Source organism: Tribolium castaneum, chromosome 4 (assembly GCF_031307605.1).
Source record: "Tribolium castaneum strain GA2 chromosome 4, icTriCast1.1, whole genome shotgun sequence".
NCBI classification, from domain to species: domain Eukaryota; kingdom Metazoa; phylum Arthropoda; class Insecta; order Coleoptera; family Tenebrionidae; genus Tribolium; species Tribolium castaneum.
The window spans coordinates 10,782,212-10,926,390 of record NC_087397.1 but is presented as its reverse complement, the minus strand read 5'-3'; the positions used below and the strand labels follow the sequence as shown (position 1 = coordinate 10,926,390).

At 35.5% G+C, this 144,179-nt stretch overlaps 2 protein-coding genes, 1 long non-coding RNA gene and 3 other non-coding genes across 9 annotated transcripts; 3 read left to right on the top strand and 3 right to left on the bottom strand.

Moving 5' to 3' along the window:
• The first annotated feature begins 14,154 nt into the window (after positions 1-14,154).
• On the top strand, positions 14,155-14,226 carry TRNAD-GUC (transfer RNA aspartic acid (anticodon GUC)). Its single transcript has one exon. It is a non-coding gene; the product is annotated as a tRNA-Asp (tRNA).
• A 915-nt stretch (positions 14,227-15,141) lies between these two features.
• Positions 15,142-15,213, bottom strand: TRNAQ-CUG (transfer RNA glutamine (anticodon CUG)). Its single transcript has one exon. It is a non-coding gene; the product is annotated as a tRNA-Gln (tRNA).
• A 15,827-nt stretch (positions 15,214-31,040) lies between these two features.
• On the bottom strand, positions 31,041-92,755 carry LOC135265850 (uncharacterized). Of its 2 annotated transcripts, XR_010333687.1 has the most exons (3): positions 92,596-92,755; positions 68,685-68,726; positions 31,041-32,249 (listed from the first exon to the last, which is right to left on the bottom strand). It is a non-coding gene; the product is annotated as an uncharacterized LOC135265850 (long non-coding RNA). The 2 variants fall into 2 exon arrangements; XR_010333688.1 differs by lacking the exons at positions 68,685-68,726; positions 92,596-92,755 and adding an exon at positions 46,194-46,690.
• A 78-nt stretch (positions 92,756-92,833) lies between these two features.
• Toll-7 lies at positions 92,834-97,205 on the bottom strand. The gene has a single exon (XM_967316.4). It carries the CDS (start codon positions 96,980-96,982, stop codon positions 93,050-93,052), a length of 3,933 nt encoding a protein of 1,310 aa, XP_972409.1. The 5' UTR covers positions 96,983-97,205; the 3' UTR covers positions 92,834-93,049.
• A 4,630-nt stretch (positions 97,206-101,835) lies between these two features.
• On the top strand, positions 101,836-105,183 carry LOC135265978 (uncharacterized). 3 transcript variants are annotated; one of them, XR_010333889.1, is made up of 3 exons: positions 101,836-103,802; positions 103,860-104,986; positions 105,098-105,183. XR_010333889.1 is itself a non-coding variant. In XM_064356403.1 (2 exons), the coding sequence occupies exons 1-2, from the start codon at positions 103,387-103,389 to the stop codon at positions 104,575-104,577; spliced, it is 1,134 nt and encodes a 377-aa protein (XP_064212473.1). In that variant the 5' UTR covers positions 101,836-103,386; the 3' UTR covers positions 104,578-105,183. The 3 variants fall into 3 exon arrangements, 1 of the variants encoding a protein (XP_064212473.1); XR_010333890.1 differs by having other exon boundaries at positions 103,860-105,020; XM_064356403.1 differs by having other exon boundaries at positions 103,860-105,183.
• Positions 105,184-111,427: 6,244 nt separating this feature from the next.
• Mir3898 (microRNA mir-3898) lies at positions 111,428-111,526 on the top strand. Its single transcript, NR_038758.1, has one exon. It is a non-coding gene; the product is annotated as a microRNA mir-3898 (primary transcript).
• The last annotated feature ends 32,653 nt before the right edge of the window (positions 111,527-144,179 follow it).

Below are 144,179 nucleotides of genomic sequence, written 5' to 3'. Positions count from 1 at the left end.
TTGAGGAACGCACGTCCGGAGACATAAAACGCCATTTTGCTTCTTTATCAGAAAGTGTTTTAGTGTCTTTAAAGGAGTTCACACTACATAACTTCTGTCATTTCGCGTTATCTTAACACATGTAAGCTGTCGTTGCCCCCATCACAGTCGGGTTGTCGTTCAGGACTCAAAATAACGTCGCATTTTCGAGGCAATTAATTTTTCCTGACACTTTAACAACACCACAACTAATTCACTTATCTGCTTCTACTAATTTAGAGATTCCAGATTATGAATCCAGACGGTCACAAAAAACTATCAATTAATGAAAAAAGGCCAACAACTCTTTTAAATAATTTAATGAGATTTCTTGCTGGCCCGAAAGGATTTTTCTCCCCGCTTTGTGTGTGTATCCAAACACAAAAAACCGTAGGTAACAAAACATAATGGTCCTTTTTATTTTGAAGGGTCGCGGCAGGCCAGAAAGGGGCCCTGAAAAATGGGTCTTATAAAATTATACACTCGCCATCAAGATAGGGTAAGGAACATCAATGAAATTTTTCAAGCCCAGTGAGATCTAAAGTACGGTGATTTTGGTCACCATGTGGTTTATGGTACCAGATCTGCTCCAGCTGAACAAAAGGGAATCTGATCTTTTAAGATAACAAACAGTAATCCCTAAGAAAAGAACCCTTTGAGGTACAGTCGTCGCAGTTTTAGCAATTAAAAACAACTTCTCGAGTTTATGTGTGTGCGGGCTTTATGCAATTATTTCAGTTTTGTCGTCGGTTCAAAACAGTAAATCCTGTTAAGTTTTAACCACATAAATTTATTTTACGTGCAATAAAATGAACGAGACATTTAAATTTCCACTGCACTCTAAAAATAGTTCAGGTTTTGAGATAATAAAGAGAAATGATGCATTTATACACAGGAAGGGTTGTAATCTATTAGAAGCTGATTAGAAACTGGACCGGTAAAAAATGGGGCCCCATCGATTCAATCTGTGTTATTAATTATGGAAGAAAACGGGGTAATAAATTCATGTACAGGTGATAGAAATCAATTAAACACATGACTTTGTAAAAAACTGATTGATTTTTACCTGACTTTGACGAAACGCCGTTTTGTTATTTCCAGATTGCAGGTTTCTGAAATAATGCTCCGTCATTTCCTCGCTTATAAAATCTCATTAAGTACGAGATTTTAGCCGGAACCAGCCTCATGTTTTAAGAAAATTAATAAGCGTCTGCCAGATTTTCATAAAAAAAATCGGGTGAAATTCAGAGTGATACCGCAGCACTCAATTTTCGATTTCGTTCCATTTGAAACGAAGCAATGAAGTTGAGTTTTGGCTTGTTTCACCGCAAGCCGATAAGGTTATTCAAACAAGTCACAGAACTGCATATAATAAACCTGCAATCTGCAATGCACGAGATCCCTCATGCCAAATAAATAAATCAATAATAGCTTTGTGCAGTGTCAACAGCAGTCCACAGAACTAGGAAAGTTTTAATGATCTGCAAATTGAGACTACAATAATATCATCAAGTTTCCTTGTTGGAACTTTAATTGAACTGATCCGACCGGAAACCTGGAATTTTAGTCACACAAAAACGAAAAATTATGTTAAGTGTCTTTGCGTGGATATTCAAATTGGTCTAAAAAAACGAAACTTCTCCCCGAAATAGATTCTCCGAAACGATGTTTTTTTTTAATTATCCACTTAGATATTGTTTGCATAGATTCGGACAATTAGGAGCGGCCATGTTTGCACCGTTACACAAGTTACAGTAATTTCAAACGCCTTAGGTTGTCACACCGCTACATTATAATATTATTGCCATTCCCCCAATAATCATAATAATAGCAAGTTAATTATAGATTTTGTTATAACTGTATAATAAGGCGGTTTGGCCGTATCGTGTTGGCGATAATTCCACGATTATTCCTTGTTATTGATACCGGGGTCAAGTGGGATAGTGTATCTGAGCAAAATCTCACTCTAAAACTATCCATACTCGGACGCAACTATAAATAAACACAAAGACATGAATTATTTACACCCGCAAGGACTCACAATAGCCACTTTTCACTCATTATTTGAGATTAAATTTAGAAAGTCGCGTTTGGTTTGACAGACTCTGAACCGTCTTGTTCATCATTTCGAGAAGTAAATTATAAAAAATCGTTTGTTGCATTATGGTATGACATCATCACATGTTGCTGAGGCCGATACCACCAAACAATGACGAGGCTCGCTATCAGATTCCTTACATCTCGGTAATAAAATACGGCCATTTATCGGCTGCACGTCAAATACCAATCAAATAATGTGTATATGATGGAGAAGAGTATGTTTGAAGATCGGAGATAAGCAGCTTCTTCTGTGTGTAAGAAGTGACGGCGATGGTTGGCCGTGCATGAGAACTGACCATCATCCTTGTGTGCATGCATTGTCCGAAACCAATTTATCTAGCTTTTCTTGCAGAGCAGCATGTTAAATATCGAGCTCTATCAGCGTGAGGCCTGTTTTAAGTTAACAAAAATGTTAATTGCTTGTATAGATTTAACTACTCATCCATCGATTACCGCTGACTGAACTTGTACTTATATCCTTGCCGATAACATCTAGAGATGACTAACTGCTTCACAGGACCGTAACCGCGCCAAAAGCCCTCAATTTTAACACACTGCTACTGGGCTTGAACACGTTGCATTTTTTTGGTGCGTTAGCCACATTTTCTAAGTTTCTTTTGTGTTTAGTGTGAATTTTTAAATTTTTGCCTTCACGAGCCAGGTGCTGGAATACGGTCCTGCCCCTAGTCAGCACATTACGTGATTGGCAAGTCATGGCACTTCTCTTTTTGTCAATCAATCATTTGACATCTCGTATTAACTCTACTTACAGCCATATCACATAAATCATACTGTGTATTAGAGTGGATCTATTACCAGCACATGTATTGTTATAATTATTATAATTAAATCTTTTGAGGATGAGGTTTTTGTACGTGCGCCTTGCCGTCAATAAATATGCATGTCACTCTTGGCGTTTAATATTAATTCTTGCCTGTATCTAACTGTAGTCGATTTATAACTGTAATACATTTTTTTACAAAATTTCTATTTTCCCTTTTTTCGAAAGTGTATCAAGGTACAATTAACGGATCAGTTTCTTTATCTGCCTTTGACCGACTTTATACCATAGGTACACAGTACAAGCTGTTTTGTCTAAAACGCACATTGGAAGAAGTACTTATACCTATTGTGGAAAGACAGATTAAAATTGCTCCAAAAAGATAAAAATAAGTATAGGAATTGTAACGTATACACGGGCTGATTCAATCAATCATTTAGGCTAAATTTCCAAAACTACGAGAAATTGGCGTCAAGTGAAATTTTAAATAGTAACCATCTATTTTTATTGCAGTTTTGAATTTGTTTCTTAAAACTGAGGAAAATGTACTCTAGCTATTAGTGCTTATCTGTCATAGTTTTTGACGTATGTCAATTTTTTTATACAATTCTTCAAGGGCAGGGGTTCATTTAAAATATTACAGCCCTTGAACTCCTTACCATAAGTGAATAATTCTTTTTTATTTTGATAGCCAAAGGTTTAGAAAGTTCTCTCAAGTCTTTAGGATTGTCAACTGTCAAATTGCAAGCCTACTATGATTTTTTGAAAATGATGATTAAAAAATGATTATAAAACAGTTTTACAAACAAAATGACCCTGTTTTACTCGATGGCAATCAAAAGAACATCAATTTTTCTGCATATTTTTATTAACATCTTCTATTTCTATCTCTTACAGTTTTTGAAAAAATCGCAAAAAACTGAATTTGAGCTCATTATGTTCATTTTTAATCAAGTAAACTATTGGAAAATACGATGAAATTGTACCCTTAATTAAAAAAATGTTCGATTTGTTCACCATTTTCATTCAAAAAGTTCAAAATTCGATGGTAGACTGATTGAGTTACTTTACATAATTCACTAAGTAATACTAAGCCATAATTAAATATTATTGTTTAACTACATATTCTATAATAGACCAGCTAAAAACTAAATAAAATATTGAAGTTCGTCAATTGTTGACCACTTTGCAAGTTCTACTTGATCAACTATGAAAAATACGAAGTAAAAGCCGTTTTTTGGGATTTATTTTCACTGTAAGAGAAAAGGTATAGGACGTATTGACAAAAGTCGCCATAAATATTGAGTTAAAGCAGTTTTTTGATAACCATATTGAAAAAATCACACTAGCCATGAATTTTGACAAATGACAATTTTGAAAATTTTAGAAAACTCTTTAAACTTTTGGCTATCGAATGCAAAAAAATATTTATTTATCGCAAAGGGTTCAAGGGCTGTGGTATCTTAGATAAAACCTTGCGAATAAAATTTTTAACAAAAAAATTGACATATATCAAAAACTATGACAGATAAGTACCAACAACTTAGATGAGTAGTAAATGTGTAGTTACTATTTAAAATTGCAAACTTGGCGTCAATTTTTTGTAGTTACTAAAGCTTAGTCATTTTGAAAATAATTTAGTTGTACTTAGAATGGTCGATTTAGATCGTATACAAAATTCTAAAGCTTTAGCTATATTACAAGTTAAAAAGTTTTTATGTAAGCCCTAAATGAATCACCTTGTATAATTTTATATAATGTATTACAAAGTATCATCTGCATTTTGAGAGTATTCACTATTCGTTCATAAGAACTGTTTGCAGGTAGTACTACCATTCTCTAAACGGTAAAATACAGTGCGTTCAAAAAGTCTTTAGATCAACTCTTGCTGTGAAATTTTGAACGTATATAGATTTCTTACGATTACTACATACGACAATACTAGCGTTAGAGAAAATTGCAAGTATCGCGTTTGACATTTCAACAGACTAAATGGATAATCTATCAAAAGACAACGAAAATCTGTCAATCTAAATTCCACAGCAAGAGTTGATCTAAAGACTTTTTGAACGCACCGTACAAATCTTCTTTAAAATGCACTAATTTTCTTAGCTTTTTTCGATCGGTTTAGCTCTAAAGTGGGGTTTCTTAGACTGAACAAGGATCGCGTTCAATAAATAAATAATGCGTCAGATCGCATGATAAGATGGTCTTATTTGGGTCCTAATGGCGCAAAAAACGGCCGCCTCGTGCGCATGTCACGAGCGGTCTGATCAAAGTGGACTGCTGTCCGCAGAAGCAAGCGATTGCTTTTTGCAACCGTTTCGATAAAAAACTCAAAGAACACTTTGATCGTATCGGCAAATTAAGACATGAAATACGTTGACAAACAAGATCTTCTTTGACAAATTTTGTAAAAAATCGTATTCGTTGGTGGGCAATATTTTTTCAAAACACGAATCAATATCGCCGAACCGAAAAACAGCCTCGTTCTTTACTTTACCACCAAGGATGTCAAATAATGGCCATTGCAGGGGGTAAAAAGGAATATTATGACACTCTCACAGGGGTTGTTGTACACTTTATAAAGAAAGCAGATGCAGTGTCACTGCGGTAATATATGACGGGGCGTAACCTTTATTTCTGAAGGTGTTCGAGTCCGAAAATCGCGATAAAGTCAGCGAAGGTAATTTGTAGACTTTGGCTAGGTATAAGGGCAGATGCAAGATTCGAGATAACAGTTTTGGTTAATAACGATCAAGGAGCCACTGGAGATGCAGGGGTTGGAATCGATTCTTTCGCCGGGGGTGCAATATTAGGAATTGTATTTACTTATCGCTGATAATTGGCCAGTATCGGCTCCCTAGCGGTGTAACTATTAAGTTGCAAGTCGTGCTGCAACTACCCCCAGCAGATCTGGTTGTTGCACTGCACAAGACAACAGAAATTACCCGCATAGGGGCGGTTGCACCACCGAGCCGATTTTATTAAATCGTAATCAAGATTTTATGGACACATTTTTCTTTATAATTTATCTCGTTCCCAAGTTACCACCCGCCGAGCGCGTCCCGTGGTGGATTCTGTTGACGACTCATTATGTGCAGGTAGCGATTGAGTATAATGGGATCAATATAGGCTAACCGACGAACGCATGGTTGTGGTATCCCAAACAGTGCCATTCTTTGTGCCTAATAAATGTCGTCCGAACTATAAATCGAAAGTTTGCAATGAATAGTCGACAATGAGGGCCCAAGAAAGACCGAACATAAAGAAGAATAGAAGTAAAGTGGGCGTTCACGGATATAGGAGGCGAGCAATGATCTGAATCGTTTCGAAAAGGCCTTCTGCTTTATGCACATTTGAGACTCCACAAGCGTCTAAAAATTCAAACGGTCAAAATCTGATCAAATTTTAATGGGTAAATAGTTTAACGACCCGATTCCCGACCACCTTGGTAAGGTTATTCCCCGGTTAAATTTACCTGACGTGGATATGAGCACGCGTAAGAAAATAAACGTTTTTAAAGAGCTTATTTTCTTATATGCGATCAAGTGTAATGAATCGTTTTATTCGTCCACAAACTGCCGTAATAGCAACAACAAACAGAGTAAACCCGGCTACTCCTTTGTTGAGCCACTTACCTACAGGGAGTCAGATGAAATTATAAATTAAAGCAGCAGGGGATTCTTTATTTTGCCGCCGCAACCCATTTTTACAATTTAAATCAAATTGTTGTTCCTACTTAAGTAAACTCTGTTCGCGGTATAATACCAAAATAATTATTTGTAAAACCGAGCATAAACTAAAGCTGATAGAATACAAATATTCTGCATGTTTGTGATTAATTGACTGCGACTGGACACACTGAAAAAATAAAAATTGTTTATCTCCACCCGGACTAATAAAAACTTTGTCCTATTTTAAACTGCAGTATCGTCAAAGCCGTTTCGTTTAAATAAACAAACGGTTTAATTTATTTCATTTAAAATGAATTATAAATTGTTATAAATTTGTGACAAATTTCAGAGTCATTTATTATGAACTACTGCGTTTGGAATCTGATCAATTTTTAAATCTTGATGTGACATTTATTTTTTGTAATCTGGAGGAGCTCAGCAGGAGCCGCGCCTTAAATCCGACATCTTGCATCAATCAAGAGTCACAATGTGAGCCTTATTAACATTGACAAGTCACAGTGTTCGAAATCATCCACATTTTTTCAAAATTTAATGTGTGAGGAAATCCGTTTTTTTCTGGTAAACTTAATCTGATTGACTTGAACTGAACACATGTGACAAGAAGTGGATGAAGCCATTTTTCAGCACTGTGTAAGAAATTCAAACAATTCGGAATTGTATAATGTGGGAAAATCTCATTATGACAACGACATCTTGCTATAAAGAAACGCATGCCATTGGTCGTGTTATCGTGGCCAAAATCTCCGGCCAATGAGAGTGCATATTTTAAGTAGCTAATTAGCACTATTAGGCGAGAGCCAGCTTGTTTGTTAATGGCTTTTACCATAACATTAACTTATTACAGCCGTACTCGGATCTGTTGTACTCGTCTAATTGCTCGTAAGGAAATAAAAATCGCTTCAAATCTGGTGTAAATGGCCGAGGAAGGGATAAGTGCGTCGCGGAATGCTGGGCATAAATCATCGAGTTTATTTAATCTGTTTGATTGCAAAATATTCCAAACTGTCTTATTACGGGAGGATTATTGGATGCAAATCTGAATTTATTACCGTGAACATCTACCACATATGTTATTATTTGTACAGTAAACTCTACCTTCGTTTTTTAAATATACGACAAGACGGCTTAACGTAATCTCTCGTCAAGGACGCAGAGGTGCGCGGTCTCTCCGCCAAATATCGAGATCTCCGGAATTTCAACAATTGCTAATTTTAGGTTAGTAGCAAATGCTTGAAAATTGTTGTGGTTTATAAATAGATTTACGACCTATAATATAGCGACCACAACCTAAAAAACACCCGCTCTTGCGGTTAGTTTAAATAAACGTCATTAATAAAACAAAGTTTCGAATAACAGTTGTTGCACCAAAAAATTATAGCTAATCATTATGAATTTATAGTTTTTGCATTCCACGAATTTTTTGTCCTTTTGTAATTACAAACTACTCAAGCAACGAGACCTTTACCACGACTGACCTCTGTTTATTGACCACATTAAACCCGAGACAATTACTGTTAGATGGACATAAAAGCAAGTAATTAAAATTGCATGATTTTTCGGAAATTGGTTGCTCTCACATTAGTACAGAAGTAAAAATGATAATAAAGCTCCTCTAATGAGCTCTATTAAATGTAAATAAAGACATAGACAAGACAAAACCTTGAATAATGTGTTGATGACTCTGATACATAAATAATACAGTTGATGTTCAAAATATCAAAACGAATGCTAAGTAGCTCTCTTATCGGAAATTTTCAAACTGACTTAATTTTATTGTTTCCTGTTGCGAGCTCTTGGTCCCAAGGGATTTGAGGCGATAATCCCTCAGTGTTTCTATTAGAAGTATAACTGATAGAATCAAGGGCCACTCCTTCTTTTTGATTGTTGGTGCATGAAATGTGACTTGAAGGCTTAAAAACTAAATCGGATAAACTAATGAGTTTACATTAAAATATTGTCCAAACAAATTTGTCCGGTGACGATTTCGACATCCACCTGACACAAGTCGAGCCATGAATTAATCTTGTTTTTTCCGTAATTAATTTTGTTTGTGTGCAAATCTCTATAAGCACACACAGACAATTATAAGAATGATATTGATTACATTGACGGAATGACTGCTTGATTTATGAATGGCCCCTAGTGAGACGATAATTAACATGTATTAGAGCTCGACTACAACCGTCCCATCATGAATGTTAACGCGTCCGCCATTTACACGTTTAAATATTAAGAAAATGGTACAAGTTTTATGAAAGGGACAGACAGGAAACCATTTCTATACACTGCATGCTATGTAAATACAATCAAATTATGCTTACACGAAAGCTCATTTAGAGCCCCATTTCGAAAATTAGTCGTCTAATTTTGTCATTGTGTCGACACGAATCATTTTTCTGTGAATCTCAACGTTTTGTCATCGATCATTCACCTCACGTCCCACGTCAAAAAATCCGAATTCCTAATTTGGACTACAACTATCGTGGGCTAGCTCTTTTCAGTATTTCATTTTTAATGCCACGCATACGCGAAATTCAACACTTTCAGGGGTTAGTACATGAATATGCGCGAATTATTAGCGTGTAAGGAATTATCTTGAATAATAACGTGACAGAAAATGGGAGTCCTTAATTTTTTTCGCTGCAAATGTGCCGACAAAATATTGTTTGAGTTTGTAAAGATTGGAGCTAGATATGGCCCTCACACGCATTTTTAAAGACACGTGATTGTTTAATTGATATAATGAGTTCCAATTTTATGTAAGTGGCCTTTTTTGGCTGCTAGATGGTCAAGTCGCTGGGTAATTGAGTTATAAATTAAAGTTGCAAAGTTTAAAAGTGAACCAGTGTTGTTTTTTAAATGTTTAAGTGACGATATATTATTGAGGTAAATTAAGTTGTCATGTCTCGGCATGTGTGAAATCTCCAAGCCCGCACAATGGCATTGGTATGAATTATGGACAAGCGTATACCCACTTAATTAATGAGAAAATAAATGACACTCGAGGCGTCAAAAATTATGAATAATTTGCCTAACGGTTCGATTCTTAATAAGAAAAATTCGCATCACGCAAGCTGTTGATAAAACAAATCCGGGCCATGAAGGAGCTATCTCCCGGCCACAGACTCCTATCTGAAGATGAGGTCGGAATCAATGACGTCGCCTTCAATTACCGGCAGGCGTGTCACTTCCGCCACCCCCAGGAGAGATATCCGCAAGGCAAACGGAAGTCACGGCTGTCTTATACGGGGACACGATGTTATGGCCGTATAAAACCAATCTGCTTAAAACCTGATGTTATGGAACCGCTCCGATAAAAATTTCATTAAGTCGACCGAATTCCACTATTTTCCCAGGTGAGAGAAAACAAGTTCGTGTCCTAACTGGCGAATTTGTTATGTAAAGTAGAGATGTGCTAGTAAAAGTTCTGCATGTATCCACGCTGAAGCTCTTAACTCAAAGTGATAAATATCTGTTAGAAGAGCAGCTGTTTCATAAAAGGAAATAAATTGCGAGAAAGGTGCATTCACAACACTTTTACAGGAATAGATGGAATCGCTTCAATGGGGACTGATGGCTTCCTATTCCGAGAAAACAATGTTTTGACTAAACCTACCCTGGTGCATCTTATCGCGGTTTCTATTTTAAGACCACGAAATCGTTTGCCCGGCTTCAATTTTGCAAACGCGACGTGAGGCGTCGATATTCTACAAACTCACAAAGCTAAAGAAAATATTTATCACGTTTTTGTATCCACTTTTTCGCGCCTTTAGACAAATATTCATTAAAAATTGTGAAAGTGTTACCAGAATCTCTAATAAAAATTATACCACCCTCGTAATCAAAATTTTCGTGCCTGTTTTGAGACCAATGTTGTAATTACATGTAGACAAAAATCTAAAGTGAAGAGCAATTTTAAGAGCAATGCAATCGAATCAATAATTTTTTAACTTGTTAATGTCTTAAATGTTGAGAAAATTTTAACATAACAAAAAAAACTGCAAAAACAAACTTTTGGTTTTTGGCTTTTTTCAGTGCTAATAAAAATTTTATAAGAAACACCCCGAAAATGCAAGTTTTTCTCAAAATCCTTCTAACAGAAATAAAAATGTTATCCAAGTTTAGATTCCACACAAAAAAGTGGAAAGTACCTACGCAGAGTACACATCCATTCGTTAAAAAAAATTTTTGCTGTTAGGCAAATAAATTCCAGGTAAAGAAAATTTCAAATCAATTGACAATTCATAAATACATACAGCGTGTCTCACCTAAGACTTTCGAGCTTAATTATATCTCAGTTGTTTGTCAACTGATTGTTACAAAATTTAGAATGCACATATTTAATAAGGAGTTGGTTTTTCAATTAAGGGTAAAAAATGACCTCAAGATAAAAATGTTATTTTAAATTAAGTCAAATTACCATTGGATCATTAAACCTCGAAAAATAGATGGCCACACAAAAAAATAACCAAATCGCTCGCCTGATCCAAGGAAAAAATAGATTTTGTTGTTAAAAACTTTATCAAAATTTTGAAAGTATTTGAGCAGTCACCTTTTGAAACAATCGATGAAACAGCATTTTGTGCACCACGGAAAAAACTGTCACAAGTGTGTTCGCTATTAGAAAAGTAAAATTGTATTAACTTGGTAAAATTACATAGAAAAAAACAATAGTAGCAAAAATTTCTGTGTTGTTAAAAAAGAAAACAATATTCGTCTATGGAAAGTATTGTTGGACTTTTTGTGAAATGTTATTCAAATAAAGCCTTCATAAAAATTAAACTTCAGAGAATGGGCAATAATTCGAGGAAACAGGAAGCATACGTGAACTAAATCGAGTGAGGACAAAACACGTCACTGGAAACGAAGAAATAGTTGGGGCTGCAATTCAAGCTTTTGAAGAGAATTCAACCAGCAGTGTACGGAATATTTCCAAACTCCTGAACATTCAAGTGTCTAGAATTTTTCAGTTTGTTGTTCAGTCTTTTAGTCCTTTTTGAAAAAATTAATGCATCCAGTACAAAAAGTAAGTTAAAAATATTGTTTTTTAACTTTGTAAAGGTAAGAGATAAATATGAAATGTCACTTGCGTGACACTTAGTTTGTGCGAGTAGGAGTGACCAAAAATTTAGTGGTAGCCGCTCACTTGTTTTATAGAGATCTACTCATTTGCATCTGTACCCACGTTTAACAGTTTTTTTTTCTTGTTTCAAGCAAAACAAACATTTTTCCTACAGTTTTTTCCTACAGCAATTTTTATTGACGATAATTTTTTAATATACATATAAAATGATTTAACATTTTAAAAAGGCATACACAAATTACGTTTTTCAGATTGAAGTTGTTGCATTAATTGCATTTTATTCTTTACCTTCTAAAATATCTGCATTTTAAATTGCATAAAAATCCGTTGACAAACATCTGAGATATCTGGCTTGAAAGTCTTATGTAAGACTCACTGTATATCGAATTGTAAATCGAAATTGCAAACAAAGCATTAAATAACAACGTTTTACTTAAATTTATTGTGTTAGGAAGTTATTCAATTACAATTATTAGATCATTACTGTATATTGTTCTGTAACTATCGTTATTGATCTTGATGTCTTCAATACAGTGAAATTTAACACAGGTCATGGTCTGGCAAATACACTTCCATTATATTAATTATCACCTGTTCAATACAAACAATTTAGCAATTCTGTCTATAGCACACTTACTAACTAATAACTAAACTACTCGCAATAATTACTAACCTTCAGCAGGAGCTGAGGCTTACTTTTAAGTCGTTGTTTTGATGGATTGTTATATTAAAATGTCAAATTTATATTAAAACGTTAATTAATTACCGATTCTAAGTCGATGTTGATTGTTAATTACTGAAAAATCATTAAAAAAAGAAAAACCTAAATAAAATTGAAAAATTATGTGAAACACCTTGTGTAATGAACAATAAAGATTCATTTGTACTTGTTGCAATAATTCCAGTTTGTATTTATAATTGCATTTATACGGACTGTTAATAAAAGAGAATTATTTTATTTCTATAAAATTTCTGAAAAGTATCAACTGTTATCTACCCAGGCAAACAGTAAGACCAATTTTTTCATATATTAACATTGTTTGTTTTTTCTTAAAAGAAGCGGCAAACTTTTAATACTTACTACGATCCCACATTCATGTATAGACAGATTGTATTTATTAAAGACTTTCTAATTAATGGAATGTATAGAAACTAATGTTTTAATTGATTTTTCGATTTAAGCAATTTTTGACTTATGTCCACAAGATGTTCAAAAACTGGCGCGCCAACTCGGTGGTACGTTGTTAAGAAGCATGTGTAGATTACGGGAAAAGTCTTGAAAATTTTCGTGAAATCATATCTTAAAAAATCTGGGGCTACAAACTACAGGGTGAAATTGAATTCACTACACATGATTGTTTAATCGGGAGCACACTGTGTTTCCTAATGTTTCGCATGTTAGTTGGATTCTAGAAGTGGGGTAATGGGGCCTATGGCACGTGTGCAACTATTAGCCCAGAGGTACGAAGATATCTCAGTAACCACAAAAAACGAAAACAAACTTGAACTTATGATTGGGGTAACTACTGACTTACCTTACATTAAGAAGAGGTGTCGTGACTATTGCGTAATTCAGGAAATTCGGCATTTGACCACAATTTTGCACCTGGCACTACACTAAGTTACACGTCGGAATAAACCTTGCGGTAACAACACTCGCATTATTTTTGTCTAGTAGATATTGGATCATTTTTACCATACGAAACCCGGTACCAAGTTCAGACACAACCCCGCAAAGACACACTGGTACACTGACCTTATCTATTAAGAAGCAGCTATAAAAAAGGTAGATATATTCGAATTACAAGCCGTCTTTTTTGCAAAGATTTTTTTGTCGAGACGCACCTTGTTTATTTCCACAATCTTATCTCAGTGGCGTGCCGTAGAATTTTGACAAAATTTCAAACACGCTTATTTAATAACATTGAAATGAAAATTTTCCAATACAGCTTTGTAACCCTTTTATATGAAGGAGTTATGCCTTTTAATATGTGTAGTGATTTCACCCTGTATTTTGTCAACTTCTTCGGTTTTTATTATTTTTTAATGTTTTATGTTTCCCACTAAGTAATCGTTCCCGAACAAAACGATAAATAATAATTTTTAAATTTATTATCAGACTTTAGCAGTTTTTTGAGTTTAAAAAAATGAAAATTTATCAAAATCGTAATTTGTAGATGTGCCAACACTAGGAATTCTTTACTAGGAAACCGTTTCCAAAATATTTTTATTTGTTGATAAAATTTTTTGCGATCACGACTGTTATTTATTTAAAATTTGTTATTTATCACTAACTTTAATACAATTTTTTTTTATATGTTTACCTTTATATGTAAGCAATTTTCTACCACATACCATTGAGTTGGTGCACCGATTTTTGAGCACCCGGTATTTTACAATATTTTTTTAAATAAATTATAATCATTATAAAACTATGTTGTTGGAGTAGAGCACGCTCGAATTCTCAAAACAAGTCCTCGGTAGTATAGTGGTCAGTATCCCCGCCTGTCACGCGGGAGACCGGGGTTCGATTCCCCGCCGGGGAGGACCTTTTTTCTTTTTATTTACGAAAATGCTTTAAATAAAGTGCAATAGACATGATAAGAGAAAAAACAACCGGCGATTTTAATTTCTTCGATGAGTGAAGAAGCGTCTTGAGACGCAGTTCGAGTGCATGAAGAGAGCATCAAAATTGCTCATCTCCAGGAAGCCTTGACATAATTCGCAGCACGGTGTGCTTGAGTGAGTTGGTTTGATCTGAAAATTACCCCTGTCGGTATGATTTGGTCGGCAGTTCTTTATTTATAGCAAGATAACTTGAAGAGAGCCTAATTTCGTCGCAGTTGTCTAATGAAAATTGGCTTCTTTGAAAGCTCAATTTCGTGCCGCTAACGGCCGTGGCAGTCGGCGTCTGAATTTCGCGTCGACAGCCAAACAAAAACGGTCTAAATTGACGGGCGTCAACAGAGCCCTTCATTAGCTTTATCGTTTGTTTGTTTCGTGCCTTCCATTGGTGTTAGTTTAAGTAATTAGAAATGAACGGCATGTGTTCGGCAAGAGACTTGCTTCTCGCGGCCACGTGACATTTCCCGGATAACGCGACGATCACGCACTCACGCACACGTGTACTGAACACTGAAAGTTTTACTGAAAAACGCAAATTGTCGCACGCGAACAATCGGCCAATCCGGTCGACGACACTTCCGGCCCGTTTCCACCATTTCCACACACTCTTTGGGCCGATGCAACCGCCGACGGGGCTGATAATTATTATCTTCGCCATTGAGGAGTGTGATAGGATTATGACTAGGACCCATGGTGCGCCCATTTCACACATAATGATTTCCAAGAATGACTTTTTTAACGTCCTAAACGACGTTATCGCCACCATTAAGTAAATACCCACGCAATGGCATCGCGTCCAAACAATTCGTAAATAAAAAGAAGAAAAAAAAAGGACGAGGTCCCACCGAGATTTGAACTCGGATCGCTGGATTCAGAGTCCAGAGTGCTAACCATTACACCATGGGACCTTGGCATAGAGGGTGACTCACGCGAATAGATTATCCTGCAGGATAATGCGATAAAAATTTCGTTACAAAACGACTGGTGACACTTAAAATTTAACACAACATTAACAGCGAAATTCTGCCGAATTGAAAAACGACAGCTACAATTCATAGCCGAGTTATTTATGACATTTAAAAGTGGTTTCAATTCGCTTATAAATTTATAACTCTAAACTGGTAATTTATATGAATGTCCTTGTTCGCACTTTACAGTATCGCATGTTTACATCAATACGGGCGTTATTGTATGTACATAAAATCATTTTTAACACGGCAAATACCTGTTAATGTGTCTCATGAATTGATATATTTTTAAATATCACGTGACGCGATTACGAACTCGGATCGATAATTCCTGCAAATTGCGGAAACGAGACTTTCACGCACAAATGCCCGAAATTAAGAGTTATTTACGGAACAGGCCGTTTTTTATTTAAGAATAAATTACAATGTCAAAACATTCGCAACATCTTATCTTCACTGTCACAATTTTTGTTTGCTCCTTGTTTTCGTTAGTAAATAAATAAATAGATTTTGGATAAACTTTTGTTTTTTTATTATCAAATATTTGAGGGCAGGTACCACTACCTGCTACAGTGTTACGGGCAAAAGTGAGCTTTTTCCTTGAATTTGTGTCACATTTTCAACTCATTCCTCAAATGCGGTGCAACTAGGCACGCTTATTTAATTACTTTCTGTCTCAGTCATGATTATGTCGTATTTTTTGTAATTTTTGTAACGATGGCAACTATTTCCCGGAGTTCCGGAGAGGAGTATTCCAGCGGACAAGAAAATTGTCTCTGTCACGGAAGGACGACATTAACGTCGACTGTGACAGCCATCATAGCGGTTAAATTAATCTAAATAAATAAATATAAAGATCCTCTGTTTCAATAATTGATAAGGAAATTATTGGGTCTGCCACAAGTGAATTACATTACAGCTGTAACCACTTCGGATGCTTGTTTAGTGTAACATAAAACCACCCTCGCTGGGTAAGTACGTGGAGTCAAGCAAGTGTGTTCTCGATGCATTTTTCATGGAAAATGTGAAATTGGACGATTGGTCCACAATGTGCAATTTCTATCGGAAACTTTCACAGACAACATTCAATAGGAAAACATCGAAAGTGCTTCGTGCAGTGATGGTACATCACTCGTTTTCTTATTTGTTTGCGCGGAAAAGCATAATCTTGTAATATTGCATCGTTGCACGAGTGATGTCATTTGCAGGAAAATGGAAACGCACTGTCTAGCCTGCAAATATTAAAATAGGATAACGCCTGTTGCAGACACAACAGTCGAATAGAGTTTGACAAACTTTACAGATAAAACTGAAATTAAGAGTGCGAAGGAGAATCCAGCTGTGAGAAATGACGCGGATGGTAGTCGAGTTCCTGTTCGGTATTTGTGATTATTCCTCATTACTTAAACGTCGGCAATAGATTTTATCCTTCGATTGCCTCCGCATTGTCCACATTGTGCGCCGTAATCGCTATGCTAAATTGAAATGCGTCCGTCCAATAAAAAACCTAATAACATAGCGGTAACTAACAAGACATTAGGCCGAGCCGTAGCGTAACAATTTTAGATTGTACTTGAGGCTCTTCTCTGCTGCGACCAACCAAATATGTCACGTACAGATTGGACGCATAAATCACACAGGTGATGCAGATTACAAAAGCGCTTGAAGGTCAAAAGAACAATTTTGTGAGCGTGAGCAAGGCAAAAATTTCGATTCTGGGTTACCTCATAATCATCCTAACGATGACATTCCTCCTCGTCTCGAGTAAGTTGTGACATTGAAGTAGCATCCTGATTGAATCGGAAAATTCGAGTGGCGAAACAAGAAAACACAATTTGTAAAGTTAGTAAGATGCGAGTTCTGAAGCAACGGGATCTTGGGGGTGATCCGATCGTTAAATAAGAACGTGATCTTTCCCATTTATTCAGAACACGTGTGTTTCCGAGTTTCTTTTCGTATTAACTTCTCTGAAACGAAATAAGTATAATCACTTTTTGATACGTCACTCTCGAAAAACTTCGAACGGGCGTAATTCTAGGTACGATATTGTAATTTGGTCCTTTTTGTTAACAATAAAACTCGCAGGGACGAAAAACTGGCATCCACTTTCCCAAGTGCATCCGAGTATGACGCGATAGGAGGGACCGAAGTGAAAAGTTGACTCTTTAATGGCTACATGTCGCCCATAATTCACCGAGGAGTTTCCTTGTTAATTAGGGAAAAAAATTGTCGCTTGGTGCACTTGATGACAAATTGATGTTTCACAAACATTATATTCAAATGGGAGGAATTGAATCTTGAGAATTGCACGGGGAAATTCCAGCTTTTACACGCGAAATCGACTGATTTATTCGATTGAATAAATTTAAATACCAAAACGGAATAAACGACACGTTTAGCAGCCAAACGAAACGTTGCTTGTAACAACCGCCTCTTATTGCCAAAGCAAATATGTCCTCCCTACAAACCGGGAATATGACGCGAACGGAAATGCACAAACTTGCTTCCATCGAAACGAATTTAGGTCTTTGCAGGGCGTCTGCATAACGAAATGCAGTTTGACACCCAAGTTCATCACGAATTTTGCAAAAAGCAGCCAGTCATGACAATTTGCTTTTTATTGCTAATTTATTTTCAACACTGAAAACTAATTAGTAATTATCTACCATTATAAACTGCATCGAACAGCAAACAGTAATTGGCTTAGAATCTAATTATTGTTATTTAAAAAACTAATTACGTGTAAATTCCACCATAATTTCATTTAGTAATTGATATGAAGGTATTTCTTTTTAAACTTAAAAAAGTATACGAGTAATTACTCCTAAGTATTATTAAATTATTATGAACTCTATAATTGGTACCAAGGCCGGAAATAAATTTTTACAACTACGACAAAACATTTAGTCAAACTATGAAAATTTTAACGTGTTATTTAAAAAAAGTTTGAATTTATGTAAAAAATTGCAAAGTGGAGCTTATTACTTATTAAAAATTACATTTTCGTTGACCGTATGTAGCAATGAATGATTTTGTCTAAAAAGGATCTATTAATGGAACTCATTAGTGTTTTGATTTTTTTTCATAACGTAATTAAGAGATTTTGACATATAAAAATATAGTTCCAGTTTTATAGGGCTTTCAAATCTTAAAAAACGCCTTATAATAATTAATCTCATACTTTTTCAAGTCAGCAAGTGTACATAAACTCCACCCTAAACAATCGGCCAATTTACCCTGCCTATTGACAACCCGTTCGTATAGACATAATTTACAGACAACACTGTCGGCACTTAAAAAATTCAAAAATTACGTTCCTCACATTACACTTCAGCATTTTTAAACACCTACAACTGAATATTACACTGCGTAACAAAAAGTAAAAATTTTTGTGTTAACTTTAAAATGCTAGTGTTTATTGAAAGTAAAAGTTTTCCTGAATAAATTTTTGGTCGCAATTCATGTCTAGTGTCGGTCTACAAAAAAAATATGGGGGTTGATAATTTACAATTTACTCTAATTTAATAAGGTATTGTAACGTAATCCATGAAAAGCCTAATCAGTAGCCAGAAAAAATAATACTCCTAATTTTTTTAAATCCAGTAATTTATATCTGCTTACTAAACTGTTTTTACGGGTGAAAAATAATTTGCTATAAAATTTGAAGGACTGACACTTGAGTAATAAAAATTGCATATATGTAATTTGCAGCTCTGGGAGATAGTAAAATCACGAAAATTTAAAAAAACAATTTTGTGTTACACAGTGTTATTATTAGAGAATTTCCAACGTTTTCCTTGCATTAAATACACAGTAAATTTTAATGATAGCTGTCAAAAATAAAATTGGTTTTGGGTTGGTACCAAATTAACAAAATATAGAATCATTTTTTAAGGGCCTACATAAAAAAAATTTAACTTCTAATAAAACTAGAGCTTTCAAATTTGGTATACCTATGATTTAAATCGACCATTCCGAGTTCAACTAAATTATTTTTAAAATGGCTGAGCTTCTAGAACTACGAGAAATTGGCAGCAACTTTGAAATTTTAAATAGTAACTACCTATTTTATTGCATTTTTGAATTTGTCTCTTGAAACTGAGTAAAATTTACCCAAGTTGTTGGTACTCTGCCATAGTTTTTGACTTAAGGCAATTTTTTGTTAAAATATTTATTTGCAAAGGTTTGTTTAGAATATCACAGCTCTTGAACCGTTTGCGATAAGTGAATATTTTTTGTGCATTCGATAACCAAAGTTTCGAGAAGACTTCTAGAATTTTCAAAATTGTCATCGTCAAAATTCAAGGCTAGTATGTTTTTTTTTAAATGGTTAGCAAAAATTGGCGCAACTCAGTTTTTTTTAAAAGGATCAACCCAATTTTCTTAACAGCAATCGAAAGAACAATAATATTTATGGTAATTTTTATCAACATGTCCTATACCTATCTCTTACAGTTTTTGAAAAAAATCTCAAAAAACCGATTTTACTTCATAATTTTTATAGTTAATCAAGTAGACCTTGCAAAATGGTCAACACTTGTCAAACTTCAACATTCTATTTAGTTTTAGCTATTTCGTTATCGAATAAGCAACAAAACAATATTATTTAATTATGTTTTGTGCTAACTTAATGAATTATGTAAACTAACTCAGTCCGTTTGCCATTGAATTTTGAACTTTGTGAGTAAAAGTGGAGAACAAATCTAACATTTTCTTTAATCAATGGCACGATTTTATCGTATTTTTTGAAAGTATACTCGATTAAAAATGAAAATAGTGAGCTAGAATTTGATTTTTTACGATTATTTCAAAAACTGTAAGAGATAGATATATAAGATATTAATAAAAGCCTGCATAAAAATTGATGTTCTGTTGATTGCCATTAAAAAAACAAGATTATTTCATTTGAAAAAACTGTTTTATAATACTTTTTTAATCAATATTTTCAAAAAATTATAGTAACCTTGTAATTTGACAGATGACAATTCTAAAGATCTGAGAAGATCCTCTAAACCTTTGGCTATCAAACTGCAAATAAAGATTTTGACAAAAAAAATGACTTACTGCAAAAACTATGACAGATAAGTACTCAGAATGATCGATTTAGATCGTATACAAAATTTTAAATCTCTAGTTTTATTAGAAGTTAAAAAGTTTGTAATGTAGTTATTATTATATTATTACTCACTACACTCATTTGTGCTTTAAACAGTATTAATAATTGCTATTAATGGCCTTCATTAACAAATTCGTTTACTTGTTTAATAAGTATTCATAAGTAATTCATTTTTTCAGTAGAAATCTCGCTTGCTTCAAGGCCATTTAACTGTAAACTTGTTGAAGCAAATTCTTGCGTTCAGTCTTCTATTTATCAAAATTTTTGTTTTACTCAGATTTTTTCCCTCAAGACCAGATTGACGTCGCTGTTGTTTGCTTTCTATTCACAGGTTTTATGTTTTCGACAATTGGCCTTTGAACATTTTATGTAACTGTATCCAAGTTTTTCTTCTTCACTAATTGGAGGAAATGAGCACCAGTCGCAAGGAAGTGAAAAAGATGTTAGTTATGTAGGTAATAAGATTTTCTAGAGTAGTTTGTGAGGCAATTGTGTTGCAAATGTGAAATTCTTGGAAAGTAGGATTATTTAGTTAATGTTTTGTACAATTCGTCTAACAAGCAGCAATAATATTTTGATATTAAATTTAACAAGTTGATTTCTATCGCAAATGACGCTATTTGTTTAGTCCTCCGTGTCTAATATTGTTATAGAGATAGTATCTTCCTGAATGACTTAACAGCATCCAGATCAAGATAGGGACAGCGTGTATTTATCATGTAACCATTTATTTGAATTATTAAAACATCCTCTTTCTTATACCAACAGGTCGATCGGATTTATTGCTAATTGGCCCGTCCGGCGAGCCCGCAATAAATTCGAACTTCTGGTCCGGATCCGTCCCATTACAAAATACAAACAGTCAAATACTCATTTCTCCGGACAATTATTACACTGGCAATAAATAACAATTAAAGCGTCAATGTTGGCCACTCACCGTGGCTACACGGCCATACCCATCTGACAAACCACTTATTTGAGATAATTATTCACTGTAATGAATGAAAGCTAATGCACTCCATTCGTAATTACACTCGAGGTTTTTCTCCTCGTACACCGATTTACATACCACTGTGTTTGTTGTGTTTAGATAAGAGACGCCTCGAAGCGAAACATTTCGTCGAAATAAAAACCTCTATCTATTCACGGTCTTGCATATTCTTGTATTCTGAGGACCTCTTGACCTCACGTATGAGACGCATAGCCCTTAAGTTACGTCGCTACCGCGCGCTACTTGTTTCTTTTACCTTATCAAACGTTTCTGTCATCTTCAACGTAAATCTTTTTTTTTTTGAATAAAAATGGGTGCGCTGCTGGAACGAATATCACAAAATCTTTATGGAGGCTGGAATTAAATTTATGTGAACTTCCGAACAGAGATGTATTTTGCTTACAAAACTTGCAAAAAATTGTTTAATTTCCGGTCAAAGAATAATAATTATTGAGTTGGCAACGGTTAATTGAGGTTCTAAATGCATCATTAAAATAATAACTTCTAAACGTCTGGAGCAGATTAGTTGATTGAACGTTTATAGATCTTATCTGCCTAAATACGTTCGAGAATCCCATTACTTTATTGTTCTAATATGTTAATTTGGGAGCTGTAGCAGGCGAGTGATAAGAAAAACATGAAACTAATTACGAAGCGATTTAATAAAGTGTGCATCAGGAATTATGGCACTTTGCAGGTATGAATATTAAAATGGTGTTTTCGCAAAGAGGTGTAAGCGCGTTCATTATTCAGGTCGTGCGAGAATAGTTATTTTGGCATTTTAACGTATGATTTTTGCAATTAGCACTTTGTCTTGCCTTGGCAATTTATTTTATTTCGCTTTTTTCGAGTGAATTTCAGTGGCGGCCGTCATCAAAATTAATCGCATGCAAATTGCTCCGGCTATTGGAAACGCATCGATAAATCGCGTCTGTCAGCTGGACGTTGGACTTGCGACGCCGTAATCGTCGCAAACGATTTATTTAACGGTCGAAAATTAGCGTGCAAAAATCCAATCTAGCCGTTTAAGGGCAGATCGATTTGAATATTAATAGAGGGCGCCTACTCTTTTAATCTTTTATCACAAACGCAGATGGCACAAGACTCGAGTGCTCCATAAATTTGACGGCATCTTGTGCAAATTTGATATTGGATCACGAATGGCACCGAAAGTAATGTACTAACTGATTTATGTTTTGGGAAAGCTCGAATCCGAGAACCAGTTCAGAGACACAAAAGAGCTTATCTGGACGACATCGGACGAATCAGGCGAAAATATCGACAGAAGGCTCAATGCATAGTGAGATCGCGATAATTGCAATAGATGGGGCGTAGACGGGGATAACAATGGACTAACCCTTTATTCACTCGAATCCGTGGGAAATACGAGGGATTATCGGAACATGTTGGCAAATTAGGAAAATAATTTAAAAGCACGTGTACATGAAAATTGTTCGGCGCAAATTGCACCAGTATAGAGTTCGCATGATGCCGGCTTGTTTATTAAGGCCGGAGCCAAAGATAATAATTATAGCTCGATAATATTAAAAGCCGGATTGCTGCACTAGTCAAATATTTACAACGACACGCACAACAGCATGCAAACAGCAAAAATACAATTTAAAAAATAAGACATAAACTAGCTGAAATTAAAGATGTCCAACAATTGCATGCTTGTAAACCAACATATTAAAAATAATTGCATAAAGGCTTATCCTTTTATTACAATATCACAACAAATGCACTAAGAGGTTGAAAAGTATACGTTCCGCTCAAATATGAATCAGACGAATATTAATTTTTTATTTATAACAAGAAAAATCAGTTAATTAAAAAGCGACAATTTTCAAGTGGAAATGAGCTAAAACATAACACTAATTTACAAACATTTTTTTCTTTTACCAGGAGATAATTTATACAGATTTTGTTTTCTGTTTACTCGCTGATAACTAAAATACACCTATCACGTCTAGTTTGTTAAATATATTCACTAAAAGTTTTGAAAATTTGTTGTAACTTATTGTTAAACTTTATTTGCTTTAAAATATCGTCAATTAAAATTAAAATCAATTGTCAAATTGTTTCAACGTTGGCAACTCCATTTAAAATTCGGAAATAAAATTAACTAGACGCCCTCTGGTGATGACTTTTGAACTATGTCGAAAACAGTAACGAAATTTTCGTAATTCCACATTTAATTGACATCTAATAAATTGTTTAACAATTTTGCGTGTATAGTGTTAATTGCTTACATTAGAGAGAATCACTTTAAAAGTACGTGGTGGTAAGTACTAGCTTTGACTTTGGTTCTGCGGTTTTTCGTGGTATAAAGTGTTTATTGTTGGAATTTGAAAGTGGTTAAAAAGTGAAAAAAATTTAAATTTTCATTACAAAGTGTTATCAAACAGTTGTCTAATTAAAGACTATAGTAATGGATCACAGCGAACACAAAGTTGGGCTCAAGAAACCAGTAAATTAGTGAAGTTTGTGAATTTTAGGTTAGAATTTTTCCACTGATAAAATCATGAAATACTTCGATAAATCAACAAAACTACAATTAAGATTAACAACTGCTAATACACTTAAACGTAAATTATGCCAAAAGGTAGGCTTTTCAATGTCTTTGTAATAATTTTCCAATAAAGAAAGTGAACCAAAAGTCATTCGTTATTCGTGTTTTCCTCGTCATCTCTAATTTGTCAACATTCGTTTCTTCCACCAAAGATGCAATAATCATTCCGCATAGGCAACGTTATAATTGTGAAGCTTCAAAATTCGTACAACGCTCAAAATATCCGAATAAACATTTTCCCGCCATTTATGGTTACTGTTTTCGACCTAGCTCAGTGGCGCCATCAACGGTAATTTTACTTCCGAATTAGTCGTCCTACGTTCCTACGGAAATGTCCAGGGTACCAACATAATTTCAAAATTTTTAACATTGACAATTGATTTAAAAAACGACTGAAGTATAGATGAAGCCCAAATAACTTTTTTTTGTTTGTGGTCAAATTATCCTAATAAAATTTGGAAAACCTAAGCTATCAAATGGTTAACGTTTTCATCAAGATTTAAAGTCTTATGAAAAGAGGTATACCAAGGTTTATACAAGATTAACAAATTGTTACATATTGCATTTGCTTTAAAATATCATCAGGTGAATGTAAATTAAGCCCGAACAACTTTTTCTGTGATTGTGTTAAAATTATCCTAAGAAAGCCTGGAAAGCTGAGGCACTGAACATTGAATCTTTCCAACATGATTTAAAATCTTACGAAAAAAGGTATTACGGTTTTTGAAATAAAAATATGTTACTCGGTTATTAGTAGTCTGCATTAAGATAAAATGATCCTGATAGCACAACAGAAGAAGCAGTCTGTAACATTGTTAATGTTGCAAAAATTCTCAAATACTGATACTTTATAATGAATGTTTTAAAAACTTGACGTCCTAATTTTTTTCGACTTCAGAGTTAATTATTCTACCGATACACATTGGTTTCATCTCTTGGTAAAAAACGTTGGAAACTTGTCATTGGTCGCAACAAAAATGTATATCTGCTGCCCCACATTTTACTGTCAAGGATGAATGATAGTATATGTGTATGTACACATTACGAGTATTATACACAATTATAATTTATAGCAACGTTTTATAATTTATCGATATTTTTAATTCAAGCTTAACAAAAAGCACAGCTAGTAATATATTTTAAAAAATTAGAGAGAAAAGCAATTTGGAGGTAGACCCAAATCTAATAATTTTGAAAGTTCTTTATTGTCCCGTTTAACTAACATCCGTGTAGTTGATAAAACGTGTGATAAATCTTTTGTTTGAAATAGAGTCGGATGGGCCTGAGGTTATCCTCGAAAATTGGTCAATAAAAATAATTATTCTCTCTCTTGGAAATTTATATTTAACGATACTTTAACTGCTTCATTAGATTGATGATTAGTGCTCACAGAGCTTGATGCCCGTGATTAAAGCGGGCGTTTCCAAAGCTTGATCTGATACGAGTGTTTTATCAGGTTTTGTAAAACATGTTTGGCCCGAATTTGGACAGTTATTTGGCAAAAACATCCCAATTACTCGTGGTTTTTATTTATGCAACTTTCCCTTCAAGAAAATAATTAAAAATAACGAAGCCGAAAGACAAGAATACGCAAATAACTTTCGCTGATGATCACGTCGAGCTACATGTAGAAAATAACAAACTCACTTACCTTGTTTATAAAACAAGACCACATATTTACCTTCTGGTTTGTTTTAATGGGACCGCACATTTGATATGTATAATACTTATGTCAGAATAAAAACTTCATTACGGCAGAACATTACGTCGCGGTCCAGCAATTTGTATGCTCGAAGCCGTACGCAGATAACATTGTCTCAAGGATTCTTCCAAGATGTATAGTCCTTTCGAGCACAATATTGTCAAGATTGTAATCGGAACCTTGCCATAATTAAGAAATACGGGATAATACACGCTAGGTCAGGATGTGCGCAATTATATACCAAATTGTAACACACTAACATACCACGGCGTGGTAAATTTAATTGTTGTAACTTTCCTCGGAAACAATGTTTGGATGATTCACATGGACTCTTACAGATACCAACTTGCCGCAATTAAATGTATGCAGCTGTAGCCACACATTTGCATATTTCAAAACAACAACATTCTTCTCATCAGCCGCAAAAACACAACTCTCTCCACCATTTGTACCTAACTAAAATTTTCAAAAATATTTGGACGAGTTTATTATGACTGTATGTCACCATTGAGTCAAATATCAAATTATGGAATTTTAAGACAACTGTTTAAAAAAATTATTGATCAAGTTGAAAGTTTTTCAGGCGTTCGTCGCGTTGTTAGAGCACAGTTTGTGCGCGAATAAAATTGGATCATTAATTTCAGAAGTCGTAGATTTCCATATAAAAATGTTACCTTCGTAGCGAGAAAGAAGCATGAAAGCTCGCGTAATTTGGAAAAAATGACCCATTTATCGAAACAATAAATCATCCGCAGTCAACACTGCAATTTATCTCCGATCTAAAATCAAACTTGTTAATTTTATTTCAGCCAGGAAAGCTTTTCCGTGCAGGCGACTAAATCGATTCGCTGTGCCCACGGTATATTACATTATTCTCGTTCTCAATCCTTTCATACAACCGTGACATTGAAATATAAGGAAATGGCCATAATGATTGGGGTAACAAAACGTTTGGAATAATCGGACTAACAATATGACGATTTTTGATTCAGTTGAGAAGAGCCAACAAATTAATGCAACACTCGTGCATGAATAATCAGTTAAACCCTTTTATCGCATGCGTGGCCAAAACAATGGGGGAAAAATTAATAAAAGATTTCTTAGACTTGTCCGCCAGTTCACAATTACAGGGTCGGCCAATTTAATATTCAGTGTTAAGCCCACGTGAATTTCTACAACAGTATATTGGTTTAAACGCCGAAATCTGGCGAGTTGTCGCGGAACACTGTTCGGGAAAAATTTATGTACTGACGTCTCCTTTGAGCACCGCTCCACTTTAACTGAATATTAGGAAAATTGTTGGATTTAAATTTGAGCCCGAGACGAATAACACAATGATACAAAGGGAATTTGGGTCAAGTGGCACATCCAAAGTTTAAATTGCATCATCTTAACTTGGAATAAGTTAGGGAGAGATAAGGAGCGCTTTAGCAAAAGAATTCACTATCATTCATTCTCGTTATACCACCAAATTAATTTTACAAATTCTTAGATAAAACTTTGAACCGGGAACAAATGTTCAACATCAATTCCAAAGGGGAAACTTATGCATTGAATTATCGGCGATGCCAAATGTGAAATTAAATTGTTCCAAACTGAGCTCGATTTAAAAAGATAGGGCTTGCGGCCACTTGCCCGAAATCGTCGTTATCGGTTTATTATTTCGGAGCGGAGGAAAATCTCCAATATGGTTATACTTTCGCAGACATGCTATTTTGCGCTTATGTTTATCGTTATGTCGGTTGCCTACTGCAGCCCCTCTCGATAAAGCACATTTGCGTTTACCGGCGATTGCATATATGCATACAAATGAGTTTAATTACGAATAAAAATAGCCCACCGTATCAAGGAAATGCGTAATTTCAGATTCCAACTTTGTTGTGCACCGACTTTCAGGGCTAAAACGTTACACTGGTTGGTAAAAAATCGGAGCCCGTTAACATGAATTAAAGCCGCAACCATCGTCTACTTAAGAGCAATTGCAGTTCAATATTTCATGGATATTGATGTAGGCCAGTCGCATATTTATGACGGCGCACTGGGTATAGTTAATAAATCCGATGTAAAGAAGTCATTGTACAAATGTAAATCCATGCTAGCATTATTATACAAACAAATCTTTATCATTTATTACTCCGGCCGGCGGAGATACGTACACACAATTTTGTGATGCAAATTTTTCCTTCACCTGCACAATGTAAACACCAGGAGTGTTCCTCTCATACACACATATTTGTGAGTAATGAAAGCGCGCTCCTCATTTTCATAATAAATGCATTGAATTAATGAATTATAAATTATTCAAAGACGGTGCGGCACGAATATCGGAGTGTTCGCAGAGCGATCGTTAATTAAATATATGCTTAATTTGAAAGTCTTCTAAGCTACTTATCTGGCGTTGGTCTAGTTTTTGTTGGAGGAACCCTTCCGAAATTTCTAGCGAGCGCAACTTCATCTCTAGATTGCTAATCTTGCTTTACGAGGGTAAATCCTATTTCTGACTCGTTATCCGGAGGAAAATAGAAGTAAAATCCGAGCGGTCACACATTTGCTGCTAATTAATATTCCCGTAATGTGCGCAGGCTTTAGCTGATATTAGTACAAATTGAGTGTAATGCCGGAAAAATTACTCGCAACGTCACACCATCATCGCGAGTTAGAACTCACCCACTTTCCTCTAATTTCGTTACCAGATTTGTGCACATTACATGCATCTCTTCAATTACATAACGCGGGCTGTGTTTTGAGATAGTTCTAAAAGGGTTCATTGCGCATCGCTACTCTGGTAGTAAGCACACACACTGAAAATAAATTACTACAACAGATCACTTATACATGAACTACACATAACAACGCATTTAATGATGTTTCCAGAGCACCGCTATTACAACTCGAGGCGCATTGCCTAAGTTATTGTTTGAAAATTATAATAAAACAGAACGAGATTCATGAAACATAAATCTTAATGAAGTTATATTCGCGGTTTGTTATTGCGGACGTAACAACATGCCGAACATCAAATCTGTAATCTGAAACCGGGCTCATGATTATTATTCGCCTTATAATATCCAATCCCCAAAAAATTAAAGCAAAATATTAGACCATCCTTTCAACATTCCTGGAGCACATCTGTTAATCTGCACGTTTAAACTCAAAAAAAAAAACAGTCTAAAATAATTCAATTTAAAAAAATTGTCTTCGTCGAAAAAATGTGATTAGTCGATTTTTCAAGTAGGTAAATCTAGATGAACATCAGCCATTCATGAGACAAGTTATGTTTGCTGCATTTTGAGACTACAGGGTGAGTCAGTAGTGGGTTATTTCCGTGAAGGGAGAAACCGTGGTTCTTGCACAAACACCTTTTATGACCCTTTCTTCCCCACTTGAAATTTCAAAACAGTGGTGTAGTTGGCACATGTTAATTTTGGGGACACTTGCAGCTGATCATCGTCAAAATTTAAAAAATTACTTTATTAAAAATACTAACTGCTAATAAATACTAACAATTAACACTTATACTTACAGTTCCTAATAAACTATCAGAAAGTATTAAAAAAACTGTTCAAAGCAAAATAATAGACTGACAGCATAGAATTCATGAGACGCCTATGGTATCAGCTCCAAACCTGCGCACTGCTTGCACCCTTAAAGCGGCCCCCGAGAACTGTCAAAATCAAACTGTCAAATCAAAAAAATATGTGTTTTTACTCTTTTTTTACTTTCTTACATATCTCAAAATCGACAACAATTTTTAACCGGAAACCATTGTGACGCCTCTAACTGGCAAATAAATTTTGAAAGCGGTAAGTTTTAAAAAATCTTATTCTCAAAGAAATTTTTCTAAAGGTTATTTTTTCCTTGCTATTGCTAGTATCGAGTTCAATTTTTGCCTGCATATTTACAACGATGTAAAGCATGAATGGTGTATTTTTTTCCGATCTGTGCAGTATCTTACGTTTGGCACCCAAGTCTCAAATCAGCAGACTATGAAAATGAATTCAATACTAAATAAAAAATGTGTAGTTTTGTGGGGAATTAATTTCTAATCATTTTGCTTATTGTTTGGTACTGCTCCGAGGTCTATTTCTTGAGATATGTATAAAGTATGAACACATCATTTTGACAGTTCTTGGGGGTCGCCTTGAGCGGAAAATTTAGAATAGGCCATAAAAGAACCTAACATTGGCGATATAGACCACCTCCTCTCCAGAAGTTTCTCCCTCCACGGTTATTTCTGAATTTCTAAATAATATTAAAATAATGATCAATAACTAATTGGTGTTCAGGAATGCAGACACATTTAATTTTAGTAGATCATTTATTGTCTACGTTTTACCACCTTTTTGAGGCTTCTTCAGGACAATAAATAGGGAATCATTCGTGAAGCGTGACGGGGAACCATTTTGTCCTGAAGAAGCCCCAAAAAGGTGTCGAAACGTAGTTTACCAAAATTAAATGTGTCTGCATTCCTGAACATCCAATTAGTTATTAAAATATTACTGATTCCAGCTGACTAGATCGGTAATCGATAAAAAAATTAAATTTAATTCACGATTGCATTGGTCCGGATAGTGTCAAGTTTGTCTTTGCTAAAATATCATTATAAATTATTATCATTTAAAAAATAAAATACAGTGTTGATTCAATTAAAGTTTTTAAAAATCAAATAAAGTATCTAAGTGGTAAGTGCAGTTAGTATTTTTGGTTGCATCTTCGGACATGTCAGAAGTACACTATTGACTCACCCTGTCACAAGAGTTATCAACAACGATATGCGACCTAATAAGCTAAAGTCGAACATTAAAAGTAACCAAAAGAATTTGCTATCGAAGGCAGTTTCTATACCGCTTTCTGCAGCTTTAAAACATTCAAAAAAATTACCTCTAAGACAATGAAGCTTTGTTCAGTCATTATTATTGTAATAGAAGTATAACTTTCTTTAATTCGTGGTTTGTCGTCCAGTCATAAAAATAATTTGTATTTTCTCAGCTACATAAAAAATTAAATAATTTATGGTTTTTCAATTACTCTTTTAAATAATAATTATAACGAAAGTGAAATAAATAGGAATAGATACTGACATACTCCCGTATTCATTCGTTAATTATTAATGGCCAGATGCCACGTCGTTACAAACGAGAAATAAAAGAAAAATGCTTTTTTTGCATGGTACATGCATGTCTTTGTGGTGATCAGTTAATAATTTATGCCAATTGCACTTCAATGACTTTCCCTGCAAGTGCTCCCAGTTCAATAACTTTTATACATATTCATTACCAAAGCTAATTACAGCTAATACAATCGCATAAAAATCAAACAGACACTTACCTTAATCTTGGTAGATTTGATGCTTTTTTTAAGTAGCAGAGAAATAAAATAAAATGCGTAGGTGTAAAATTTTATTGACGGAGCCATACAATTTATTTACAAAGTCTTTACATTAACACAGCACCATGTTTTCGTATTACAAAGATAACTATTTACACATTTTTAAGCACTGTTATCGTATGAAAAATAATGGCAATAGTAGGTACATACGAAGCGAACTACGAATAATTAACATATATTTAAATGCATATTTTTTAAATCTAAACGCGTGTGACGTATGTCACAATGCTACCAACTACTGGTTTTAATTTATTGCAGCACAAGTCTTCGTCAAGGCAATTATGTGTGCAGCCAGTACTTGGCTACCTACATAGGATTTTCGAGTCACAACAACGATGCATCATTATTTATAAATTAACTTTTATACGGTCTATTCACATTTAAATTTGATTAAATGCATACTCACACTCGTTGCTGCGGAAGACGGTAAGTTTAGACGTTATTTGCATATTAATTCGGACATATATCTAACAAGAAAAAATGTGTGTTTTTAATAATTACGAAACAATTTCCTCCGTGGTGCCATTAAGTCTAATTTCTGCACCTTTAGACAATTTACAAAAAATCGTAATCATGGTCGTGGAGCGGATGTTGCTAATAGCAAAATATTTAAAAAATGTACAAGTGACGATTTCGTTCGAATGTCGCTTCCTTTATCGTCCACTTTTATGTAAATTTATTCAAGAGTCTGCACTTTATTTTTGTCGAAATTTCTTTAAATATTTAATTCTGAGGCAGCAACGATCAATACTCATTTATCCTCAGGGTTGATTATACTATTCATTAGCCTCGATCAAATGAACTGGGTCGGGCAATTTGTCCTTACAGATGTAACTGATAATAAGCCATTATAACTAATCAAAGATTAATTACAAACGTGACATTTACCCGCGTATGAGTGTGTTTGATGGAGGGTTTGGCGTGTTTTGGGGCATATGTTGTATTTTCTGGAGCTTTTAATGTGCTTTTTTGGTGCGACAATTAGCCAGGTGATGGAATAAATGATGTAATAATAAATCGCGTCCAGTCCAGTCACGAATCTGTCACCTTGCAGATGGTGAATCGGAAATCTCCACCATCAACATTTCCAGTTGCTAATATCGAATCAGACATCAGTTCCACTATATTGTTATCATTTGAGGAGCACTTTACGAAATTGCTTTACTTAGCGTTAATTCATCGTCCAAGATCCATCCTTGTTCGGCACCTGAAACAAAAACAAAGACGTTAGTTATAAAGTTATACTTAAATACGCATTAGGATTAAAATCGTCGGCACCAACTAGATGGACGCTTCTTTTAAGTGGTACAGCCGACCATTTCAATTCCTCTCGGCGGTTCGCCATCAGATAACATCAAAAAATGACGGAGCGATTTTTGTCAAAATAACAATTACTGTCATTCGGATGAAGCAGGTTTCTGCGGTCTGGCTCTTTTCATTACGACAATAACAGGGTTGGCTAAAAATTAATTGTTTTTACCTAGGCTGGATCGACCTGCGGCTTTTAAAATTTCGGTCCCCAAGGATAGATTTGAATCAATACTGATGAATTGTTAATTCTGTGAATGCCGGCCTGTTGGGTGATTTTTTTGACCTAATGACCGTTCCTGACGCTTATTATTGGCATTACGTGGCGTTCAACTATAAATATTTCAGCTTGTTTTTACATGCTTTGCATATTATTCTTCATTTTTTTACAGACAGGTATCACTTTGCCCAAATGATATATGTAAATTCGGACAGACAGACTGTTACTGCAACGGGAAAAATGCAAATTGCATTTTATAACATAACTATAATAATACGGGTTTCCAACTAAATTACTACTACGAAAAGAGTGGCAAATTAGCCAGTTTTTAAGCACCTACACAACAAGAAAGAAAAGGAAATGGCAGACACTATTCATCCTAAAGCGGTTTCTGGCCTTGCACCGCATTCATTAAAGATTTCAAACGGCTAGGCGAAAATTACCTTGTTCAAGACCATTGTGCGAGGAGCATGAGCTTCTATGGCCTATTATTACACGTCAAACGGATAGCCACCCAAAATGAAAATACCATTTTCAAGTTCGACGCGATGCTTCAACACTTTGAGAAAAGGTTAAAAAATAATTGGTTTGTTTGTAATTTAACTCATTTTTGGATCTTATATATTTACTTATATATCTTACAAGACTTGATGGTCAAAAGACGTCCACATCCGAAAAAATAAGTCGAGATTGGCGGTATTTTAATTGCTGTGGTCCATTTTTCTGAGAAATTGTATAAAAATTAAATAAAAATTTTTTATCGTTGAAAATAGTGTTTCCCCAATCTTTTCAAGCCTCTTACGGAATTAAATTACGGAATTAGATCGAAATTGATTGAATTTAGCTTATTTCGCTCGATTTAGCTCGTTTTTGAAATGAACTTAAAAAAATTTCAAAACTAATTTTGGTCAAAGGCGTTTGGTCTGTGGAAAGCACCAAGTCAAGTCTTGCACTACATAGTTATTGCTTCTTTCGAGTGTTGGTCACATCTTCCAAAGAGAAATGTAATTATTTCGCAAAATTTTGTTAAGAATAAGCGTACAAAATATGACGAAAATAAAAGTAATTAAAAAAAGTATTATCTTTGCCTTTTCCGAAAGTCTTGAAGGCAAGACATAATCTGTTTTTATAATTTTGCTAACATTGAATAGAAAATCACGAAATTTGATCTAAATTATGTTACTGTAACTTATTTGGTGTGATATGATCGTTTTGTAAGATCTTGCCAAAGCTTTTAACTCGTTTTTGACCAAACTTTCTTCAAAAATAAGCCCAAAAACCATATCGTGATCCAAAAATTAGTCACTTTAATATTTTTCAAACAAAATTTTTATCGATTGACGATAAAAAAAGTTTATTTAAGTAGTCATAATTTATTGAGTAGAAGATTTTTTAAATTTTCTAAAAGCTATTTTGTAGATATCATTTCTAAGATACATTGAGTTTTAAAAATACGTTGATGTCTTTTCAAATGACTGAATTATAGCCACAATTGTTATATTGAAAACGCCTTAAGACGAATACGTTTAACCTTGTCGTAGATTAGATTCTCAGTTTCTTGTGTGAAATAGGGTGAAAAAAGATATACCAAAATTTTGTAAAAAAATCAAAATTTTGCCAATTCATAAATCGATTTTTTTCGAATTTTTAACATTTTTTTTTAATATTACTAAAAGTTAGTGAAAATTATACTATTTTAGCCAACTTTCAACCAGAAACTTTAGTCAAAAATAACGTTATTTCTGCCTTTCTTGAGCACGTTTTGGAGCTAAAATCTAAGAATAATCTTATTGTTGCCTTTTTTCAGAACGTTTTCAGCTAGAAACGCAACTGCTTCTCAAAATTTCGTCAAAAACAAACCGAAAACCCACCCAACTATTCTAAAATAGGTGTTATTTTAACCTTATTTGAGTCTTGTTAAAAAAATTTTTTTCAAAAAAATTGTCTAAAATATGATGAAAAGCCACCGAATTAACACAAAATTGAAATTGATGTTATTTTATCTTTTTGATACGTAATATTAAAGCTGTGAGTTTTCAACGAAAAACGAGTGTGTTTGTAATCAATAATCATATTTTTAAATCACGACCGGTTATAATTAAAAAAGATTAATTAAAAGAGATTAATGTACCTGTTGTGCTTGATCCGCTTTGTTAAAGTTCACTTGAACTTTTTTAATGAACAAGGAGAGGTTTAAATAATAACCACTTTGCAGAATAATGACAAATTGTTTACGTGCATGGAAGTGTGTCTCTAATTGAACTCTCAGTGTTGGCTGCGTGTTTCTTCCATTAAAAAAAGCGTAATTGCACAAAATTGTTGGGCGGATTTAGGTAGAAAAATCATTTCCGACCAACCATATCTTATAAAATAAATTTACTCATTACGTAAGAAATAAATTAAGTAATTGAGTACATTTGCTCCAGCTGCTTGGAATAAGTCGTCGGTTTTATTGCAATTAACATAAATTATAATTATCGGAGGAATGTGTATCCTACTAATTGGGAACAGCCCCATAGCTGTAGTTGAAACTTGAGGAAATTCATAAATAATAGACGCAGTTCGTGTTTCTTGTTCCGAAATCAAAAAATAAAACAATACTATAGAGATATTTTCCAATTTCCGAGCTTTCTGGAATATCTCAACAATTCCTCTCTTGAATTTGCAATAATGCAGACTGATTATTATTTATTTGCTCCATGTTCACGTAAACTCAGTGTCAGTGTGACGGAAGAAATCGCAACGATTTCCTGCTCTTGTAGTAATTATTAGATGGTTTCAGCCTCAAATCAGGTTGAAGAAATTCGTTATAATTGTCCAACTTTTTCAAAATGATATGATATGAGCTTGTACTTGTGTGCGGATGTGGATAAACACGGTCTACATGCAGAAGAGCTTGAGGGCATGCGAGTGCCCTGCTTGTGTCTCCGTCGGTAATTGCAGCTCTCGGACGGATTGCCTCTGGCCGGTCTAACCACACCATGCGAGAATGCTCAACTTTTAGAGGCCACGCTACATAAAGAGCGGCTTTACGTAAAACCCCAGTCCAGGCACAAACGAACGCCTCTGTGCGCTTATTAACCTTATCACACCAATTAATCAGCGACAGAGTGGACAATAAAAAATCACTTAACCGCTCTAATCTTCGTGCGCTCGGACAAGGACTTAAGCCCCGGAACCCGGAACAGAATAAAGAAATCTATTTTGGAATCATAAGGTCGCCCCTATAAACAAACAACTATTATTCAGGGCATGTTTTGGCGAAACCAGCCAAAGATATTTGAAGGCGAATAAATATTTGTGTTTTTTGGATTTATGAAAACCTGCGTGGCGTTCGTGTGAACGCGTGTGCCCGAGGCAGTGACCGCCTGCGTACATGAAATGGTTCGGTTACTTTTTATTGTTCCACCTAAACGGTCTTTTTTCGTGTTGTTTCCATCACATTTCGTAACGTGCGCGTGACATCAAAATCGCATCCTAATGCTGCCGCCAAATGGAGGCAGTTTTTTCGGACGATGGTCGGATTCCTAATTGCAGCACTAGGAATTAATAACAAAAATGGGCCGACGGTGTGCGTTTTTGTTCGGCCAACAGTTGGTATTTTAAAAGTTAATATCATGTTGCGGCCGTTATTTTTTGTTTCTCCAAGTTTCATGCAACATTATATTGTAATTATGGTCTACATTGTTAATACTTCATGCATTTTGATTATTCTGGAATAATTTCACGCCACACTTGGATTTTTTATTAAGTCGACGATCCTACTGAACGAGTATCACAAAAGAAAAAAAATGCGACCCGTCCATGCACTTTTTTCAGAAGCTATTCTCGCATTTTTAAAGCTTCTAAGCCTAGAATTCATGGGAATGATCTGCAAACATGTGGCCGTCACCGGCGACCGTTAATTCCCTACTTAATTGAGCTTCTACAAATAAATTAAAGCAATTGTGAGTGCAAGTGAACACCTGAACGGACATGAAGAATTCCAATCCCTCTATAAATTACTCGGGAATCTAACGACAAAATGAGAATCTCTCGCGGAAATTTGTTTACATCTCGCGTCCCAAAGTGATTTACCATCAGCTGATGATAATAAAAATCAATTTATTGTGGGCGTGTTCTTGCTACGATTCTATTAATTCCTACAATGCACCGATAATTCCGAGATAAAAGAGAGAATTGATAAGGGTTATTTATGTTTGGCGATGTCAGCAGCCGGCTTCGTAATGAGTTATGCGCTCTGATAACCATCTACATCGAATTATGAACGCGTCCGCGATCATCGATTTTACAAAAATACGACATTATTCAAAGCGGATGCTCAACTCGCCCAACTCAAAAAATATTTATAAAGGGAATAATTAATTATGAGCGACTTGGACCGTTTAATTAAAATACTTGAAAAAGTTTGTAAATCTTTTAATAATACAGTACGACGTTTCAGCTTCTACTTGGTAGTTTTTTACGAACGAATAACTTGATTATCCACCTTGAAAGGGACGGATCTGAATGATTACAGGTGTTTAGCCAAGCTGTAAACAACTTCTTCGGAAGCCAGCCCAATACGGATTCATGTAATGTCGTAAGGGTATGAGGATCACCAGTTACCAACATATAATTTGCAATGATGAGCATATTGCGAATAGAAATTACAAGCAGTTATATATTCAAGACACATGAGTTATTCCCGGTAATTGTCATTCATTTATTTCTACAATAATGTTTGAGGTGCTTGATTCAATTTTGAGAGCTTGACAGCACACATCGTATAAATTTAAAAATTGTAACAATACTTCACAATGATTTTAACGCTTGATGGATATTTATTCGATAACGTAATAGAGTTAATAAATATTAATGCGTATTAAATTATATGGTTTCCGATTTATATTTTGGGTCAATTTCAAAACTAAAAATAGAAAATACGGTATTTGAAGCTCCTCCGCTTGAATCAAATTCCTTATGCAAATCAGCCGTCGCACAATGGGAGATCATTTCAAAGCAATATAAAAGTAGTAAAATAACACAAGTTGCAGTCATGGGATTATGCGTAAAATTTAAAATTGAGATAATGCCGGTATAGAATGTCTGTTTTCTTTTGTTCCGTCAAATACCGCCAATTCTCCGCGGGGTACAAATATTCCGAGCTGATTTAGTACTCTAATTTCGCAGTTAATTAGAGGATTATTAGTGCTCCGTCGTTAAGAAACTAGCAGTCTGTTAAAATTATCCATAGGTAGCAGGGTCGTTTGTTCACCCGAAGACGTACCTGCTTGAAACAATACGTTAATATTCGCCCGGGAAGGGACGGAATAATGCGGTCTTAGCAAATAAAGCACAATTGCTTTAATAAGTATCGATTCAGTTCCGGAGCTTCAGTGCCAGGTTCGCAAGACAATGCGGTGTGCATTGACCTACCTTCGTGTAGAAAAACAATATTTAGAGCACCAAGTCCTAGTGTCAAAACTGATAATTTTGTCAGTTTATGCGTGGGAACAGAGCTCTGCTTTTCATGGTCGAGGCCCATAAATTAAACTCCCATAATGAGCTAAAAATTTCAGGCGGTTATTGGGAGGCAGTTTCTTCCTTGTAACGAGCTACTGATTATAAATTTATAACTATATTAAGCACAGTTGCCCCGAAATAAATATTAATCGGTGATCTTGTTTGAAATTTTGAAATTTCGTCGTTAATTATTTTTGTATGTAGGAGTTGATGCCGCCACTAACTATTCCTCATACCTCCTCACACATACTATTTAATGAAGCAATTACGGATCCACCTTTATTAAGTTTTAATTAACATAATAAATGGTGGCTGCTAAAAAAAATACGAATTATTATAAGGATATTAATTAAAAAACCCGACAACGAAACGACCCGCTATCTTCTAGTTTCCGCTCCCAAACTATAATTGTGCATTTCGCGGCCTTATCTCTGCAGTTGGAAGGTTCCCTATTTTCGCAAACTGCCGTTTCGATTCAATTTTTCCCATGAACGTAGCGGAAACTTTGATGTCGATCGAACTGTTCTGTGCTATTTATGAATACCTATAATTTTTGTCTCCCCATAAACGTCCGCTATTAATCTTTATTACCGCGAATTAATTTCGATTAGCATTAAAAATAATGAAATCTACCTGACACAGCCTTCGTTCTACATGCTTAATTGTTTTTATACAGGGTGTCTCAGCTAAGACTTTCGAGCTTAATATCTCAGTTATTTATCAACGGATTGTTATGAAATTTAGAATGCACATATCTTAGGAGGTGGTCTTTCAATTAGGGACTCAATGACCTCAAGTTAAAAAATGAAGTTTTAAAACACATTTCTTTTATTTAAAATTAAGCCAAATTGCCGTTGGATCATTAAACCCCGAAAAATAAATGGCCACACAAAAAATTAACCAAATCGCTCGGCTGATCCAAGAAAAAAATTAAATTTTGTTGTTAAAAACTTAATCCAAATTTTGATAGTAATTTGGGCAGTTACCTTTTAAAACAATTGATGAAGCGTTTCTATGCGGCATTTTATGTACCTATGAAAAAAACTGTCAAAAGTGTGCGCGCTGTCAGAAAAGTAAAATTGTTTTAATTCGGTGAAATTACTTTAAAAAGCAACAACAGTGGCTGAAATTTCTGTGTTGTTGAAAAAGAAATTTGGACTTTTTGTGAAATGTTATTTATGAAATTTAAAGCTCAAAGAATCGTCAATAATTTGAAGACACAGGAAGCGTGCCTGAACTAAATCTAGTGAGGACAAAATACGTCACTGGAAACGAAGCAATAGTTGGGGCTGTAATTCAAGCTTTTGAAGAGAATCAATCAGCAGTGTACGAAACATTTCCAAAGTCCTGAATGTTCAAGTGTCTAGAATTTTTCAGTTGTTGTTCAGTCTTTTAGTCCTTTTTGAAAAAATTAAAACATCTAGTACCAAAAGTAAGTCAAAAATATTGTTTTTTAACTTTGTATGGGTGAGAGATAATTGTGAAATGTTCCTTGCGTGACAGTTACGTTTCTTCGAGTATGATAAACCAAAATTCAATGGTAGTGCTCATTTGTCTTATAGAGATCTACGCTTTTGCATCTGTACCCACGTTTAACAGTTTGTTTCTCATTTTTCTCGGAAAACAGAGGTCTTTCACGAACGAGTTTTTTCTGACAGCATTTTTCACTGACGATATTTTTTTTAATATGTCTTAAAAGGCTCAACATTTTAAAAAGGCATGTAAAAATTACGTTTTTAAGACTTGAGTTGTTGCATCAATAAGATTTTAATCTTTATCTTCTAAAATATCTGCATTTTAAATTTCATAAAAATCCCTTGACAAATATTTGAGATATCGGGCTCGAAATTCTTAGCTGAAACACCCTGTAGATTCAAACGATAATCAATGAGGTACAATATTTATTCGTCGAGTCTTAATTATTTGGCAAAGGAGTGATGTGAACCGTTGTGTAGGTGCCAAATTTCTCAAATTACAGGTGAATTTGATACAGTCCAAATTATCATTTTCGAATAATTTATGTTTTATTAATAAAATATTCAAATGTGGAGATTTTGAACCGCAAATGGGTGCGAAGAAACCTTGTCATTTCGAGCCCTTTGTTGGTTGGTACGTTGAAGTAAAGCGGCAAATCGACAGGTAATTAATTTACAAAGGTGATTTGACGCCGGTCGCACCATGCCGTCTTGCAATTAACTCCGAAGTTAAATTGCATATTCCCATTACAAAAGCAGAACGAGTGACGAAATTGGTGGGGGGCAATATTCCGATTGCTACGCCTTTGTAACACTTTCATTTCCGGCCAAAGAGAAAACAGTGACTTGGATATTCCGGGGCTTTTTGATCTCGATATAAAATGAATGAGGAAGTGCCCCTTTTGTGTGTCAAAAACTCCTTTGTAAGATCTTATTCAGTTTGTTGTTTAAAGTCATACGTTCCATCGAATATGCCCGATTTACTATTACTATTCCATTTCGCAAATTAAAACACGTGCATGTCGTGTCAAATTTATGAAAGCTTTATTTAAAAACGTCACTTTGCTGTAGCACAATTTCCATTTGTAATGCGTCTGTTCTCGGCGAAACGGTTTTTACCAGTTATTGGCTCGAATTTTCGTGGCAGTTTCAGCGGAATCCAATCAGCCGGAACAATGTTAGTTGCACGTGCAATTTTCCCCAATTGCACGAGTCGACTTATTAAGCCAACGTAATTATAGGAAAACTGACTTTCTTCGCGTTCCTTCCCTTCTTTATTTAGCATCTCTGAAAGCAACATGTGAATGGCTTACAGCTGAAACAACAGCTACACCTAAATAAATCAATGCTCCGCACTGCCTCTTCCCGAATTAACCGCAATTGGCGACATTTGCCTAAGTAAGCACTAAGTAGGTTAAGCCCTTAACTACTTGGTCATGCTAATACGAGTGCCTCAAAGTTTACGTTTATGACCGCTAATGATCCGATACGAGCGGCTGAGGGCGCAATGCGGACCGCTTGTTTGCCGAACAGAACCCCGGCCGGCTCCGCAGACATCAAGCCAAAAACAAAATTTGCAAATTTTGTTGTTTCCAAATTCAGGTGATTCCGCGATAATGAGTAGTATGATTAAAAAAAGTATTTGCTTTTACTTCAAGTAAATATTCCACGTCGTAGTTTTTACTTCAAGTAAATACTACCTAACGTAGCATTTACTTCACAGTATACTTGAAGTAAGTAGTAAAAGTAAATACTTCAGACTTTGCTTTATGTACATACTTTGGTATATAGAGGACAAAACTTCCAATTTCCAATTGGCTGTAGTACATATTTGCTTCATCGTGAATTATTTACTGAAATTTTTGCGAAGTTGCTCAAGGAGTAACTTCGATTTCGTGATTTTGTCAAAAAACTGTTTAAAATAGTTTAAAATACAAATTATAATATAAATCATAGAGGAATACGTAAAATATTATAATTAAAATAAAGCAGAATTCTTATAGTTTTAATGCAGAGAACGTTAAATGGATCAGGACCACCATAATCTATAGAAAATTAAATAAGATCAGGAAATGTAATAAAAATGAAAATATTTTAAAAAAATCTCGTTTATCCTGGGTTTCAAGAAAGTGATTTTCTTCTAAATCAGTACGTAAAACTAAATCTGCAAAAAGAATAGCGCACACCCAGAGACCCAGAGCAATAAGGCTTACAGACAGAATACCTACTAATACTAAAATAATAATAAAAAATGAATATCTTTTAATAATAATAATTATAATAATCTTTATTGTCCAACGAGGTTATCAGTTACAGGACAAAAATAAATATTGTTACAAAAAATAAGAAGTAATAAGAAATTATAAATGCAGGTATTCTTACACTAAAAATAACGAAAATTAATATAAATTTAAAATGTAATAATACAAATAATAGATTTAATCCAATTTAATCCCATTTATGATTGGCCAGACTGCATATTATGAAGAGTGGTGAACGACGCAAAATGTTAGTTCTAGGTGATGGGAGCCGGAACATAATTTCATATCTTGAACATATGCGTGGGACATTGAACGGAATCTGAGCCAATAAGTTAGAGCAGTCGATCCTATTGCTGAGTAATTTATCTAAAAAATTGAGACAAATGTGCTCTCTTCTAATGTTAAGTGCAACTATGTTATGCCTTGCAAGCAGCTCATCCTGGCTGATGCCCACTTCTGGATAAGTTCAATCCAGTTTAAACGACAACAATTTCAAAAATCTGCGGTGGATTGAGTCTAGAAGCATAGAGTGAGAGATATAAATTGGAAACCATATTAGACATGCATATTCAATTTTACTTAAGACAAAAGCATAATAGAGATTTTTTAACAGTGCAACATCAGAAAAATATTTACCCATACGCATAACAAAACCTAACGACTTGAAGGCGGAATTACAAACATTTCCGACATGGATAATGAATGTCATAGCTGAGTCAAAAGTTATACCGAGATCTTTAATGGCATCCTTTTTTTCAAGGACAAAATTGTTAATAGAATATGAAGATGGAAAAGGAAAACGACATCGAGAGAAAGAAACTGTGCAACATTTACTAATATTTAAATGTAATTTATATTTGTTACACCAGTCTGCAATTTCACTTAAGTTCAGTTGTAACAAGTCAGCATCATTTTGATTTGTGATAGAATTAAATATTTTTAAATCATCCGCATACGCAAGAACAGGACAGGATAAAGACAGTAACAAATCATTAATAAACAGAACAAATAAAAGTGGCCCCAAATTTGATCCTTGAGGGACTCTAGATTTCACACAGTAATTGAAAGAAGAAAAACCATTAAAGGAAACATAGGAAACTCTATTTGATAGGTATGATTAAAGGAGGAGAAGGGAAGAAGAAGAAAAGCCGAAGAAAGTTAACTTATGAAGCAGGATATCATGACTAACTAAATCAAAGGCTTTAGTAAAATCGGTGTATATCACATCTACCTGACGACCAGAATCCAAGTTGGTTGCAATGTACTGTGTAATAAGCGCGAAATTCGTAACCGTTGAGCGCCCCTTAACGAAGCCATGTTGATCCGGAGAGATGAATTTTTTTACACTATAATAGATATCCTGATACAAACACTTCTCAAAAACTTTAGCAAAATTAGAAAGTATAGAAATCTGTTGATAGTTACAAATAATAGCATTGTCCCTTTTTTTGAAAACTGGACATACCCTAGCTCGCTTCCATAATTCAGGAAAAGTAGATGTTTTAATTGCAAGATTGAATATCCTTGTTAACGGCTGAGCGAAAACATCGCTACAATCACGAACAATAAAAGAAGGAATCAGGTCATCACCGGCAGTAAATTTGTTTGAAAGCTTTTTCATAATTGATACAGTGATCCAAAGATATTGAAGAAATCTGGAAATTTAAACCCCAGTTACATGTTTCAGGAAAGAGTAAATTTTTCTCCATATTTATGAGTGCAGCCGAAGAAAAAAAATGAACAAAGCCATTAACAATACTTTGAGGATCAGCAAAGTCAAAAGATTTATCTTCAGTAAAAATTTTTCCTGGTACACGAGAACAACATCTCTTTTGATTTAAAAATTTAAAAATTTCCAAAAATTAACAAAGGATCATTCCTTTGCATTTGCTTCCCAACATTATTTTTACTCTCACTTATGGTCAAAATGATAACTAATAACTATTGTTACTGAACTTTATTAAAATTAGCTAAATAAAAGCAAAAAGCTCAAATCAAGATTCATTCACTTTGGTAATTAACACGTGTGAACTCTTTTACTGCCTAATTTTGTCAGCCCTGGGGTCAGTTCCTGTCTTTCGTCCTCCAGAATACCGTCCTTCTATCCCTTTGGTACTTCATGACCTGGGGAGTCTTTCCCTGCGTTTTTTGTCTAGACACTTCCATAAACTTAAGTACTATCTCACTAGGGCGAACGAATCATAACAAGGCTACAAACACCATTCCTAACACTATTTTCACTTTACGAAAAATAAAAAAATTAATGTGAATCAGTTGACATTAGGAAAGTCGTAGCATTTACTACGCAGCGAAGTTTTAACTTTATGTAAAAGTTTATACTACAGTAAATGCTTCTGCTTCAAGTAAAAGCAAATGCTTTTTTTAATCATACCACTCAATGACTTCAGCAGAGTCGATAATTAAAGCAATCTAAGAGAGTACGTGATAGCAGCAAGATATAATATTGAGTAAAGTTGCAAGATAACATTAACGCACCTTGAACTGTAACCTTAGAACTTGGTATCTGGCAGATCTGCCCTATTCGGAGCGATGCTTTATTTCAATAAATGAAAATGCTTTTAGAGCCAGTATAGGAATGCGGAGGGCATCAGTCTGCCATCGCGTTATGTTCGAGCTTATTTTTATTTCCATTCCCGGATCGAGATTGATTTGATTTGAATTTAAGAGGAAGAATGCGTTTAAAAGTGGAGTCAAAAAGACCGGATCGATCAATTGTACCGATCGGCTGTTATTAAAACATTGCTATTGTAACGTTAGCTAAATTGTTTGTTAATGAAGACTCAATGAAAACAAATTTAATATTCCGCTAGCTGCCTCGCAAGCACCTGTCGAAGCCGTTAATGGGCGCGTTGATCACAAATTCATTATGTCAACCGCGGATACGATATCTCAATTAGTATGCGTCACTCAGCCTATCTGTGGGCCACCCTGACCTTTAAAGAGCGTATTCCCTGATCGATACTCACCGGAAAACAAACCCTCCAGTCTTTATGTGCCTAGAATGGCAAAACTTCGCCTCACTCGATCGAGAAATTCATCCATTATGAATATCAATATTTATGAGAAGTTCGGCAAAATGCAACCCTCAATAAATTAAACAAAGGAGACTTTAAAAAATTTATTGGTCGTTGTGAAAATGGCTTGTTTGTCACGAAGCTGAGCGATTGGCTGCAGATAAATAAATCCATACCTCATTAGAGCAACGTAATTGAATTCAATTAATTTTGCAAATCCGATACGACACAAACATCCGGATTAGTTCGTTTCAAAAATTTGGCCATTCCTTTTAATTAGTGACATTTGATTGAAAAATTATAAAAATATGTTGTAAAAAGTCACACCACCTCTCGCTAATTATTTCCTCTCGGAAAGAAATCAGTCATGGACTTGTGCACCGTCGGATCTTGGACAATTTCCGTCAACATAGCCTGTTTATTGAACGGCAGCATTCCACATTAACAAGGAATATTTACCCAAGTAGCGCTAATTTCAATTAACAAAATTGCAATTATGAAATGATTTTAAAAGAGTTCCAATTGTTGTGCTAAAAACAGCCATTGCATAAATTGTGGCTTTTCACATTAAAAATGCATAGAGACGCAAGCGTGTTTTAATTAAGCCTGCATTAGTAACATTATGTTCTCACATTACCCAATTATCTCGTCTCGGTTTTCATGTGTATGTGCAATTTTATTGTTACACTCGGAATTAATTAAAAAATGATTCGGCGCGACGTACAAATGGCAGGATTCCAAGATTGCAGGAATTGTGTGAAGACACACCTGAGCAAATGTTAACGCAGTCACACTGTAATCAAGGAAACCTGTTGTACATTATGGCAATGTTCCTGGTAGTGTAATTGCTTGAGAGATTATTTTAGAGCCGGGAACTAGTTCAGATCAAATGATTTCGTCTTGATTAATCGAACGCTGAAATCGCCGAAATTTGTTGTCTGGAGGTGCGTCGAAAATTAGCAGTGCAGTTGCAGCAATTGTAATTATGAAACGTTCATACCCCCTGCTTAGTTGGCTCGTAATAGAATCATTTATTTGACCGCGGCTGTGAGTTTGTGAGCGCAAAACAATTTCCTCCACCGCGCTAATATTAAAACAAGTAAGTTTTTGGAATGGGTGGCGGTAATTCAATTCTGTGCAGGTGCGGAAGGAGAAACAAAAACAATGAAACTCTTTAGTAAAACAAACAAGCGGCCAGTTCACATGCATTACACAAATATTAGCTTTTAATTAGATACCAATCGGAATTAGCACGGTTTGTTTTTCGACTGATACAGACCGGACGCACTTGCGTTCGATGGTGTAGTTCAACCAACTAGAAAAATAAACTCGAGGGAATTACTCTACCTGCTAATTAGCCGGAATTATGCACACCGCTTGCGAAAATTATGCACGGTTCGTTGTGATAACCGTAATGTTCAGCGGTTGTTATTATTACGCGTGCACTTAAACTACGTGACATGATGACGTTTACCGGCAGCAAATTTCGCTTCTTCGATTTAAATGCTGGGTCTGCACACATCACGCCTCACTGACTTCTAATTACCAGATAGACTTTTTCAAAGTAATGGCAATTTCTCGTCGCTTCCTTATCCCAGCAGGAATTGGACACTTCTCTCGGTTTTTACCGCACCCGTGTCAATATTGGCAAACGTTAGACCACCAAACATTTGCTTTGACATTTCCTTTCTCAGGCACCGTCTAATTTCACATTCGAGAATACATAATAAATGTCGAGGCAATATCGACGGTACAAATCGCCACCTTAACTATTATAAAGCTCTCCACAAAGATTTAACGTTGCTCGACTACTTTGTATGCACTTCCGATAGCTTTATCGTCTGGAAAGCTCGCAAATAAACAAGTGGTTGAAGTTTTACTAAACGCTTTACGTTACTACAAACACTGTTTCATGGCATACCAGTAGGGAACCGAATTCCTTTCACGTACGCAATTTTGCATATGTCCACTACGCTTAAATACCAATTTACACGTCCCGCACTTGACGCGCGCCACGATTCAATTCAATTGACAAAAGGATGTGATTTTAGCGAACACCAATTTATCTGCTTATTCCGCTTTCCGAATTATCCAATTTGATTTTTAAAATGAAAGATCTGTCACCAACACCAAACAACACGGCTCCACATTTTGTATTTATTCATTTTTGATAAGTTTTTAATACGTAATTATTTTAAAAAACTATTGTTAATGAAGGCGATTTCTGTAAACGGTGTGTAAGAATAGGTTGCCAGTAGATACATTAACTGCTGACTTTAAAGGGGTAGGTATCGAATTGTAAAGCGTTTTTTTTAACTCCGAAGCCCCATAAAGCAGGAATTGCCGAAAAAAATTAGAAAATTAACGCTGAACAGAAATTTTAAATTTTCAAACGTTTGACACGTCAAATCACAAAAAAGTTACATTTAAAAACAAGGGTATTAATTACATAAATACCATGCGATCATCTGAATTTATAGTAGACTTTATCAGTTTTTTAACTTGGATGAAAACGCCGATTGTGGTAATTAATCATGCTGAAGGGTCAAATAATAATAGTTTGAACGGTAATATTTAATTAGAATATTTTTTTCTCTCAGTTTGTAGTCTAGTTTTTCAATCACAGAGACACAAAACCGCCTACTCTATTTATAAATTCAAACAATTTTAATGATACTCATAATTTGTAGAAATTCATGCGAGCTTTATTTGCAGATTTTTAATATATTTTCGTCCTTTCGAAAGAAAAACTGTAAGTATTTACATTATTTTTATCAGTTTTTCCTATACAGTGTGTTAGGGAAAGGCTTCAGCACAAATTTTAAGTTAGATAGAGAATGGCAAGACGAATCGATTAAGCAAAATTTATGTAAATCAAAAGTACATCGTTTTTCCAAAAAAATCATTCTGAAATTAAAGTCCCAAATTTTGAGAACCGCTGAAGTAGATTTATAAAAATTAGCATAAATTTTATATTATTATTATTATTATATTATTTAATATTATTGACAAAACAGCAGAGGTAAATTAAGTTCTTCGCCCACTACGTTATTCTTCTATTTCACTTTGTATTTTGGTATTAAATTTTACAAAAAAAGCAAAAATGTTTTTTGCTGAACCGGGATTTGAACCTCCCACATAAATGAACATGTTAGCCACAATTTTGAAAAATTCTCAAAACGCCCATGCGTCACCATCTCCGTTTTGTTTAATAAAAAGATTAACTGATAATAAACTACCACCAACCACACAGTGGCTGTCAACAGGTGGGTTAATAAAAATTTTTGAAAAAAGTACGCACTTTTTGGAAGAATGGTATAAAGGTTTTTAACTCGTCTGATCATGACAAATTCACATACAAAATATTGCTAAGTCATTCCCTTACACTCTGTATACCTAAGTTTAACTGTAGTCGAAATATTTAGATTTTTCTGAAAATTTTTGGATTTGCACCTGTCACCTAAAAAATTGGTAACTCGCTTAGTTCTAGAGATTTCGAAATCATATTTGGACTCCTAACAGAGAAAGCCTATATTTGTTCTTCGCTGTGTTCAAAAATGAGAAAAAAGTTAATAATCGCAAAAAATTTTAAGGTTAAGTTTCGACAATTTCAAGTACTCTTAAATTAATTTTTTCAAATAGGATGTTCTAATTTTTATCTTATTACGTGGAGAATACTTTTGTTTTGTGTCGATCTGTATTAGCATTTCTATACCTATCTGTGATAATTTGCAAGTTATATTGGTTTTTTTGACATTGTTAAAAAGTCCTTACTTACCAGTAATTTTTATAAACTTATTGATTTCTAATTAGACCATATTTATACATGAAAAAGGTTGTAAACAAAAAAATCTATATTGAGATATCCTTTAATGATGTTTCAAGATGTTTCCCTTTCTTCAGATTAAACAAGTCTACAAACAATAATATAAATAACAAATATAACAACAAGAAGTTATTGTAACTTGAGAACTACTAAACATAAAGATAGGAAATTAGATGCATTTCATTTGAAAAAATTGAGCTTGCAGATTTGGGGTTTGTTATTCTTTTTTAGAGATTTGAAAACATCAAAGGAAAGTCAAATAAGGTAAAAAATATTGCCAGATTTTAAAAAATGGCAGACAATTTTTGAACTGGAAGGTACAAAACCAAACAAATTTTAAAAACTAAATATTTCGTAAAAGGCTAAATTAAGGTATAGGAAAAGCATTATGAAAACTACCTTAAAATAACTCTAGTAATCCAACAACGTATTAAAAAATATAGCTTTCCATTTGAATAAAATAAGGAAAGAAAAAAGTTGATAGCGACTTCCGGTATAGCTGACAGTCTCGCTATATTGGAATATTTTCATTGAACAAGACCTAAGAGATTATGACTGTACACAAATTTACAGATGAATATTATTATTATGCGAGGTATAAGCGGAACACCTGTACATGATTCTGACTCAATGTATTTTTACACAAATAATAGCCGCAAATGTTTATTCTGGTGCGCATAAGTTTATGGTAATTCTTTGGTAAAAATAGGCACGAGAATCAATTTCTTCGTTTCTTATCGCACAAATGCAAATTCGTCTTCGGTTTAACCGGTAATCAAGTGTGAAGAAATCATCAATCATAAGACATGAACACAGGTGCGAATCAATATGGAATTGATTGCGAAAATGACATGCAAGCTTCCACCGACCTAGAACTCTAGTATAGATATGCGTGCCAATGTTTACCCCCGCTTGATAAATCTCCCTCAGACGCTCTTATCTGCATGATGGACTGGTGCATTAATACATTGCATTTCCGTTTAATACAATGGCGGGATTTCGTATGACACTGTGAAGAACCGTGGAAAAGTGCAAAACTGGCTCTAATTTATCCAACATAAAAATGGCTTATTACGTCTCTGCATGTGACAATAGTAGGTGTAAGGCTCGTCCCCTGGGCCTCGATTACGAGACACTTAATATTTACGTTTCCTAGACACAAAGATAATAAAAACCGAGCCGTTGTGGCACTAAAATAAATAATAACCGGCCACATGTGAGCGTCACTCAATCTCTTGCTCGAATTTCCTAGCACATAATTACACCGAAACTTTTTCGAACGCTCTAAGGGTGTGTTATTAAAAGATCATAAAACGGGTGCTGCTGGCGTCTGATTTATGGCGCGAAGGAACAATTGTAAAAATATTTCTTCTTGAGTTTTATTAAATTTTAAGTTTGTGTGTGTGTGTGTGGAATGACTCCCTACAGATGTGTTTGCCGACCTTTTTTGTATAAAAAAACCAACGGGGAGTTTATGTAATATAAAATGTAAACATTTCAGTCGTTTGCATAAATTTCAAAAGTTTCTAATACCATGGAGCGAGAAAATCCGAATCAAATGTATCGTCCAAACTGACAGAAAATGACTAACGGCCGCATTTTAAAGCTATTTATCCAACAATGTAATTAATACGAGAGGGTGCAAACGTAGATGTATGTATGCGTTTTAATTTATCAACTGTCACACGATTCGGTCGAGTGGACAACTCTTTTATGTTTAGGCTTTCAATGCAGGTATCAATGACAGTATTCCTAATAAATTTAAAATTTTGCAACGCCTAAATATTTATGATCCGGCAACAGGGAACAAAAACTCACTAGTACTTATTTTTCTACACAAATACAATTACAACCCCGACCTGATCAATAAGTGTAAAAAAGTGCTTATAATACGAGAAAAGCTCAGTTTGACGAATGGATTTGAAAAGTTTGTATCGTCACTATAAACCGAGGAACGTATTGTTTTCGCATATCCGAACTTTGCTATTTGTTATACTATTAGTTTCGAGAAAGTGGAATTGGCAGTTGTGCCCCCTATTATTCATCACTGTCACTGTTGAACCGAAATAGGTCAGACATCCCTACCTTCCCAAAAAAACAATATAATAAATTATTGAGTTGTTATTTCCCCGTTTTATGACATTTTATAATCGTTAAAACAATGGCAAATGATGAAACACTCTCATCCTGTTGTATATCGAATTAAAACAAACCCTTCGAAAGGGCAACCGCCAAAATAAAAAGTGACACTTGACGAAAACAAACAGAATTCCCCCCTAATTCGTGATAATGCAAAGGGTCGGGGAATACCAGCTGTCTATCAAGCGCATGAGCACTATATACCTGACCGCGATCAAGTGTTCAGCGACACAAACAGTCGAACATCTGTCGACAATTGCAACCCCTGTGTCAGGGCTGGTGCGATTGTCCGCTGATGGAGGGCGTTGCTGCGAAAATTCGGCGATTTATGAGCCAGATATGGCAAGTCCCTTCGATTATGCTGAATTTATGACGTGCATGATACTGTTAGTTGATTTGACATGCCGCAAAAATTAAATAATGCGGAATGCCAAGGACAGTTGGTGACAATAGGTCTCGTTAAACGTTAAGTACTCCCCGACCCATTTATACAACGCTCAAATTCGATTATGGAAATGTGCATGTTTTTCGATGTAGGGCAAAAACTGACTTTGCTAAGTGCCACGGGAGAATTGGCGAATGATTCATATTCAAAACTGTGAAGCCAATCAAGCACCAACATGTGATTTTTTGGATTATTAAGCCTTTACCTTGTTTCCTTTTTCGTTCTTCGAAACAAAGAACTAATAGAACAGAAATTAAAGAAATTCTTTAATGATCGTTTGCCCTAAATTTTCGAAAAAGTTTATTGTGACAGCAATTACAACTAAATGAATGAAATTATGCACCTCCTTTTTAGTGGCTGAATATAGGAGTCCGATAATATTCAAATTTTAAGCCAGTCAAGCACCAACGTGTGACTTTTTGGATTATTAAGCCTTTACCTTGTTTCCTTTTTCGTTCTTCGAAACAAAGAACTAATAGAACAGAAATTAAAGAAATTCTTTAATGATCGTTTGCCCTAAATTTTCGAAAAAGTTTATTGTGACAGCAATTACAACTAAATGAATGAAATTATGCACCTCCTTTTTAGTGGCTGAATATAGGAGTCCGATAATATTCAAATTTTAAGCCAGTCAAGCACCAACGTGTGACTTTTTGGATTATTAAGCCTTTACCTTGTTTCCTTTTTCGTTCTTCGAAACAAAGAACTAATAGAACAGAAATTAAAGAAATTCTTTAATGATCGTTTGCCCTAAATTTTCGAAAAAGTTTATTGTGACAGCAATTACAACTAAATGAATGAAATTATGCACCTCCTTTTTAGTGGCTGAATATAGGAGTCCGATAATATTCAAATTTTAAGCCAGTCAAGCACCAACGTGTGACTTTTTGGATTATTAAGCCTTTACCTTGTTTCCTTTTTCGTTCTTCGAAACAAAGAACTAATAGAACAGAAATTAAAGAAATTCTTTAATGATCGTTTGCCCTAAATTTTCGAAAAAGTTTATTGTGACAGCAATTACAACTAAATGAATGAAATTATGCACCTCCTTTTTAGTGGCTGAATATAGGAGTCCGATAATATTCAAATTTTAAGCCAGTCAAGCACCAACGTGTGACTTTTTGGATTATTAAGCCTTTACCTTGTTTCCTTTTTCGTTCTTCGAAACAAAGAACTAATAGAACAGAAATTAAAGAAATTCTTTAATGATCGTTTGCCCTAAATTTTCGAAAAAGTTTATTGTGACAGCAATTACAACTAAATGAATGAAATTATGCACCTCCTTTGTAGTGGCTGAATATAGGAGTCCGATAATATTCAAATTCGGTCGAAATACCTACTAAACAATTTTATGTTGGCACGTTTATGGTAGTATAATTATGCGTACATTTTCATAATAACAGTGCAACAGTAAAATGCACTTTAACTACGAAACCGGTCACATCGCATATTTATAAACAAGAAGAACTACCTTGAGGAACATGTTGTCATCCTTCCGATAAAGCGGTGTCCCACAAAGGGGTCGCCTTTTTAAAAGAATGACAATAACTGACCTCCCTGGCCTAAATCTTGGACCACCTGAGTTTCCCTTTCAATACCTCAACAAATGAGGATCCTTCGAATGTCGAAAAATTCGTTGCGGTGCCGAGGAGTTAGCTACGCTAGACACAAAACACGTCCTTGTTCTAATTTTTTAAAATTTTGCTTTCGGTTGTGTTGTTTATCGTAACAATTAGCGCGCGGTGGCTAAGAGCCTGATAAAAGGATAATAAAAAATGCTGGGTTGTGTTTGTTCAAGCCATTGTCGCCTACGTTTGTTTATTTGATGGTTTTATACTTTATAGGTGTTTTATAGAGTTATCTCGGACAGTTTTGGTGAGACGAAATTGCTGTTTGTTTAGGGCTTAAATTCCTGGATAATCTTTTGTGGAAGAGATTCATGATATTGTGGGGATTTAGCACATTTGAAAAGGCCAGTTCGTTTCATTCATGACGTTTTTGAAGCTTTCTCAAGTAATATTATTTATTTAAGATTAATACCGTGGTTTCTTGGAGTTCGGAGAACCACTCGATATAACAAATGGTGTCCTTGCATGGCTTACCTGCAACAAAAGATCTCAAATTACAATTTGTTACAATACAGCTCTCCTACAAAATAATAATATTAACTTGCAACAATTACCTACTTGTTCGTTACGTCAAATTACTATCAATTTCGATTTTGCTCTACAATTTCACATACATGCAACTATTGGGTAGCAATCTATCATGTGGGTGCAATGTAATTCAACACAGATAGAAAAATTCAAATCAATCCTTTGTAACAATAACGTTATTAATTTGCTATGACTAATTATTCATTTCAAAATATCACACACCTACCATCTAATTCAATTCAAATCAAAATTGAAAATCATCACATTAAAAGCCAATCCTCACAAAGATTTAATTTAACATTAATTTATGGCGCAATTTGTCAGGCCATTATATTTTTATTTTCGTAAAAATATGATTGGAGTTGAAGTTCACTTTGGGTTAAGTTAAGGGTCTGTAACCCTTTGAAGGCCTGTACATTATTCTGCCTATTTTTGCTTGCAACTTAATTGAATCCGTCTGCTATAATCATTTCTCACGTTTTCTTCTTCTAATCACAATACAATCCGAATGTAATTCTCTAAAAACCATTTGTGCCGATTGCTCGCGAGCAAAATAAGAAACTGTTTTTTGCCTTACAATAGTATGCAATGCAATTTTCTGTTCCTCTGCATTTATTTGTTCCACTCGAGTCGCTAAACAGTGTTGCAATTTATTTTAATAAAATGAATAGCTAAATACTGCAAGTCACTCGTGTGTTGCAAATCATCGAAATCTTCAGCACACTGAAAGCTTTCGTAGGAATAAAAATCATGAAAAGGTGGATTGAGAAATCTAAAAATCGCCGAATTAGTTATAGGCAGATGGAATCGCGTTGCACTAAACAGGGTCACGAAGCAAAACTAATCTGAATTTTGCGGCGAGACTGAAATGGTACTAACGAACAGATGTAGGTAACCGATTCGCAACGCCGGGATTTTCAATGGTACTCCAAGACGTGATGTGTGCAGTTGGGCCGTCGAAGGAAACAAATGTGAATGGAAAAATGTATTTTTCTAAAGTAGGTGTCAACTGCCGGTGATAAATTTCGAATGTTAATTTTTTTAATGCTTCAACGGTCGCAGGTCAAAAATAATTGGCGAAAAATACTGTAAATGGTGTTTTCTCGGTCCAAACGAATTAAAAATGCAAATATGGTTAAGTCAAACTGTATTTTGTGTGTATTGATTTGGGTTAGTGAGTTTGACCTTTGTCATGGTCGGTTTGATTATTTGTGGGCCAGCTTAAAAGAAAAACACCACTCTGGGGACTTTACATAAATAAGACTTTACCTCCCGCCGCTTTCAGCTTAGGTAGGAGATTTAAAAAAATCTCCCTGGTGCAGGTCCTTGTTCGATTAAGGCCATACTAAACCGACAGGTGAACCGTAGATTGTCACATTCCAGAGACAACAGATTAAATTACAATAATATTTCCGACACTTTACGACAATAATTACTTGCGCATTAACTGTAAATTTTTAACATTAAGAACGCTAAACCATTATATTTCATTTTTATCGTCCCACGAAAACTACATAAATGTAAAATTGTTTCCATAAAGACACGAATAAAGCTCACGATTCTTAATAGATTCAAACGACAAACAAGCTCCGCCGGAATCCAGGTGCCAACGGGAATTAATTTCTAAGGGCTTTGTCGTGTAGGCCCATTAAAAAATTAATAAAATTTCGAATTAAGTAATTACTTCAGAGATAAACACCCTGATATTCACGACTGAAAAAACCTTTTCGATTCTTACTTTACCATTTGTTAACCGGATCGCGTGCATTTGGGGAGTTTATTTAGTATTAAGTGAAATTATTAGCAATTAATCGGTCACAATTTAAATTATTTCAGCCGATAAAGTCGGCATGAATAATTCAGAAAAAAGCAACTTTTCATTCGACGCAGCGCAAACTTTTCCCTGCTCATGAAAATATATCTTAATAAGCGGGAAGTTAACAGCCGCTCAATTATAGCGCCCAAATCAACAAGTCAATATTTAGAAAGTATCAAAGCTTGACAGCACAACATCAACAACCAACAGTTGAAAAGTTTACAAAATTGTGACCGTATTCGATGTTGCATTAAAAATTTAAACTAACACCGGCAACTTGACTTCAAGTTTCCTCTCTAAGATTAATCAAATAATTGTCATTGCATAAAAATTAATGAGGCTTCGGGGTTTGTGGCTTGGTGTATCAAATCCGGTAATTACTTTTTATTGCTTGGTGTTATTTGGTCTTGCCCATGCTGGAATAGTTCTTTGAGTGAGCTCCGACCCACCATATAATTTAAAGCCGCTCCACGACATCTATTATAACCTCGAAGAAATGGCATAAAATATTTCATTACTTTTGTGTAACTGTTTATTACGATGTTTTTATAATACATTCAACATGTTTGAAAAAAGCCGTTAGGTAGGCAGTGTGGTCAAGTTTTGAAACGTCGCCGTCAAAATAGTCAAAAAATTGTCTTCTTTAATTAGTTCTTGTCGAAATGGGAGTTGCGCGGAGTCGTAAAATAATACGAATGATTTATGGTCGTAAAGCAAGAGCAAGACATCTTTTGGCACTTTACTAAACGAACACACATTGGATGAGACAAGTGTTGGTGAATCCAGCCATAAGTTAATAACAGAACCAGTTCTTTCAGGCCAACAGGTGTAATAAAATACAAAAAAATAATTAATGAATATTTACAAAACCTCCGAGGAGACATTAAAAATTATTCCTAAATGCCACTAATGTTGTTCCAACATTTATTTCAAAAAGTTGGATGCATAATTATTAATTCTTATGCATATTAAGACGTAAAAATTCACGTCCGCAGGCCCGGCTATAAAAGTCACTCCAACTAGATCCAACAAATTCAGTGATATCTTTATATACGGAATTAATGTAAATTACCCTAAATTATTGAAATGTTTACATAACATTTTGTTCAAATGATTGAACACTAGGTTTGTGGCATTAATTGGGTTTTCCCTGGAGACTCAGTCGGATTAATTCGCTCCTCTACTATGCAAACGTTGACCAGACGACCTAGTGCTACATCTACCTGTACACAGCCCTCTGATTCTACCTGATATCTCTATGGTCAAATATTTACAGTTGGAGACTGGTTGTAATCGGACTCTCCGAACACTTGTTTCAGTGTCGTTGGCATTTATTATTGTTGACAGGGTTGGATTCAGAATATTATTGATGGACGACCGGTCGAGAAATACGGCCGCGTGGTCAAATAAAATCGTCGGATATGTTTAATGGCCTTTGTGTCGGACAGACAAGTTTTTTAACTTCTTTGTTTTTGTGAATTTTAATAGCCCCCGACCAGATTAAAATATGACCAATATATTATATAAGGTAGCCAAGCGAGAATATAGGTTTCATCGTTTTACACAAAAACTAATTAAAAGTCGGAGGTTAGTTTCGTGTTTTCCCCCAGTTTCGGAAGAATATGAGTTGCAAAATCTGTTATATTCCACGAACAGTTGCCATACTTTTTGCATTTCCTTGTATCCTCCTGCTGAATCGATGTTAGTTCGTGACCAGGAGATTTATTCCGTCGAAAAGAACCGAAATCGTGTAATTGGACATGGATCTGGCCCACCAGCCAATAAACCCAAAAACTCACCTAATTATACCGCATCAGCTCCTTTGGCAAAAAGCCTCGTTACTGTTAAGAGGGCACGCCCCATTTGCAGCAACAATCAAACATCCAATTAACCATGGGCCCAATTATTGCGGACTTGTTGCGTATTTATAAATCGATGGTAAAGAATTGACCGTCGTTATCAAACTGCTTCTTAATCTGATAATGACAACGCGAGCTAAGTAAGTGATTTCATTTGCATCAAATAGTCGTTTGTTTGGACGCGTGTATTTCACGGGTTGGCCGTTCGAGTTCAGGGACGTTAATCTTATCACGGAAATTTCACGCCACCTCTGCACGACGACGACGAGCCAACGAAAATTTCCCGGAGTTGTTGACTCCGCGCTCCGGTGAACGCCAATGTCCCTTTCTGACACATCAGGAGTTTTCGCCCGATAAAGGGACAACTTTACATGAGCTTTGTCTCCACACAACTTACACAAAAGACCAATCCATGCAGGAAAATAATGCCTGCAAAGTTTCGATTAAGGAAGTTAATTTTATAAAGCCGAGCTAGTTTTTCCGGCACTAAACGGACAAGAACAAGACGAAAACAGTTAATACTTCATTAGTGAAGGTTTTGCATTGGGAAGGCTCCCAAACTTCCAAGTATGCTCTCACAAACTTGTTAGTTGTCGATTTTTGTTTGTCTATAACAGTTTGCCGGGTAGTGTAAATTGTGTGCAAAATATTCAGTTACTTCGCAGATGGCTGTTTTGCTTAATTTGCACTAATTACACCTTCATGTCGTGTTTTTGTTGCGCGTCCACGTTCAAATAACAATAAAGGCAAGTATTCGGAGAATTTGAAATCGTCAAAAGCCCAATTATTAATTTGGCGTTATGTAACAATACCGATAATTACGGCGAGGGCGAATCTGGCACCCCCTGTGAGGGCGAGTGTTGGATGAATGGTGGCAAAAAGGCTGCGGCACAGATTGCGGCGAGTTTGACTGGAAAAGAATGTGTCCATTGTTGTCTCCAGCCCATGAGAACAGGTCGTACGTCCCCGAAGTTTTCGCTTTCTACGCCAGTAACTATGCAGCGCTTCCCGCTGGGAATACTCTACCCTGCCGTCAAGGGATGGGATGAAATTTAGGGTATGTTCTGCTAAAAAACGTTTTGATTAACGATTGTGTGGTGGGCACGTCGCCGTTAATTCAGAATATTACGGTGACTTTATAAATTTGACAAAGAGCTTGTTTGTAAGCTTAGAAATAGATCGTAATCGGCCGCCATAAGGGCGGTTTCGTCTATTTGTTGGGAATAATATCCCCAATCAAGATGATGTAACGCTGACAAGTTGGCTTCATTCGACTAAAATATTCATTCATTTCCCTATTTTCAGATAATGGAATTTTCAAGTCTTGCTACAGGAGGAATTATTTCTCCTGCTACTTAAGCAAGGACCACAGCACCGCTGGTGCGTTAATAATGAATATCAAAAGTTTCCTCTCTTTGTCATTCGTTTCAAATTACACGTGGCAAGTTTTGAACGCCAGAGATAAATAAGAGGAGCCTATACACATGCTCACTGGCTCGCGATAATTTATTAAAGGGACTATTACATTATTTGTACAGCTATCTCACGAAAAAGTTCACAATTCGAGAAGTTATTTATACTGACCGTTTCTTCCAACATTCCGGCCATTTGTAGCTGACGAGCTATCATTATTGATCACTTTCAGATGAAGACAGCTGTACTTCACCGAACAATCCGGTTACCGAAATTTTTATAACTCACCCTGACCTGTACTATAAAAATATACATTACGGCTTTGAAATTTAATACGATTCTTTATAACTAGTTTCCGACTAGACTGTACGCAAGTTCAGGTTCGAAATAAATTCCAGAACTGGACAAGGTTAAATATATTATGCCCGTAATATATCAACTTGTACGAAAAGGACAATGAGTAACCATTGTCAAAATAGTAAACGTCCTCGCTTTGTTAAGGTGTACATTTCCTTTTTTTCGTTCTATTCAGACATAAAGACTAATGGTGTTACAGTATCGGCCTATTCAACTTCTAATTTGTGCGTACAAGATTCCTACATAAATAAAAAAACAAGTGTTAGGAAGCGCTAATTTCAACCACATGAAACACAAACTTCACGTTTCTAATCCTATATAATTACGAATCGTTTATCATGTAGATAAAACTATTTTTATTCCACAAAATGTTCCACACAGCCAAATTTTTTCATTGATTTTCGGCTTTCTTTGCCATTGTTTATTGTCTCGTTCAAGCTATTGTTAATAATTAATTTATTACAGCTTTCCTAAAAACGTCACCAGTTTAATTGTTTAAAATTCTACTAAATTATAGTCACCAAAAACTTAAATTTAAACTGGCAGAGTAATTTTACAAGTTCTGTTTAAGCAGGTGACTTTTACTGCATTTTGTTGGTTTTTCTAGTGGCCGGCCCGTCGTATTTTCAATTGCTATTCTCTTTAACTTTATTATCTCGATGACAGGAAGCAAATTAACCACATGTCGAGCAATCCACATGAGTCGACACTGTTTTCTTCCATATGTTATTAAACGCGTCGACGATAAATCCAAAGAACACTATCATGTTTCGTAATTCGCTTTGTTTCATAAAGTTGCTATAAAAGCGCATAAATTTACATAGAAGTAAACATAAATCATGGAATAAGTAAATTGGAATGTGTACGAAGGAATCTTGTGTCATACCAACTGAAACAGACGGTCGTCAGACACATTATGCGAATGCGCTGAGACGACGTTACTCCCAGGAAAACTCCAAGATTGATCTAGTTTTAAAGTACGAGTTGTTATATGTTTTTCTGGGGTGAGACTCACTCGAATTAAGCTGGCGAGACTAAAACGGGCATTAAGTTTTCTTATTTAATAAAAATTAGTGCCTCTCATTGTTCAAATTTAATGAGAACAATTTGCCCAATTAGCTTGATCGCGTTTTATGCTCGATGACATTCCCATCTAAATTAACGCGTCAGTTTCAGAATAAACGAGCTTGATGAAAAAGTATTTCCGATTTTAAATTAAGAGGCAAAAGGCTTGTTAGTGGAGTTTCCATATGACTGTGTCTCTACAACACTTTATTATAAAGCCATTACGGTTTTTGACTTTTTAAACTTGTTCACACCCTGCATTCTTCCGTTTGTTCTCCTAATTGGACAATTTGGCCACAATTTTTATTGTCTCCTCTTTAAAATAAATACAGCATCAAGTGGATACGTTTCAAGCATATTCACAAATTTTGTGTTTGAACTGGAAATATTTACAGAATTTCAGCTTTATTAAAAACTGTGAAATGGAGCGAATTCGAAGCGCAAATATTATGTGTGTAACACATTTAGCTGCGATAAGAAGTAAAATTGTTGATTCAGTGCAATATGTTTATGTTCCCGGATCCCACGCATAAACAAGATTTGCGATTTTTCATTTTCAGACAAATTTTAAGCACCATTTGGCTCTCGTATTTATTGTTGGGAAGCTTTGACCGGAACAATCGCAGCTTTGCTATGTATTCATTTCGTGAAAAAATTGCACCGCAGCAAATCCTTTATTTGCACATCCGACTAAACACTGCTTTGGCTGTACTACGAGTTATTCAGAGGCAAATATTGAATGAAAATATGATGGTGTGTAAATATACTTTACATATTGCGTGCCCATGTGCTCAGGTACGCCTTCTCGGGCCGTCTGATAAGGACCCAAAGTCACTATTTTCCCTTGCTCTATCTAGATAGAGAGTGTAATTAAATCTCAAACACCGCCGCTAGGGATCGGATAAAACGGAATGTTTGTAGAGTAGCTTTTAAAGGAATTAAACTCCGAACGAATGATGTCACTCTTTAAAAATTTTATATCCTTTGAGATTTTTACGTTTTGTGCGGTGTTTTTCTAAAGGCCCGACCGCAAACTCAACAAATTCGCCCCATTGTTCTCATCCCGCCAAGGATTGGTGCGATAACGTGAATAAAAGTAACCCCTTCATCCATTTTTAATCCGCTAAATGCGCCATTAATTAAAAACATTGAACAAGCTACGGTTTTTTCTAATGGCCATTGCACAAATCAAAATTCGAGGCTCGGTGAAAAAAAAAAAAACGAGTCGCGTTCTTTCACGTAGATTAATTATTTTTATGCATTGTTGTAAGGAAATCACGATTTGTCAAACACCGCATTACAATGGCCCCACAAATGAAACGTGAGAAATAACTCGACCGAACGGTAAACGTAATTGAAGTTCGTCTTACAAAGCATGAATAATTTGACACAAATAGCTGCTTTCAGAAGATGAATAATTTTCAATCGGACGGGCAAAAACTATTCGATGTTTCAATTTGGAGCAGAAACGCTTTTTATGTCGAGAAATCCCTCGACAAACTCGGAAAATATTTCTTGAATCTTCCATCAAACATAAAAAAGACCCACTTTACATGAAAAGAAAATATAAACCAAATAAGATTGATTGGTAACCACGAAGATATCCATCAGGGACCACAACACAACTCGCCCATTTAGCTCTATTATTTAATTGACGGGGCAAACAAAAAAGCAGCGATTTCGTCATTCAATCACTATAAAGAGTATTTTGTTGGCAAATGTTGCTCATTCACAAAAACTGGACCTCGGCCACTCACTCGGACAGCACATGATGAATTTTTAATGCCGCACCACTGAAATAATTCTATTGTCATTACCTCTAATAGAGACGATTTCCGGCGCTTGATGCGTAAATAAAAATAATAAAATGAGTACCAAACAACGCAATTGCATCTTTATTTGTTGCCACTCTAAACCCAAAAATTATCTACAAGACAAACATCACATCGCAACACGAGTGTTTCTTATTACACACACTTATCTGGTATATAACTTGGTAAGACAGTGTTTACTTTGCAAGTATTGAACTAAAATATTAAACTAGCGAATTCCATTAGTGAGAGATGCTAACTATCCTAAAACGTTGGAAATACGAGTTTACTTTGTCGAACATCAAGTCTGTTTCAAAATTCCAATAGCTTGCAAATGTTAGTTCGACGAGAAATTACCAAACTTGTATAAAAAATGTTGGTAGAAGATGTCACTACACGAGTACAAGTCTGCATCTGAAGACCTGTTTGAGACAAAGAAAAAAATGCGCAAAAACGAGCCACGTTCCTGCCATAACGACGAAAGTGCTTCCAAGTTTTGAATTTTTGTTAAGATTCCAGACCGATAACGAACATATTTATACTGTGTCCAAAACAGCCACCAAATTCCTGACATTGTCAACGATGAGAACTCAATTAAGAGAAACTAAAAGTAGCGTTTAGGCTACACCGAGTTATTATCGATGAAATTAGTCGACAAGCGTTTTACGTAATTTGGTGACGGTGTCTAATGGACGCTATAAGTTTAATTACACATTTTATCAGTTTTCTGCTTTAATAACTTACTTTACGACTTCTTGCTGACGTGACTTTCTCCCATCACCAAAGCAACGTAGTTCAACCATGAAAACTCTGTAAATATTTTTCACAAGACCGAATAAACTCACCGAGAAGAGTAAATTGAGTTACTTCAAACGACAACCTAAGCAGGTACCATAAATATCAGGAATTTTATTAGCGATCTAAATTATTCAAAAAAATTATCCCGAAGCGTGGGGAACGGATTTAAATATCAATAGTCCTGGCTGCAATGAGCAAACGTTTTGTGTGGATAAAGTTGGAAGGGCATCCTCGAAGAGGTGAGCACATGTGTTAACATTCTCACTGAGTTCCCACAAGCACTTAGATGACAAGATTTTCATCTTAGGAGCATGTGGAAGATGTGGCGTCTCCGTTTGCACTATGGCCCCACCGACTGCCCTCTCATTCGCTCACAAATCCTCCGAATCGTTCGGATATTTTCTTTCTTTTGTCATGCGAAATGCTCCAAGTGTGGTGTGCAGCTCTTTACGTCCCTGTAATATCAAGAGTTATGGCCGTTTTACGCGAATTAAGTTTTTGAGTGCGAAATTTTACTATTTGCCTAAAAGAAAATTTATTTTTTTCGTTGTTGTTAAGTGACTTTTACTGCTTGATGCTTTATTGTCCGGCCTCACAATGGGAGATAGAGAGGTGAGGTGTTTCACCAAGAAATGCTTTCAACAATGAATCTCTCGAGTGATGCTTGGCTTTTTTGATTACAAGCATACACATAAAAACTGTAGTAGGCGACCTTATATGTGCTTGCTTAGGATGGAGGAGATCTCGGCGATCGTTAAATTAGATGACATATATTACCGGCCACAAAAGACGGACATTAATTTACTCTTGGCCATTACATTTTTTTGCTTTGGAACTAATTCGCTGTTAAAATAAATCGATTTTTCATAAATTTTCTGCATAGATATGGTCGATTAGGGAGTGATTGATCCCTCGTGGTCGGGTTTCCAAGAAATTTAATTAAATGGTGTCCGTTAAAAGAATGTTCGACCACTTTGTCTTGCTGTTCCGCGTTTAATGAACACCAAGTCGCAGTAAATAATGTTAATTATGGGTTAAAAGATGGTTAAATACCCGCGAGTTGTCGTAGTTTATTTTCCGGTTATGGCGCGGATTGAGATCTGTTAGTGGTTGATATCAAGCAGTCCGGAGTCCGGAGTCGGGTATTGCCCACACAAAAAATGCTTTTTATCGTCGTCGCGCCTTACTTTGTTAGTGAGACCGTTTTAAAGTCGCTTTTATGGCTTAATTATCAACGCATGAAAGTGAATTTCTTGTCGTCAGAAACGGTGGAATTGTTGTTTGTCCACTTAACACTAGAGCGCTTAGCGGTGGAGCAACCTATTATCATATAAATGTAAACGTAATGCACGACATAAACAGTGCAAAAGACGTCGTCGACGATTAACTCGACCAATTTACGAGGAAGGTCCTTCATAAAATCCCGAATTAATATTGCGTAATGGTCAAGCTAATAGAATTTAATGCTTCCAACAATGACTTCTCAGTTAAAAATTGCGCAAATAAATCACTCGATCATACATCGACCCAGCCATCTGCGTTTTATTGGCGCCAAGATTTATACACAGTGTAAAAGCGGCAATTAAGTACGAAATAAAATCATGTAACAACAAATCTTCGTAAATATAAAGGAGGATTTTTATATTCCAACAGTGGAAACCCTATTACGTAGATGTTAGTCATTTTTCTTTACAGTTTTATGGCTACGACCATCTAAACGTTAAGAATTTTTGAAATAAAAACGCGCTCCACGCCCAGGACAAAAGAACCTCAAAGGATTAGTTTTTACGACGCAACGGGAATAGCATTCTTTATTAAATCTGCGGTAATAAAAAACTGTATGCAATAATCGGTCGCCCCTACACATACCAATCGCTCCAGCTCTTCAAATTCCACAATAACAAACCATTTTTAAATCAAAAATTTAATTTTTCCGAGATCTTGGCCCCTGAAACTTTTTATTACTCCCTCTGGTGAAGAGTTATATGGACAAGTCCAGGGACACAATCTCAGGATCCTGAGGGAGTACTCGTTAGCCGGCATTTTAGCAAATTTCGCCATGATTTACGATGCTAGGTGCTACTTTGGCAGAGATTTTCCGAATAAAATGTTTCGGTTGTTTGAATTTTACGAGCGTAGATATAATCCAAGCCCTTAAGAAAATTTTGCCTGGTAGTTTGCAGTTTATATAGGGAGTTAAATATTTTTACGGCGACGCTCATCAAGTTTGTAGAGGTAACAGATGGCAAATAAAAATTAGGCGCTCGCTGAAAATTAAATCCGCGGACCTATTTTTAGTCCTTGCACGTTTCGATCCAACCAATCAGTAAATTATCGGTTAAAGCGGCGACGAAGAGGCCATTAAAATTTAACTTGGTACATTACCAATAATCCAAGTAGATTAATTATTTCTGGAACAACACTGAGGTATTTTCAATTAATTATGATATTGGTGTTAATTTTGGCGAGTAAATAAATCACGTAATTTGTCATAATATTTGTTTTAGGTGTTAGTGCCGGAAACAGCATATAGAAAGACAAAGCGGTTGAATTTCCTGTATAGTTTGAGTCAGCAGAGCGTAGCAAATGTTTTTAATTTCCTTCAGCGAGAGCCACACTTAATTATTATTAGTTACAGCAAAAGGGGCATAAATAGCGACGATAGTAAAGTCACATTCGGGTGTTTTTCTTGTCGGATGAAGATTTTCTTCGCGCGAATCCGAGATATAAATTAATCCGTGTCACGAAGAAAGCCGTCGTTGACAATAAAATTAATGTTCATGTCTTTTATACTTGTTTATTATTTATACGTACCCGTGGACAGGACAAATTGAAAATGCATGTGTTTGATGCGTCATGCGAATTACTTGTAATTTACGTGGTTAGGCTCAAACATAAATTTACGGTGAGTACAAAGTCCGCGCTCCTCTTGACTTATGAATAAATAATCCTATGTGTCTCTCATTTTAAAAGGTAATAAAATTTCCAACATTAAATTTGATTAATCTTTGCTCGCCAAAAGCACAATAATACCCTTTCACTTTTACTTTGCAATTTTCATTCGAACAGAGCTTTCTGGTATTGTTTCACCTTTTTAGAAAGACCGGACAAGGCTTTAATAATTAATTGGGAAGCTTTGCAATAATCCCTGCTAATGCAACTGGAATCAAAATCACAGCACATCCAGTCGACTGAATTTAAATTATAAGCTTTGGGAAATTATTGTCATGCAACTTCTTTTCATTTTTATATAATTTTATTTACCCCACCCGAACATATAATTTATATATTTTTTCATAACTAATAGCACGTATTTCTGCATTCAGTTAGAAATCGCATGTTCGACAAAACCGACCCTACCTGACAGGATGCAATGCATCCTCCATAAAATAATTTTAAAATACACACATCATTTTAATTGCTTCCTCTGTGCTGATAGTTCCATCAGGCTTATTGTCATCGCGTTCAAACATTTTCACCTGCATAGTCGACCGTTTTTAATCGAAATAATCGACCCGAACTAATTCCCACCAAAACAAGATAAAAAGAATAAGGCGTGAAGCTTCCGTGCATTATGGACTCTTCTTAATTACAGTCTAGGAAAGCGTAGCGGGAACAAGAAATAGCCCCTAATTAGATCTTCCTATCGGCCATAAATACTGAATCACGACTTTGAATCCGATAATAAAATGCCATAACTCCTATCGCACCTGCTAGAACTTGCTGACAAAAAATTAATTGTCCTTACCAGCTCTATTAACAGCTGTTTAAAAACAATCCCTTTTTCGATTTTTAACCGAAATCGTATATTTAAGGGGTCCAGCTGGTTGGTTTCTTTTGTATATTGTTGGTAATGTATTCACTTTTAATTAACACCGTAATTTTATCATGTTTATCGTATGTGACGGCTCTCACGTTACATCTGAAATAATTCTCAAACTAATAACAGTTTTGAATATTGAATTTCTTGTGATCCTTTACCAAGACTTGTTTGATATTGTTGACAATTTAAGTTAGAAAAAAATTGTGCTCATGTTCTTAATTAAGTGCCCACAAAAATAAAAAAAAATAAAAAATGTTTTTTTAGAAAGAAAGATTTTATCTTTTATATATGTATTTATTTTATTTTATTTATTTTATTTATTTTATTTATTTTATTTATTTTATTTATTTTATTTATTTTATTTATTTTATTTATTTTATTTATTTTATTTATTTTATTTATTTTATTTATTTTATTTATTTTATTCTTCGGCACTGTCAAAATTTTGGATTTTTCTCCTTTGTAAGACTGTTTTGACAACTGTTTGGCATTTCTCAATACGAAACGTCAGATTATTTTTAACAGATTTTAAGCAATTTTAAGTCTTGTTGAATCTAATTCGAAGAAAAAAAATGTTGTATTCAACTTGTTTTCGTGTAAATCGGTTCATTTATTTCACCTCGTGGATGGTAAACCTCTCGTTATCACTCGAGGTTTAAAAAACCACTCGTGAAATACAACATCCGATTTACACTCAAACTCGTCGAATAAATAAATTTTATTTATTTTATTTTATTTATTTTATTTATTTTACTTATTTTATTTATTTTATTTATTTTATTTATTTTATTTATTTTATTTATTTTATTTATTTTATTTATTTTATTTATTTTATTTATTTTATTTATTTTATTTATTTTATTTATTTTATTTATTTTATTTATTTTATTTATTTTATTTATTTTATTTATTTTATTTATTTTATTTATTTTATTTATTTTATTTATTTTATTTATTTTATTTATTTTATTTATTTTATTTATTTTATTTATTTTATTTATTTTATTTATTTTATTTATTTTATTTATTTTATTTATTTATTTATTTTATTTATTTTATTTATTTTATTTATTTTATTTATTTTATTTATTTTATTTATTTTATTTATTTTATTTATTTTATTGATTTTATTTATAAAACGCACTAAAAAGTAAAAAATAATGTTTTTTTATCAGAGAAGAATATTTTTGCTTACAAATTAGGATTTTAAAATTTAAAAAAGCTTGGGACCAGAGCTCAATTTAATAAGAAAGTAATCAGAATTACAGATAATGCCATATTGTTGTAAATTTTAAAATCCTAATTTGTGAGCAAAAATATTCTCCTCTGATACAAAAACATTATATTTTACTTTTTTGTGCATCTTTGAAATAAAAGCTTTTCTTCTAAAAAAACATTTTTTTAATTTTTTTATTTATTGCTTTTTAGTCTTTACTTATTCTAAACGTCTTTTTCTCTGAGATTTAGTTTCGCACACCATTATTTTGCTAATTTGTGCAAACTTGTTTAGTGGTATGTGCTAGAAAGCAGCTGTTAGCATTGAAAACACATCCTAACCTCTGTTCTGTGTCTATACTCTATCGTCCAAGATAAATGAATTTGTAACGAAACATAGTGGAAATAATTAGGTATTAATATATGTCCCAGTGACCAACATATTGGTATCAGTTACGGTATGTACACATCGAAAACCCATTTGTAAACATAACATAAAACTTTAAAACCCCATTTACCCCTTTTAGGGGGTATTTAACTACATAAGATTGCATTGTCACGCAGATTAAGTAAGTATGCAAAATTTCAATTCATTAGGACAACGGGAGCCCTTTAAAATTTGGCTCCAAAATTTGAAACAGACAGACAGACAACAGAGCAAGTTAAATAAAAGCTTTTAATTATTAAGGCTTATAGTGGTACCACTAGTCCCAGATCCGATGTCAATCAAAATCGCGATTGAGTGGACGCACGGCTGCTTCTTGGCATAACGCATTAGACTAGTTTTATTGGTGATGGTGTCAAGCTCCCATGACAAATATTCCACCGAAAAACTAACAAACATCCATTCTGTTCATTTCATGTAAATTACACTCGAATTGTGAGCGAAGAAGGAACAATTTGTGTCATCATTAAAGAACAAACAGCAACGACACAGCAATAATCGACGTTATTTCCCGTTTGTTTTATTTACTCTTGCCATAAATACGTGTTTCTGGAGACGTGGAATGGATTATTGTAAGGGCAGGACGGAAAAACTGTATCCCATCACATTTGTGCACTGGCATGTATCGGTTACGGAAATTTCTATTTATTTCACGTGCGGTAAAACTTACCTATGAATAAATTAAACGGTCGCTAATCACTGATTGGCTTACCTGCAACAAAAATAAAATCGTTACGACGTGATTCAATTGGAACGCAAGCCATGATTAGCCTTTTAAAACATATAGAATGTCTTGTGTCATCATTCTCAAAATTGATTATAGATTAGAACAATGAATAATAAATTCCTGGGTATTATGTTTCCGACACCGATCCCAAACATGGTCTTTGCAGACAAATTAATATTCTTTCAGCGAGAAGAGCGGCGTTTTGTCAAAAATCCGAAATGCGTAGTCCTCGACATTAACAATCTGTAGACACGTTGTAGAACTGAAGACGCAACCTCAACCATATGTAATGTATTCGAATGTAATGTAATACGTGTGTGTCGTGTCGTGGTTATTTACAGTCCGGTTGGCTGGAGGAGACCGATTTCTTCACCCAGCTTCTTGTCGCGTCTGCATCTTCTAGATAACGTCAGCAGCAGCAGTCCGCTCCTAATCAAAAGTCAAAACTTATTTGTTCCATGTGCTGCTATCTAGTTACAAATAATTATGATTCACTCGATTCGGTTTTTCCTCACAAATAAAAAGCCTACACGTTCCACAGTTCAATTCAAGATTCTAACTAGGTATGATTCGATCTGGTCTGAAATGTTGAGGAATTTTTGTACGATTCCCACACGTATTCCAGCATTGGCAAAAAGCCCGTGGATAATCTTCAAAAATGATTTTCTGTCCCTATTGTTTTAACTATTGACAAGGTTTAAAAAATACATCGAAAAATGATTTGAGAATATGCCAAAGCCGGATCAACTAATTGGCAAAAACCAACCGTTTCACACGCGCTTGTTAATTATCAAGCAGTTATCTCCTAAAACCAAGTCAATTCACGAGTGAAAATTTATTGAAATTTGTAGTCATTTGAATGGACATGACACCATGCTAAAGGTCGCAATCCTGTCAGCGACCACACTTATAATTCACCAGATCAAACGCTATCTACCAAATTTGCAACCGGTCACGGGACCAAATCGTCTAAATATGTAAATCGGACATGGTCTTCTCATAAGTAAACAAGGCGGCAAGTTGACACGATTTTTTCGGAATAAAATTAATCCCAAATTGCGAGTTTCGGTGAAAAATGCCAAAAGTGGCACAGTTTAAGCTTCCGCAACACGGCGATTTATTCGCTGCTATTCTCAATTTATCGCGAATCTGCCATAAGCCGAAGTGAATTGCTTATTTGCAATGCAGATGGCGCTCTTCCGAACTAATGCCCCTCATTGGCGGACGCCTCTGAATCCAAACTTGACAGTTACTAAAGACGGAAATTAATATCACGGAAGATGTGTAGGTTTGGCAAACAACGCAAGAACACGACTCAAATTTCGCGTAATTGATTGCAAGATGCAGGCCAGAAAGGCGCCAACTTCGGAAAAAACGGATGCCATTCTCTTCCAGTTATTAAGGCACAAAGGAGCACGAGATTAGAACATTAAAAGCGAATCTTTAATATCTAATAAGTTATCTTTTTACTGCTGATAGCGATGCTGCGCTACCGGAATTTTTCAGGGTGGAAATTGGATCAAGCGAGTGTATTAGCTAGGGATCTGGGGAAGGGAGACGATGGGATTAATATCGACCTGGAAAACACATTTGTTTCAATATGTGGCGAATACGATACGCAGGAAATTTGAGTCCCGTTTTTCCCAAGATTTTTTCGTTTTCTTGCAGCGCGCATTTTACATGAGAAAACATCTGTAAATTTGCATCGGCGATATTTAATACAGCGATAACAGCTACTGAGAAATTAACTTGATAACAGAGTTTCAACGAATTTTTATTGCATGCCTCCAACGCTAAAGATATTCTTAGAACGTTACAAAGCCATGGAGTCATGACGGCAGTTTTTCACATGTGTATTAACTAAATTAAAACATTCCTAAAATGCTTAATTAAATTAAAACTACTCAGTTTGCATGTGTTCCCGGGTCTGGAAATTGTTAATCTAAAGTAATTAAACCGTTTCCAATTCTGTAATAAAACCACAGTCGTTGGTTCTTGATTTGTCTTAATTATTCCGTCGATACTTGGCTTACCTGCTCCATATTTCAGTAGGCATTAGAGTACAGCGTACAAAAAATCGCTATAAACCGATCGAGTTGATCAAAGTGAATTTCTGAGACGTTTGTTTGGTGATTAATTTAAAAGTGAGGCATCGGTTTAAGCCATTCATAATAATCCTGTCCCTTTTTATCTAAATATTAATTTGGCTAATTACTGTTCGCATTAAGTATTAAGTGGGTCAGGGTAGCGTCGTGGCGCGCCTACAACGCTCCATGTAAACACGGTGTTCCAGCAGGATCAGTTCCTGCAAATGAACGAGATGATGCATACGCTGCTCGGTTTGTATTTGTTTGTTTGTATTTAATTGATAGGCCATTTTGGGCGCTAATTTAATTCCCCTGCCTTTAAATTAGTTGCTGAAAATTTGTGTTCGTTGCGAGTGCGAGAGCTCCTTTACAACTTGATCGTGGTCAAGTCAAAGTTTCCATCTTTGTGTAAAATATTCATCGCATGCGTTACTAGAATTTTTGTTGCATTTTCATTGATATTTTTGCTCTAGCTTGTCATTAAAGACTGATTAACCGCTTCAGAAGCAGTTCTAAGGAATGCTGCCGTACCACGAGTTGTGCGTTTTTATTTTTCAGTGGTTTAGATGAAGAAAAGCGAGCCGTGCAAGATTTTGATTTAGTTTTATTAGTTATTATTGCTTGTTAGCGACTGGTCTTGAATGTAGAATGATTTCTATTAAAATGTTTTTAATTGCGTATCTGCTTCTTGTTTCTCATCTACTTGATAAAATAAAATTGTGATAAATTAATGTTGCAGAAACTTTTAATGGGGTGTCACGGTAGTTTTTTTTCCTCCTTCCACTTACTGTATAATTACGCTACATTAGACATGTTGTGTTTACCGTTACGTCATAAAACGCGGCATGCTAGCAAAAAGCAATTATATTTTGTTTCTACTTGCTTTTATTTATTGGAAATTTATTGCCAACGCAGGATAGAAGGTTATTAATGAGAATAATTAAGAACAATAAATTTTTCAAATTACCCCGACGGTGATTTGTTTAAATAAATTGCTCACACAACACTGATCTCCCTTTGATTACCAATATTTCGTAAATAAACTAATATTTATTTTTGTCATTTTTTTCACGAAAAGATGATCAAATGTAAATTTATTTGACTTTGTGTCCATGACATCACCTCCGATGCGAAAAATCTGAATATTAATAATCGCGGTTAAATATTTATTTCCACAAATTATATCATTTGTGAAATATCAGTCAGAAACAAACATCCAGTTTCAAAGCTGTTTATTTTATTAAACCAATATGTAAATTGTAAACGAGCGAAAAAATTAATTTCATGTTATTCTTTCCATTCATTACTGTCCAGCTACAATCGTATCACTTCCATTTGAATTATTAAAAAATAAATGGTACCACTCACATTCCAGTAGGGACCAAATTGCATTTGATTGGACCATTAACTAATAATACACGTGAATTGTATAGATTCAGTTGTAGATTGATCCAATATTTAGGCCACTGATCGGTCCAGATAATGCAAATTAAACATTTTGTAATTCGAGGCTATAAAAAGATTTCTTAACTCCGGTCGATTGGAGAAGAAGCCAAGCGTGTAAAAATAAAAGCTCGCCGAGGCTGGAGAAATTAGCATGAATTTTTTCGATAAAAATTAGCATCGTTTTGGTGCTTTGTTTCCAGTTCGACCGGAATTTCCGATTCGCAGGCCCGAGCGAATTAAACAATTTCACCCGATTTGCGAATCGAAAAGCGTATCTGGATGCCGGTGCAATATCGCGCTAATCTTTAACATACGACCTGCAGCTTTCGGCCCCAAAATAATTACAAACGTTACAATATCAGCTGCGGTTTGTTTACAATCCATTACATCGAGACCATTGTTAATTTAAATCAGTAAAACTCCTGCCATTGTTTGTTAATTATTGCCGTGATATTATAATCGTGGCCCGCTTAAAAATTCAATACCTCTGGAGCACCTTTTTTCGCTCGGAATTGTATGGAGATGCTTTTATACAACACAACGGAGGAAAAGTAATCCGGAGTGATTCGTCTCGCTGGAGCTGTAGCCGTAATGCCAATGTTATCTGTAATTAGGTCTGTATTTAGAAAATTCGCTGCGCCGGCCGCCCACGTTCTGATTGATTTCCCTGATCGATCTTGCAACCTTCGGTTTCGCTTTGTGAATCTTCGCTCTCAACACGCGTTTGGCGATGTCATCTCGAGAAAACGATCATTTTCTCCCACATTATAAATCGTGGCCGGAGTTTAACTCCACCCAGCTCAGCCTCTAATCACTGTAATTGAACCGAGCTCGATGTTGACAAAAGAAATTACTTCCAAACCCAATTCGGTATTTTTAGATTTATCAGCGGAGTGACTTTGATGCAAAAGGACGACCAAGACAAGGGGACGCGCGTTTATCGGATTGATGTAATACCGACCTTAGCTTTTTCAGAACACAAGCTCTTTGCCACGATAAACTCTTATTGGATTACCCGCAATACGGGCAGTAAGTCTTTCGCCGAAGAAAACTCAAAATGTCAAAATCGATTTTTGTAGAACAAAGCTGCAGACAATAATTTGCGGTAATACTTGGGTTCGAATTTTGATCCGCACATGTGTGGGAGGGAGTCCGTTGTGGCTGAAGTTTGTTGCAAAGCAAACACACCACTAATTGGGTCACGTGGATCATGTTTTAATTGTCGACATGTTTGTGCTGGTGTTGGGTTACTGTAAGGGTAACAACCAGCAACAAAGTTTTCTTGTTACTTTCAGAATATAATATGAGTGTTTACGGCTAACAAGCCAGGTGAACAAAATTCGATAAATTATTAATCAGCTCTTCGTAACTTAAGCCACTTTGTAATAACTTCGTAATTTCGAATAAAAAATATAACACGGTTTATAGGAACAACAAATCTAGCGGTTTTTTATTGATATGTCGAAGATGGATTATATTAACGATCGATATCATAAGCACACACACGCCCAACGTAAGATTACTTTTCAATCAGGCGTCAGAACGCCCACCAAATACGTTTGGTCCAAGGATCTGTATCTATCGAAATGATGTGCGAAAATTAATGAATAAAATGTGTTCCTTTTTGTAGACTCAGTCAGAAAAGCGATCGTCCTCTGAGTGGATGGAAACCCAAGCGAGCAATTTATTCGGTATCGCAGTTAATTAAAGTAGAACCGTTTAATTTAAATTGAATTAATCAGATAAATAGCGAAATTCACCTGAACGCGAATAATAAAAAGCGAGAGTTTATATCGGGTCGTGCTTGTGCCTTATTTCCTTATAGCCCGCGGAATAATTAAGGTTGTTTCGTTGGAGGACGACCTGGGTAACCGCCAGATAGTTGAAATACGCGATATACACCCAACACGCGGATTCACTGTTTCCCTAATTTATTGTGTACTTTGGGTCTATTGGGGAGTTAAAACTTGTATAATTGGCTGCACTGGTTCGGAAACAGATTGCCTCGACTATGGGGAAATTTGCCACAGGCCCTTTGTTTCATTTAAAAGGGTTATTTTGCATCGGGGACCAAAGATAGTGACTTGTGCTTTAATCTCTACGAGAATAATGGGCTTTCCTCGTCCATCTAAAGCTTAGAATAAACGTACACGAAAACCGTTCCTGCTAATTAATTATTTTACGTCTCGGACAAAAAATCAGCTTTGATTCATAATCGCCTCCAATTTAAATTTAATCTCTTGTCCTGCACATGTCTTATTATCGCTTATTTATTGCTTTATTTTGGTCGGAATTTATCATTTTCAAACAGTGACATCCGCTGCAGCTTTCAATGATTTATTTATATTTGGGTAATTTCAATTATAATTTCCCATAAATTTATAGCTTTCGATTACGATATCGTAACAACCGTATAAATATTCTACTAATTTTTAATGGTAGTTTAGATACTACATCAACTAATTGTCGTTACAACTTGTAAACAATACATTTACTCTTATTGTGATTAGAGTTCAAATAATAAATTACTGGAAATTTTTATCGCCAAGCTTATCTACCCCTAAAAACCCCAACCGGAGCGCTGTCTTTGTTTTATACGAAAAATGATAGATCGTTTGCAACAGCTCGTTAAAAATAATTGAAACATTTTTGTACACTGTGAAGAGGGTAAATTGCTGTAAAAATCTCGACCAAGCTTTGAAGACAATATCTGACACTCTATTAAACAATATATGAAAAATAGATGGCAATTTCATGCCGAGACAAACAACATTCAAACAAAATTAACCAAAATGACTCGTCAGAGACAAACACAAAAGAATAAAACGAGCGCCTTAATGAATATACTGCCACAATTTTTTATTTTGGAATCTGGATCGAAAGCAAGAATTATTTTCATTACATGACCTGGCCTATTCCATTTTAATTTAAGCGTTCTTGTTTTGTTTACAACTGCAGTGTTTTCAGGCAGAAGTATTGATTATGAATCTAATGAAGAAAGTTTCTACAAAGTAATAATTTCGTTTCTGCCGTGAAATAAAGTTGTAGCTACTTTTATGCGATGGCAGGCATCATTAATAATTTGGAAGTCTTGTAGTCTAATAAATGATTTGATGTATCTATTTTAGTAATGTGTGTAATGATCTATCAGTGTGCAGTGGCAATTAAAGAAGTCGACCATTTGAAAATTTTGACTTCCACTGAAGGGAAAACAATAAATCAATTTTTAATACTGTGATGATCTAAGACGTTTTTAAATATTAATTGTACAGCGAGCGAGCGGATCTATAAATTATATTTGTGTTTTGAAGGCGTGTTATAAATTCTTAATTACAACAAAAACAATTTCGTTTATAGCCGTTGACCATATTTGAGCAATGTCTGAACCGTCCAGATATTAAAACGTTTATTCGACGACACCTTTTATTGAAATTCTTGGTAGTCTGTGCGCAACAGTGCATTCCTCAAAGTACAAAACAAATCTTAATTTATTCAGTTTTATAATTCGTTAAAATATTTCCTGCTAGATAACTGCTCCTTGTTGCATGCCGACCCACTATACATCCGACCGCCAATTAAGAGAGATACTTCAGTTTCTTTATTTATATAATTACAAGAAACGTTCAAATCGAATACTCTACTACTAGTTTTAAAAACGGTTCTAAATCAGAACCGGTCCTCGAGTTCTCTCCGTAGAACAAAACCCCGGGGTGATTCCACTTCTTGGTGAATGACACTGATTGCTCATCTAACTTCTTCGTTTTGTTGCTAGATGGCCGGTTCTAAACACGCTCCACGCTATCTACACAATAATTAATTTAATTAGATGGCTTGAAATAACTGTGGATGTGATTTTGTCTCTTTTTTACGTAATTATCTAATTAGAATTTACTAATTATGGTGGCGATAAGGTCGTGTGGGCACCGCCGAAAAACATCTCCCCAATTATTGATTCTTGCGCAAACAGTTCTCTGTCGCTGCTATTAACAACAAATTATCATATCGTAAAACCTTTGTCCCTTAACATGCCTGATTTATAGCTCATAAAAATTCCAACACAGGGAAAATTCTAACTCGCTGGAATTAAAAAAATACAGAACGGTCTATAAAATTCGATTGCTATCACATATTTGCGTGTACATATTTAAATCTGATAAGTCTCGTTGTTTTCTTTTGATTTAACTATACAGCACTAGCAGAATTCGATTTTCCACAAAGCTGCCATTACGGGCACAAATGACTTTTAGGTGGCTATTATAAAGTTGTCCATCATTGGCCATAACACCGACAGGAATAAATGTAGAAAGCGGATTCTGTTATTGTTCTGACACTTTTATGATGTCTTCTTCTTTTGTTAGTGTTGACCTACATCTGGAATATCTTTGCTCTGAAAAGCATTTAGGTGACAACGCATTAGTAGACTAATGACCAGAACACGACAAGGTGACAAATCACCGTTTTAATAATTAGCTCTTTTACATTTTATCCAACATCTGTCAAACCAAAAAACGGAAAAAGTTGTGGTCGCGAGGGCTTGTTTCCAATTAGAGAAAGAAATGTGTTTCAGATCGGATTTCATTTTGACAGAATATCAGTTTCAGGGAACAAATGAGCGCACCCCCACTCGTTTCCAATATTTTCAGAAAGCCAAATTAACATAAAAAATATTTTCATGCCCAGCAAACACCGACACGGTTGAAGAAACTCATTTAACTTGCTGGAACAACGGAATTTGGGGAACAGATGGCCCCCAAAAAATTCACTCGGTGCAAATTTGCAAATGAAATAATTTTTAGAAGATCCAATTAAGTGCGAAATTGATTGGAATTTTATGTTCAATTAATGCGGTTTGGAAATATCTGCATTTAAGGTATATTTAATTAAAATCAAATTAAACTCGATCAGATCAATTAATCGCGCGTCCCGTTATTAATTGTAAAAGTATAAAAACCGAATCAATACTTTGTTGTAGTTGGTCGAGAAACCGTAAGTAAAACGATCAGTAGTATCACCCAACACTTGTGAATAAAATAGTTAGCGAACCGTTGGTCCCGTCCACTCACACATTAATCAATAAAATAAAAATGTCATCGAGGCAAAAACATAATCAATTTTTCAATAAATAAAACTTTACGACTCCCATAAAGGCACCAATAAATTCCGCCTGCGCCATGGGAGTACTACTATTACTATAAATTATTCTAATCGCCACTTAATTAATTATTAATAAATTTCATTAACATGGATGCATATTCAAATAATCGGACACAGAGACACAACTGTGCTGAGCGCTAGACCAGAAAGGCGTTTCAAATGACAAATTCCTTGCGACATCCGATCGTCTTGATGTTACTTGTTCCCCAAACAGACGCTCGTTTGTCGTTGCCAACGCAAAAAGCGACAAGTTTTCAGTTACGCCGCTGAAAAAGTAGGAAACCGTCGATTGACACTCATGAATTTCGGGAGGAAAGATTGACGGCACAAGAACTTAATGCATGCTTCTCATCCAAAGTTATGAGCTTGTATCTAAACGGTTATGACTCGATCGTTACAAAATAAAAAGATTTAAGCTTTATGGTTGTTATAAATTCATTTTTCTTGTGGGCAACGACGTGAAATTAGGGGAATAACGCGACTGTTCCCGGCGACATTTCCGACGCGGTTCAATTTTTACGGCAACAATGAGGGTGGTCTGCAATCGATGTTCAATTTAACTTTAATCGATGCTAAGCGACACAATGAGTCTCAGAAAAGGTGTTGATGGTCCAATGGCTCACGTGGGCATTGTCGGCCAGTTAAGACGAAGTCGTTAATTTTATTATTCAAGGTATTAGCATAGAGAGAACACACAATTGATTCCGTTTTCTTCAGTCACTGGCGATTTGGAAAAATCACCACGCTTGCAATATTCCACTAATTATGAAGTGTACCGTATGGCATCGCTTCCTGGTACCAGCGATTATGCTTCGTTATTTGCAAGATTATATTAATTTGATGTTTGGTTGTGCACACACGCATTTAAGGCTTTTCGCTATGTGCCTCAAGATTTCATTTTAGATGCGAGTCTATTAGTGCGCACCGTTAAAGCACTTCACATAATCACAGGCTGTAAGTCCGACACAAAAGAATTCGCAGTTTGCGAAATATTTGGCAACAAATCAATTGGCTTGAAGAAAACGAAGCTTTCGCGTGATTAGGTCAAGGCCGGTGTTCTCCGGGAAAACGGAAATCATTAATAAATATCCATTAGGGTCAATTGGGGCAAGAGGGCTTCATCGTAATTATGATTCGGATCAGATTAGAAGTGGAGTCTTTGTCGATTATTTTTCCGGCGCATTTCCTTATTAGAGTCTATGGTCAGACAGTGTGCTAAGGAAATGAGCGCCAGAGTGAGCTTAATTTATTTTTAAATCTATTTGCCCAGTACCTGAAAACACGTTTAATTAAAGTCGCGTCGGAAATAATTAATTTTTCCACAGTATTGAGAAATAGTTGTTTGTGTAACACCGAATAACATCACTTTTCAGCAGTAGCAGTAAAGACGTAAATCCATCACTTCCGCATACCGTGCACAAAGATCGTATTGATTTATTTTCACAGACACATGGCAATTACTTATTTAAAATTTCACACTGAGTGGAGAGGGAGTGGCGGAGAACAAACAAATAAACAGGACTTTGTCGTCAAAAATGCCATCGAACGGAATCCCGCAAATCTCGTTTGTTAGTTGAAAAATGTGCAGTGATGTTTTCGATTGCTCTCATTATCGTGGGATGACATCGAGATTTTCTGTAGAACAAAGTGAAGGAAATGGATGGCGCTAATCTAATGGATATTTATTACATCGTCGCAGAGTCAAAACGATGGGGCTGGTCCCAGTGACAAATGATACCACCACGTCCGGTAGCCCTTGCAAGCAACACTTTCTAATGACCAGAGGTAACGACCCGCCACAGAAGTGTCTGCTGCTTTCAGTTTCTGCTCGACTTGATTTCTGCCGGACAAGTGTCGCAACTTATTCATCTATCATTGCCAATTTGCCGCCCAGTTCCTGACGACTTGGGCCTAATGGAACTGCCAGCGCATCAAAAAATACACCAAACTAATTATAATTAATGGACTTTACAGTTAGAGATAACACGGATTTACATCAATGACTTGGTCCAAGTTGCAAACTCTGTTAAAAATCAATTTAGATTCCCCACCCTTCTGTTTCTTATTTGCCAAGTATCTCTCACATTTACATTCGCCTTGATGCAACAATTTTAGCTTTGTGAAAATGTTACTTTGCACCTTATGAATATAAGATAGCACGAAGTTTAATAGAAACTTTTGCACTTGACGGTAATAATCGCTTCTCTGGAGGTGCATAATAATGTATGAAAGTGTAAATTTTTGAATGGGAACCTCTCAACATTTCGCCACCAAACAGCTGTATACGCAATAAATTACATTAACTGCAAACTTCTTCTCGCAAACTTGCTGATAGCAATGCAATCTTTAATGTTGACACTCTAACGGTCACATTTTATTTATCAAAGGCTTGCCTTGCAGATCATACGAGTTTATAAGGTGAGAATTGTGTAAGTCTGAATTAACCGCTGTTTGTGTTTCTAAGGTTTTATTATCACGTTGCACTTTGACGAATTATCCCAATATTTACCTCTATTCATGGCCGTAACCGGATTTAGTGCTCTAGAAAACAGCTAAACCGCTCGTCAGATTTGCGTTTATTTTCCTGAGAATTGTGTGTTTTTACAGCTCTCGGCCACAGATCACTATAAAGATTTATAGCGGCAATATTGAGATATATCTTGGTGCCTGTCATCGGCACAATCAAATACGGCCAAACAGTAGTGGGACCCAAAGTGCCCCTCCAATAAAAACAATCTATTCAGGAAAACGGATTTCCTCAGAAACGTGTGCTTCTTGAGGCTCCAGCTGGCCAAACTAAAGATGGGTCAGCTTTACAACCTTCATTACAATGTTTATGGGTGAAGGACTCGGCAAATACTTGGGTTCGGACGTAAACGCAAAATAGTTTTAATTGAGCGCTTAATAATACACAAAAAACTAAAATGTGTACCGGTAGAGTTTATTGAGCTGTTCATGCCATTTATTTATTTATCTATAAACAAAATTATAAGGTAGAGGAGCGTCGGTATTCTCATGTCGTTCCGTCCAACTCAATTCAATTTTACTTGATTATATAATAATGTGCCTTGGTAGTTCGTTATTACATGCTATTAACAATTTTCTAAACATTTACCGACCTGGCAAAAAACTATTTTGGAAATTACCCGGCTAGATGCCTAAAACGATTATCTTAATTCGTGCGCTTAACTCGCATTAGCTTGTAAATATTTTAAGCCATCAGTTAGCTTTAAAACGAGTTACTATAAAATTCTCTTTGTAAATAAAATTTCCACCGGTTCACCGGCAGAAACCTTTATTCTTGCAACTTTCGGAAAAAATAGCCTCTAGTTTATATTTCAAAAGAAATTCAGTCTCGTATCCCTTGAAAATAAATTACAACACGCAACGAATCTGTACTGATTTATCACCCCTTCCTGGTCACCTCCCTCAGTCGGACTTACTCTCGATACACAATTTAAAGACGTTATCATCCCTTTGAATGATAAATCACCTGTTCTCATTTAAAAGCGACGTCCTTTTCAGGTGGAAAGAACTGTGCCAAAAGTGGAGTTTAGCGCCATAAATCAAAAGGTTGTCTTTGGCGTTTTTATTAAATTTCATCTGAATACAGGATTTATGAGAGTTTTAAAGTAATAAAAACAAAACTTTCGCAGGATTCTAGTTTGCTTCTGTGCGGCCAGTAAAAAATGCAAGCTGTATATATTACCAATCGGTGGCAATTTATGGCTTTACCTGTTGAAAACTGCCCGTCTTGAGCCCACTTTCTACTTTATTGGTTTATTGCTCAATTGCTACGGTAGCCCTAACCTAGTTTCTTGACGGACGAGTTTAATTTATTGCTTTATTGTTGCTGGCAAGAAGGGACAACCCCGTTCCACGAAGTCGTCTATAATTATCGATCCTAGCTGGAACGAACTCAACTGACAAAATGCGATTTTAATCGCGAAATTCGCCCAAAAAACGGTCTAGGCCCGGGCAAGTGGTGATTTAGCTGGACCAGCGTCTTTATTATAATTATTAAAACCGTCTCTTCGGTTGCATCTTCGCGAAAACAGATTGCGAGGCAGTTTGTTGAATACGTGCCTGTCATACACTCTGTGGTGGAATCGATAACCACCCCACGAACTACCATGAACCCGCTGGATTATTATAATCGGGATCGCATAGGCGATCAAAGTCAATCTCAAAAAGGTTCCGCTTCCGGCACAAAAACGAAAAGACGCTTGTTACAATCGTATTACTTCGGCCATTAAAGTGCTAACTAAATTTGGGCCATCTGCAAGTCTAATCCCTGACGGGAGCAGGCGAAAGCTATAGATTTACGACGCCGAGGATGGAACAAACGCACAAAGTAAAGGCCGTAATTACACAATATTTTCCTACCCTTCCGAACGATGAATTGATATTAATGGAATTAAAACGCGCCGACTTCAAGTGCCTCCTTGAAACAACACAAAAAGTCGCAAGGGATCGCTCGCATGACTCTTTGGCCAGGTTTTTGATTAGTTAAACGATTTTTGTCATCAGTTATAGTTAGAAACGACACGTTACGCAACTACTAACTCAATTAAGAAAATTGGTAGTCAGCCTTGAACAGCTTCTATTCTATTTCAAACAAAGTGAAGACCACTACGTCCCAATGAAGATTACAAGGAACTGCGCAGTGGTGTTTCGATTGTTGAATTTCGAGTTGTATCAAATGCAAATTACACGTTATTGGAGTATTTGAACTTTGAGGAGTTATTGTTTGGAAACGTTACAGTCACAGAACAAATTTGAACATGCACATGTGAATTGACTCAATTTATTTGTCCACAACATTAATTAAAGGAGTCCCAATTTAAATTGCGGGTTCAGGAAGATTTTTTATGTTAGTTTAAGGTCCTACGAAATATCGACTAAGCTAAAGCTAAGCACTGGTTTAACTAAGCGGTCGATGTTAGTCGCTTAAGCATTGGCTTATCGCTAAACATTTTTAATATTAACGCTACTAATATAGACGACTTTATAATTTTATTAAAATCGTTATCAAATGAATAAAGGAAACCAAAGTAGCAATTTTACGAGCAAAAAAAAAATTTTTGTTCAAAATTATAAACTAACACTGGAGTATAAAAAAGATACTTGACTATGTTCGATGAAAAAAATAGCGCATAGGCCCAAACTGCACTAAGATTTAATGCAACAGCAGACACCCGTAGAGTGGGTTTTCGTATTTTTACGAAAAATATGTGACAATTAAAAAAATCATAAAATATGCAGACCAATAATGTTGAAAAAAACACACTGCTGAAGGGCCATCTAGCCCATATACTGTTTACTTTCACAAATGTGAAAAAAATTGCTTTTATTGAAAATTTGTAATAAAGAACTAATAAATTACCGAATTCGATAGTGAATTTGCTGATGATGCACCGAAACAGCTTTTTTAAATAAATTTCAGTTCAGTTTGAGTTAACTGGTGATAAACAAATAAAGTTGAAAATAACAGTAATGTGTGGAGGGCCATGGCAACAACATATAAGTTATTATATTAAAAAAAAGTATAATGATAACAAGTTACTTATTCTTATTCCAGTATATTAAACATTATTTTTGTAATTGCTGCAGAATCCGACAGTCAAGAGAAGTTGATGTTAGAATTATTAGTTAGAATTAACAGTTAAATTATTTATATAAAATTGTTATGCTTCAAAACTGAGGACACCCAAGTCTTCAAATGCATAGAAGCGACAAATAAACTGTGCAAATCAATTTACTGCTGTGCAGAGCCGAGCCAAGACAATTGTCCGTCCGTATGCAGGTCCTAAATATTGCGCCCCTTACTCTGATTAAAATAATAGTTAAAAATTACTAAGGGAAATAAATGAAAGCAACTGTTTATTTTCAAAATATTGTGAAATAGTATATTTATACAAAAATAAAACTATTCGTAACAAGAATAATTTTAAATTTTGTACAGGTACATCAGCTGTTGAGTTTTTACATACCTAATATTTACACAATTTATTCAATAAATTCACCTTTACTCTAGGCAAATTCTTTTTCTAAAATATAATTTATCTAGTGCATTAGATATTTCTCTCCCCACTGCAGTAGTAGGAAGTTAGGAAAATTATTAAATCGATTTTGGGACATCGTCTTAGATAATTTTTTATGGTTTTTCTGAAAAGGCCCTCTCTCCACAAGTAGAAAGTGCTATACCAAGAGAATTCTAAGAGCAACAGTAATAATACATATTGGAAAATTCTGATACTGATTAAGACCTGATAACACTAAATAAAAACCGTGAATTTTAAAATAATTTAAAGAATCTACTCTCATTTCCATACCCAAATTGCTTTGTTTCTTTTCTTGGCTTCACAATTTCGTCGATTAACAGAATGTTTGAAAAACGTTTTACTTAATTTTGTAAAAGGTCTAAACAAGTTGTTATGTTTATGGTTGGACATTTTACTAAAACTTACTTTAAATAAAAAAATAGAATGGCATACCAAAAACTATTGGAGATACAAATTTGTAACTACAGTTGAATGAAACAGGAAAAAATTACATATGTTTTTTTCTGTGCTCTTTTGATTTTTCAGATTTTTTGCGATTTATGACTTTTGTATTCCCATACATTTATTCCTTCAATGTGTTGAGAACAAAGGCGATTAGTAATAATAAATATTTATTTTACTCCATTTTTCGCCATAAATAAATTTACAAAACGTAAAGTTCTGACAATAATTGAGAGATATGAAATTATAAGAAGCTTAGAAGAGCGAATAAACGAAAAGGTTGACATAAATTTATCTATGAGAGAACTGAAAACGTAAATGCAACTGAAGCCGTTTAAGAGCGCACGAAAAAAATTAATTCTGACAAAAATCAGAGATCTTGTTCTAAATTCTTTAAAGAGAAAAATTAAACTGATTAAATATTTTCCTGTTACTAATTAGTTCATTGTTCATAGTATATTATTATTGCTTTGTTGTATTAATTACATAATAAACAGTTTAACAAAAAATAAATTCGAATGAGTGAACTATCTCTGTTTTATGTTAACCTATGTTTTTTTTTAGTTTACATAATAGAGATTATTTTGATTATTTATTTAAAAATTTTGTGCTGCCAAATAAAAGGTTGGCTGTATTCATTAATCCCTTTGATTGCATTCAGGCGCTTAATCTCAAGAACAATATAAATAAATAAATTACTTGATTAAATTAAATAAATAAATAAATTGTACCACAAGAAATAATTATTGTTGAATGTTTCTTAGAAAAAAAACCTTTAATGGTCAAATATGTTTACAATAGTAAAAAACCTCTGAAACAGCTAGACCATTTCGTTGTAATTATTTTTCTTTTTTCTTTTTCTTTTAATTTTGATTTTGCGAAAGGTGGCAGGTCGGCGGCCCTAGTACTACCAACCGCATAAGTGAGAAATTCATCCCGGTTTAGCTAAACGGTGGTTTAACCTTAGTTTAAATTTAAGCCGGGGTTACGTAAGCAAAAGCTTAAGCTTGAACTGAGCAACCGGGCCTAGGTGTTTTGCGACCTACAATCCAGACTTTACTAATTAGTGACTCCTTCAAATGTCAGTTACCCACATTGTCTACGCCTCTGTAAACCATGTGTATCAAATTTTCGAGTTAATAATTGGAAACAATGGCCACGTGTTTATCTATTTATACATCGCGTGGTAGGTAGGAAATTGCTCTTTTAAAAATAACATTCCCGGTAAGATTGACATTAAGGCCCTCGAATAAACAGAGAACATTTCAAGCTTTTGACAAATTGGAAGATTTGGGTTATTTCTAGCCACCGAATTCGTGTAAAACCCTTTATCCCAGTCGAAGTTTAATAAATAAGCGAAATTCTCGGCTGCATTTTGGCAGGTAATGGCCACAATGGTTCCGGTAGCCGGCCCCCGAATATTTATTTATATGGTCCAATAAAACGTGAAAGTTTTACGGTGGTTGTCCACGAACCCTCGTTTGTCGGTAGCCGAGATTCGTTTTATGTTTTTACCTCATCCCCTGCAAAATTATACGATACATACAAATACAAGCCCGATATGAATTTCCCTCAAATAGCGCTGTGTCGGGGTCATAAACCGCGCCACTTTTGTCCTTCTGGTCAACCACTTGACCACAGATACGGGAGACGGGGCATTTTATTATCCCCGCTCCCTCGAAAGATACATCTTGTTTAAAACTAAACTCGTAAAACCGAGGTTTCACGAGGGTTGTAAGTCGTTTGAAGTTTTACAATCGTCGCTCTAATTATCGTCTTGGTTAATTATTGCAGGAACGGTCGAAATGTTAATTATTTTTGACCGTAATTAAAAGATATGTGAAAGTGGAGAGTGCGCGACGACTTCTTGAACATCTGTTGGCGGCTTCGAGAAAGCAGTAGCAATAAATTTATACGACATAATTAGGTGTGTAAACCAATTTGGGTGGTGTTGGAGTTTCCCGCATCATTTTTATAAACGACGCCGCAAAGTTGGGGTCACTTTTCTAAGACCAAATTTATGGTCATGGCCCCATAAATAAGTCACTTTGCTAAGGGCCTTTCTTCGGGCCCAATACGACACGGGATTTTAAATCCTACCGAATTTAATGAAACACTCAACACTATCGAAGAAAAAATTCATTTTCCCAATAAGTTTCCCTGTAATTTTAATAAAGAATATGTTTGGTTAACGGACTTAATTTGTGTTGAAGTTAATTTAAAACCGCAAACCCTATAATACTAACAAGTTCACCAAGCGCCAAGAATAAGAAAATTTAACCGACTTTAAAAATGGGAGTAATGAAACTGGCCTGGCGCTTAAAATTCATGTAAGGTTCTTGGAACAAAATAAAACAAGACTTCCATTACGTCCAAGTTTTACCAAAGCTGAGCTGGAATATTTATTTTAAAAACTTTCGGATTTTAGCCCGAATTAACTTTTCGGATGACTTCACATGTCTCATTTGGCTTGGAAAATTTTACTTGGGTTTACCTTCCTCAAGAGAAGAAAAATAGCACATCAAGCTTTAAGTGGTCGTCGGGTTTACAGAGGAAGTCAAGTTACCTAAGTTTTAGTTATTTGAAAAAATCAAGAAAAAATTCCACATATTCGTCATAAAATAATCGTCTAAAATCGAACCAATGATAAAATATTTTGAAAAAGAAAACGAAATAGTATATTATTATACGAGTTTTATAAAGCATTCTATTGTGGTACGAATGGTTTTGGAGCACGACGAAGGAGTGCTTCAATAGAATGAGTGGCACAATTAAGTCTTAGAGTCTTACGAGTGTAATATACTATTTTTTCTACTTTCTATTTTTGTTGTTTTTGTTTGGTTTAACTTATGATAATCTGTTCAATCAATTTCCTCTTAATTTTTGTTAATTATTCGGGCTTTATCAATGGATGACCCTGTTGATAGATCACACACTAAATTACAGTAATGACTGTTGACTGTGATGACACAGCCTAGCACTGCCAATACAACTCCTAAAAATTTACTAAAAGGAGTTGCACAAAAGTTCTCTTTGTAAAACTACAATGTGTTTTTAAATGATTCTTATCTAGTCCCATATAAAAAAAATGCCGCTTTATAGAATTAATGACAGGCATTTAGACACCGAATATTAGTCTCCAGTTTGCAAATAAGCTTCAACAATAAAAGTGTTTTCTTGCACAGTGTAACAATTTAGTTGCATTTTAACGAAATTTTTAAAATTATTTAATTGACAATTTGTGACATTTATTGACAGAGTATTCAATGCATGTAAACCAATTTCAATGTTAACTAGATGAGAATCATTTAAAAACACATTGTACTTTTACTTTCACAATTAACAATTTCTGAAACTAAAGTAAAAAAAAATATTAAAGCTCTAAAAGATTGTCGATTTAAAATTATTTTGCGACGAGAGGTTCTTCAGATAAACTTTACATTCTGCAATAATTAGAAAAGCTATACGGATGATTCCCAAACAATAAATCCTCCAGGAATGTGCCGTTGACAGATTATTTAGCGTAAATTAACAAAATTGTTAAAGCTCCGTGACGTTATACTTTGAGAAACCAAAAGACTGATTGTTGGTTTACTATTTTTTACAGTCGAGAGTTCTTTTAATTACTTTGTTTCCTGTAAAAATCAGGATATTTGGCGATTGATTCGCAAATAATAATTTCTTTAATAAGGAGCCAATGACAAAACATTTAGAGAAAATAAAAAAAAATGCCTTAATTTCGTAACAAAATGAAATGTTCGTCAACTGCACCGTGAGAAAACCGTTTAATAGACAACAATTCCTTTATTACACGTTCAAGTGTTTGTAATTTACATTTTACAGGTCTCTATTCTTGTAGATTTACGTTTTAAAACATAACCATCCGCTGTCTCGACCATTGTGAGAATATAATATTAGCTGAATACATTTTAGTTTAGGTATTTAATTATTGTGTTAGTGGTAGAGTTTCACAGTGGGTACAGTTTTATGGCTGACTATTAACATTCAACATACACATATGTAGCACATCGGTGATTTATTGCTTGTTATTTACTGACATGTAGATTTGCAGTATTTCAGCCCGAACTGCATAATTTAAATAAATATGTCCGATGTACCGTATTATCAGCGCGGATCTGTTAGAAATTTTGTCATTTGAAAGTAAGAATATACGTCTCGTGATAAGAGGTCAGGGCCGGATTATTGTTACATGTAGTTTTATTCCGTCTAAATCTTGTTCAGCGTCCCTTCGTGCAACCCACGTTACTAGCGTCTCCTCTTTAATTCGATCAATTTCGATTCGTTACGTCGTTTATTTGAATGGTAGGACACAATTTGTCTCAGAATGTTGCAATTGCTGGAAAGAGGCCATGTACCGGCGTTAGCGTCTTCGTGGGTCATTGTGTGAGGGCCCGACTATTAAAAGTCAACCCGAGGCGGCGCGGCGGACTAGTTCACCTACCCGTCCGGTAAATCATATTTTATAAAAGTGCAGCGCTAGTCTAATGACCGACCCACGTTTAACACCGGAGGATTGCGTGAAGGAAGGAGGTCGTGCGCACAACTAGATCAACAAGAAGTTTGGTACTTTTCTAATCTGAGGGATCTTGAAGCTGTTTCTGCTCCACAATCAGTGTCTGTGCTTGAGTGATAAATTCGAAATGGATGTTTTATTGCTCTCTTGCAACTTCCTGCAAAACTGGAGTTATGACTCAAATGTAACTCGCTCGGATGTTGGCTTTCATACCATGCAACTAACCCATCACGAGGTCGTTTAACTGCCATCGAACAAGGACAAGAAAACTTCATACCTAAGGAGTTTATTATTCGTAATTATTTGCTGTCCTAGTTGACGTCCGCAAAAAGCTACGCTGTAAAATGAAGAAGAAAACTCTTCTTATTTCATAACGAGAACGTAAAACCTGAATTCATTAACTCCAAATACCTGTGTTTTTCTTCAACATGACAAAAAAATAACTAATGTTTTAAAAATTAATATTTAATGCGATAATTTCAATTACAAGTTTCAAAACCTATTATCAAACAATCAATTCGTATCGATTTCGTTTAGCGGCCTTCCTATTCCACTAATGCAACATTATTTATAAGACAAATTCCCAAAAGCATAAATTTTAATTTACTGAATGACCCAAGTAGTTTAGCAATTGGAGGGATGTTCGTGTCTATGAAGGATTCGTTTTAATTGCATGTCAAATGACGCGATTTATGTATTAATGTATTTCGTTTCAATTAAGTTCTAATCATAGGCATTATGCGCATTTTCGAATAATGACGTTTCACGAACAAAGTTATAAATTATTCCAGGACATCGTCTAACAAAACCAACTGAAGCAGTTTAATGAGTTTTATTGATAATTCCCTCAATTACTTTACAATTATCTAGATACGTTTCTTAATTGTGTATAACAACAATCATTCGCCATAACTTATTTGTTCAATAAATGGAAAATACATCTGATATTTATGTTGAACAAAATTAATTTCTTTAATAGTGGCAATGCCGGGGCATTTAATTGGAGATTTCGTGTTTGAGTTTAAAGCGTCCCCCAACCGGTAAATAAATCGGGATCGAGCAAATACGCTTTAATTTGGAAGCGGAATAATTCATTATGTTTGCATGATAATGATGTTTATGAAAACCGATGTGTCATTATTCATTTAAATTTTGTCAAAATATTTGAATAAGGATCGTTACCTAATTTGAATATAAACCAACTGGAAGAAAAATGGATGCAACTAATTAAGACGTATCGGGCTGGTGTCGCTTCATTAAAATTAAGCAAATATTTCGGATCTTTTCTAATCAGGAATTAGCATATATCCCGGAGAAGCCATTAAAGGTTGAATCGAAAAATGCGTTCCTCCAGCGAATAATTCCAGTAATAACGACACAAACACAAACTGGTTTGTGCCGATGGCTTTTTTATTTCCGTAATGAGTGCCCACTAATTCTCGGTCGTCAGTCCGAGAGCGCTCTTCATTATAAATTCTCGACGGCTCCTGCGGAGGAGAATTCGATCTCGATCCTTTTTAGAGCTAGCGCGCTCTTCTGTCCATTGATATCATAACATTTTATTGTCCATTGTTCTGAGACCGCCTTGCCAACGTGTGGGATTAATATTAGAATTCGCCGTAGACATTGCAGCGACTAATTAAATTCATTTTGACGAAAGAGCTCTTTTTCTAGAGTACTAGACAGTGAAGCACCTCAGAAGCGCGGACCTAATTGCACACATCCGCCAAGACCGGCTATAAAATTTCATTTTCTTAAATATGTCGAAGAACAATAGGAAGCCGCCATCACCTACCCAACACGCAAACCACCCAAAAATAAATATCTATGAGCTTTCTCCCGATGACTATCGCGTGGCTTATTAATTTTTCGGTTTTTGTTAATTCAACTAATCTCACACTCTGTTAAAAGCCAATCTTGGCTCGTGACAATAAAATTATTTTATTGTCAAGTACTAAACCCTCGTGTTGCATAACATGACGATTTTTACGAGCAATTTTCCATCGAGTTTCGGAACCAATTAACCGTTTTATAGCCGCGTCCGCAATTTTTTAAATTTGAATTAAACTCGGCGAAAAATTGTACACTTTTCCACTGGAGTGGCAGTCGTATGGGGAAAATATGGTAATTAAAATCCAGAACGAATCCTAAATTCCCATAATAAATGGCCGATATTAAAAGTTTCACGTAGAGTTTCAAACTACTGGTGGTAAAGGGTTATTAATGGCGAGCAGCAACGTATTTAATTGAGCTGTTAATTGCTTCGGAAAGTTGTCTCCAGAGAAAGATTTTTCGACTTGTTTACACACTGTAAATACGACTGAATAGGGCAGGTTCGTAAAGAATCCCGATGCTGTGCTTTTTTCATTTCGAGGCATACCCGCAGTGTGGCATTCCGTGTTTTATTTGGGTCTCCACACGCACGACCTGAGCTTTAGTAATTTCTCTGCGTACCCAAACCGGGTAGGAGATTCAGAGAGTGCACTTTCCAACAAACTTACAGAATTCCGTTCAAAGTGTTTTTTATTAATATTTTACAACATGCCTGCAACTAATGCGAAGCCTCCGCTGTATTTTTATTAATAACAAGCATTATTAGGGAGTGTTTTGTTTGAATTAAATCCCACGTTGTGTATTTTTGTGTTTATGAAAAAGTAAGTCGTTTGTATTAATCATGCGCGGGCGAAATGTCGATGAAAAACGAAAGTTGGAGTCTCGTTTCATAAATAAAATTTAAAAAGCCCCGAGTTGTGCATTTATTGAAAATTCATGATCTCGGTGTGTGCTTTTCCGAATCGCAAACCGTTCCGAATTCCCATGGTGCAGACGTGAAGGGTTTATTAGTGGAAAACAAAGCCGAATTCTGGCCGACGTGCCCATTGTCCTCTGGTTTACATGAGCTAAGTGGCCCTGGACAAAGCATGCTCTCGTCATGGTGTCTAATGATGCTGATGTTGTCCAGATAGGGGATGACTTGGACACGATCTACAACGTCATTGCAAAGACTGCCGTCTTGGGAATCCTCCGATTAACAATATTGTCGTGCCTTTTGTGTCAACCGTAATTACCGACTTTATTTTGTTTTGTATACAATGGACACGAGCAACTCGGACAGTTTTGTATGTCAATTGAATGGTAATTAGTGGATGTGAACGGCCCTCAACCCCACATCTTGTCAAATTCAAACTTGATTTGCGCTGGCTGTTTCCACAAGTCATCATGAATTAAATAAAGAGAAATTTGTGAAGCAACTCTTCTTGAATTGTTAACTGATTCTGCAATTCTGCTTGAAATAGTGTCAGTTTCAGGATCAATTAAAAGAGACGTCAGCTGTAACAGTGCAATCTCCCTAAATATATTTCATGGCGAAAAATATGTATATTTTGACGTGTGATATATTTTATCAGTTTTTCTAATCAGAATAGACTTTTTTTATTTCCTTCCCCACGTTTCGGAAACCGTGAAAGATTACATTTGTTGCCAGCCGGAATATATAGATCAGGCGGGTAAAATCGATATATTTTTTCAATGCAAAAAATGTCCTTCACAACACCTACACTCGAATGCCATGTGTTCTCACCCCATACGCCTTGAATGTTTATTTTATCAGATGCAGGTGTACATTGTATCATAATGTCATCGTATAACCAACCCCTACTGGCCAGGTAGGAACTCCTATCAGTGTCAAAGAGATAATTTTTCTCAGTTTACGAAAACAGCCAGATTAATAGACATTTATCCATAGAGACACCATTTTACTTTTAGAATTATTATTTTATTTAATTAATTTAAAATAGATTGAAAGTCTGTGTATGTACAGTATTATATTTAATTTATTATTTCAATGTGATAAATAATATACGTTATAAAAATTATCGTATTGATTTAATGTCTGTCAGTTTAAAATAGCAAATGAAAATTACGTTTAGTAAACATATTGGCTTGAAATAACAAAAATTCTGTGAAAAATTGAGCCAGGCATTTGTCCACTTTGTTAGTAAGATTATTAATTCATGCGATTAAAAATGAGTGAAAAATTGTTAATAAGTATTAGCAGTAAATCATAAAGTATTTAGGGATAATAGGATGTCACAAATAAGCTTGATTAAGTAGAAAATTATACTTACTTGTTGCATATCTAATGAGAAATTATGTCTCGTAATTTTTTATCGTGGTGAAAAGTCGAAATGAAGAGAAATAACGGTTTGAGATGTGCTTTTGGTGGTACACATGAGTGTTTGTTAAACAGGTGATCAATAACACTCGGACTCGACAACAACACATAAGCACTCACCTATTCATTGGTTTGGTGAAAATCAGGGGAGGCGAGAACACTGCACTGCAGTTCCATTCAAACACAGCCGGTAAATTTCACATCGTATTTATTATAATTCGTTTTGCAAGTCGTAAAAAATATACACAAAATGATACAAAAAAAAACAAATAAATATTTGATCTATTTACAGGTAATGTACAAAAATAATACAAACAATAAAATTACACGTTTTCGACTCAAGTTATGATTTTAAATATTGTTCATTCAGTACGAGTCTATGTATACCTAGTCAGTCAGTTAAGTTATCACACGAGATAGGCCTGGCCGCCGTTGTTGACGCCTGCAGTCTGCATCATAACGTGGGGTCTCCATGGAGGCCCCCTCCTGCCGGACCCCCCACGTTCCAGGGTGCTGTAATCGGAGTCGATACTGGAGTAAATGTGGTCGGAGATGGGCCTGGGTTCCTGCGCCCGTCTCATTGGCCTGGGGGAAGGCGTGGCAGTCGTCGCCGAGGAGTAATTCGCATCGTCCGGCTCGTGGGGCGCCCCAGCTGAATACGCCGGCGGCGGGAACATTTGCATGCCTGGAGAAGGGGGGCCCTGAGTCTTAATCTTCTCTGGATACGTATGGCTGTGGGTTCCGTTCGCAACAACCCTCGAATCGATTGTGTAATTATTGATGTTTCTTCGGTAATTGGCGTTAATCTTTCCTCTCGGTTCACCTGAGGGCATCGCGTATCTCAGTTTCTCCCAAAACCGCTTCTCGCCCCATCGTACTCGATTGCCAGTCTTTAAGTAGGGCCTGAGCTCGGGATCGAGTTCAGCTTCGGGGAGCGGCCCTTCCTCCAGAATAACCAACTTAAACACCCGCCCTTTGAGCGCTTCGTGCAGGGCTTGACGCAGCTCGAAACGGGACCACTCCGTTTGAAGGAAATTGCGAGTGAGGATGATTAAGACTCTTCGGCTGGCTTCCGCCGCCTCCAAGACTGCGGGGGCGGCGTGCTGCAGGTAGGCGGCATGTGGTAGGTCTCGGTAGTGGAGACAGAGCTGGAAGTTTGACTCCAATTCGGCGGCCAACGCCTGGACAACCCACTCTTCGTCTTTGGGACTGTAACACACGAAGGCGTCGTACAATTTGTCCCTGTCTTCGTATTGTTTGGCGGCGGCGGCCCGGAAACTGCACAGTCTTATGCCGTAACGCGAGTAAAGCCAAACGCGAACGGGATCACGAAACACGAACCAGAGAACGACGCCCAAGAGGAGTAAAATCACAATGCATAAAGTCACTACGACCATTTTCCAATAGTCCGAAACTAACATCGAGTCTATAACGGAACTTCCGGCGTAAAAGTCACTGCACGCGGTGCTGTTGAAGTCAAGGTCGCGACGCTGAGGCGTTGCTTCGCCGTTGTAGCACTGGATCGAGGCACTATCGACGACTTTCGGGGCGTTATCAGCAACCCAAGCGGTGAACTCTTGGAGGAATTTGCACCGGCACGACCACCGATTATTGGCTAAACTTATCTCGGTCAAGTGGGAGTTCGACGACAATTGCCACACCGGAAACACCACTAATTTATTACCGTCCAATCGCAAAATCTCCAAACTCTTTAACGGCTCCAGAGTTTTATTCCCGATGCTCGAAATCACATTATTCTGTAGATAGAGTTCTTTCAAATTCGACAAATGCTCGAATTCGTAACCCTCCAACGCGTAAATTTTATTGTCCTCGAGATGTAACGTCTGTAACGTGTGGAGACCGTTAAAAGTACTATTCTGAATCGTCTCGATTCCACTGTTATTAACGAACAACACTCGCATATTTTTCCGCCCGATAAAAACGTGGTTTTGCAGTTCCCTGAAGTCGTTGCCGTCGAGATACACCTCGGTGGCGTCCATCGGAATCCTGTGAGGGATCTCGATGGCGTTCTGACCGGAACAATCGACAACGTTGGTGTTCCAGGTCTGATCGTGGTAGCAAGAACAATTGTTAGGGCACGTCATTTCGCAATCACAAGCGTCGAAGTCACAACAGTGGCAAAGGGCAAAACAGTGCGTCTCATAGGTGCACAAAAAGTCACTGGTTTTGGCCCGGGTCAGGGGCATGTGGGCCATGCCCCGCGAGTGGGTCATTTTGCACATGACATTGTCGAGGTCCATCACCCGGGGGTACTGCCTGGAGGCGGACATGTTGTTGACCGGGTGCAGCCATTCCATGGTGCAGTCGCAGTGAAAGGGGTTGCCACCCAGGTAGATTTCGGGCAGGGACCGGTTCGGCGGCACCGGCGACAGCCTCAGCGCGTTCATGTCCAGATTTACTAACTCATTGGCGTACATGTCCACGCGGGCCAGACTAGTCTTGTCCAGGAACGTGTTCGGTTTTACGACTTTGATGAAATTATTGTTGATGAACAAAAGCTCGACGCTGTTGGGGATAGACATCGGCGAAATTTCCGTAATGCGGTTATGACTAGCATCGAGAGTTTTCACTCGGATCTCGTCCTGGATTTTGTAATAATTACCCAGGTGTTCGATGAAATTGCGATGAATGTCCAGCCATTTCAGGTTGCTGGGAATGAAAGCGTAATCGAACCACACCAAGTGATTATCGGACAAGTTCAGCCACAACAAACTCGCGAGAGTAGCGAACACACCGTTAATGTCTGTTAGGAAATTCTCGTCGAGACGGATCGCTTCGAGTTGGGTGTTTCGATCAAAAGTTCCTCTTTCGATACTTTGGATCTTGTTTTTGGCGAGATTAAGCACTTGTAAGCTCGGCAAATCCCACAACATCCCGCGGGTTAAGTTCCCAATGTTGTTATCGATGAGGCGCAAGCCGGTCAGTTGATTCAAATTTTTAAACGAACCGTTCCGAAAATCGCTAATCTGGTTCTCGCCCAAATCCAGCGTTTTCAAAAAGGAAAGCTCCTTCAATGCGTCAGGCACTTCCTGAAGAGCATTCGAACTCAGATCGAGCTCTTTCAGAGCCGAACAATTACGGAATGCTGTTGAATCGATGTTAACCACCAAATTATTGTTTAGAGTGAGTTTGCTGAGAACGAACAAACCGTTGAATAACAATGGGCCGATGGTGTTGAGCCGATTTTCAGCCAGATTCAAAGTATGCAAATTGTAGAGAGGAATAAAAGCGTTGTCCTCGATAAAACCGATTGAGTTATTCCTCAAATCCAATATTTGAAGAAAATACAAATCTTTGAAAGTTTTGCTGTCAATGCGAGTCAAAGCATTGTGAGACAAATTCAAAACAATCAAACGAATAAGACCAGCGAAAGTTCCCGCATCGACGTGATTACTTGTCAGTTGATTTCCGGACAAATCAAGAATCAGCAACTGTTCTAACCGATGGAAAAGCCCTTTGGCCAACGAAAAGAGCGAATTATTCTGAAGATGAATCTCACGCAATTCGCGCGAGCCGGCAAACAACCCTTCAGGAAGGCTTTCGATTTTGTTATTTGCCAAATTCAAAATTCTGAGAGACACTAATCCGGCGAGGGCCTCACCGGAAATGTCGCTGATGTTGTTATTCTTCAAGTCGAGCTGCTGCAGTCTTCGCAGTCGTGAAAAACCCGAGTTCTCCGTCAGCGCTCTCAGCTCATTGTGTGACAAATCGAGATTTTGCAATTCACTGTTACTGCACTCCGGTAAATTAAAACCAAACCGTTCCGGACTTTTAATTCGATTCCTCGTCAGATTGAGTGTTTGCAGATTTGCGAGCGAACAGAAAGTGCCATCGACGACAGCCCGGATATTATTATTGGCCAGATCCAGGATTTGCAGTTCTTTGAGTCCCTTCAAGCTGTCGGCGTTGATGTCAAGTGTCTTACTCGAACTCCAATCCGAATTGAACGTGTTAATTGCCAACCTCTTCACATTGTACAGGCCCTCGAACGAGTTCGCCTCGATGTTGAGGAGTTTGCAGTTGGTAATTTGTAATTCTTCCAGTTCGTGAAGCCGCTGCAGCCCTTGAGTGGGAAGCGCGCTTTCGAAGAACAACACCTCACTGCATAACAAACGCAATTTCGAAGTGATTTCGGCGGGCAAAGCACTGATGTTGGTGCCGGTGCCGTCCAAAGTCCTCACTCTGCACGTCACGCTGAACTTTGACGAAGAAGTATCGTTGTTATCCGGTAACCAGGAGCACCCCTCGGGACCATCGTAGCGCGTTGCGGACAAACAAGTCGCCAGAAACACCAAATTCAACACTAGTTCCAGCCACATCGCGAAACTATTTTTTCTTTTTTTATTATTTTAGCCTGACCATTTTACTGATAGGTTTATTCTCAACGGGTTTACAACTAATTTGCTGTTAATAAACGATCATATCACAGCCACTGTTTACTCCGGACGATCACGAATCACTGAAATGAGTTCGTACGCGCGCTGCTCATGCGAATCAACCTCCACAAGAGTCGAAGTTGTACTAAAGATCTTCAGCGCGTTACTGCGGTTTATACAGAAACGTTCAAGTTTTACAGCCAGCGCAGGCGCTTTCAAACTTTGGTCTTTTACCGCCAGTATGAGGGCGCTACTTTCCGGGCTTTTATTCATTCAAGAAATAATTCGGGGACTTTACAACCTCCATTACCGCAAAAATTCACGCATTTAATTCGTTATTTGGTTTTTCAAAGCAGGTAAAAAATTGCTTCTTCATTTATAAGCGATTAACTCTAAAAACATAATTTGGTATAGTTTCGGAATTTACGCATTTCGGAAAACTATTATGGTCGTTAAAGTCATTATAAAAAATAGGGAGCAGGGGCAGGTAAGTTGTTAAAGCAATTAGGAAACGTTTTCGACAAAATTTTAAAACAGTGAAACTGAAACTAACTTGACAAAAGAAATAACCAACTTATTTAAATATTCTTGAATTAATTACGGCTCGTGAATAAACCTTATACTATTTCCCTGCATTATTGCATGGTAAAAAATAGATTATTTTATGACACTTAATAGCAGGAAACGTTAAGATAATCTCAACTGTTTACGTTATTTATTTTTAAAAGAATGATTTAAAGCACTTGTAGTTTTACTTTTAACAATAGCATTAAATTTTAATCAGCGAAAAATAATTGTGTTACGTGATACAATTTAAATTAGAAAAGAAGAAAAATCCGTAAACAGCAATTTGTGGGAACTGTTTGTCCACGTATTCATTATTAAAAAAATACCACATCACTGTCATTTATTGCTACCTAATTTTTATTTTACATAAATGCAGTTATATTTAATTTTAATATTTTATTATAAATTAATTAAAATTACTATTTAAAAAAATACTTTATCCCTTTTGATGTCTAACTAGTTTGTTTTTGTTTAGACAATAAAAAACTAGTGATAAAATCTCGTTGAAATCGTTTTTATAATTTATGGTAAAACAAATGTATTTTGAAACGAATATCTAATGTTTATTAATACCATTTTTTGTGCTGCGGTGTTTAAAAATAGTTCCGAAAGTTTATCAAAATGAATAAACATTTGTTTAAATATTGTTGAATATTCTAAACCGAATTTAAGCAATTCTCAGGAGAATTCTGTTTGCATGTAATTTTCGGAATATCGGGTATGTCAAAAGTCGCAGATAATCTCTTAAAAGCAGCTAGATAGAGCTATAGAGAACACTATTTTCGATAAAAAAATTTACAAAACCTTTCATTTGGCTGAAATCAAAAACATAAAATGGCAACGCTGTATGTACAAGTAGGTACACCTATTTTTATACTTTTAGAAAAATATTAATCAAATATATTACCATGGTAACAGTATTCAATGTTGCCAAAAGTTGATGTACTTTTCCACTGGTGTTTTTAACTCATTTTAAAAACCAAAGGAAATGTATTTTTTTGAAAAATGTGATAATAAGTCAAATAAACATTAAAACAATTCATTAAAAACAAAGTTAACAGGTCTGCTTTTCACATTAAAGTGTACTTTTTTTGCAACTTTTACGAACTACTGCATTTAAAATAAGGAGTAATGATTTTTTTATTACTTTTTTAGCGGTCAATAAGACCACTAATATCCACTCTCAAAATCGTATCCGCGACTTTTGACACACCCGATGTAGCGCTCTAATCTTTATTGACGCTTATTACTTATAACAAGTACTACAATAATTGATGGTTTTTATCATTTTAAAACCACGAAACCAAAATATTTACTTTATGAAAATTAAACAAATCCTAAATAAAATTGTCTAGTAAACAAATAAAGGAAGTAAATTTGAAACTGCAATTTTTATACTTTTACGCATTTTTATAATTTTTATTTTTATTTTTTTCAATTGAAAGTAATAAAATTGTTTGACAGTTTTGGTACTGCTTTTATCCGGGTCCAAATTCAGGTTCGGTGAATGCAGCAACCCAACAAGCGACCCAATGGCGCGGGTCGCAGCACTTACACCACACCGAGCTTGATTAATCCATAAACAATTCATGGTATTTGTTAGCCGCCAGCTCTCGAGAACGTTGTTTGTTCGCCATGACTATTGCCATGCACCCCCGAAACCGTTTATTCATTCATGATATCGATAGCGTGTGCAACCCCTCGAAAAATCGACTCTTTTTCGCGGAAAATCGTTTAGTGCTCTGCTTCGTAACAGACGTATTAATTCCATTCTAATATCGCGCACACACCCCTAGATACATTTTTAATATCGCCGCGTCTTATCAAAAGGGGAGATAAAACGGTTCCAAATGTTTGGATTTGTAATACCACTTAAGATAAAAGATGTGTCCACTTTTTATTTATCGGACTTGATTTATTCCGACTTATAAAAAATGCAGCCAGAGTAAATGTCATACATCTTCCAGTTTTTTAATATAGATGGTCTGTTTCTGAAAGTTTCAACAAGGGACTGCCCTTCCTATTGCGGATTTGTCGCTCCGGGTAATACTGATGCAATAGGCCAACAAATTCGATCAAGGTTCTATTACCCCAACACAGAGGGGACAAAATAATGAAAAAGTAAGCAGATTCAAGCCTACATTTTGCTAGCTAAATATTTCTCATTTCACAAGTAATTACAAAATTAACAGTTCTTTGAAACCTTCAGTAACTGACAGCGGATTTCCAATTTGCACTTGTCGCAGAGATTAGCCTTCAAAGTACGGTAAATGGCCACCAGTGGAGAGCTTAAAGACTTTATGTCATTCTAGCCAACTCGGACAAAGAAAGTTGATTTTGCATTGTGTGATTTTTAAGCGACTAAGTAGAGGTGTCCCATTTTCCACTAAATACTTCCCAGTAGTGACGCTGATTCCGCATTGTGTCCCACAAAGGTAGTCCGAGGTTCGCTCATGTGGTAAAAATCGGAGGGAAGTTTTAGACTGTCAATCTCTTAATCCGATATTAACGTTCCAGCGGAGGTGTATTTTTAAAAACAAAGTGAAAATCTAGTTTTTATAGGCTCTATAGTCATTCTCATTATTACTCAATAACCTTTTTTTATCTATAAATTATAGTCTAATATTCGAATTAAGGTCGTCCTGGGAAATAATTTTCAAATAAGACTAGATTTTTTTTTAGTTTTGAAAATTATTTTCGGAATTAAATAGGTAAAGCATTTAAAAAAAATTCCGCTACAGCCCGAATAGAAGGATGTATCCTGTAAATCATTTTATAATCAATTTTGAAATTGAAAATTGAAATTTGTAAATCATTTTCGATATAAAATCGAGAATTTTTTGTTTTAAGTAACACAAATGTTACTTAAAACGGCTTTAAATCACTTCGAAAATAGCTAAAATTTAATTCTTTTTAGTTCCCTTAATCATAGTCTTGAACATATTTTTTAGGCTACCTATTCGCGATACATTCCTTTGGATATTATACAGGGTGTTTCAGCCAAGACTTTCGAGCTTAATATCTCAGTTATTTGTCAACGAATTGTTATGAAATTTAGAATGCACATATTTTAGGAGGTGGTCATTCAATTAGAGGCAAAAAATGACCTCAAGTTAAAAAACAAAATTTTAAAACACATTTCTTTAATTGAAAATTAAGCCAGATTACCGTTGGATTATTAAACCTCGAAAAATAAATGGCCATAGAAAAAATTTACCAAATCGCTCGGCTGATCCAAGAAAAAAATTAAATTTTGTTGTTAAAAACTTAATACAAATTTTGATAGTAATTTGGAGTCACTTTTTAAAACAATTGATAAAGCATTTTTATGCGGCATTTTGTGTACCACTGAAAAAAACTGTCAAAAGTGTGCGCGCTATCAGAAAACTAAAATTGTTTTAATTTGGTGAAATTACTTTAAAAACCAACAACAGTGGCTGAAACTTCTGTGTTGTTGAAAAAGGAATCAATATTCGCCAATTGCCAAAATTGCTCATTTGTCTCATAGAGATCTACGCTTTTGCATCTGAACCCACGTTTAACAGTTTGTTTCTCATTTTTTTCGCGAAACAGACGTCTTCCATTTCTTACAACATTTTTCACTGACGATAATTTTTTTATATAAGTTTTAAAAGGCTTAACATTTTAAAAAGGCATGTAAAAATTACGTTTTTAAGACTTGAGTTGTTGCATTAATTGGATTTTAATGTTTATCTTCTAAAATATCTGCATTTTAAATTTCATCAAAATCCGTTGACAATTATCAGAGTTATCAGGCTCAAAGTCTTAGCTGAGACAGCCTGTATTTGATAAAAAAATGAATTTCATCCGGTAAGCAGATCGGTCCAGGATGACCCTAATTCGGATCCCATATTATTAGGATAAGGAAATAAAGTGTGAGCGCATTTAAACTTCTGTTATGTTCAGAGATTTTGATGTACTGATGCAAGAAGACTGCAAAATGAAATGAACGTTATGGTGTTATTTCGGCGATTTCGTTTCTTTCTATAAAATTGGCAAGATCTTGAGCTTTCTTGCGAGTTCAGGATCGGCCGCTTGCGCTATTCATCGAAGTGGCATATAGTAATAGTTTATGACAAATGAGCCGTCCTTGGAAAAATCGGAAAGGATAAACGATTCGTGCAGGAGAGCGACAGTACATGGAAGCAAAAGGGGGCGAACAATAAAAACTGTAGCTGATTGATAGACGGGGGTCGACAGGTCAACTCTTGATGGATGGAGTGGCGGTCAGGGCAGGAGATGCCGCTCCCTGCACTCCTACACCACTCCGATCGAAAAATTGAAACAAAACTTGGTTCGTTTTGAGACGTCAAAAAGGCCGGACAATAGTCTCGGATCTTGTCGTCTTCCGTATTTCTGGCATGGATTGATGATTGCCGGAGTCAAGTGCAGCGCCGTTCTTAATGTGTTTGACTGTCGATAATGTAGATACCGAGAAGAGACGTGTCGCAATAAATGATCTTGTTTGTATTGAACAGATACATCATCGTGACATCAATGCTCAACTTTCTGGCGAGTATCGAAATACAAAAATAACAATAACGCGCCGGCAAAAAACCCGCCCCGGAGTCAGGGCACGGACAACGAAATCCGGTTAAAGAGAAGAGAATTATATTGCAGGCGATTTAATTGATCGGTTTTTCAAAAATGCGATGAAACTGTTCCGCTGTTGGTTTAATTTTTCTCTAATTACGAGTCAGGTTCGGAAAAGTTAATCAAAACTAGCTGTGGGCGCCTAGCGCAACAAAGTTGAAGCTTAATGTAATTTGTTCAAATTGAAGCTTACCATTTCATACGTTATGAGTAAAAGTTTGTTCCATAAAATTTTACTGGCCGATAAATTATCGGAAATGTTGACCTCAATCTAGGCAAAATATGAAAATCGCGTTCAAATAAACGGGGTTCCCTCCAGTTCAAATTTCAATTAAATTTTTATATCGGCAAATATCCGTAAACCTGATTAGATCCGCAACATTAATTACAGGAAAGCCCTTTCCTTCAGAAAGCAAATTTACACAATTCCCGCCGTCCGAATCAAATAATGAAAAATGCTCGCATTAGATGATCAAAGGTCCCGGATTTAGCGAATAAGAAAACTTCCCTTTTCGACTGAAGAAATCATAAAGCCGAATAAAAATGTTGGCAGCGTGTTTTATTTCGCCTGACCACAAGTAAGGTCCAAGAGCTTTGATACCAATAGCATTTCTAATCCGGATCGCATGCAACGAGCTTTCCTCAAAGACATTAATTAGTTGAAAGGTTTCCTGGAATCCTTGGACGCCTGACTGGACATCACAGATGCCGGTCGTTCCATTTGTCGCCGCTTGTGTCACTGTCACAACACAAAACATGCGTTCCACAGCGGAAAGTTGACGCTTTGATGCCGTCTATTTGATCTGCAAATTTTTTGTTTGACACCACGAATCCGCCGGATCAAATTTCAAAGGACGGCGATCAGTTGACGCCCTCACACCACCAGTTGAAACTGTTATTACTTCCAACTAGGGCCGCCAATCGTCTTTTATTTCAATGGTTTTGTTCAAAAGCAACTTTTTTATTTTGCCCTAATTAAATGAGGCCTTTATTCCATTCCACACTAAAACGATGAACTAATAAATATTATACAATAAGTGAATTAAACCATTGTTTATTTGCGAGAAGAAAATTTAATTCTTCGAGCAAAGTAATAGGTTTAATTCACGTGTCGTATATATTTTTTTATTCAATTTTGACCAAAATTTACCAAAAAATGCAAGAAAATGTTAAATTTAACCGTTCGGTCTATACAAATCATATCACATGCGAATCAAATTTCCATAACAACGAGTTGTTTATTTATTTGCAAAAGTGCGAGAATTGTAACGCGTATGGAAAAAATGGCTAGAATCAGCGATTTTAAAGAGGAAAACCAGGTTTTCGTGCCTGAATTGGTCATTCAAGAAGCTTCAGAAGCTATAAATAAAGTGGTGCCAGCAAAATCTAAACAATTATACGAAAAAGAGTATTCAAATTTTTGTGAATGGAGGAAGCGGAAGGATGCAAAGGGAGTAGACGAGAGAATAATTTTGGCTTATATTTCTGAACGATCCAAAAATGCAAAATCTTCGTTATTGTGGGCGTATTATTCCCAACTGAAGAAAATGTTATCTGTTAAAGAAAATATCGATATAAGCAGGTTTGTGAGGATTATATTGTTTATAAAAAGTTTTGAACTAATAAATAATTGTTGTAGATTTCATCAGGTATCTGCTTTCTTAAAACAACACTCTGTAGGGCACAGACCAAAGAAATCTAAAGTCTTCAGCTTCGAAGAAATGGAAAAGTTTTTAGACACTGTTTCATATGATGAATATTTGCTGCAAAAAGTGGTTCTAATTGTGGGAGTTTTTGGAGGCTGTAGAATTGGAGAATTAGTTGCCATGTCAGTTGATGACGTCCATGATCGAGGCAACGTAATTGTGGTCAATATTCCTGACACGAAGACTTATAAGCCAAGAACATTTACTATCAATGGAAGTAACTCTATTCCTGCCATTGACGTTTTTCGCAAGTACAGAAAACTACGACTTGAGAGTATTTTACACAAACGGTTGTTTATCAATAACCATAAACAGAAATGCACAGTGCAACCATTTGGGATAAATATTATTTCAAAATTTCCCGAAAAAATTGCACGATTTCTTTGTCTTCCAAATTCAGAAGAATATACCGGACATAGCTTTAGACGTTCAAGTGCAACTTTACTGGCAGACTCTGGAGCCGATTTAGCAGTGGTAAAGAGACACGGAGGATGGCGTTCAAATAGCGTTGTGGAAGGATATATAGAAGATTTCCTTAATAATAAAATTGAAATTTTAAGGAAAATCATAAACCATTCTTTAACAATCATTCAGAAGGAATCCACCTCAAATTCGGAAGCACGTACTTCCGCGTCATCAGTGTCAAATTAAAATATAAATTTGTCTATTAATGATAGATATGGTGTACATTTCAGTAGCCTCAGTAATTGTAACATTTATTTTAAATAAATGTATTTGTTGGTATTCATTAATAGCTATTTACACTCGAATGCGGTAAGTCACATTTTACAGCGCGACAACTTTGTTTGAGGCACGAGCCTGAAAGGCGAGTGCCTTATTAGTTGAAGCGCTGTAAAATGACTTAACGCATGAGATTTGTATAAAACTTTTTGGCCGACAAGCTTTGGTTTGGTTGAATCAATGCGTATAAAACAATCAATGCATAGATTCAATGACATTTATGGTTCCCAAACGTATGTATAGGTGGCGCTGTTCCGGGGGGATTTATATTTTCACTAATTAAATATACACCATGGTCGATTGAATTAAATAATTATAGGTAACAAGTATTTCGTTATACGAACTTAATTATGGTAAGCACGGTTTGTATCTTAAACATGTCTAATCGTCCGGTGTTTTGTGGTTACTTTACCTAATTGTTTGCTACCAGTTTACAGCATCGTGTTTAAAGGTCAAGTTACCTTTCATGAATGGGCAACTGTCATTCACGTTTTACAGTACTGGAGGCCAAAAAGTTATTTAAATCAATAGTGGAATAATTTTTAAATTACTAGTGAATTAAAACCGTTTTAATTCACTAGTGAATAAATCACTACTTATGCGTGTTACTATGGAATCAATAATGTCACTTTATAATGTCAAAATTGAATAAAAAATAAAGTGCTCGGAAACTTTTTTGAACCTTTTTCCTAATTTCAAATGCACTATTTTCGTGCTGAGCGTGTTGAAAAACGGCTCCAGATTGGAGTTAGAACGTGGAGGACTTTGTACACATCTTGAGGGCTTGTTGGTCCTCAAGATTAAAATTTGATTAAGCTCGGAAGATTCATGTAGAGTTTAATCTCGCATGCAACAAAAACTCTTGAAGATTTAATGGAATTAAAAAGTTCGCATCGATTCAGGCCGTGCTTCCATCGACAAAACCTCCTGTAGCCACCGTAGTTAGTCTGGTGCGGAGGCGTTCCCTCCTGACTTTAATTCAGTAATCTGGAGGCAAAAAGAGCCCCGCCAACATCTTACATGCAATTTAAACATCTCAATCCTCGATCAGTGTTGAATCCTGTGATGGATTGTGTAATCAAGGACGTGCTTATCTGGACGAGATCTCCCATTTGCACGGAATCGCCTCGAGACGTACGTCTGTTATCTCGACTTGAGAAGACAGCCGTAAGTGTTTTTGCTCCGGGACAAATTCAGTTTGGGAAGACAAGTGGTGTTGGTGGGATACTCGTTTTGATTGAGTGATCCTATTTTTAGATTACGACTTCTTGTACTCCTGGGATCGAAACTGCTCCACGATAATTAGGTCTGAAGTGTCTTCAGGTCATGCTTTCGACCAAACTCGCCGCAATTTGCGATTTGACAAGATGCTCTGCGCTCGATTGGCGCTGAGTGGGCCCATTAACCGCCAATTTGCAAATTGCGACACAATCAGGCCTGAAAGAATTTCATTATGTGCCTTGTTTTTCGTTCAGAATTTGTCTCTGCAAAATGCGAAATTCCGGCTCTTTTGCAGTTACATACCAACTCGAGCATGATTTCATGCTGTAAGCCGCTACCAGCACGCTGTAATAAACTTGTTTAATTAATGTCGAATGGGAAAAATCGGGTCGTATAACAGCTATTATTCCTGGAGGATGTTTTGTCATTAAGCTACCGCCCGCAGTTCCTGCGAAATCAGTCCAAATGTCACTCAAATGTTAACTGCGGTGGATTCCAACGACTCAGAACTTCGTCATGTTGAAATAATACAAACTAAACCAAGATTCAAACAAAGCCAGGGGTTTAATATTAAAGAGACATTACAGCACGTTGTCGAACTCCCTGTCAGAACCGGACCTGAAGCAGGATATAACCATAAAAGGATTCACTCTAATTTTCTTTTGTTCCTTTCGTCGTCCGATGAAACGACTCAAGTGTCTCGCTTGCGAAAAAGTCACATTAGTAAAAGTACACTCATTTTCGCTTAACGAATTAAACGCAAACTAATTTGCAAGCAAACTGTTACCAACTATCTATATTTATAATCTATTTAACGAAGTTTTAATAATATTTAAACTTTCAGCCACCTTTAATACCGGCATTCAAGCGCAAAATACTCACCGTGCAAACTTTATAAGGCAAAAATAAACAGATTTAACGAAAGCTATTAATGTAGGTTGCAGGTCAAAAAACGATCAACAAATGCACAAAATTATGTTTTTGAAAGGAAAGTTGGATTTATCCCAAGGGATAAGTGAACTAATACAAAAGTTATGGCAAGACGGAAGCTTTCAAGTACCAAAAATCCTTGGATATGATGAAAGTTGCTTCGGCATTTTATATAAAAGTACAGACGGAACTGAGCTATAATCTAATTTGCTTCCCTCGAAAATGCAAGAAATGAGGGTCAAAGGATGCCTTCTGTTTCTGTTATAATCGTGTTGCATTTCGAATTTGAATACTTAGAGCAAAAAAGTTAACAAAAAGGTGTATTTGTTTTTTAAAATACTTTCGTTCTACACATAATTTGTAGCAATAATTTAAAAAAGATATACAAAAATATTGAAAAACTAAAATTTTTTTATAAAGTACTCCTCATCCTGTAATATTATATGGTGATCATAAAATTATTCCATTGTGTGAAAGGTAAACGATATCCTATTGAAAAGAAATGCCAGCCATAAATTATTCAGCCAAACTTTGACCTGCCACCCTTGTCATAGGCTCCAGGACGGAACTCAATACAATTGGAGCTCCCACAAAATAAATTTATTTTAAATTAAACAATGATTTACTTTAGGCACCTGATAATTTTGATGTTTGCAATCTCGATTTACAATAATTATATTTATACAACTATGCTCATAGTAAATTTTGAAAACATTAGGCGTTTTGGAGCCGGACCTGGCCGGTGAAAGCAACCACTCTTCGAAAAGAGATTTATTGCAAGGGCGCGTAGGTCTTAATACCTGCACAAGAGATGGTCCTAACTTCAGGTAATGAGGTTTATGGTGGTTGTATTATCTTGGAATATCAGGGCTACTATATTTTACTTGACCTCTTCTAGGCAACAATTCAATCACTCATTGTCTTCTAATTTCAGCAAGCAATTGCTGTGTTGAACTTGCTTCCAACTTTTCTTATTGCAATAATGTTATCAAATACAAAATTAAGTCAAAATCTTTATTTTAATCATTGTTCAGTTTAAATCATTCGTAGTGGGTTTCTATTGATTAATTCAGATTTTTGTGTTTTTTTTTATGGTTTTTTTTTGGTGTTGCACACAGACAGGGTGACCCAGGGGTGTGTAATCGGTCTATAGCTTTTTTGTTACTTGAAATATTGTGATGCCGTTTTTATTATCCGATAGATCGACTTAAAATTCACAAACTAAAAATATTTGTATTATATTCAGGGTGTTGTATAAAGGGTGGTGAACGAAAGTTATATTTTTTTAAATAAAACACACTATATTTTTTTATAATTAGATTTTACGTAAAAAAATAATGTTACTTGATATAAACTATTACGGGTCTATCTCTTTTCGTTTCGGAAGTATTCAACTTTTTGTTATAAAAAAGACCAATTTTTGAAAAGTTACTGCGAAGTCGCGTATGAATATTTTCCGGCAAATTTATAATAGAAAAATTTAGAATACCTTGTAGTTTTAGGAAATAGTCGACTTTTACTTGAAACACTCAGCTGATGTACAGGATACTACAAAACGCAAAAAGTCGAATAACACATTTGTTTTTAAATGGAACACATGTAATTCTTTACAGGTATCGATAGCATTTTTATAAGCTTTCAAATGATATGCGGTTTGTATAGCAAATTTAAAATATTTCTTAAAATGTAATTAATTTTTATTTATTTTATGAATAATTATTGATGAGTGAAATGCATTTATATATCAGGTAATAATTAGATTACTTATGTAATTAGTTACATTAGTTCATATTAAAAAATTAGTTACAATTTGACGATCAGATTCTAGGTTAACAATTTTTTTTGTAATAAAATATTTTTTTTTTAAAAATTTCGGAAAATAGTTAAAATTTGCTATACAAATAAACACATAAAAAATGTATGGTCGTCCATTTGAAAAAAAAAATAGTTCAATTTTTTGCGTTTTGGCACATCCTGTACTTTATCTGCGTGTTTAACTAAAAGTCGACTATTTGTTAAAAACTACAAGATATTTTAAGTTTTTCTGTTGCAAAGTTATCGTAAAATATTTATAAGCGACTTCGCAGTGATTTTCCAAATGTTGTTTTTTTTTTAAAACGAAAAGTTGAATAATTCCGAAACGAAAAAAGATAGGCACATAATAGCTTATATAAAGTTACATACATTGCGTATAATCTAATAATACAAAAATATATAGTGTTCTATTAAAAAAATATAACTTTGCTTCACCACCTTTGTATCTTTATATAATAAAAATATTTTTGGTTTGTAGACTTTAGGTCGATCTATCGGATAATAAAAACGGCATAGTAATATTTCAGGTAACAAAAAGGTTGTAGACATCTTTACTGAGTCTCCCTGTATATTGATTTAAATTTTTATGGAAAAGTATTTTTATTATTTTTTTTAATTTAGTGTTATTTGAATACACCCAAAAAAGCGAATATTTCGTGTACGTTGAACGTGGCTTTTCGGCAGTGTTTGTAATCCTTGACATTTCGTGGATAATGATTTCGTATGATTGTTTGAATTTATTCCACGCAAGAATGCGAAGCGGGCCATTTTCGAGCAGAAAAGACAAATTTCCGTATCCAACATTGATCCGGAAAGCAATAAAAGATCGTGCGATTAAAAACGAAGGGTTAATGACTTCGATTAGGTACGCAAAACGATTTTAATCGTCTGTGCAATACATCAACGTGTACAAAGGGTTTTTGGGTAATTTTTATTCAGCCGGGACGTGTGCAAGCGATAGACATTTAAAGCGGAAATTTGTTTCATGAAATGTGTTACATGTCTCGTGTCCATGGGGCCTATGGATGCGAGAAAATGCCGGTCACGTGATTCATCGCGGCCATAATGAATTTAAACGTCGATAAAAGTGCGGAATTTTCAACAAACCAAGGGCGTCAAGTGGCGGCGAATTTATCGCTGATATCGGAACGGATGAATAATTACAGTATTTGGCTCGCTATCTCGTATTAGACATGAGGGTGTAATAATTCTTGACGTTTAAGCTGAACTATAATGGTGTATTCCAAACTTGGCGAAGAGGGTCGGTTTTTTGTTTGTAATAAACATAAATTAATTTGGAAACATCCCTTCGCCCCGAAGGCCTGCTTTACATCGTCGACGTAGGACTTTACACCAGATAGTTGCATCTTGCGCGTGTTCTGGGTCTTTATGTCCTAGTATCCTGAGGGAGGGACGATGTTCCCCGGATAAACTTTTCCATTAGAGATATCGCTGCGAATAATGAGAAGCCAAAACAGATTCCCGCCACCATAACCTAACAGCTTTCGAATTTATTAACATTAAAAAGATCGTGTTGCAAGGCATTACAAGCCGGTATCAGTTACATAAAAACCACGAGGGTTGAATGTACTAAAACTAAACAGCTGCCCTTTCGCTACTCCTAATGGCAGACACTAAAGGAAACTCAATACCAATCAGACGAATGCATCCGACTTTTGATTCGCGCTGTTTGGACAGAGTCCGGCCCTGTGTTTGCTCAATTTGTTGTAGTCCAGTTGGAGCAATATTGTTTCAGGCGGCTCAGCTCCAACTGCGATAACTTCGACCTAAACGAACCGAATTTCCACCGAATGTGACGTCGGTTATTACTTCTTCTTTAGCGAGAGTTGAGGGTTAGTTGACTTTGATGAAGCGATTGCTTTTTTCTTATAAAGATCCACATGAAGCTCGGAGTGTGTTTATTCACTGGCCAATGTTTAGCCGATAAACAAAATTACATTCAGTTCATCGATCAAATGTTTCAACTTTCATCCTTCTGGACGCTGTATTGATTCAACAGGAATGCTCGACGTAGACAAGTTTATTTATTAGAAATTTGACTATTTTAATAATGCGAAATATCAGAAGCATACGCAAATTGATCAAACAAAGACTTATTTACGTTTAAATTGGAAAGCTGAAAGAACGACTTGAATGCAAGAAATTTGTTTTACTCTTGTTTCGGCGTATTTTTGATCAAAGTCTGGCTGAGGGACGCTACATTTGTATTAAAATGGCATCCATCACGAGCCATTGCCGGGTTATTAGTTGATCAATCAATGACTGCCAACATCGGCGACATCAATTATTCGTAGTTTTAAACACTGGTTTATTGGAAAAATAACATTTTTATTGCCAAAGTATTGTCGCAACTGTTTAAACTTAAACACTGGCTTCTTTAAGCTAAAATCCAGACGTTATTAATTATTTCCGTCGATGAACCGTAAAAGTAATGGATCGATTAACTTAATTTTCTAATGGTTGAGCATGATTTGTCGACTGGCTGTGTGCATTCGTCATATTTTTATCCGAATCACAATCAAACAATAAATCAGCAGTATCGACTCCTTTGCGCGAGCCCGAGCATTCATTCCCATTATCCTAATCCGGAAGTGCAGGATTCAGCTTCGTCAATTTGCCATTGCTCATTTCCGCCATCCGTTATTAAAATATCGCTCGGTAATTCCCCGGAATGACGAAGTTAGTTTAATCACATTTTAGTCGTTCCTGTGGGATTACTATAGCCAGAATGATGCCTAAGACAAGATCTGAACGTTTGTAGATGACTCTATATGACCTTGCGATTGCTGTACCGGCTCATAGCATGTTTAATTATCTGCGCGCTATTGATGGAGAAGTTGTAATTATGAACCGGGATGTTACTTGCATGCAGACGATGGAGAATTACGTGATGAAGATAACTTTACACGTTCCTGAACATATTCCCACCCAAAAATTAACTTTTCGACCAACAGCCTCTGACTTGCTTTATTTGCGAGCTTTTTCAAATAATAATTGGCGAATTCTTTGAGCAACCGACAGCTCGCTGCGAGTTACTAAGTAAATTATGAAGAATTCTTTGATGCTTTCAAATCTTATCGAAACCACAAAGTATTTCATCCGCAAAAAGAGTTTAATTAAACATTCTCAAACATTTCATAACATTGTTTCGCATTGCACTTCACTTATTTTAAGGTCTCGGATCTCAAACTTCGGTATGAAGGACGACTTGAAACTTTTTAATTTTTTCTTTCAGCAACTTTAATTAACATTGTTATAAGTTAATTGTTATGACAGAAGCGACGAGCTTTTTGCAACAATAAAACAGACGGTTTTTTCAGCGCTAGAGCGAGGCTGGGTAGGGCGCTAGCTAATATGATGAGCGAAGGGTCGATGGCACGTGCATTACAAGCACGTAATGCGCCCATGCATATACGGATGCGGTTGAATTACACGCTACCATACCTCAACCAACTAATTCGACTACATATTATTAAACCACTCATTATACAATTCTATTTCTCGCCAAATATTTCAAATTATCCAATTTAATGTTTTCCCTAATTAACTCTGCACAATGTCGAAACACGTTGCCAGCTTTCAGCGATTTTTATTGCGTGATTTGTGTTCCTGTTTTCGCAAATGGGAGAATTAGGTTTCGTAAATTAAAGAATTATGCAAATCGCGAAAAATTTGCAGCTGTTGCACCCCGAAATCTGATAATTTAATAAAAAGAAAACCGTAAAAAATTCTAAAATAATTCTCGGCGACTGGATGAATTTAAAATTTAAAATTGCAGGCTAAATTTAAAGCTAGTCCACGAGTTTCTTTTCGCCTTTTTGCCATCGATGACAGTTTAATATTCTCGCGGGAGCATTGCCTAGTTGCTGATTCTATAACTAATCAAATTGGGGTCGAAGAACCGACGAGATTTCTCCACCCGTTCTTTTCGGTATAATGCCAAATTGGCAATCTAATAAAGAAGTGTTTTAACGATGTTTCCGAAGACACTTCATTAAAATTATTCAAATAAGAATGAAGCGAAGGGTCTGAGACGCATTCTGAAAATTTCTCATAAGTAATCAGTGGAGTGTTTTCTTTAATAAGATCAAAGATAAGCATCTACAAGAGATGTTGTATATACGTAATTATTATTTGATACAATCTACAACGACAACAAAAGTCGTTTATGGTTTAATTAAATGTTTCACTTGACGCCAACCAGACGATAAATATTTCAGTGTGGGTTGCAAATATTTGCATTATGTCACCGGAACGTTTCGACAATTATTTCAGTGACATGGGAAGTCTGAAAGTTGAAGGCTGTTTCTGCCCGGTTGAGAAATGTCCTCTCAACTCAATTTCATGGTGGTTGGTCACTGACAGTCCGGCAGCAAATCCGGGCTTCGACCCGGAACTTCCGAGAGCCAAACAAATTTCTAAAAATATCCGAAAAACGAAGACAGCCTCATTACATTTTATTAGCGGGCTCATACCTCAGACAAGAATAAATTGCAAAGCCCAAAGGGACTCTATCGAAATACATTTAATGTCGCGTATCGACGGTGCTAAAAAATAACAACATGCGATCAAAACTTGGCGCACACGACACATAAACCCTAACGGCACCTCGATAAAAGAGCCAAATATTAAATTATCCTCAAGCGTTTTTGACAATATAAAATTGTTAGTGCTCCAAAGTTTGACTTAAAAGTTTTGAAACTCTCCAATTAAAGGCAACTCTTGAAATCCTTCGGAACGTGGGGCGGAAAGAGGTTATGGGGTTTTGTGTGTGTATCACACGGAATAATTAGAGGGGCACCAACACATACATAGGAAACAGCCAGTTCCAATCTCGTTAATTGGAAGAGGGAGGATTTCCGTTTGTTCTTGAATTCAACCGCCAGGAGCGCCGACTCAAAGTCCAGCGGTTGACCTTTTCAGCTTTGATGAAAGTATGATTTTATGGTTTTTCAAACAAATTAATTGCCTCGAAATGTGGTAAGCCGCATTATTATCCCTCTTTCTACCTACGCTTCGGCCGAATTTCCACCAACAATAGAAACTCACGAACTCGAAATTTCCACCCAGCATCTGCACCAAAAGTGTTTGCTTATTAAATTAAATCGCACAAATATTTATTTTTTATGTGTTTATGTGTGTTAATTAAAAAAGAGTTAAATAAGTGCACGTCTTTGATTTGTTTTTCCAAAAATAATAAGCAAAGTTGTCCCCAAATAAGCAAACTTTCTTCAAGTTAAACTAATCCAGGTGCAACTTGTTGAATGAGAAGTATAATTTGCAAACAAAATTTGACACCAGCGAGTGGAAAGTTGGCCTGTATCCCGTTAGATATAATATTCGGCGTCGCATTATATTGAATAAAGACGAACGGATCAAAGGGAATTTCGCAAATGAAATAAAATCCTCTCCATCTCGGCGCTGTGGCCACGCAACAAAACCACACACATCTCTGCACGAGGGAAAAAGTTGGTGAAGTTAACGCTATTTGCTTATCAGCCATCAGGGGGAGCACGTAGCGGAACGAGAACCGGTAACATAATAATCTCACCCTCTATTATTAATGCGGGTTAATTAAAATATCAAGTGCTCACCTGGGACCAGAATCCGCAGTTTCAGTTTACTCCCGATTATACTTTGTTTCTAATTTCTGGCACTTAATTTTTACCGCTAATGAGGCACACGGAGATTATTATTATTTATTCGGTTCACTTCCGCGGAATTCCTAATTGTTACTCCAGCCGAGAATTGTTTTGTTCATTCACCTTTAGGTAAATTTTATGCAGATTTTTTTAATTAAAAGACTTATAATTGCGTAATTAATAACGGAAGTCATGACTTTATCGCACATAAATATGCCACACCGAAGGATTCCTTTTAAACTTGCAGCGTTAATAGTCTCGCTGAGACTACTCTAAAAAGGATTTACTAGGCTGGGCCGACGCTGTTTGCGCTCGGACACGGCCGTAAATACTGCAAATACCTCAAATAGTCTCCAAGAAATACAAGCGCGGGTCCGAAGGAAATAACAACTCTAATAAGTGATTTCAGACTGCGATCCCGCCAGTCTCGCGAAATTGAAAGTTTCGCGCTTTCGTGTTTCTGCCGGCAGTCCATTTTTCTATTATTTACCTAGCCTGTAACGGCTACAAAGGAGAGAATATCGTTATTGACTCACGTAGCTCTTATTTGATCAAGTGAGCGTGATTCCCAAATGCGCCGGAAGGGTTGCAGGGCTGAGGGATTGTTAGACGGCCATCACGATCGGTCTCAGATGAGAAGCAGCAAACACTGGACATATAGAGTTAATATTATAGCATTTGCCGAGCAAACAGTCTGTTTGGTCTCTGATTAAATTGAGTTTGATTATTGCGCGATCACGAATCTTGGAAGCTTTGTACGATTTCGTCGTTGTCACATGCCGCAAATTGCCGACGAGCTCTTTGATTCCGCAAATGTGTATGAGGGCGGCTCGTGTATAATTTAGGGCCAAGGGGAGAGGAAGTGCCACAGCGTAATGTGATGGAATTGCCAGTAACACTTTTAGTAGCGCCGTTCGTGAAGATGATGCTCGCGTTCGACGAGAAATTACCGAAAAAACTCATGAAATAAAGCTCCCGGGAGATATAAAGGTCCATTTCTACCAACAAATGTCCAAAAAGGTCTTCAACCCCGACGCCTTTTCGATTTACACTCAAATCAATAACAACTTCGCGGATTCAAACCGAACACGTGGCAAGACGAAGCCATCATTCATCATCGGTTAAATAATAAGCAAACCATTATTAAATAAACGAGTAGCCTTGGGTGTTAAATTTTGAGTGTTAAAAACTAAAGTATTCGTACTGAAATATACCACTTCTAGTGTTTCATGATCATGTTATTAAACCAGCACTAGTAGTGCCATTACGATTAAGCGTCAACATTTTTCACGCTAAATAACTCTTCGGCATTTTATTAATTATTATTAATTTTTATTTTTATTAATTATTAACAAAATATATGAATGCCAGGAGGCGCATACGCAATCTGATCTTAAGTTGTTACCGAACCGTGTGGTACTGTGGCAGTTTACACAAAAATCATTGCAATTTTACTAAAGGAAAGTAAATTGTATCATAACAAAAGTTATTTTTGTACTCATAGCGTATAGATAGCACTGCGCACTGCGCTACGCTCGTGCAGCAAACATAGTGCTCATGTGGGAAATTGCACTTTCCAAACTCGTTAGGTAAATAACTATTATGCTACGAATGTGAGTGTAAAACGGACGCTTTATTTCACGAGTGGATTTATCAAACCTTGTGTGATAACCAGTGGCGTACGGATACCAGCTCCGGTCTGGGTTCCAAAGTCATTCGTGGGTCCCCATTACAGCCCCCATTCTAATTTACCTTAATATTCACCCATCTTATTTATTTTCTATAAAAATGCTACTTTAAGAATTTTACTAACTTAGTAGCCTTTTTTATAAAAAACGAAAATTTGAAATTTGAAATAAAAGTATTAGAATATGACATGGATTATGGATTTTTAATGAATCGCAAAAATAAAATTAATGATTTTTGAAAAAAAAAACACTATAAAATACAATAATAAATTGCTTTACCAGATTCTTTCCTTCTGGTAGCTAGGTCTGTCCTCTCTTCTAAGCTCAAGTTTGGTTAGATTGTTTGGCAAAATAATCTTTTTTACTTTTTTTACAGAAAAACTGCCAATTTTTTGTAATTTCAGCATTATTTCTCATAAGTTTTTAACTACTCATTTTACACAACACATAAAATATAAATTTTAAGTAAATAAATTGTTAATAAAGTACGACACTTTACATCTTCATTTAACCAACGCTCTCATAAAACTAAATGTAAATAATCAAATCCGAGCTGATTCTAATTTGATACCCGGTCCGTTGGTTGTAGGTAAAATAAACCTTTTGTGCTCTTAACGTTGGTGTTATTTTTATTCAACGTTTTGTTGTAAATTTGTAACACGTTCTGTCAATTAATACTTTGACTAACGTAGACATTTTTATGAATTCGCAGTTTTATTTAGACTGTATCGCTTTACAATTGCAGACAAATAGTTGCCGTTTGTCTGAGGTGAATTTTAAAACAATTTTTTTCATTGAGCTTTGAGTCAAAAGAGCTTTTGTCCGTGCCCTCTGTGGATACGCCACTGGTGATAACTATACTAATAACAAGTGGTTTAAACTACGTGGTCTATGATTCAATGTTTCAATGTTTTTCAAAGCTCATGTTCTTTAATAAATTTATATTTTTTAAGTAAATGTCTATCACTTAATATTTCTGCTTTAATACATTACATAAAATTTCTGTAAAATAAGTAACTCTACAACCACCACAAGTAGAGTTAAATAGTTATTTATAGTTATAAATTTAACACTACGAGAGTTGTTGATTCCCACTGGAAGTGTTTAATATTGTTACACTAGTAAGTGTAAAAGATCCTTTAAGAAGTACTCACTACAGCATAGTGTTATAATTAATATCGGGTGACTTTTAATAATTAAGACAAGAAAATCTATTGGCTAAATTGTATTATTGCCTCCCTGCTAGCTTGTCGTATGGAGCTGTTTTATCTAACGGCCATGTCAGCGATCGTAGGTTGGAAGTGAATGGCAATCCTAGATGGCAATTAAGTATAAAATTTCGACAAATAAAGTTGATAGTCAAAGTTGCCAAATTCAGTTTTTAAATTAGTGACCAACTTGACCATAAAAATCACAATCATTAATCACTCGGTAGTTATTTATTTATTCTAGGAGTGTGAGTGTAAATCGGACGCTTTATTTTACGAGTGGATTTTTAAACGTCAGTGATAACAAGAGGTTTATCATTCAGAAGGTGAAATAAATAAATTGATTTACACGAAAACGATAAAGGCTTAAAATTGCTTTAAATCTGTTAAAAATAATCTGAGAAATTGAGAAATGCCAAATAGTTGTCAAAACTTCCTTACACAAAAATAATCGTAAATTTTGACAGTGTCGAAGAATAAACACTATTTAGTGGGACCTATACTGGGTGTATAAAAAATACTTGTTAATTTTATCACGCAATAAAACTTATTAAGTACAACTTTTTTCAAAATTCTTATTTATAATTTTTAGGGTTTGTATTCATAGCAACAATTTTCATTGTTGTTTTAAATTTTTCAAATTGTCCGTTTCTATCACAATGAAAATAGTTCGGTACTTTTATTTTTGTACCCACAGGCGGGTACACGTTTCAAAGTGCTATTTTTTTCAAATTTTGAAAAAATTGTCGAAACTTTTATTGAAAAATCACAAATAGAAAAAATGTTTTATTTGTTGAGTTCTGTTACCTGTTAAAATTAACACACTTATTTCTGATACACCCTGTATAAACTTTGGGTAGTGTTGACTAGTGTTTAATTTTAACACTGCGCAGAATTTTATAATTTCGATTAAATATTGAGCAAACTTTAATTAACATTTAAAAGCTTTGAGCTTTTTGAGTGTGAAATGTGGCGTAATTTGAATGAAAATAGTTTCAGGTGTCTCGGATCTATCGGAGCGTCGAAATCGTAAAAAATGAGTTCATTAGTCTGGGAGCAGAAGAAAAATATTATTTTTCGCCGTTCTGAAGAAATGTTATGAGAAATTACAATCGCTTCAAGCATAATATTTCCAGCCGGCATCTGCGTTTATTTTATCGAGTTTCTAGTGTTGGCACTTGGCTAAATTGTAGATATTTCGTCGAAATCTTTTATAATTGTGAAAATAGACGCCTTTTGTCGTCTGGATAAATATTTGGTTTCGTGCGGAGAAACGGCTCAAATAATACGTCCAGAAATTGGTCCATTATGATTAGTACAAACTGTCTTAATAGGGTTTGGAAAATTGGATTTTTCGTTGGAGTGAGGAGCGAATTAATAATTCTCGCAGTAATAATCTCGACAATAAGCACTTTGAAAGGCGCGCCATCTGATTAAACTGAAACTTACGATAACAAAGTTCAGAGTAAATGTTTACCCTTTGGAAATGACTGGGGGAATCAAGTCCAGAATGGAGCAGAACTGCAGAACAAATGACACATAATAATAAAAACAACAATCCGCCAACTCACCAAATTGAACTCCAAGAAGGAACAATTAAATGGAACAATATAAACAATCTGGTATTAAAGGAGATAAGGAAAGTTTCCAGGCTGAGACATCTTGAATCCGGAGAGTCATCCGCTTGTTCACGATCGGATGGAGGGGACGTCCAACCCAGAACTTTGCTCAGACAATCCGGGAAATTAACAGCAAGCCCACAAAGACTTGTCTTCGGTGGAAAATTACTAGATGCGCTTGAATGCGCTGCACCAGGTCGCAGACAAACTAATTATTCCATTGCAGCGAAGAAATGCGTGCAAAAACCAACTCCGATATTAAATTCGGAACAGAGGGCGAAAGGGTAGAGATAAGGGAAAAGTGACGCTGATGCAATAAAGCTGAGACGCTTTTACAGCCTCCCCTCGCGAAATGAACACAAAAAACAACTCCTCGGAGAAATATTACAAATTGATTTCGTACTTTTCAAATTATCAGTCATGAAATTATGGAATAGAATACGAAATGAATGTCAATCTATCACATGCAGAAATGGTTCTGCGGCAGCAGGAGAGAAGGTGGAATCCGGCGACATTGTCACCAGGGAAATAATAAGACGAGAAAAATGAACGAGGAGACTGTCGTGATTGATTCGAGCTTCGAAAGCTGCGATTTCGTGTTGTGACACTCTATTTGTTTCTGTTCAACAGCAATTAAATAAAAATGGCAGAAATTTGGTCGAAAGTTTTTGCGCCTTTCGTAATGAGTCTGGAGACAGCCATAAATATGGTAAGCTCCTTGGTGTTCCATTCGGGCGTCGTCTTATTTTGAAAGGAAACTTTTCGATCATAGAGTTGGGGCGTAAAACCTTTGTAGCGCTTCGGGCGCTGACATCCGCCCAGTTTTATATTCATTTAATCAGCGAAAACCCGTCAAGAGCTCCGAACATATCCCTTTATAATAAGGAGTTGTTCGTATTTACAGGGTTCTGATCCATCTGTTTTATATCGGAATCAAGAGCGACGAAGAGCAGACAAGCGAAATATATGCTAAGACGTTTTATTAGAATTTATGGCAAATGGAACAAGACCGCGGGGATGAAAAAGGGCCCTCTGCCGTAAATAGGCGCATGAATGAAGACATCTCGTGTACCGACTGTGAAGGGACGCCGCTAGACAGCCGCACCGAGGGACTTAATTTATGGTATTACGCCAAGAATTAGAGTGCATCGAGCCTTGTAAATGTATTATTGCCATTTGGGTAACATAACAAATTGTTCGTGCTTAAGCCCCCGATTTAATGTTTGTTTAATTCAGCTTCGACCGAAGGATTTAATTAATGCGACATAGAAAAAAGATGGCGTTCGCAGCCGAGTGAAAAATTGCAAGTTGTGTCAGCCATTGTTGCGGAGCGTAAATCTGGAAAAACTCCCGGAGTGACAACAGAACAATCTAAGATGATTTAGTAGAGAAGTTCGAAGATGCAGTGGAGAGTGCAAGCCCTTCAGAGTGAGGGATTATCCAGTATCGGTATTCACTAACATGCCCTTGCATCAACAATGCCCTCTATTTGAACTACAGCTTAACACGAATTCTTCACGGGCACCCGCTCAAAGCCCTCCTGCCAAGTAATGGATTTTGATTTCATACACAATAGCAGGATTGCGCTCTGTTTGGTTTTCCGACGCGCCTTTTCTCTTATTTAGACCAGAATATAACAGGAAGTGGCAGGAATAAGGGGCCGAATGTGGAAATCGACACATTGTTGGACGCCCCTACACAGAAACGCAATTCTTGCCCAATTATAACTAAAGCCCGGATTTTAGGTTTTCTGTTAAATTTTTACTTAAAATTCTGCCAAAGCCAGCGAAAATTCGAACAGAATTCGGTGTTTAATCGCGAAATTGCCAAAGCGGTTATTTGCGCTCATTTACGGATACACATTGCGCTATTAGAGCCGTAATGAGAGTAAAAAAGCTTCCGATGTGAGTTACGTTGACAGGTTCGAATTAATCCGGTGTCGTTTGATGTTACTAATGGATAATAGTGTACGCGGATATTGCGCGCTATAGCAAGTTTCCGGAAAATATTTCGTGTCAAAGAGGACGGAAATGCATCTTCACTATACGTTCAAAAAAACCGTAATAAGGTGTGCGATATTACCTTTTCCGGTAATGCGCTACACGTTGGAAATCTCTTTTTGTGTGTGATCTTTGAAAATGAACGACCATACGAGGAAAAGGATAGTTTTTTGAAGCGTATAAATCGTTCGATCCCTCCACCTACAAACAACGTTGAATCGATGCTAACAAGTAAAAACTCGTCTCCCTAGAGTTTCGGGATTCACGAATTTCCTTTACGTCAAGGGACGAATTTTCAAGTCTCTTGCCAAAAAATATTTCGAATTGTCGCTGGAAATATTACAAATAAAACAGGTTTTAGAGTTTTAAGGATTTTCGGTTCTGGTAAACAGATTTTATCAATGCGTGTGCCGCAAATATACTGCTTAGGTTTATGGAAAGATCAGATTGCAAGTAGATAACAAATATGATATTTATGAGAGATTTGGAACGTTTATACTACCAGTAAACTTTTATTATAAAAATCTCCATGGGCGTAAACTCGTCTTTTACATTTTTAACAATTTTTATAAACTTGAGTTAGTAGTACAAATGGTGGATGCGCCGGGCAAAACAAAACATTTTTTTTTTTTATTTTAAATAATTTTAAATAAATAGATAATTATTTATAATTTAGACAATTTTATCAATGCGTGTGCCGCAAATATACTGCTTAGGTTTATCGAAAGATGAGATTACAAGTAAATAACAAATATGATATTTATGAGAGATCTGGAACGTTTATACTACCAGTAAACTTTTGTTATAAAAATCTCCATGGGCGTAAACTCGTTTTTTACATCTTTAACAATTTTTATAAACTTGCGTTAATAGTACAAATGGTGGATGCGCCGGGCAAAACAAAATATTTTTTTATTTTAAATAATTTTAAATAAATAGGTAAGTATTTATAATTTACATAATTTTATCAATGCGTGTGCCGCAAATATATTGCTTAGGTTTATCGTAAGATGAGATTACAAGTAAATAACAAATATGATATTTATGAGAGATTTGGAACGTTTATACTTTTATTATAAAAATTTCCATGGGCGTAAACTCGTCTTTAACAACTTTTAACAATTTTTATAAACTTGCGTTGGTAGTACAAATGGTGGATGCGCCGCGCAAAACAGAACATTTTTTTTATTTTAAATAATTTTAAATAAATAGATAAATATTTATAATTTAGACAATTTTATCAATGCGTGTGCCGCAAATATACTGCTTAGGTTTATCGAAAGATGAGATTGCAAGTAGATAACAAATATTATATTTATGAGAGATTTAAAACGTTTATACTACCAGTAAACTTTTAATATAAAAATTTTCATGAGCGTAAACTCGTCTTTTACATCTTTAACAATTCTTATAAACTTGCGTTAGTAGTACAAATGGATGCGCCGGGCAAAACAAAATATATATTTTTTTATTTTAAATAATTTTAAATAAATAGATAAATATTTATAATTTAAAGAATCTTATCAATGCGTGTGCCGCAAATATACTGCTGATGAGATGAGATGAGATTACAAGCAGGTAACAAATATCATATTTATGAGAGATTTAAAACGTTTAAACTACCAGAAGACTTTTAGGACAAAAATTTCCATGGGCGTAAACTCGTCTTTAACATCTTTAACAATTTTTATAAACTTGCGTTTGTAGTACAAATGGTGGATGCGCCTAGCTAAACAAAATATTTTTTTTATTTTAAGCAATTTTAAATAAATAAATAAATATTTATAATTTACAAGCAAAAAATGCATTTTGTAAATTACAAAGTACTAAATTACCCCAAAACACAAAGCGCAAGCTAGTAACATGATGTCAGTGCAAGGCTTTGTGATCAAGGTAATTGTGGGAAGGTACAACCGAGTCATTATTTTAGACTCTGCATTAGTTTTTAACTTTTCAACTGCTGTTAAAATTACTTTATTAATATTTTTTTGAATAATAGTATATTAAAAAACAAGTTTCATAAGATCAGTCTTGAAACAAAAATTTAGTTTCAAAAACGACTGGCGTTTGTCACGAATTTTTTGAAAGAATGAGTGCTTTATAGTCTTATGAAACAAGTTTTTATATTACTTTTGTAAGTTTTATCAAAAAACAAGAGTTTGGATGACAATAGAAGTAATCTTGCATGAACGCCCTCTGAAATTTGTCGAATTCGTAAAACGTTTCGTCAAATAATGACTATTTTAAATTTAAATTTAAATTCTATATGAATATAAATTTTACTTATTTATATTTAAATGTTATTGTCCAACTCTCTGTATCCACTATTTCAGAGTTTGGAATCCAGGCTTGTATGAGGTTTGTAAAATCATCAATTTGTAGCGTTTTACATCAATTCATTTTTATATTGCCGTGACTAAAATTAATAGCCGAAGAAACCAACTTAAAGTAGTTTTTTAAGACCGGAACTTGATTAAAAACGTAATTGTTTTCTTCTTTGTAATAGCTTTTGCCGAAATCAATAAAACCCGTGATGCATCCGAGTTCCAAATATTTCTCCAGTGTGTGCAGACTCCCCTTTACGGTCAGTTTTCTGTCGTCAAGCTCACGCTCGATAAATTATTAAAATGAAAAGACATATGAGCCGTCACTTCCAATAAATTTTAATACTTTACGAGCAGTCACACAGTGCCGAATAAAGCCGAAGAAGGTGCTTTTCCACATGTGTACAACGTAATCGAGCTGCATCCCGCTATCGGAAAAGCAATAGAAAGGAGTGTCCACAGGGATAAGGAAAATATTTAGTCCCTCTGGAGAAAGTTTCAATTCGTATCTAAGCTACCCAGACACAATATACGAACTTTATGGAGTGTGAAAGTTTTTTAATAATAAAAAGCCACCAAATGAAAGCGATCTCTCCACTTCTGACAGATATTTCAGCTAGTGGAGGTGCATCAACATAGGGCTCTCCAGAGCCCAAATTAGCAAGTTTCCTCGACCGAAGCTGTCTGGAGGTGTGATGTATGCGGCTCGGTCACACCGAGGTCACCATTACTTCCAATTAGGAAACGCTGCACAACCGCCGTCTTAACCGCCGCCTCTCACGGACGCTTAAATTCACACCCACTTCGTGCAAATTGAAACTTTTTGGTGCACAATTAATAGATAAAAATTTTAAATATTTTCGATCAATTGCTTGAAATCGAACAATAACACACGTGGCTGGTCCAAACTATACGGGCAGAAGGATTGTTGACAGTGAACTTCAACGACTCTCCGCAGAGTTGGACGTATAGGGGCGATCCGTTCATCCATCAACTCAAGTATTGACCAATCGCAAACAGGGTGTGACGATATATCGGAGGTATCTTATCTACTGCCACAGTCAGATACACATTTCCAATAACACACACTAAGGGATTCATATCTTCACTCTCTGATTCATGCTAATGCAAAGACGGCTTTGATGATATAATGTAAGTGATTTCGAGGAAGCAAGGAGGGATTTTGACAATTTAATAATTTCGCTCAAAGTTTTTGGTTAAACAAACAAAATGACTCAGCTCACGACTTGTGTGCTAGCACACAATAACTTTCGTGAATCACCGATAATTCACGATGAGCGCTCACCGTGAATTCACCGTGCATTCACGAACGTGAAAATACAGGGTTATTCATATTTGTGCGACAAAAAATGAACCTCAAAAAGGACCTATAAAATGATGCTAATTGAGATTGTAAGTCGTGTCCTATCGAAACTGATAAGAATTTTACAGCCCTGGGAAGTAGGGGTATGGAAAGACGTTTTTGCACCATAACTTTGGAATCATTTGACCAAATATTACAAAACTTGGTAGACTTATTAAAAAGAACATGTCTTTTAATTTGTAATTATGAAAACTGGATACATCCACCCAGTTTCCGGTTGCAGCATTTCCGGGTCAAATTTTTTGTGTTTTTCTAATTTTTTGCCCTCTCAACACTACTTTTTTATTGCCTAAGTCGATAGAGTAATCAATTGCGAATAAAAAAGGTATAACCTTTTACACCGCTAAAATGCACCATATAATAGTTATTTTAATTTAAACAGAGGCATGCACTTGACCAAAATCAAAAAAGTATAAATTTTGAGCAGACGATATCCGTAGCAACGAAAGTGCATCTGCACTCAAAGCGCTGTCAAGTCCTGTCACACACTTGTCAACTTTAACTTTGGACAATTTGGGGCTCTAAATTGAAAATATTTAATAAAAGGGTTTAGTTCAGTCTCTTAATCTAACCTACAAAAAATTTAAACCAATCTGGTAGCATTTTTCATTGATTAATTCACCGAAAATTCACAAAAAAAATCTTAGTCGGTACCTGATTATTTGTTCTATTCGGTACGTTTATTACACCAAATTCCGAATAAAGACATTAAGATTCTTAAAAGTGCACCCCTACTACGTGGGTGCATCTACTCGCTTGTCTTCCAGACACTGCAATATTGCTGAATGAACCACTCAGTTCACATTATTTTGTAAAAAAGCACCGTTATTTTTGACTGGATTGTTTGCATTTTGTATTGTTTTTTTCTAAAATTTCGGCGTTGTCTTCAAACACCTGCGCTGGTCGTACGTACATACAAAATAACCTGTAAAAATGATCAAGATCAAGCTTGAGTTTTTACAGGTTATGTCGTCCTTAAGACCGGCGCAGGCGTCTGTAGACATCGTTAGCTGAATTTCTAGAAGAAAACAATACAAATTCAGTCGAAAATACCGTTGCTTTTTTTTTAGAAAATAATGCAAATTAGTAGTGAACTGAGTGTTGTTCATTTAGTGTCTGGAAGACAAGCGAGTAGATGCACCCACGTAGTAGGGGTGCACTTTTAAGAATCTTAATGTCTTTATTCGGAATTTGGTGTAATAAACGTACCCAATAGAACAAATAATCAGGTACCGACTAAGATTTTTTTTGTGAATTTTCGGTGAATTAATCAATGAAAAATGCTACCAGATTGGTTTAAATTTTTTGTAGGTTAGATTAAGAGACTGAACTAAACCCTTTTATTAAATATTTTCAATTTAGAGTCCCAAATTGTCCAAAGTTAAAGTTGACAAGTGTTTGACAGGACTTGACAGCGCTTTGAGTGCAGATGCACTTTCGTTGCTACGGATATCGTCTGCTCAAAATTTATACTTTTTTGATTTTGGTCAAGTGCATGCCTCTGTTTAAATTAAAATAACTATTAAATGGTGCATTTTAGCGGTGTAAAAGGTTATACCTTTTTTATTCGCAATTGATTACTCTATCGATTTAGGCAATAAAAAAGTAGTGTTAAGAGGGCAAAAAATTAGAAAAACACAAAAAATGTGACCCGGAAATGCTGCAAACGGAAACTGGGTGGATGTATCCAGTTTTCATAATTACCAGATTAAAAGGCATATTCTCTTTAGTGAGTCTACCAAGTTTTGTAATATTTGGTCAAATGATTCCAAAGTTATGGTGCAAAAACGTCTTTCCATACCCCTACTTCCCAAGGCTGTAAAATTCTTATCAGTTTCGATAGGACACGACTTATAATCTCAATTAGCATCATTTTATAGGTCCTTTTTGAGGTTTATTTTTTGTCTCACAAATATGAATAACCCTGTATAAAACATAGTCTATTCACGATGAGTGCCTGCTGTGAATTTCATGAAAATATTGCATCGCGAATTCACGAATATAAAAATGGAAATCACAGTCTATTCACGATTATCGCTCACCGTGAATTTCACGAAAATAATGCACAGTGAATTCATCGTGCATCCAGGAACGTGAAAATGTAAATCACAGTTTGTTCACGAAGAACGGCAATTGTGAATTTCACGAAAATAATACAACGTGAATTTGCCGTGAATTCACGAACGTGAAAATATAAATCACAGTCTGTTCACGAAGAGCGCCTGTTGTGAATTTCACGGAAATAATACACCGTGAATTCATTGTGCATTCACGAACGTGAAACTGAAAATCACATTTTATTTACGAAGATCGTCCGTTGTGAATTTTACGAAAATAAAAGACCATGAATTCACTGTGAATTTACGAACGTAAATCGAACTTAGCCAGATACCATCCGTAAATCACCGTCTATTCACGATGAGCGCCTGCTGTGAATTTTATGAAAATAATGCAGCGCGAATTCACCATGAGTTCACGATCGTTGATTGGTCTTAACAGATGCCTTCCGTAAATCACGGTTTATTCACGTTGAGTGTCCGCATGAAAATAATGATGCATCGTGAATTTACAGTAAAATCACAGACGTGAATCGGACGTTTTTAAAGTATTGACATGATTTTAACAGATTTTGAAAAGATAATGGCAATTAAAAAAGTATAAGCCTAAAAACGATTCTAGTTTTTTTAAAATCTCTCAATTTTTTTAAATTTTGGATGTCTTGATCGACATAATCCTGTCGTGTCATGTGTTGGTTTTGGTAGAATAAACTGCGTTGGGCCATTCGGAAAGGTATCTTTTGTTTCAGTATGTTCTTTGCAATTAGCTGATGTTTAGAAATTATGAAAAATTTTTTAATTTTTATTTTTATGTATATATTTTTGCTTCTCTACATTCTTGCAAATATTTTTTCTTTCTTAGGTACGTGTATTGCTTTCCGCGCTTGTAAGGTTTATGTGCTGTGTCTCTTAAAAATTTCTTTGTGAAGTCTTGTTGAATTATTTGAACACATTTCTGTGGTTTATATTTACATTTTTATTTTTTAAAATAACAATAATACGAAGGAGTAGCGTTAAAAAGGCGCAAACATTCAGACAACATAGAGGAAGAAGAAGAAGTTGAAGTAGAAGTAGAAGTAGAAGAAGAAGAAGGAGAAGAAGAAGAAGAAAAAGAAGTAGAAGTAGAAGAAGAAGAAAAAAAAGAAAAAGAAGAAGAACAAGACAGAAAGCATTTCGAACTCTGATAACAGCGATTAAATTAATAAGTTAATTGAAAATCTGTTTAATTAATAAGTTGGTAGAATTTGAATAAATGTGTAGTTACTCTGTTGTTTGTCCCTTCACTATACAATTATTATGAAGTTAGGGAAAAGAGACCTAAAAAGACAAAAAATCAATTTTTTGATTGTAATTATTTGAAATTATTCTAAAACTACCATAATTTTAAAACTGAATATTTTGACATTTTAGGTCTTTTTTCTTTAAGCGCGTTACACGTGTGACTTTAGCGTTCAGATGTGCCTGAATTCATAGTGAATTCACGGTTAGGAAAAATGTCTCACGCGTCATTTCAGGGTGAATTCAGCAGGCGGATGCATCTGAATTCACCGTAAATTCACGAGTAAAGCATTTTTCCTCACCGTGAATTCACTATAAATTCACCAATGTTATCTAGGGTCTTTACAGTTTCTTGACAATTTATTTAAAAATTATGCATTTTTTTTAATGCAAGATTTTGAGTTTTTCTTTAAGGGTGTATTAAGGTATTAAGGTAAGGGCATTTTTTAACTGACAAATAATAATTTTTTGTATGACAAGTTATGACAGTACAAATTTTTGTGAATCAAGCCTCTGACACAAGCTCTGTTTTCTCAAAGGTGACTAATATAAGACATTCATTTGGTCTAAAACAAATTAAAAATTCATTTACTCAAAACGTTTTGTATTTTTTAATATTTCAATTTCGGAATTCTTATTTAAAAAATAAGAGGAATTTTATTATAAAAAAGAATAATTTGAAAACAAAAATTTTTCACGCTCATACTATGAAAATTTGGGATAATGTTAAATCATCAAATTGTTAGAAACTCTATCCTTTGCAATATAAGTTTTTCTTGTGGATAACTGTAAGTATTTATTTTCTCACTGGCACTAAAACTTGGAACACCCTGTATATTTTAGTAGCAAATCTTATCTGACTGGCTAAAGCGTTTCATTTTCACTTAAGATGACTTTTGAGTTGTACTTTTGTTACTTTTTAATTGAAAATTATGCATTTTATTTAATACATTCTGTTTAATAAACTCTGTTTCAAAAATTTGGTTACTCAGTGATTTAAGGTCACTAAGATGAACCGAGGAGTTGTTTTTATCGCGTGCCGTATGAGCCTCGAATGATTTCGATATCGTATTAGTAAACTTTCTCTGTAATATTTCAGTGTTTGACGGCATTATGAGAATATTCTAATATCTCCAGAAACTTCATTTCCGTCATGTCCTCCGGCAACTTTCGTTCGAAATCACAAATACTCGCCCGTCTTGTCGCTGTTTACCCCCGATTCAAGATCATCGACGCAGTGAATACAATATTGCAGCCGTTCAAATTATCAAACTTTCCGAAAGTTATTTTCAAGAGGACTGTAAATAAGTTCAATGGGAAAACTTTTTCAACAAAACATTTCGCGAGCTCTGTCAATAATAACCCCCCATAATTGACGCTTTATTGCACAATGCCATAATCGCACTGTAATTAACTTTGTTCGCTATTTAGTAACTTCTTTCATTTTCTTGATGTCCGAAACGAAAAAATAACGGCCCATAAAACGCATCGGATAACACGAGGATCATTTAATTTGTTCGTAGAAAGGCTGGGCCAATTTATGTTGCACCCGGAATGACCGTGTCGCGTCCGTCCGAACGAGAAGTTACTTCACAGCGTCGGATTCATTGACGTGTAACATTTAAATCAGCGGAGCGTCCGATCCTGGATGAATGGCGTCCCGAGGGGCACCTACGGGGAAATAACATGTGCACGAAGTGTCGCAACAGACATGGGCACATTTAACACGCTATATACCGGCTCATGTGTTGCCTTAATTACCAAAACTATACTAAGAAAATCGCGATTTCTAATGAAATAAAAAAATATTGCATTTTACACGCCTCACTGTACGTTCGAAAGGTATCTCCTCTAATTTTTTGGTAAATTTTCACTTGCAGATAAAAATAATAATAAAAAAAGTAATTTTTGACCAAAAAGTCAAATTCTAAATTTTATACTAAACCACGCGTATTCACTTCAGATAATTGTTTATGAAATTAGCGAAGAAAAATACAATCAGATTTTGAATTAAACGCATTTTTACATTTTAACTTTAAAAATTGATTTTTATTTTTGAGTTGCTACTTGTGGCGTCGTAAACTTAGGTGACAATGTGAACTGTAATTGGGGTAAGATTGTAAAAGATTTCGTTGGGATATTTCAATGCTGGCATCAGTTTTATTGCAAAACTGTAAATAAGAAGCTTCATAAAGGTCGGCTACTGGTAATTGATCCCTTTGTTGGCAAATTATACCATCTTCCAATAAATCACGCGTCTAGTTTGCATCTAAATAAAAAAGACCGATTATTTCACCAACCAAGTAAAAATTTATAATTCTGATAACAGCGTTCGATGGGCTAGCATGTAGAGATCCATTTGGTCTAAAAACTTTGTAGTGAAATTAACAGTTAGTGCCCAAAAACTCACAAAACTGCTACGACTTTATTTATTAACAAAAAAATTAATAAAAATCGAGAATGGTCTTTATTAATGTATAGGCTGATGTGTAAAATATCAGGATTTTTATTTCATTACAAGTCGTGATTTTCTTGGGTGTGCGATAAGGTTGTCCACCCAGTATATTATTATATGAGTTTTATAAGACGTTCTATTGTGGCACGAATGGTTTTGGAGCACGACGAAGGAGTGCTTCAATAGAATGAGTGCTACAATTAAGTCTTATAAAAAGGATGTAATACACAATTTACTCACTTTCTATTTTTGTAGTTTGTTTTCATTTAGATTAACTTATCAAAATATGTTCAAACTATTTCTTATTAATTTTGTTAATTATTCAGGCTTTATCAATAAACGACTTGACGATGTTATAGATCACACACTAAATTACAGTGATGAGTGATCCACACAGCACAGCACTGCCAATACAACTCCTAAAAATTCACTAAAAGGAGTTGCACAAACGTTATCTTTGTGATACTACTTTCACTTTCACAATGAACACTTTTTGAAACCAAAGTAGCAAATAGTACCAGGTGTGGCAACCTTATCGCGCACCTAAGAAAATTGCGATTTCTAATTAAATAAAAAAATATTGCATTTTACACGCCTGTCTGTACGTTCGAAAGGTATCTCCTCTAATTTTTTGGTAATATTGCACTTGCAGATAAAAATAATAATAAAAAAAAGTAATTTTTGACCAAAAAGTCAAATTCTAAATTTTATACTAAACCGCGCGTATTCACTTCAGATAATTGTTTATGAAATTAGCGAAGAAAAATACCGGTCAGATTTTGAATTAAACGCACTTTTACATTTTAACTTTAAAAATTATTTTTATTTATGAGTTGCTATTGTGGCGTCGTAAATTTAGGTGACAATGTGAACTGTAATTGGGGTAAGATTGTAAAAGATTTTGTTGGGATATTTTAATGCAGGCATCAGTTTTATTGCAAGACTGTAAATAAGGGGCTTCAAAAAGGTCGGCTACTGGTAACTGATCCCTTTGTTAGCAAATTATACCATCTTCTAATAAATCACGCGTCTGGTTTGCGTCTAAATAAAAAAGACCGATTATTTCACCAACCAAATTTATAATTCTGATACCAGCGTTCGATGGGCTAGCAGATAAGGATTCATTTGGTCTAAAAACTTTGTAGTTAAATTAACAGTTAGTGCCCAAAAACTCTCAACTGCTACGACTTTATTTATTAACAAAAAAATTTAATAAAAAGCGAGAATGGTCCATATCAATGTATAGGCTGGTGTGTAAAATTTCAGGATTTTTATTTCATTAGAAATCGAGATTTTCTTGGGTGCGCGATAAGGTTGTCCACCCAGTATATTATTATACGAGTTTTATAAGACGTTCTATTGTGGCACGAATGGTTTTGGAGCACGACGAAGGAGTGCAACCTTATCGCGCACCTAAGAAAATCGCGATTTCTAATTAAATAAAAAAATATTGCATTTTACACGCCTGACTGTACGTTCAAAAGGTATCTCCTCTAATTTTTTGGTAATTTTTCACTTGCAGATAAAAATAATAATCGAAAAAAAGTAATTTTTGACCAAAAAGTCAAATTCTAAATTTTATACTACACCACGCGTATTCACTTCAGATGATTGTTTACGAAATTAGCGAAGAAAAATACCAATCAGATTTTGAATTAAACGCACTTTTACATTTTAACTTTAAAAATTATTTTAATTTATGAGTTGCTACTTGTGACGTCGTAAATTTAGGTGACAATGTGAACTGTAATTTGAGTAAGATTGTAAAAGATTTCGTTGGGATATTTCAATGCAGGCATCAGTTTTGTTGCAAGACTGTAAATAAGGGGCTTCAAAAAGGTCGGCTACTGGTAACTGATCCTTTTGTTGGCAAATTATACCATCTTCTAATAAATCACGCGTCTGGTTTGCGTCTAAATAAAAAAGACCGATTATTTTACTAACCAAGTAAAAATTTATAATTCTGATACCAGCCTTCGATGGGCTAACAGGTAAGGATTTATTTGGTCTAATAACTTTGTAGTTAAATTAACAGTTAATGCTCAAAAACTCACAAAATTGCTACGACTTTATTTATTAACAAAAAAATTTAATAAAAATCGAAAACGGTTTTTATCAATGTACAGACTGGTGTGTAAAATTTCAGGACTTTTATTTTATTAGAAGCCGCGATTTTCTTGGGTGTACAAAAATTGGGTTCAATTCAATTTTCGTACCACACCAATTTAACAAAAGCTGCAGGTGTTAAAAAACGAAGAGTGGCTTCCACACTATTTATTCTGTTAGCTTCTAAACTCAATATTACTTACCTGAGCGCGGCTTTAAAATGCATCTCTAAATTGCTGCCAAAAGTTGTGAAAAATGCGAAGCTCTGGATGAAATACGAAAAGCTCTCTTAAGTTTTATCCCTAAATTTGGCATAGAACATTAGAGATTTGAGCAATGTAATAAAACAAAACACCAAATAGCGCTTTGCGGTTCATATCCTCCGCTGATCCCATCCAATTCAAGGTCAAACGATATTTTATTGCGATAAGCTCGCAATGCGGTAAAATATGGCAGGGGTCATGTCCGAAGTTTGCACAAAAGGGCGCTAACGGGATTTATTAAGAACAGAAAATTGTCGGAGACCTTGCGTGGTCACTATTTTGTGAACAGGCAAAAGATAAGGAATTTATGACCACGTCTGCCGTTTTCCCGAATTTTTCTTGAGAAAGAAAAGCACCGTGTACAAATAAGGATGGACGTGTTCCGTATTGAAATTTGTGGAAGTGTGTTTGCGGATGAACGTTCAGTTCTGAATTAGAAAACGATACAATAATATTCAGCTTTTCAAATATGCAATATCTTGGAAGCAGTCGAAGAGGAGAAATAAAACGCGCACGTCGCTGAATCGCTATCGTAACTTTATAAATTCAGAAATGATGCTTTGTTTTGCGACTTGTGTCGTGCAATACATATTCCAAACGGCAGAAATACCGGCGATAACAGAATATTTGCGCTATAGATTCTCGAAACGGTGGAAGATATTGTCATGTTTCAGACGCCATAAAACATGCAGCCGCCGTTGTTAAACAACTAATTACGATTACAAAAGCACAAAAGGTAGTTTTTTAAAATAAACTGATATTGAAATCTTTAAATATGCAACAGCGCCGCTTTTTAGAAACAATTAACCGTGAGGGTTTTAAGTATTAATCTTGGTGGCCATCGTTGTGAGCGTCAACATCAATAAACGCAGCACTTCATAGGGGAGCCGGTAGGAGCAGAGCGACGATTTTTTCCCCGTCAACATAAAATTCTCCGCGGGCAATACATTACCTGGCCTGTATTTATTATTCAGCGAATTACTTGCATTGCTCCCGTTAAATATGAACGCGGTGCGTGCGACGAATGCCGATGCACTTAATAGACTCATGTCGTGTAAATAATAAATGCACTAGCTTGGCTAACGGGAAATTCCACCTTTGTGAAACGGGTCCACTTCTGGACGGTTTTATCATCACGATAACAAACCGAAATGCAAAAATATGCATGAGCTAGTAAACGGATTTTTATATCGTTTTGGCACTTCTTACAAGCCATTATTTTGAGATAAGCCACCAAGAGAATTTTTAATCAAGCGCGAACACAGCTATTTACTTAAAAGATAGGAAAAAGGGACACAGTTTACGTCCTGGATAATAACGCAAGACGCAACGCGATTTATTGCTTTTATAGTTAAACAATGGGCGAGAAACCTAAAAGCACCCAAATGTCTGTGCATTTCGGAAAATTTAAGGTAATTTTTATAAGCTGCAAGACTGAGCTAACCCTCTTTGCGAGAGGAACAGAAATCTGGCAAAGATGCGTGGAGCATTACCCTTATTTCATTTTTATTTCACGCTGATTCCAGAAATCCTTCATACTTTGCATAAGTGAGTAAACTGGAGCTTTGGAAATGATGAATTCTTACTTTCTTTCGGGATATGTAAAACCGTCTTGAACGAAAAAAAAAAGAATAAAACGATGATACGTGTGCCGTATTTGGGGAAAAGTTGTAATTAGCTGGTCCCGCTGACACCTTGGGAGTGGTGAAGTGTCAGGACCCTTTTTGCAGCATTTCGCGCTGTTCTATTGTTTGTCGTTGGTGTTTTTGACACGAGTTTGGTCTTTTATTCTGGATTTTAATGCTCATGTCGCAGGACGCGACGTGAAGTGACGTTAACACGAAGGCAAAAACATATTTTTTGCAACAAATTCGATTCAGTTCAAGGATTTGCTTTCTGAATGATAACGTTTCGAGTGTAATTTTTGCAAAGCTACCAAGAATTACGTTTTATAATAGTTCATTACAATTTTAATTTCGAGCTCAGGTTTCATTGGGGTGTCTGCAAATTGAATATAAGATTTTGCATAAGTAATGGGGCGGTGATTTAATCAGGGGGTTGGGGAATCGCGTCGAAAACATTAACGCGGAGAGAGGACGCAACAAAGGCCGCCGACTATTTATGCATCTTTTATTGCAAGCGAAGATGTTTTTAAAAAACACTCATGAATAAAAGCGGAATAAAACCCGGAAGAAAAAATCTTAAACTCCTCCGCCAGACAAATGCCGTCGAGGGACGTCTTATGAAGAAATATAATTTCATTTCCCTTCTATTGCGGAATTTTTCGCGGCGCGGATTCGTAAGAGCATATATTTTGCATATATAATGTTTTTATTGCTCAATCGCCCCTTCTACATTATTTATTACTGCCTAATCTCCTGAGAGAATTGTTCCGCGTTTTTCACAAAATAGAATTTTCGGCGCGCGGTGCGTACTCAGACTTGTCAACAAAACCTTGCAAATGGATTTTCTTAACTGTGATCACAATGCACTTTGCTAAATTAAACAGGCTCTGTCCGCTTTTAGCCCGGAAAAGGAGTGAAATTTGTAATGCGTCCGGGTAAACACTTGAATACATTACAGATATGTGGTCTCCAAAGTGCACACTCCAGATAAATTAAACTGATACCTCTCAACACAAAATTCAGCCCAAAATTCAGACCAAATTTACTCTCCGTCCAACTAAAAATTAAAATTGTTTTTAAGCTTTATATAATTGTAACTGACTAGCTGTTGTCCACGGCTTTGCACGCATGGCCACAACCATTTTGAAACACAGAAAAACAATACATAACTTATAACAAATAGTAGAAACACAACATTTTATTGTGAACTTTAAAACCGTGACCTGATGCGAATCCGCGTAAAATTTTGTGTTTTTTTCTCATAATTGCAAACAAACTCAATCTCGTTTTAACCCTCTTGTGGATGTAATTTTCAAAAATTCTGAAACACATTCTTTATTTTTAACCATAAGTCTATATGACTATTCTCTTGGATTTAACTTTAAAAATGAAGGAGTTTTACATTTAACGTCTTTGAGGGTGGAATTTCTAAAAATGCTGAAATATACGCCTCTTCCTTTTTAACCGAATGTCCAAGATATTGATATGTATAACTTCAACAACAAAGAATTTTTTAAACGTATAACTTCAACAATGAAGGAGCTTTTTGTTTAACTTTCTTGAAGTAAAATTTTCAACAAACCTAAGACACGCGTTTTTATTTTTAAACGAACGCCCAATTATCTTTTTTTTTGGCTATAACTCTAAAATGACTGATTTTTATATTCAACCCTTTTGGGGGTAAAACTTTCAAAATCTAAAAACACGTCTTTTTTATTTTTAATCTTAAGATTGAACACCATTTTTCATGAATTAAGCTTTAAACAGACGGATTTTTATGTTAACCTTCTTTGGAAGTAGAATTTTTAAAAATAATAAAATACTTGTTTCTTTATTTTTCACCGAATGCCCAAATACTATAGATATCATTTCAAAAATATCGGATTTTTATATACCTCACTTAGAGGTAGAAATTCCAAATGTTCTTAAACACAAGTTTTTCATTTTTAACAAAAGCTCAGGTACCAATTGCATTGATAAAAAATAAAAATTACGGATTTTTATACAAATTCCAACCCATGTTCAACCCTCTTAGGGTTAGTATTTCAAACTAAAATAGTGTTTTTTTAATTTTCACTGAAAACCCAAATGTCAACTTTAATTAATGTAAATTCAAAAATTATGGATTTTTATACAAATTTTATTACGCTTTAACTTCTTTAGGTGTTGATTTTTCGAAAATTTTAAAACACGTTTTTTTTTCTTTATTACCGATTCCCAAATAATAATTTTCAACAATATATAACTTTAAAAATGACGGATTTTTATTCAAATTTTGACACTCATTTAACCCCTTTAGGGGGTAATTTTCCAAAAATCCTAAAACAAGTTTTTTCTTTTTTAACCGAAAGTCCAAATACTAATTTTTAAGAATATAACTTTAAAAATGGCAGATTTTTATTTATTAAAATTTTTACACCCTATTTAACTCTCTTAGAAGCTAATTTTTCAAAAATCCTGAAACACGTCTTTTTTTTTTAACCGAAAGCCCAAATACTAATTATCAAGAATATAACTTAAAAAAAACGAATTTTTATTCAAAATTTAACACCCCATTTAACCTCTGATTTTCTAAAAATCCTTTCTTAGTACATACCTACATTATAAAAGCTACCTATAATGAAAATTTCAGGTTTTCATACTTAGCCGTTTAGACTGTGTCAGTCGGGACAAGCAATTTTATATACAAGGTGTATCAGAAATACGTGTCTTAATTTTAACAGATAACAAAGCTCAGCAAATGAAACATCTTTTCTATTTGTAATTTTTCAATAAAAAAATCGCAAATTAACTTAAAATTTGGAAAAAGATAACATACAGAAACTTGTATCCGCCTATGGGTACAGAAATAAAAGAGCCGAACTATTTTCGTTGTGATAGAATCGATCAATTTAAACAATTAAAACAACAATGACAATTGTTGCTATGAATATAAACTAATTATTAAACAATGACCGGCTCGTTTACACAAAAGACAGGAGGAAAACAGTGAAAATTATAAATAAAAATTTTGCAAAATGTTATATAGAAAAGTTTTATTTGATGAGTTTTATTACGTGTTAAAATTAACACACGTATTTCTGATACACTCTGTACGCAGAAGATAAATCAGGCGTATTATAAAAAGCCTAGTCATATTGTAAATTCCTGGGTTAATTGAAAATGAATAAATAAATGCAGGGTTTTTACAATGCGACTGAATATTTTATAAAACGCCTAACAAGTTTTCGTCTTAATGTAAAATGATTTTAATGTTGTCCACTTAGAAAATGACTGATTAAGTGATTACATTCAGTCGTTTTGTAAAAGAATGAAAAAAACAATCAAACATTTTAAATTTATTCGTTAATAAAAATATTTTTATATCTCAAGAACTGTAAACATTCTGATAAGTCAAGTTGTTATTTTCACTTGTTTTGAGTTCTCCACTGCTATTACCCTCTAAAATACCTATTTACACAACTATCAATTCACCCTGTAGTATTTTGTTTTTAAGCTTATTTTTTTATATACTTATCAGTTGCCACTGGAAAATTTTTGTAGTTCTTGATAATACAATTCTTTATTAATGAAGACATTGCTTTCTGTGTCTTCCAGCATTTTAAAACGATAATTTATAGTATAAATTTAATGTTCAAAGTATAAATTTCAGTAGTACTGACTTGCGCATTATAATACGCCTAAATAATTCGGATTGGTTTCAGTCGTATTGTAAAAAAACACAGGTATTTTAAAATAAGACAAAAACGCCTGAAATTTTTAGTCCCATTATAACAACCGACATTTATTCATTCATTTACAATTTGCCCAGTTGTTTACAATATTGTCACAACGGTGCCTCCACCATTTGTCCCAAGGGCGCCTCCACCATTTGTCACGGGGTGGGATCAAAAGTCATGTGGGTGGTTTTTGTATCAAAAGGTTTATTTACAAAAAATGAGATTGGATAAAAATACGTTCTGGGGCACATGTCACTCTGGGTACCACAAATAACCACGTCGTAACAAGACTAAACGGCACTAAGCAGGACTCAACAGGACTCAACTGGACTTTCCAATATTCCGCGTTTTTATTATGTTTCGAAAAGCTGAACCGATAGTATTGATGACGTTCTAGTGATCCATTCATGAACGACATTGCAACCGAGACCTCTTTTCGAAACATAACTTTTGTTACAGAATATTAGGTAATAACAAACTGACCCGATTTCCGCGTAAGTGACAATATGACTAGACTTATTATAATACGCCTAATTTTACTATTAGCCTACGACATATACATAGATTACTCGGGGGGTTAAAGTCATTGGAGCAAATAAAGCGAGGAGCTTTTTTGGTTCTTCAGCTCAAAAGAGCGCAACTTTTGGTTATAATGACATGAGAGCAAAGGGAAGCGCATGTATTGGGAGTTTTAGTACTAATTAAAATTAATTAGGGTGTTTTTGAAAGCTCGCGATAATCTTGTGAATGGCTTGAGCCAATGAAAGCCTGGCAAAGTTGCTGATAAGCAGGTGTATTAATATCATTTGAATAAAATGGCGTTTCCGTATTGCCTAAACGCGTTTATCGTTCAAGTGGCTTTGAAGCGGCAATTCATTTTGTTTATAGACTGGAAAAGCGATTAAAGCGGAAGAGAAAAAGTGCAATCGTCCTGTGTGAAGCAAACCGTAATCCGATCTTGCTCTCAATGTAAAGATTGCAAGTAAACGTCATTAATTTCCAGTCGAATCCAAGAATTAGCCAATTTGTTTGTGCAATCCTTTTATCCTCGCCACGTCCCCTCGCAGTGTTTTATTGTGCATTATCATGCCAATCGTTGCGTTTTTTCGTCCGATGGAGAAATATAGCGCGAGGGAGGATTTGAAATAAATTTGGAAACGCCAGAACTAAAATAAAATCGAAAGCATAACAAATGTGCCGCAAAAACGACGCAAATGCTGCAAGAGCAAAAGAGATATTTATTATTATCGAACTGCGGCCACTATAAATTTTATTGTTCCTCGACCGACGAAAGAAAGATGAATCACATGCGGTGGCACATTTTTCCGTAATTTTCGGGACGTGTGTATCAACATGTGAACGGGCGCTAAAATGTTCCAATTTTTCTACCGCGGAAATAGGGAAAACAATAGGCATACTAAGTGAATTTTCCACTCAACATTTGTATTCCCGCGTCAGAAAAGTTTTAGTGGTTTCAGCGAAAAACAAATGAATTTTTAGCCATTTGTAGTCAGGCCGAAGAATGTATCTCAGACAAGATGAAATGTTTCACTCCTCTAAAACAGACGCACCCCAAGCAGGAGTGTCGTCTGAGTGCATCGCAATTTCGTAAATTTTTCAGTCACAAACTAATTTAATTCGTTCAGGTGATTTCAGGAATTATTCATAGACAAGCAAATGCGAACGAAATCAGTCACGTAAAAGTGTACTACTGTTTGTTCACTGAATGTTATTGAGGATAAAGCACACAAATGTGGCTAGACCGAAACCAAACATTCGTTTTTGAGCTTTGGAATTGACAAGGTGCTTAATTTGTTTGGTCCTGCAGCTCTGATAATTAAATTCGCTATCTGTATATTTCCAGATCGGAGGCGTCATTTTTACATGAGCGTCGCTTTATTATCTCAAAAAATATTTACACCTCCTGTCGCAGATTCCAGACGCTTCTGCGCCGAATTGAGCAATATTGGGCTGTCACTAATGCACCCGAGTGTTTGAATAAGAGCACAGGCATATTAAATCAAGCAGCGAATTGAAAAAGCACATTTCAATTTGTAACCTAAGTCAATACATAAATTTGCTGAAAAGCACTTATCCGAGAAAAAGCAAAAAAGTTAAGCGCCGGCTCCATTAGCGATGAATTGCGGCGTATTTGTGCCTCTGATGTATTCCGTCACGAAGGTAAATAAACATCAAATCTCCTATTTTTCATGTGTGGAAATGAAGAAATACGAAGAGGGGCGCTGGCTTTTCATCAACAAATTCAGCCCTTTCTTTAATATTTATCAAAATTAAAATTTTATCTGTCGCAATATTTATTCGACGCTGCTTGCTTATTTAGCATTAGCACCGTTCAACAGGCCAGCTTTTATCTTTTCCAACCTACTTAATATTTAGCGGAGAAGAAACAGACTTGAGAGAATTGCCATGTGAGACACATAGACTTTCTTAAAATTTAAATTAGCGCACTTTGTTGCAAATGCAACAAATGCACTCTTAAGGCACGTCTTTGACATGCAAATAATGCGACGCGTTTCCAAATTTGAGATGTCTGTCATAAATTAAGCGCTCAACTAAACTCTAATCACCTTCTTCAAACAGTTCAAAACAAGAGTTAATCTAAACCAGTAAGACTAATTATGTTAAATGGGTCAGATGAACTGGGCTTTAATTCCAGTAAGTTTACGCTCCTCGATTAAGGCAATAGTTTGATAATGTGATTGTGGCCGGTAACACCACAAACTTCACGTAATTCCACCACTAAAAGCATTTATCCACTCCAACATTAACCCATAACGTAACGCAAACGCTTCATGTTGTTACCAACTCTATCCCCATAAGGCAAGTTTTCAAATCAATTCAGTAAACTGTGTAAAGAAACAGGAGAGCGTCAGCTCGAATAAATTAAAAAAGTGTAAAGTATACGTACGAATGGTCTTAATACCGCTTTGCAAACTTTTTAACAACTTCAGTTTTAATTCAATTTGCTTCGAAGATTTAAAATGGAGTTATCGTAATAAGATAACGCATTTGGGGCAACTTGTTACAACTTCTTTCAGCAAACTCGCGAAGAATGTAATTCGGTTTCGGCTCAATTTTTGAGTAATTTGTTCGAAATTTATTAAACGGCTTGAAATAAGCATTAACATGGCCCTATATGAAAAAGGGGCCGCAATTTATTCCGACATAGAGCAGTTAGCGGCATCACATACGTAAATTTAAAAGGTGGAAGCGAATCTTTACGACGTTTTTCGGACCATTTGCCCCATTTATCTGCCAGTATTTCAGAAGAATTTCCATAATGGCGACGCACGACAAATAATTCAGAACTTGAGATAACTTTACGGCGCCTAGTATCAGACTTTTGCTGCCATTATCAAACTCGACTTAATCCTCGCCGAATTAAATTTTCAGTAGGACTTGGATTTTTTTTACAACCCTTGTCTCATATTAACTTTACGACTTCACTTTCCCTTAATATAAGCCGGTCGTATACAAAACCATCTAATATTCGCAGCCTATAAACACGCCCAAATAAATCAGACACCACTATAAACTTTCAGATCATAAGATCGTGCCGAGACGAGGGTTCGACAATATATGGAAATAGAAAACTCGGATCGGCCCGAATATTCACTGGTCCTGAGTGAGTGCAACAAATAATACTTCAGTTTTTCACGCTCAAACAAATTAGCCCTAATGAATAGATAAAAAGCTAAGGGTTCGGCTTTGAATAGCGTCGACAGTCGGTGGATAGACTCGGAGGCTTTATTTATTAATTTCGCTTCCGTTTGGCAGAAGAGGTATTTGTCTTAGTCCACACAGCCTCTCGCATATTGTATAGATAATGGATTCACTTCTCCCAGTTGATGGCGTGATTAATTTTTGTTCAAGTTATTAGACTTGATGGATCTGCTTAGGTTACGTATTAGTTATTCATTCTCGGTTCATTATCCCGAAAGGGGCAAATTAAAAAAGTTAAATAAATTGGACTTTAAACGCTCCTGTCACTTGTTCCTTTCAGCCGAAATTCTATGCAAGATTGAAAACTTGAAATGTATGAATCGATAAAGTTGTAATTTATTCTTCAAAGTGAGAGAAAAAGGACAAGGAATGTTCGTCTCGAAACGTGCGTAAGAGGAAATTTGAAAGAATGCATCTTGCCTTTGATAAAATGTTCAATATATCTGCGAATGTACGGAGTCCCCCTTACAAGTGCCTATAATATTTCAGATTCAGACCGAAACAACCGTGATACAATCTCATCTCCCAACACGCGTCTACGTATGATCAATATGGTGTAAATGACATTACGGAAAAAATCGTTCTTTGAGCAACACTCTAATGCCTCACCTACGCAAAGCCCCAAGCAACAACTGATGCTCCGAATTCACCAGACTGTGTCTTAATAATGCCTTGATCGAAGACGCGCCTTCTCATTAAATCGCCCTTTGTTATAACTGTACAAGAGAAGTTCTAGTTCACCCTCTAGTCGAATTCCTGAGATAACTAATTATTCCGATACGTATCTTCGAAATTTTGCTAATATCAATAATTTGTTAATTTAATAGAATCTAACTCGTAAAGTTCTTATCGCGAATCCAATTATAGAAATCTTCGAGAACGAGTCCGGGCCCAGCTACTCTCAAATTGCCACTTAATTGGATTCTTGCACAATTTTATTGTGGACTTACCCAGATAAAGAAATTTCTTCGGCCAGCGCAGCGCTTTTATAATAGCCTGGCTGGTGGAACTTTTAATCAGAACGATTCATTTTTTGAATATTTTGCTTCTGACAGGCACATTCGATACAACTATCAAGAATTTAATCAAGGCAGGCTGTAGCACCACGTGCCTTTGTTCAATATGTTTAACATGGGGAAGTTTGAGTCAAAGTCGTCGCGACGCCGAGGGCATTTCAATTAAAGTTTGATGCCTGCTAGCGTTGCCATTTTTCCCATTCGACGAAAAAGAATACATTTGGTCCAGTCCGTTTGATCCTTTGAGGCGCACGAGGACGGAAAACACGTCCATCTAGACTTACTTACACCTATCGTATCCTGAGAAGTGGCGGTGATCCCCCGGGGCCTCTCTGGCGCCGCGTGAGATATGAGGCGTCGGTTCAGCCCCCGATGTCCGGAAGTCCGGTAGACAAAACCACCCACTTCCCGTCTGAGGCTCACCACATTTTAACTTATTTGTTTTGTACGGGGAGTGTCACTGCTACTCGAGATGGTTGCTCCCGGAAAAAGCTAAAGATATGGGAGGGAGACTGTCGAGAGGGTATCAGCGTTATTAATTCATGTGCTTCTCGCCAGACGTAATGATATCATCGGCGTTTGCTCGGCTGATGAATAAATAGCATTTGCATGTTAATTTCAAGCGCCTTGTTATCGAAATTGGAAGTAATTAATCATGTAACTTTATTAATTATTGTTATTATATACCTGCTAAATTATGTAGTTACTTCAATTATTTAACGTACAAATTGTTTTAATGAAATTTCAATCATTTATTAAACAAACAAGCAACGAACTGCCACTTAATTCCTGTTGAATCTGTTGTCATGCATTTCGTTCGACCGCAATACATAATTACAATTTTCAGTAATAAGTTTTGAAATTGTAAAACAAATAAACAATTATTTGTTGTAATAATTGTCAGTAAACACAACTTGTTTACAATATTAAAAAATTACGGGAAAATCGCTTCTATCAATACTCGGGCAATAAAGAATTGCCTTAAACGATCATTCCGATAGGGTGGCTCTTTAATACCATTTGGTTAAAATGAGTCATAAAAGTGATATGGGCAATAATAGACGGAACCCACTCATGAATAAAATTGATTCTCCAGCTCGGCGATTCTGCAACGTCTTTAATTAATTGGATATATGAAAGAGTGCACAAAAGCATTCGAAAAAAATGCAATATTAATCATATTTCGTTTCATTTCTCCGATGCCACCCCGTCTCGGCACAAATGGCCCGAAATGATCAGATCTGTGTGTTTATACAGCGTTTGATTGTTATGGGCTAAAGTTTTCCGAGTCGGTTTTATTGTCCCTATTTCTATTACCAGATTAGAAATATTAGCGATAGCGTGTCAGAGAGGCAAGAAAAATCAATTTACCATATGAAATAAAACGGAAGATCTCA

What these genes read in the sequence shown, in the direction of transcription:
- Toll-7 (XM_967316.4), bottom strand. Translation starts at nt 96,982, where the DNA reads ATGTGGCTGGAACTAGTGTTGAATTTGGTGTTTCTGGCGACTTGTTTG.
- LOC135265978 (XM_064356403.1), top strand. Translation starts at nt 103,387, where the DNA reads ATGTTAAATTTAACCGTTCGGTCTATACAAATCATATCACATGCGAAT. An exon ending in GAAAATATCGATATAAGCAG is followed by an intron (nt 103,803 to 103,859) that starts GTTTGTGAGGAT and finishes TAATTGTTGTAG; the next exon opens with ATTTCATCAGGTATCTGCTT.